The sequence below is a fragment of the Barbatula barbatula genome (assembly GCF_947034865.1).
Source record: "Barbatula barbatula genome assembly, chromosome: 2".
Lineage (NCBI taxonomy): Eukaryota > Metazoa > Chordata > Actinopteri > Cypriniformes > Nemacheilidae > Barbatula > Barbatula barbatula.
In genome coordinates this window covers 16941725-17085903 of record NC_136767.1, presented here as the reverse complement: position 1 = coordinate 17085903, position 144179 = coordinate 16941725, and the positions used below count along the sequence as shown (strand labels likewise).

The 144179-nt window shown below is 38.2% G+C and overlaps 5 protein-coding genes across 9 annotated transcripts; all 5 read right to left on the bottom strand.

The window, feature by feature from the left end:
- Positions 1-38425: 38425 nt before the first annotated feature.
- tmem174 (transmembrane protein 174) lies at positions 38426-39419 on the bottom strand (the record flags this gene model as incomplete). Its single annotated transcript, XM_079471253.1, has 2 exons — positions 38426-38540; positions 38707-39419. 2 exons carry the CDS (start codon positions 39417-39419, stop codon positions 38426-38428), a joined length of 828 nt encoding a protein of 275 aa, XP_079327379.1.
- Positions 39420-44563: 5144 nt separating this feature from the next.
- Positions 44564-86371, bottom strand: fcho2 (FCH and mu domain containing endocytic adaptor 2). 5 transcript variants are annotated; one of them, XM_079484201.1, is made up of 30 exons: positions 86128-86355; positions 78415-78506; positions 76966-77040; positions 76091-76232; positions 73902-74054; positions 73142-73246; positions 72320-72418; positions 67722-67818; positions 64302-64346; positions 64042-64111; positions 63845-63869; positions 63240-63296; positions 62974-63031; positions 62426-62601; positions 59205-59229; positions 57975-58019; positions 57354-57399; positions 57090-57175; positions 55257-55334; positions 53184-53696; positions 52213-52322; positions 51926-52052; positions 51658-51717; positions 51223-51334; positions 49681-49836; positions 49195-49327; positions 48735-48934; positions 48498-48562; positions 47096-47260; positions 44564-46875 (listed from the first exon to the last, which is right to left on the bottom strand). In XM_079484201.1, the coding sequence occupies exons 1-30, from the start codon at positions 86158-86160 to the stop codon at positions 46853-46855; spliced, it is 3171 nt and encodes a 1056-aa protein (XP_079340327.1). In that variant the 5' UTR covers positions 86161-86355; the 3' UTR covers positions 44564-46852. The 5 variants fall into 5 exon arrangements, with proteins under 5 accessions (XP_079340327.1, XP_079340323.1, XP_079340324.1 ...); XM_079484197.1 differs by lacking the exons at positions 53184-53696; positions 55257-55334; XM_079484198.1 differs by lacking the exons at positions 53184-53696; positions 55257-55334; positions 57975-58019 and having other exon boundaries at positions 86128-86366.
- Positions 86372-86886: 515 nt separating this feature from the next.
- tnpo1 (transportin 1) lies at positions 86887-106886 on the bottom strand. The gene is made up of 24 exons (XM_079479539.1): positions 106489-106886; positions 105524-105599; positions 104904-105053; positions 103215-103321; positions 99093-99226; positions 98829-98910; positions 98588-98710; positions 98217-98335; positions 97674-97734; positions 97385-97556; positions 97151-97303; positions 96840-97065; positions 96580-96751; positions 96313-96399; positions 95510-95617; positions 94958-95116; positions 94610-94697; positions 94415-94513; positions 94233-94328; positions 92432-92507; positions 91210-91309; positions 91056-91130; positions 90476-90602; positions 86887-89562 (listed from the first exon to the last, which is right to left on the bottom strand). The coding sequence occupies exons 1-23, from the start codon at positions 106591-106593 to the stop codon at positions 90495-90497; spliced, it is 2676 nt and encodes an 891-aa protein (XP_079335665.1). The 5' UTR covers positions 106594-106886; the 3' UTR covers positions 86887-89562; positions 90476-90494.
- A 361-nt stretch (positions 106887-107247) lies between these two features.
- ptcd2 (pentatricopeptide repeat domain 2) lies at positions 107248-111746 on the bottom strand. The gene is made up of 11 exons (XM_079474185.1): positions 111665-111746; positions 111377-111534; positions 110996-111088; positions 110761-110890; positions 110466-110583; positions 110267-110345; positions 110080-110171; positions 109616-109729; positions 109391-109465; positions 109203-109316; positions 107248-108649 (listed from the first exon to the last, which is right to left on the bottom strand). The coding sequence occupies exons 2-11, from the start codon at positions 111486-111488 to the stop codon at positions 108425-108427; spliced, it is 1152 nt and encodes a 383-aa protein (XP_079330311.1). The 5' UTR covers positions 111489-111534; positions 111665-111746; the 3' UTR covers positions 107248-108424.
- A 3938-nt stretch (positions 111747-115684) lies between these two features.
- On the bottom strand, positions 115685-133752 carry map1b (microtubule-associated protein 1B). The gene is made up of 7 exons (XM_079477701.1): positions 133365-133752; positions 131743-131844; positions 124990-125072; positions 124034-124174; positions 118684-123856; positions 118359-118591; positions 115685-118250 (listed from the first exon to the last, which is right to left on the bottom strand). The coding sequence occupies exons 1-7, from the start codon at positions 133549-133551 to the stop codon at positions 118095-118097; spliced, it is 6075 nt and encodes a 2024-aa protein (XP_079333827.1). The 5' UTR covers positions 133552-133752; the 3' UTR covers positions 115685-118094.
- Positions 133753-144179: the final 10427 nt, after the last annotated feature.

Below are 144179 nucleotides of genomic sequence, written 5' to 3'. Positions count from 1 at the left end.
ATTGATGCTGCCGCGCCGGCTAGCCAAGTGTTTACAGTCCGGCTGGGAAAATTTGTTTATTATTTGGGCGGCAATTGCAACATGACACCAAAGTATTCCCACCAACTAGCGCGCTCCATTAAAAAAGCTTAGTGCACTATAATGGCTATTCATTATAGGTGTCACGATAAGTTTATGGTGCCATTAAAACAGATTGTACACAGAAGCAAACATTCACCAACTGGGACTTATCTGTTTGCAAAGCGTAAAGATACACCATTACTGAAGTTCATCTGATATCTGGACATCTGTGTTAGCTAAGGCAGCGTAGCGCGCTATTTTGATGATAACAATCTTAAGAATTTTCCTTTTGTATACGAAAAGCGCATTACTCTTAGAGCGCGACCGATGGTGTCCCAGAGGAGCGGATTGGAATTTCCTCTGAGTTTATCATAACGGGTTGTGCGCGCAATATATCCAGAAGCGGGAATTCGGTTTAAAGACGCGCGCAGATGTTACACTTCCGGTGCACTCGGAGGTAGTTGCGGGAAAGTGCGTGTAGGGCAACTGGAACGACGCAGCATCCGTTGGGATGAGAAAGCGGAGGGCAGGAGAACCAAGGAAAGACGTTTTCGGGCAAAGAGATGTGAAACGAGGCAAGCATGTGGTGCTCAGATGTTAGTGGCAGGTAGCCTGGGGGGGTTAGAGAAAGAACGAAGGCATCACGGTAAACCGCGGTAAAAGTTCCTGCAAATTCACCCAGAGGAATATTCATGTGTCAAGATGGGCCTGCCTTCTCCCCCGGAGAAATAAGTAAATACACAATTAACCATCTCAGTCTGCATTAGGGCCGCTGAATGGCGGTAAATCAATTACTTGGCCTTCACATCTGGTCGCGATTAGGGGGGGGGGGGGGGGTCGGAGCGCTGTATATTTTGGTTCTCTTTAACAGATGTAGTGCTGTATGTTGTAAACCACGATTTTGCGTATATGGCATGTAATTATTAATACAGATACCTTAATTCGGAGAGATTTGCCATTACAAAGTTAGTAAATAAAGGGCTATGTCTATGGACGCTGCAGTAGTTTTTCATTTTGGTACTAAAACGTTCCACTGAGATACTGTGAAATGTTGTAAATTATTCGTTAAGCGTGTTATTCGACTTAAACGGAGAGTACAGTTTTACTGCCGATTATAAAATATTGATGCCAAACAGTTGACACCAAGGAAAGCTGTTAAAATTTGGATATCTTATGTGCCCATGGTAAAATATTGCTGTGTACAAGCAGGGGCGAGCTTTGAACTGGATGGTTTTGGATTTGCAAATGCGATTGTTTTGCCTGCCGCATAAGGAAATTATTTATTCTTTTCTCCTACCTTCTACGTTTAAACTTGAATGAGATGCCGCTACATTTTTGCCATTTCATGATGTTGCGACTCGCGTGTTTGCATTGAATCACTCTGGATTACGCATTCATGATCATGCCAGACAATGAAAGTGGAATATCTTCACAAGGCATGCGACAAGTTATAGGCAAAGCAGCCTACAATACATTTACACAATTACACATGTTGCTTCATAGCATTTTAATGTCCATTGTGTGAAAGAGTCTTTGGGGTCATTTATTTCTATGGGTTTCCTGTCACATGACAACAAGATGGTTATATTCAGTGACAAGTTTTTTAAATACCAACAATAATTAAAAAACGATTTTTTTTATTAATAATAATAATGTTTAAGGTACATAACTAGAAACGAGACCTTTCTTTTGTAATTTATATAACGATGGACAATAACCCATATACATTTGTAGGCCTTACAAATAATGAACTTGTATTCGTGTAATTAAAATATTCATATAGGAAAACGTGTAATTCCGTTTTTTGTGTATTCTGAATAAACGTTTATACAAAAAACAGGGTCACGTCATATTTTAATCTTGCGAAATTGAAAGCTTTATGTTTTACCACTCGATCAACTCCAGTAGGACCAATGGGCATACATGTATTTTAGCTTAATATAGACGACATATTTGTTTGACTAGAAATGAATTCGTTCGTTGGTTAAATGGTGTAGCCCATTCAAATAAAAATGAAATAAAAAATTGAAATATTAATTCATCGCTCTATTCGGGATTATATCAATTAATCAAGTTTTAAATTGTTAACCTTTTTTTTAATCTACCGAAATATGTGCTAAATCTAGTTGTAACATGTTGTCCCTCTATGTCTACACGAACTGGACAAAGCAAACAGTCTTGTGACAAGATTTGGGATTATAGAATCGCGACCACCAACCTAACCAGACGATAGTGAAAAAGAGGACAAGGGCGACCTTTAACTCCGCGATGCTCCACAATCTTAGACGGATCGCTGCCGTTGAGAGCCACACATGTCATAAGCTACACACATAATTTACTCGACAGCGAACACTCGAGCAGGCTAAACGCCTCCTTCACTGACGCATCGCTCAGTCTTTACACATGTGTTCTGTTTGAGAATCTGTCAAACCACGGCTTCTATTAGAAAACACAAAGACTTTGCGTCTCTGGGTGTGAGATCATATTATCAACAACATAATAGCTTCTTCTGCCAGCTGAAAGATGAGAACAATGCCCGTGTCACACACTTTTCCACTTTTTGAAATTTAGAGCATCAGAAAGAGACATAATTTAACATCTGGATTCAAGCTCTATCCGGCTGAAATGCTCAGAATGATCCCGCGACATGATACCATTTTTGAGCCAGATGCACAGAATGTGAATTTATGTTAAAAAAGAAGCAAATTGGGAAATGTCACCACTATTGAGAATAAAAACGAAGTGCTTCTTCCACCTGCCTAAAAATCGTATTAAATCACATTGTAAAAATATTTCCTAATGGACTATGCAGATTGCTTTGAAAATAAACTATGCGTTTAAATAAGCATTAAACGTTTGTTTACGATTCATTGTCGTATAGATTAGCCAATGTAATTGTCGTTAAAAATTTAAATGCAAATAATCATTTTCACATAATTTAAAAACTGCTGAAATAATTATCTATTTAAATTATTTGTTTATAATTTTAAATAGACGAGTTTACCGCATTTTTGCGATTAATTGTAATACATTGATCAAAACATATAGCGACTGGTGAAATAAATACAATTCTGCAACATAGTGGATTGTATATTTCGTTACGGGATGAGTAAGAAACGCACAGATATTGCCCTGATAATAAAATCAAATTTTCGTTCAAGTCTTAAAATAAACAACATTGTGACATCGTTATAGAAAGTTTCAAGGTTACACTACGGTTTGGCGTTTAAAGAAGATACAAATATACATTTTCTTAATGTGGACGAAACTGTCCAATGGACCTTTATTAGGCTACAGTTGAGATTTGATATTATTTATAAAATTACAATGTGTCAATTAAGGAATTAGATTTAGCTTTCCCTTGCATTAAAATCACTTAAAATGTGCAATAGGCTTTTACGTTTGAAAGTTAAGTTTATTTGTTATTTACATAGTTTTAGCGCTGCTTAATAACAAAAATAATATGTATAAATATGTTATAAATAACGGCAATATTTTGCCAATTCGAATATCTTAAAACTGTCTTCTTAAAAGTGGCTGTGTTCCATAATACTTGATGGATATTGTAAAAATGTAACCAATTTTTGTAAGCAAAAATATAAAGAGCGTGGCGTATATTTACAGAAATTATGCAGATAAACCTAACGTTCTACATCTTACCCTCCTTGAAACTTATTTTGATTTTCTCCGAAAGAGAAATGCACAAATAGATGAACAGATATCTCCGTGTCCAAGTTCATGTTTTTATTCAGTTTAAATAAAGCGATAAATCGTTTTTTTCCTAACATTACATAAGAGAATCCACCTGTCGCAGACGAGGTTTGAAAGGATCTGCATCATCGGTGTAGGGGCTTGTGCTTTATGCATACACTAAATATAAAGGTTCGCAAACATCCCCACCAACATGAAAGGCGAGAGTGATTTAGTGATACCAGCCACTCAGAAAGTCGTAAAAATGTGCATGCTTAAAACATCGGAACCAGGCCCAAAATCTTACATCACTTCCAGCACTTCTCATTAACAATAGACTAAAGTTGAAATAACTCCCGTTTACAATTCCACAAAAACTTTATTTCCTGTCATAATTACCGCAGTCTATCATCCAAGTCAAATTGCAAGCCTGAAAAGTTTGATTAACCCTTCCAACCTCATTTCATTTCTTCGCAACAGATGTCTCAGTTTAAATGTGATATGCACATGGCACACATATAATCCCTGAAACCAATTATATCCGACGACATAAATAACCCACATAACTCTCAGGTCGTCTAATTGTAGATGTTAACTGTAATGTTAATAGCAGATGCCAACTTATTAACTATATTTCACAACCCGTGTTCATTGAAACTTTTGGCGTAGAAACCGAACACAGATCCAAATGATAGGCCCCGAATACATTGGCTATAGGAGACCGCCGTGTAACCAAAAAAGAGGAATAAAAGTCCTCTTCAAATTGTGTGTGGTCCAAAGTTTCATTCTGACTCTGAAACTATTCTGACTCAAGTCTGACCAAAAAAATCTTAAACAGGTCTTGTAGGATATAATAATAGAGTAATAATAAATAAGCAATAAAAACAGAAAGTAGAAATAAAATTGGAAACAAATCATATTTTGCAGATACTAAGGCAAGGGGTTTGGTTTAAATGTTTTTTCCTGCTCCCTAAATAAACTGTGTGTGAGTCTTTGCTATGATTGTTAGGGTAATGTGGATGGTTTTACAGCCTACCGCCGGTCCCCTTAAAATGTCACAGAAGTCTTTTATACGGGGCATGTTTTCTAAGCAAACAAGTCTCTGACTTATTTATGTGGTAGTGAGGAGCAAGTCAAAGCACGCAGTGCAAAAGTTTGACCCCAAGGGCCAGTCGACTCTGCCAGCGGAAAATTCTTCAAACGTCCACCGAGCGTAGGTCCCCTCTTAACGATATTTCTCACAATACAGTTATAATAATATTTTTCTTCAGGATTTCCAGGCGCTTGAGCTCCACACAGATCGAAAGTATTTGCGTGGCAAATCCCAGAGTAGTGCTTTGAATGATGACTGTTTTCTTAACGCTATTACTTGTGAAAAAAGTAGGCAATGTTGTTCTACAAACCCAATTAAATCCCAATTTACTTTACATAAAAATTGTATGTGAAAAAATACAAATCTTTACAAAATCGATGGCAGATTTGAAAATGTAATTGATGTGTCTTGTTTAAAACGCAAAGTATCTGTATATCTATTTATACTTTCTGTTAAGTGTTATAATTTGTATAAATTCTGTGTAAAATATTCTACCATGCATTTATAGGCATGTAAATCAACAAACATTATCAAAAACGATCTTTCTCGCTTTTTTTACCTTTACGCACATTGCAGTCGCTTTTATCCAAACCGACTTCACGCGCATTCAAGGTAGGTAGGCTATACGTTTATACACATGCACCATCTACTTTTATTATTACCTCTCAAGAGGCTAACTGAAGCAAACTGCGCAAGGAAATGCAGCCTCTTGAACTTCTGGTCAGCGAATAAACTTTCGGAAAGATGATGTCAGACTTTCTCCACATGCGTAATTAATCTCTAGTGCTCTCCAAAGGCGGGCTCTGGACTTTGATTAGCTAACCGTCATCAGATCACCTCCACCTCCATGCTTTCTCTCTGTCAAATAAGCACTTACATTCATATACCAGTTCTTTCAAACCAACCATCGCCAATTAACACCTAGGCCATCGTTAATGAGACTGAGGAACCTTCCACTCCAAAACTTTTTAGGCGTCTGGACATTCAAGAGGCCACCCTAAAACCAGGGCTTCTTTGCCATATGGGTTCTATTGACGCAACTTCAACCAAACACTTCAACCAAGACCCTGAGAGGATGCTTGAGAGGTAAAAGGATAGCAAATGTAAGGCCTAATTTCAAGGCTGCAGCCCACATGCACAGTCTCAAACTAGCTTCATCATAAAGCTGCAAATGAATGCCTTCATCATTCTAACGTCTTATGACATTTTAAACACCTGTTTTATACAAGCATGTCGGTTTATAACTATGTTACTTAAATGCACTGTTACAAAATCTTTTAGGTCCACTGTATTCCAACCAGTTTAAAATATTGTTCTAAAGAGAGTAATTACAAATCAGAGGTAAAGACATAATGCAGAGGACTGAATGGTTGCATCATTGGGAAAATGAGATTTCAGTTTTTCTCAGTAATTCTGATGTATTTGGCTCCATTAAAAGGACACATTTTTTAAGTTTCCATACTCCGTTATATCTTGAAAATATTTATATGCTACCAAACTGAAAATTCACATTATTTTGTTGAGGAGTTGAAATTGTGACCATACAATAGAAGTAAATGGGGGCCAGCACTGTTCGGTTACCAACTTTTGTCAAAATATCTTCCATTGTTTTCTGCGGAAGAAAGAAGGTTTTAAATGACAAGAACGAAAATGATGACAGAGTCTTCATTTTTGGGTGAACTATCAATTGAAGATGAAGTCAAATATAATATGATTGATTGTATTTCTTTAGTTAGCAATTTCTGTGACGCACACAGAACATAAGACCTCAGAAAGTCAATATGTTTCAATATGTAACTCTTTTGCAATGTTTAATATAGTTCCACATGCCACACTGTCTTTAAGAGGACATGAGAGAGAGAGAGAGAGAGAGAGAGAGAGAGAGACTACAGTGATTACTGCAAGAGAAGTTCACGAGAGATATAAACAGTCATGACTGCATATGTTTTACATTACAGTATTTAAATTCCCAGCAGACCCCACCTTTAGTTTTAAAATAACTGCACACTCTCTCTGCTTTCTCGATTACAGCACGTACACCAGGTATTTTTACCTTTTGTATGTCTAACACTCTTGACATCAGAAAAGAGTTATGGACATATCTCAGAAATAATGTTGTTCACATAATGCAGGGAAATTCTTGAACAAAAATATTCCTGTTGCATTTACAACGGCAAAACTTTAATTTAATTAACTGGATTTAACCTAAGTGATACTAGATCATCAAACACATTTCAATGTTAACTGGATACTAACAGATGTGAGTACTATGTTAACTCTACCCAGTAAAGATTTTAAAAGAGATCTCTGCTGCAGTAAATCAAAATCATTGTGTGTTGAAAACCCGCTGTGATTAAAATTATAGAAAAACTGGAAAGTGTCCTGGTTACAGTGGTCTAATGGTTTACATCACAGAAAACACAGCACAAAGGCAGATAAAAAACATTGGCTGTTCCCTTCTCACGCAAAACCTTGAGTGATTCAGGATTTGCCAATCTGTGAATAATCTGCCCTGTAAAGAAGGGGAGATACTCTAGACATGCCCAAGATCATTCTACGCTGGGCAGGAAGCATTTGAATCATTCTCACACTTACACAAACACTGACAGTTGAATGCCAACACACAAAGTGTTTTACACTATTAAAACACTCACCATAAAGACAATTCCGGCTGGATAAATCATAAAGACAGTTGAAAAAGAATAATAATATTGCAAATTATAAAAGGTCAAATATTAGTTTTAACTTTTTTATTCACTGTATAATGTCACGGTTTGGTTAGGGGAAGAACCCAATTGCAGGCAGCGACGATGAGGTTTAACAAAGACTTTAATAAAAGACAAATTACAAATAATACACCCACGATGGGGGAAAACTGAACTGAGGCACGAATCAAAAACAGAAAACAAAGACTTCCCACGAGGGGGCATAAAACAAAAAACTTAACGCTATAATGACTAAGACTAACTAAACATGCATCAAAACAAGGCGCAAGGTAATCTTCAGGAACACGACATGGAAACAGGTACAAGCCAGGAAAACATGTACAACAAACGAGCACAAGACAATAGACAAGAGGGCATTAAATAGGGAGACTAACGAAGGAGATAACAATGGGCAGGTGCGGGTACTGAAACACTCAGGGAAGGTTAACGAGACAAAAGGGCGGGAAACACTGACGAGACACGAGAAAGCACATGGCAAGTCAGAATCAAAACAAAGCCATGTCTTTCTCACACAAAACCTAAGGCTATGCCATGACTCCGCTGCAAGACCAAGAATAAACATGACATGACAGCGGAATCATGACACATCATTTTTAAATGTGGCAAATAGTCATTACAGAAACGAAAAAAGCAAAATCAGGTTTATCAAAGTAGTAGACGTCCAAACTTTGGACAGATGGCAGCAAAAATGCATTTTATTATAAGGTGGCAATGTTCATGTTAAACTTCTGTTATAATTTTTGAGTACTGTAAAAAACTCCAGATGTACTTTATCAAAACATAAATAATTCTGCATCAGCCTAAATATACAAAAACAGATCACTCACATCTACACAGAAACATTCTTAGTCTTGTACATTTCTAAACATTGATTTTAATGTTGTTTTGAAAATTGTATATAATGATATTTATAGTTATGATATGGATAATTGCCCCCAAAAAGTCAGCCAGATGTCATGTCAGAACTTATTCATATCCACTCACAGTATTAAAGAAATTATATGTTTTATCTGCTTACATTTTAAGGGAGAGTGACACAATCTTTACCCGTTAAAAGCTTAACTGAACAAAGTATGATTACAAAAACGACAAAAATAGTTTTAGCTTTACTAAGAATAACTTTACAATGTCATATTGTACACACCATTCTTGCAGTTTAGCCATGAGTTGATCTAAAGAGATTGTTGATCTAAATGTGAAAAGTAATACATTGCTACCAATCAAAGTTCCTTACCAGAAATGTATGATTTATTGCAGGTTTTTTCGTTGGTTGTCACTACACGAAGCACCTCCCTAATACAGAAATCCCTATTTATTATAAAAAAATATAACAATGTTTTCACAATGCTTTCCAACCATTTCATTATATCAAACCGCTGTCCTTTATTTTCTCTGCACTGTTTTATTTCAATTTTATTTTCAAATTTCTGAGCAAACTTGATGCGCTACTGATATATGTCTTGTTTCTTAAAAATGTATTATTGTTCCTCGTTATACCATGAAGGAGAAAACTGCTCTTGGAAATTGGTTTATGTTACGGTTGGAGAACTAACACCACTCTCTGGTGTGGGGTTCCCCCAACCACACACACTCTTAAGAGATCTGGGATGGGATCATAAGTGCTGAACACTTTGCAGACCTCTCCAATTTTCTTGGTGATTTGCTAACTTGAGAAAGCCTAAGCCGGGTGAATGATGGTGGCCAGCTTCACGCTGCAGCGATAATCATGTTTTTGCAAAGGGGTGAATGTGTAGCAAATTGGGGGGTGAAAAGGTGCTTCAAAAGAAAAAGAGTTTGAACACCATCACAAACCCCACACACGGTGCCTAATGTAAAGCGCATATGTAGTGGGGGGTATACCACGCTCGGCTTTGAAAATGAAACAACATCGGGTTGGCAGAATTCTGTAGCGCAGTTGCTTTCACATGTTTTGCCTAAACTCGAAAATCACAACATTCATCTATAATATTTCCCCTTCTCTGGAAAGTCTCTTTTTCCATGTGCTGTAGCCTACGTGATCCCTTTCTCTTTTACAAACACCTCCAATGATATTGCACACTAAGACGACGTTTAGTGACAGAAAACAGAGTTAATTGCCTAGATTTCTCTCTTCTCCCACTTTTTTCATGTAGGTTTTGATGTATGTGCAAATGAACAGAGCAACAGATAAGGAAACAAAAAACCTATCATTTTGTTTCGAGACAATTGGTTGAAAATTGGTTAAAAGTTAAAAAGTTAAGAGAAATATGTGTGTTTATTAAACAATAAAAAATGCCAAATAATCACAATATATGATATATTTTACATGTAAAGTTATAAGTAGATAAAATCTAATTATTATTTATACACATTATCATCACTGTTCTTCTCAAACCTTATTTTTATACTTTTTATTGGTTAGATATTTGCAAAACCTCAGTAACAAACATAAAAAGAGACTATAATAATGATTTATGGCAAAAAAAATGAATCATAAAATATGGTGTCAGAAGGACAACATCGATATGGTAAATAAGATTGAAAGACTATAAGACAATAAAGAACACTTTGTTCTTGTTATTACTTGCCATTTGTTGAATGCCACTTCATGAACCCAACATGCAGGCTATGTTTATTAACAAACAAAAAATCATGACAGCTGGATCTTGTCAGACTGAAAGAACATCAAAGCATCCTGGTAATGGCTGGTTAAAATGGTTTTCATTTTTCATCAGCAGCAAATGCCAACCATTACTTAGCTTATGCCTGGGGCTGTTCTCTCTTTCGCCGTCTGTTGAACACTTTCTCTCACACACAGGATTGATGACTAGCGGTATGTCTTATTGAACTCTGTATCCCAAGAAACACTATGTAATGATCTTGGTAATGGACCGCCTTGTCTCTGATTTCACAGACGCACACACATAGGGTTAATGTTCTCGGCGAAAACATTCTAAATATCTTTCCTCTGTTCCTCCAAAGGTTAACCCATTTGTAATCAAAGCCAATGGCATGGAGTACCAACCTCACCTAAAACAATAAACAAGCACATTCACACTTATTCACACACTCAAACGGTCGGTCAGGATCAAAGGAGGCATGGCCATGCTGCACCTTAGAATAAAAAAGCAAGCTGCCTTTGTGTCAGGACCTGGGTTACTCATATTTTCCCATTTGATTAAGCCAATATATCATCCCTTTATGCAGACACACACGAAGATGAATTACGGTGGGAATTTCCAAAAAAATTTCATCAAGGCATTTCTGCTTATCCTCAACACACACATATGTACAAACACACAGAGGCACACAAATAGACTTACGACTTTACTGACCGTGCTTTAGCCTCCGCTCAGCACGATTACAATTATGCCTACCGCAAAAAACCAAAGCCAGAATCGCATATGTCACGTAATTGTGGCTATTCAGCGTGGAACTCCTTTTTGCATTTCTCTACAAAGTAAAAGTGTCTGGGTGTGTTTCAGTGTGGTGAATGGTGGCAGGGGCTATGAAGAACACGCATTATACAGCATCAAGCATGAACCCTGACAATAATCTGACATTTAGAATATATTAAGTTATGTATCATTCTCCGTTGCCCTTCGTGTTTAAACCTGTGTTTGCTCAGAGAGCCATCTGCTCTATATCAGACACCAAGCCGATGCAACAGGCCTCCCCGTGCCAGTTATATGGTCTATTACATTTGGACTGCAGTCTATCGATCATTAAACATCAACGTAAATCTAACAGATTAATCGTTTTTGCTTTTCGGACAATGCAAGAAAAATCTGTGCTGTGAATATTCCTATTTGTGAATGTTTAAATATGCCCCCGTGTGTGTGTTTTCTATGGCAGCAGGTGTCAGGGTGGGTGGGCTGCTGTGTGGCTAGCGGTGGCCCCTTTGAGAGCCGTCCCCGGTGAAGTTAATATCTCTTTCCCATCTTTTCCCCAGGCCCCTCTAAATTTTGCTTTCCCTTGTCCAAGCCCCGCGCTGAGCTCGGGACCCTCACTTATGAAATTACAAGCACTTGAAAAGATCTAATGTGCTTTTAATTGTGTCTCTCCATTCAGAGGAGAAGGAGGAAAGGGAGAGAGCGAACGAGTGGGCCTGGAGTGTTTCATATTACAATAGAGAACGAATGCATTTGTCTCACAAAACAAGCGTATGCGCTGTAACCTTGCTGACACATGGAGGGTGGAAAGGGAAGTGAGGAGGGGGTTTCTTGAATGGGACACATACACACCACCAGAACTTCAAACAGACCCCAGCTTCTGTGACCGAAGTGATGTAGTCTCGAAATTGTTGTGTGTTTTCATTTTCTTTTACTTTTTCCGCTTCTGCCTCTTTTCAAATGAGTTAAAGGAATTCTCTGGATAGCATCAAATGGAGAGCCATCATCGCAAACAAAATACACAAAGCCTTGCCAATTCAACACAGACTACAGCTACACTGCGAGAAATACACATGGAGAAGATATTCCTAACGTACTTTTTCCATTAAGTAGGAAACGAGGATTAACCTGCAGACAGTATTCTTGTAACAGCGGGGCAAGCTAGGTAATTGGAGACCAATCATTCAATCACAGTTAGTCCTACAGAAACAATGCTTTGTATTTTTTAACCTGTCGACCCATAACTCATAAATGTGTGCGATTACCACTCCAGAACACTTGGTGGGTCCAAAGGTTAAAGACATAAATCTCTGTTTACTTTGCTGTGGCCCCTCCGTGCCAGCGGGATTTGTACCGAAGTCCCTTAGTGGGAAAACAAGAACACAAAGACCCAATAAAGCCCTACTGAGGAGAAGCTGGTCCAGAACACCAGACAGTAGTCCACTATAGATCAATTTACCTTGTAACAAAACATAGAGCCGATTATGGAATTTAAAAGACAATAAAATAAAATAAAGATTATACAACCTAATCACAAGCAGGCTGATTCTTATTTCTTATTTCTTAATTCTTATCTAATTTGTATGTTTTAGTACGATTTGCATTCGCACCAGTGCCGGTTAGGGTGGGGTTAGGGGAGGAGCTTTGTTTTTTCTAATAATCATACATTTTTGTACAAGACTCAATGCTGCCCCACCGGAAGCCATTCACGATTCACCTCTACCTAGAGCTGTGCACATGACAGAGGAGAAATTAATATTAGTAATCGGTGCTTACATAAAGTTCGCCGGATTACAATAAACGATGTTCGTCAGCATGGTGAGACTGTCAGCTGCCTCCCTGTCTGGTAAAATGGAGAAGTACTTTAAACCAGGGGTGTCAAACATACGGCCTAAATGTCCTAAATGTCACGAGGTATGATTTGAAAAATAATGCAAATATGAAATAAAAGTTTATTATTATTTTAATTTTTTATTAAATAAAGTTTATGGCCAGTTTTTCGCTGCCATGTTATGTTTGGTCTCATTAATGTTTTATTTAAAATTTATCATTTAATTGGGCTCCTGCCTGAACTCGTAACAAGCATATTAAAGCGGCGCCTAAATTCTGAATACATAAAGACGGCTAAGTTGTGCGGCAAGGACTAGTGATTTTAAAAAAATTGATCTGGAAGGGCGGATGTTTCAGGAAAAATGGAAGCAGACGTATTTCTTCTGTGAGGTCAAAGGCAGGCCGGTACGTTTAATCTGCTCACAAGCCTTGGCTGTGCAAAAAGAGTACAATATTAAATGGCACTATGAGATAAACGCAGAGAAATATGATACATAGACTGGACAGCTCAGAAAAGAAAAAGTCAATAATTTAGCTTCAGCCTTGAAAAAAAGCTATCAATGTTCACAAAAAGAACAGGGACTGATGAAGCTGTAAAAGCCAGCTATTAGATTGCTAATCAAATTGCAGTGGCATCAAAGCCGTTTTTTAGAGGGAAAATTTGTTAAGAAATGTATATGGAAAAGGCGGCGGAGCTTGTTTGTCCTGAGAGAAAAAGACAGGCTTTTGCCAATTTGAGCTTGTCAAGAAAAACTGTGGCTGAAAGAATTGAGGACCTTGCAGGAGACCTGAACCGTCAACTGACAGACAAGGTTAAGGTATTCGTTGCTTTCTCGATAGCACTCGATGAGAGAACTAATATTAACGGCGTAGCTCAACTGGAGTTATTCATTAGTGGAGTTGATGGATCTTTGAACAACACTGAAGAATTTGTCGAGCTGGTTCCGATGACAGACTACTTCCAACACCATTTACCCCTGCCTCATTGGTACTCTGGATAGACTGGAGGTTGACTGGAGTCGCGCTGTTAGTGTGGCAATGGATGGCACTGGCAGGCGTGGTAAAACATTTTTAAGAGAAAATTCAAAAAGAGAACCCGCCCCAAGAATTCTGGAATTTTCATTGTATATTATACCATAATAGCTTTGTGTTGCAAAACCCAAAAAAATTACAATATTATGGTTGTGGTGATAAAAACTGTCAATTTCGTCAGAGCAAAGGGGCTCAACCATCGGCAATTTGAGGCCTTTTATCTGGAAAAAAATATGTGTCCCAATCTACACTACCACACCGAAGTGTGTTGGTTGAGCAGGGAAGCCGTACTCAAACGTTTCTTTGAACTGCGAGCAGGAAACAGTCAGTTCATGAAAGGAAAACCTGTTACTGCACTCGATGACCCCGAGTGGGTTCGTGATCTTGCTTTTATGGTGGACGTAACTGAGCATTTAAATGTGCTCAATACTAATAAGATTCAAGGCCGCAACAAAGTCGTCACCGAATATTACGATAGCATTCGCGCATTTGAGATGAAACTAGATCTGTGGGTGACACAGCTTTCCCAAGGTAACCTTTCCCACATTAAAATCTCTGCACACCACTTACGAAAAAGAGAACATTGACAAATACAAAGAAAAATTATTGGTCTTCAGAATGAATTTCAGCATCGTTTCTAGGTCTTCAGTGAACTTGAGAAGGAATTTCTCTTCAGTTCACCGTTAACTGTGAGCTCAACAGATGTACCGGAGGATCTCCAACTGGAACTAATCGAACTGCAGTGCAACACACCTTTGAAAGACAAATTTGAAACAGTCACTGTGGATATATTTTACACCTCGAGCGACGTTCCCAAAATGACAGGGTCCAAAATCCTGGGTCTGTTCGGAACAACATACCTCTATGAGTAGGCATTTTCGGTAATTAACATTAACAAGTCCAACCTGCACTCTCGTCTCGCACACTGACATCTAAATGACATTATGAGATTGTAACTGCTCAATCTTATTTTTTCAATCTTTTGTATGGTTCTTATTTAATGTAACCGTCTGTACACAGATAGAGTCTGTTGCATTTATTTTCTTATTTCTTCAGTACTAGTTAAAAAGCATCTGACAAAAATATTCATATTCAAAGGGTTTTAATTGCCTTCACTGAAACATTTATTTTTCAAAGGGAATAAGAGTGTTATCGAACAGTTCTGAGGATTTATTAAATGCACGTTTTAGAATGTCTTTCTAGTTTTTTTTGCTAATTCATTTGTAATTTGGTGCAATATTGTTTAAAAAAGGTGATTCGCCCGCACATTGTCACTTTTCTTTCCATCTGGCCCTTACCCAGAAATGAGCTTGACACCCCTGCTTAAAACTTTACGTTTAAAAACACATGGACAGCTTGGATGCTATGGCTATTAGCATCTAGCAAGTAACGTTAACGCTAGATAACATTGAAAGACATCATCTATACACTGATTGCTTTACAGAAACATACATCGCTTTTAAAAGGTATGAATATTGTTTAAAAACTGAATCGTTTTTTAATTTGTTGTTTTACATAATTCACCTTAAGTTGATGACAGTAACTTAATTTTGATGTCTTTTAATAAATGGTAATGTTCTCACCAACCTCCCATTGTTATGCTACGAGTGTGATTTTCAAATCATCAATCATCAATGCTATGTATTTTCTCAGCTCCCAGTCAAAATCAGATGACAGAGGAGATCAGCGAAAGGACGACATGTTTCAGAATGATGATGAAGTCAGAGAAGACATAAAGTTGAGGAGCAGGGCATCTGTAACGCCAACAGGAAAAAAATGACTACATGCACTGTACCCCTCAATATTTTCCCACACATTGTGCTCACTAGCTCTGCAAACCAATTATAAAGGCAACAGCTAATTAGCATTTTCAGAGATTTTATGAATTCATAAAAGCTGAGTTTGAAACTTGTTTGAAACTGTGTGCACATGTTTTGTGGCATATGCACCTCAGATCCCACACACGCTCCATGTCTTGGCGTTCAATGGCTTTCAGAGGTTGGCCTGAAAACAATAGACTTTCCAAATCTCCGTAGTACAAGCTGTGTTTGGGTGGTGCTCACTTAGTAACAGCAACATGTGTGCGACAAGATGCCACAACTCATGTCAGAAGAGGAGAACACACAGGAACAGATGAACGGCTGTCACCCAAATGTGCACTGACGTTTCATTGTGGGAAAGTTGAGGGAAACTCGACAGCTGAGAAACTTTTGTGACAGATTTCTTGGCAGTGTTTTCAGATTTCACCCACATCTTACTTCCCTCAAATCAATTAGGAAAATATCTGATTACTAAAATAGAATAAATGCCTTCATTATTTCTTTGACTGACTGACTATAATCTCCCAGTAGCCGTATAAAGAGCTTTATCTCTTGAATATGAATCCTCAGAGCAAGGTTAATCCTTTAATCGACGAATATAACCTGATGGATGAATAAGTGTTGACAAGAGATGTGAATGTTTTACCACAAACCCTTTGTCAACCACTTTAAAGAGCAATGAGATAATCCTTCTATTCACAGACACTCGGTGCCTTTCAGTGTTTCAGGGTTTACCCCCCACACACAAACCCACACACATTCCCTCTCTCTGTCTCTCCATCTCGCCCTCTCTCTCTCTACATGGACAGATTTCCTCATTAACACTTAGTACACAGAGACAGAAACTGGTCAGTCTTTGTGGCAGGTGCAGTGACCATTCTGAATCTGAACAGAGATCAGGCCTTGCTCTCTGACACCATTATCTGGATTTCACAAAGGAGTGCTTAACTCTGTTCTGGGATCAGCGAACCTGAACCTGTGTTAATCCATTTTTGATAAACAATGCATTTTCACTGTTCTGAGATCGGTGGTAACAAGGCTTAATCTAATTCATCTAACAAGAGACCAGTGCCCCGAGATCTGGGTAGCAGTGCCCAGGCTGAGTGAACAGACAGAAGACCACCAACTGACTGTTAGTCTGGAGTCACTGGACCGGAGTGTGTCTTCTCAGCTGCTCAATGAACCCTAGCCACAGAGAGAGAGAGATACAGAATCAGACAGGGATAAAGATATTTGTGTGTGTATCCATTATATTTTTGGTACAATTTTATACCCCAAACCTGACAAATCCAAGTAAATCCTCGCTTTGAGAAAATCTTTATTTGCAGAAGCGCACAGTCCTTGAAGTGAGAGTTCACAGAGTTTATTTACTTTCCACCACATAATGAAAATCTGAAGAACACAAATATTAACTACTCACTGTTGGTACTATTTCTTGCAAAATGATCGTATGTAACCTTGTATTGTGTACACATGACAAAAGATGAATGTGTGAAAAATACAACAACTGACCAATCTCCAATCAAGCTATTTCCTATTTCATTACATTTAATGTACAATAGCTGTATTTTAAATCTATATTTTAGACAATATACTTAAAAATGGCTGGATTTATATTAAAGGGTCATGGCTGGATTTTTAGTCTGGTAGTAATCATTATCCTTAAAATCACTGTGGTAACCTGTCTCTGGTGCTATTTACACAAGCCACACCTATCCATTGTCAGAGCAGTCAATAGTGTCAAGACTGAAAAACAGATTATTTTTATGTTACAGAAGGGATGTACAGTATATACTGAAGTTGCGAGATCCAACCACAATCATTGGTGGTCCAATGGTATAACCAAAGTGCAAGTTTGAGTATTTTTGTCTGCTTATAATTACATAAGCGAAAGTCTTAGCACTAACATGAATGTGTAATTGATAAAACAGATCATGCAAAAGAAAGTCAAACAGGGTGATTGAATAATGAAGAAATTAACATTTTCAGTGAACTATTGCTTTAAGGTCTTGACAAAATTAGTTAAACTTTAGAATGGGCTAGAATGAGAAATGGATATGTGAACACTCCAATATGAAACGGTATGAGAGCAATACCAAGCATTATGGTTCGCCTCTTGTAACTATTGTTACATAAGGCTGGATTAACACACAGAGGTTGCACTGCTGTCAAACTCCCACTTACTCACACAGGCTTGTTGACAGTGTAAGAGCAAACTGCTATTGTCTCAGGAAAGCCTCATTTCTGGGTTGCCCTCAGACTCTCTTGTTTTAATTGCCTGCCAAAGCTGGTCAGCCAAGGTTTCCCTGTTGCCTTGCGGAAGCCTCTTATCATATTTTGTATTGATACCTAATAAGTAAAAAATCTCTCATTTGGAAGGAATATGCCCTGGAGGTCAGAAAATTTGGGCGCTGCAAGACTAAGAAAAACCTGTTTTAGCTGTCTACATCCTGAGGAAAATGAATTACTTTATAACTTGTCACACTCATGTTAATAGTTCTGTATAGGGCGAGAAACAATGGTTGTGTTACAATTGGGTATGCACTCATATTTACATTTTGGCCGATACCTTTATTGTTGGAAGCCTAAAATCGATATGTTGGCCCAAATACTATATTTGGTACTGTACTGGATTATAACTGTGAGCAGCGTGCACCAGAACTGGTTCAACCAGAGAAGATTATTCATAATTTATTGGCTTTAATAAAATCTGGCCGATAACATTAAGAATGGCCATTTATCAGCCGATACCGATAATATAGCGGGATAATATTGTGGTAATCTATTGTGTGCAATAGATAATTACCTATAAAGTGGAGTGTTTGAAATTATTATTGAAATCTTGTATCTGATCGAGCTCTAGTCACTACCATGGTTTAAATGTCTTCCTCTTATATGAAGTCTTGAGATATTCACATCTAAAACAATTGGCAAAACTTAATAATTAGTACACAAAAAGTACAGCATAAGCCAGTTCTGGTCTAAATGAGTGTTAAAGTTCTTATTCTTGATTTTGATATGCCACACAGAGATGTGGCAAGTGAAACAGAAATGGATTCGGTTCATGTCCCAAACTTTCTCACGGCTGCCACACATATAGAGCAATGCCATAAAAAAGATCAAGTTAATTGGCTCCAGACCTGCAGCACACGTACAAAAAAGCATATGCCCAGTTTGCAAAGGAGACTTGAGGACAGTCCTCACAAGCACCCAACACAGACTGGTAATTAAATTGTACAGATTTTTTTTAAATAAATTTGCTTAAAAACACATTAAAGTCACCCTTATGTCATTCCAAACCGAAATAAATGTCTTTGTTCTGCTCAACAAGAGCACAGAAGATATTTGAAAGAATGTCAGTAACCAAAGATCTCATCCCTCATTGACTCCTACTTATTTTCCCTACTATGGCAGTAAATGAAGGATGAGATCTGTTATTCTTCCAAACATCTTCCTTTGTGTTCAGCAGAACATAAGAAAGAAATGCATAGTTTGTCGCAACTTGTGGGTGAGTAAATGATGACAGAATTTTCCTTCTCGGGTGAACTATCCCTTTAAACCAAACAGCTTTCATTAATGATTTAATCATTATAAAGATGACATGTTACACAAAAATCAGCGAATGAACATAACAATAAAATCCATGTGCTATAGTAATGAGAGCAACTCCACAGATGCCACAATGCAAGAATACCAAAAGAAAATGACAAGTGGGCAGGTCTGCATGTTTCCCACCCTCTCTTTGTTGGTGGTACAGCGGAACCTCCCAAATAGCTCAAAAGACCAGTGTGATACTGTGTGTGTTTTTTTCTTTTGAATGGGAAGGAAAGATCCATATCTTTTAAATGAAAAGGGGTTTATTGCTCTGTGTGCACATGGCCATGTGCATATATTTATAACAACTCCAGAAACTGATGGGGTGTTATGATTAATGATGTGGTGGAAGAAAAGCATCCTGCATCTATAATCACCAAGCGTGTACAAAAACACACAGTCAAGAGCGTTGGTGGTCTTTCAGTGACACAGTAATAGCTGTCTGATCGTATAGTGTTAGATGGGATGGGGTGGCTACCATGGACAGAGGGCCCACGTTACACATCCTTTATTGCGCGCGTCATGTGATGACTATGAGAAACACATGTGATCCGGTCAATGGGAGGAAAAATATGACAGCGCAAATCACTTTCAGTTAAGTACAACTCAGCCAGGCATATATACAGTACATATAGGCACTGGATGGCTCTTTTACTCTTCCTATATCTGTACATCAGTTGAACCAGTCAACTACAGTACAGATAAGTACACATACACTGTACTGTGGACCTTTGCTCACTTGCTACATGAAGATTTAAAGAGCCATACTGTATGCTGCAGACAAACTGAATGAGATGCAGAGATGAAAGTTTCTGTATTTTTTATTCATTATTTATGTTAAATGCTATTTAGGGCAATAACTGCACTGTGGAGACCACACACACACGCACATACCGTCCCTATGGATATGACAAATTGCCATGCTGACCACTCTTAGAGTCCTGTAATCATATAGCACATAATACAATTTATGAGAGAGAGTCTCTAACACCATCACTTTCACTACACCAGAGAGAGAGAGAGAAAGAAATTAATAAACAATTTTACATTATGAAAAATAAAAAACTGAAGTAATCGGTTTGCTTTTTGAGTGTCCTTCCGAAGAAGAAAGTTGTGCGATCATGTGTTTTTTGCACATGTGAATTTAATGTTTCATTTGTGTCAGGGTGCCCTCTGCAAAAACCAGCAAACCAATCCTCATAGAGACATTTTAGCACAACTTAAAACATTTAATGAGACATTTTCTATATTGAATTTTTTTTTGAGACTGGGAGGGCTGTTATTTCTACTGGTTGATGTAAATGTATAAGGTGAGAACCTGTGAACCATGCAGAATTTGTCTTGAGAGGTTCACGCAAGAAAGCAAACATCATCAATTCTTTAAAGTTCAAAATATTGACTTGTCATAGCAATATCCTGAACCCACTTGCAGTGTGAGATAACCCTTTACCCCAACCCCTTTTTAGTCCCTACTCTATGTCACTTTCCTGTTGCTCAGTGTTTAGAGCGTGACGCCGAGGTCATGGGTTTCATCCCAGGGATTGCATATACAAAGTGTATAATGCAATTTAAGTTGATTTTTCTGCCAAATGCATTAATGTAAACGTAAATGTATAGACTGTCTGGAAGTGCATAGCCTGTATCTTGTCATTTTTGCTAACAGGCAATTCGTTTCGGATTGGATTATTTTGCTCAACCTGACTGTAAGTGCATAATCACAGCAGAGCCATAGAAAGTGAATTTCCCTTTTAATGAATGAACACATACGCTATTTGTTTTCCTATGGATTTAAATAAATAAATAAATCATAATAGTTTTTCCAATAGTTATTCATACAAATGATACAGGGGAGCATATTAAAAGCACTGTAAAACTTGAGCCAGGGTAAAATATTTGTTATATCATTAAAATGTATAATGCTTATAAAATCACACAATATAAAATTATATTATAGTTATTATATTATTAGTTTATATTTTCTTTATTCTTAAAGCGCTTGAGCCAGATTCGTGCTTAACGTTGCATAAAGGCGTAGATTTGACGTATCGTGTGTCCCGGTGTGAAGTAGCTTGGCCTTACACGTCCAGAGCCAAACAAATGACCGCTCTCGTAACATTTGTAGTGAAATGAGTCGACGTGGAAGCAGGCGGCCCGGGTTCATTTGGGAATATATAGATCTGCCAAGAGACTTCTAAGGGCAGAGCAAGAGAAATGTTTTCAGTCTGGTTGAGCTCATAGGATTTGGTTTGTGCTCGCGCAGAGGCGACGGAGTTCACAGAGCGCTAATTAGAGAAGGAGAGTCAGGAGAGCCACGCCGTCATTTATCATGCGACCATTTGGGGGCCAACACTAACGAGCTCTGCCAAAGAACAGAAAGCGAAAACCGTCAGATTCATTATTCATTTTATAACCTCCACTCTCTGTAGCGTACCCCTCTTTCCTGCTGCTTTTCCTCGGCTGGGTTTCGGAGAGTACAGCCACCTTTTTCTGGTCGCACCTCCGAAGCCCCCTTGCTTAATCTAGTTCGCTCTTTGTGCAAATACAATTTAAACGTTATTATTATGTCATTAAAATCACGCTTCAGCGCTGCGAACTTCAAAGGAGAGGCCTCGTTTCCGTGAACATAGTTTGCCGCTGATGTAATAATTTCCCTGGGATATTTAAAATAAACACATTAGGCACCAGGAATTCAAAACTTGTCTCATGGTATAAGGCACGAGCTCCTTGATTGGCGTGAGTAGCGGACGCCACGAAGCGGCTGCATGACGAAACGACGCAAAGAAGGCGGTTTCTGTTCCATTCAGTGTAAGTGATATGTTAATAGAGTCAGTGCGATGGCTATCTATATTTAACAACACCATTTCTTCGCACCAGTCGAAGCTTCTCTTTTTCTTCATCGTCGTAACTCCTCTCTCTCCCTCTGACTGTCTCTATTCCCATGCTTGGTGGTCCTGCGATCCGCCTGACCTCAGCCATGTGTTTTCACTTTCTCCTCTGATCTCGCCTCCGTGACCAGCGGGGAACAAAATACAAATTGAATAGTAACCATTCACAGGCCCTTTCCATCACGCCGACGTTCAGGTCACTTTGTCTTTTCCTTTGAGCAGAGACAACAATAAAATATAGGCCTCGATGTTGTTTAATTTGTCCTGAGATACTCCAGCCCACTCGTTTTAACTCTGTCCAGAAAAAAAGTGCATTTTCCTTTATCTTTAAACGCGATTGTGTTTAATGGCTTGATTGCTTGGTAACTCCATAACACTGATACAAATCACAATTTGTTGCATTTACTGGACTGTTTTCCTATTCTCTCAGTAGGCTGCTACTACGGACGGGCAAATAGCTTGTTCAATTAGCATTAACGAAAACGGACCATGCTGATCTCTGATGTGAACTTTTATTTTTGCCGTTCTGGCCGGTTATTTATTTTTAGTGTCTCCCCCCATCCAATCCCCGCGCGCTGGACAACGGGCGTTCGCTGGTGGCAGGTTGTGTTTGTTCAGCTTTTATTGAGATGTGGTTTGAAGAAGTTAAAAAGAGCCCCTTTGTTGTTTTTAGGCTTGGTGTTTTCTCTGGAGCGTGTCCACGAGCTTCGTTCGTTTTTAGAAAGTCTTTGCTCGGAGGGAAATTAACGGCTTTATGAAAAACAAATTGCATCTCTTGGGATGACTGATCATAACAGACAAAATCTTAACACATCAAAGTTGTTTGTGTCCATTAGTGTAGCCTAGTGATGGTTATAGCAAGTACAACTAAGCTAAATAAAATGATCATTACACGCAAGCCATCATGTCGTCTTAGGCACTTGCTATAGCAAATGATTCTATTTAGATCAAAGTCTAAATTATATAGGCAAATTATTACATAGGGTTTAAAGATAAATTCTAAATGCACAACAGACAATCACCTGCTGTGCATTAACGCTCTAGGCATTTGTCCTCCCCGTTTTCTCTCTACTAAACGATTCTCTTAAACTCCGATTCGTTTACTTAGCCTGGATTTCATTGCGCCGTTTTGCACGGTTTACCTCTTTTTGGTTTATTAGCCCTTTGGGTTACCTTGCCTAAACATTCAGACTGAATACTTTGGCCTTAGATTTCATGGATTTTGACTCGGCTCCTTGACTGCGGCTCAAACGGGTGTCAGGGTGTATGGTATGCATTTACAAGGCGTCACCGTTTATCGGATTGAAAATATCTACTGGAACAAGTGACATGTAAATCAACAGAACCTGAAACATTTTTTATTATTAAGGCTATTATTTTTTTAATACTGTGGACATTTCTGCTTTTAGTTGTTCAGACAAAACAATAACTTAATTTTCACTTGCAAACCATGCAAACACGTACTTAAACTTTTCTTTGCAATGGCTATTTCAGACACATTTGGTCATCTTAGATTATAATACGTGTAAAGTGTAATATGGCAAAATATATAGCCTAATTCCATGTTTATTGCATAGGGCCATTAAAACTTTAATTATTTGGTGACTTTAAATTCCAACACACATTAATGAGCTGTAGTAGAAATTGCTTTGGACCCTGAAGTATAAAAGCTGTGGACATCACAGGTGGCAAGGCAAATTTAGCCCTCAGTCACTCAAAAGAAAGAATCCATTCTTATTTCAGTTTGCCTGGCAGAAAAAGAAAAATATTGTAATACCATTGGTAATCTTATAGAGAACTTTCCAGAAATACAGGATAGTAATAAAACCAGCCACAACAATATTGACAAAAAAGCATTTGTAAAAAAATAACAACAGCCAATATTATCTAAGGTGAAGAGTTTGTTTAGGAGCTTTGGTTCTGAGGCAAAACCTTTTTTTAAACCAAAAGACTATACGTTGACAGGTTAAGACTGTTATTATTAACATCTGGTTAGGGGTGGAAAGAATGAGTGAGACACATGTTGATTTTCTTTCTGTTTCAATAAAGATGAGTCTTTCTCTTTTGTCAATTTACGAGGTGCTGAGTGCGGGATCAGCATACAAGTCATTCGGTGCCCACAATTTAAACACTGTTTGACCAGATGCGATTTATAGTCTGAAACTGAATAAAGGTTCTCATAGTCACAAATCTGCTCATAAAATTATGTTTCTTTTGACCATTAGTTAGAACTAGTCAAACATTTATCTAAACTTAGTTTTAACAAAACTATTACGTGCATATAACAAAAATACTAAAGCTTCAGGTTGCTTGCATACTTCATGTCCAATATGTTTTATATGCACACCAATCCAAACTTTGATGTTATACTTACAAGTAAGCATATGTATTTTAGTAAATTTATTTTCAAATAACCTATGAAAAATATGTCTGTGCAAATTGACACTTCTTTTCTTTACCTATTTCAACCTTTTGGTTAAGACTCCTAGTTAACCTTCACGCGCTGAATCTTTTCTTCATTAAAACAGCTTGCAGCAGTCTTGTAAAGACTCATTGCTTACTTTCTGACTGTTCTTTTGTTATAGTTTGTGTTTGTGAACCAATTATGGTTTGTAGTCTTACAGATTATAGTTCTGACTGGTAATTGAAAAACAATTTTATGATTGGCACGGAACTACATTTTACCTGAGGAAATACTTTGAGCGATCGTAGTTTCAGTGTTTAGAGTAAAGCCAAGACCATCAAATACCAGCTTATCCCATTACGGAAGCCAGCAGGGTTCCTTTATGAACAAAGGGAAATCCCCAAAGCAAAAAGATTTTTATACTGGTTGCCATCATTTTTGCTGAGTGCACGATGTTACAGTTTAATTGTTAACATGCTGTTTTACCTATTCTATACGCTTGTGTTGTTAATGTGTCTGTATATGCTCAGTACATAAACACCTGACATACTAGCGCCAAGCTACCCTCAATAAACAATATTCTCTTGTAAAAATGTGTTTAAAATACTGGATCAGATGGGGAGGAAGGTTTTAATAATCCCTGTTTTTTGTTGTCTTCTTGCAGTGTGTGCTGATTTTTTCCATCCACATTTCTTAGGAAAAGGTCCTACCATATCTGAGAAATGCTCAATCTGGATCCAAATGTTTTTCAAATTGTCAAATTGCCTTTTGTAATTATATTTAATTTCTGTCAAAAATCCTGGAGAAAGTTGTTTTAATAACTGGGTACACCACCTTTAACAGCAATTAAGATTAAAGTGATAGTTCTCCCAAATGAAACTTCTGTCATCATTTACTCTCCCTTAAATTGTTCCAAACCTGTATACATTTCTTTGTTCTGCTGAACACAATGGGATGAGATCGTTTTACTGACATTCGTAAAAATATCTTCTTTTGTGTTCCGCAGAACAAAGCCATTTATACAGGTTTGGAACAATCTGGGAGTGAGTGAATTTCCTGTCTCATTCTCCACTAAAGATGCAAAGGCCAAAAAATAAACAACCACTATCAGAAGGCAATATGAGAAAATAGTGATAAATATCAAAACACCAAAATTTCTCAATGCCACACCTTGGTTAATGGTGAATGATGACTTCAATTAAGCTAACATTTCCTCCACTTTACATCCTCAGTTTGTGATCTACGAGAACAAATCTTATATGTTATTTCCACATTAACGTTATCCTCCACCTTTGCTTGTAAAGGTGGAAACACAAATAATCTGTCAAATAATCTAACAGACGTTTTATGTATATTTGTTCAGAAACAAAATAGGACAAAGAGTCAATAGGGGTAAGGATTAAGTTAAATTTTATTTATTTATTTATGTTGTTGTTTATTATGATAATTCAATTAAAGCAATGTTAAGTCTGTTCCTAATTTGTTTCTTCAAAAAGTACAGATAAGAATACTGCTAAAGTACCAGACCGATAAGCAGTATCGAAAATTGTAACATCGTTAAAATCTTAACGATATCATCCCTAGATGAAACAACTGTAATTATGCGGATTAATTTAATTAATACAGCTAACTAAGACAATAAAAAACAAAATAAATACAAAAAAATGTTTAATTGTTACTTAAATTTGAGAGTTAGAGATGGTTGGCCTATGTGGGAAGCTGTCTCCTTGTCATTTCTGACTTATAACAAATAACAGTACGATATCTACGAATTTAAAAACTGCTATGTGACAAGGTGTACAGTAAACAAGCTAAAAACTCTAATTACATTTTTTTTTAACTTTCCAGAAAAACGAGCGTTAGGAGACAAAAGTGGAGCGCAACATGTCATATTGTCATTTTTCTTTATAAATCGATGGTGTGACAAGTTGTTCGAAAGCTGTTAGCTATATTAGCTAATATTAGCAATTGCATACATAACGTTACTGCATAGCTTTCTGCTTTATCCACATTCTAACATGTTGCATACTGTCAACTAATCACTGGACTGGACACTGGACCGGACACGGGACCGGACACCAGCTGGGACGCCGGCTGCAGCACCGGCTGGGCTGGATCCTGCGCCCCCCTTCGTTCCCTCTTCTTCTTCAGCCGAGCCACCCGTCTGGAGGTGAATGGCGTGGCTGCCTCTGGGTTGGAGGCCTCCGAAGAGGACCCCCAGGACTCTCGCCTCCCCCGCTTGACACCGAGACGGACTGGGGTGGGGAGGCTGCAGGTAGTGAGGCGGACGGTGTGGCGATGCCCACAACCCCTGTCTGCAGGGCACGAACCTCCGGAATCGCGGCCAGCGGAGATGAATAGCTGGGTTGGGCTAAGACCCTGGACTCCGGTCAGGCAATGATGTACTGCCACACAACATCGAAGTCCAGCGGTCTCAACGACCCCATCTCTGGGGAGACTAACAAAGGAGATAACAACGGGCAGGTGTGGGTAATGAGACACAGGTGGAAAGCTATACTAGGAACGAGAGGGTCAGGGCCAATGACGAGACTGGAGAGAATGCATATTAAGCCCTGATTGATAATAATATGTTTCCCTCCACACAAAACATGTGCAATCAAAAACAGCTCGAATTTAGCCTACCACAGTATACAGGGCTAAGGTGGAAGTGTAGAAAAAGAGATAGAAGTCAGAACTAATCGGTCAGGTGTTGACGGAAGATATGTGTTTTCAGATGATTCTTTAAGATGACTACAGAATCTGCAGATCTTGTAGCAGCGGGCAGATCATTCCACATAAGTGGAACCGATCCAGAGAAGGTACTTGAGAGAGATTTTTTACCTTTTTGGGATGGCACCACTAGACATTGTTCGTTTGCAGAGCATAGGGATCTGGAGGGTACATACATTAGCGAGTGAAAATAAGGGGGTGCCGAAGTAGTGGTGGTCGTGGAGGCCAGGAGAAGAGTCTTGAATTTGATGCGAGCCACTATAGGGATCCAATGTTACTTAATGAAGAGAGGAGTGTGCTCTCTTCAGTTAATTGAAGACCACTCTTGCCGCTGCATTCTGGATCATCTGTAGAGGTTTGGTTGTGAAATTTGGAAGTCCAGCCAGTAGCGCATTGCAGTAGTCCGGTCTGAACAGAACAAAAGCCTGGTCTAGGACTTGCGTAGCATGCTCTAATCGACCGGGATTTCAAGCAGTTCTGTTTTTGCAAGGTTCAGCTGCAGGTGATGGTCCTTCATTCAGAGCGAGATGTCGGCTAGGCATGCTGGCGTGCAGAAACAGTTGGATCGTTAGGCTGAAATGACAGGTGGAGTTGTGTATCATCCGCAAAGCAGTAATAGGAAAAGCTGTGTTACTGAATGACAGAGCCTAGGGATGTCATGTATATAGAAAATAGCAGCGACCAAGCACTGAGGAACCCCTGTGTCGAGATGTTGGGACTCAGAGATCTTACCTCTACAGGATACTCTAAATGACCTACCTGAGAGGTAAGACCTTGAGGGTCGACAGGAGGATGTGGTGGTTAACAGTGTCAAAGTCGGCAGATAGCTGCAGTAGGTTAAGAACAGATGGGTTAGAGGCGGTTCTTTCCAGTCTCAAGGCTTCAATAACAGAGAGCAGCGCAGTCCCAGTGAAATGACCGCTCTTGAAACCGGACTGGTTTAAGAGAATGCTTTAAGAGTTTAAGCAATGAAGGGGAGGACAGATACCCATCTGTAGTTTTCTAAAAGTGCAGGATTAAGAGTGGGTTTCTTCAGTAGTGGGGTAATACGGGCCTCTTTGAAAGCTGTGGGAAATGTACCAGTGGTGAGATAATATTTATAGAAATTATTTTTCAAAAAATGTACTTAACTGGATGTACAAAATTACCATGCAGTACATTCCAAACTGCCCTAAAGACAAAAACATCATAAAAGTACATTTACATTTAGACATTTAGCAGACACTATCCTTACAAATAGTGCAAACAATGGAAGCATTTGAGCAACAAATTGGCAACAATGAATAAGTTCTACAAAGCTGGTCGCAGTTAACCTAACGCAGGACACAAAGCTAAAAATACATAGTTTTTTAAGAGTGTGAGAGAAAGAGTGAACAGAAAAGAAACTGAAGTTAATGTCAGTAGTGCTCCTTTTGACTCGTGTGTCATCCTTAATATTACACAATGCAAACTTTTTAGTTTGGGCCAGAAAATGTAAATTAAATAATTTATTGAATTCTGCAACAAGATGATGGATATCATTAACAATCTGTCTTTCTTTCTCTCCAAACTGAACTGGCCCACCTGGGAGTGCATGACTATCCATGTGCTCAATAATCCCACCAGTGTCTTATCTTATCTCCAGTCATGTTAAAGCTTAGTTTCTCCATTACAATCCCTTTGAGTTTTTATGACTCCTACAGTCTATCAGTGGACATAATCTACAGTCCCTTTGAGTTTTTATGACTCCTACAGTCTATCAGTGGACATAATCCACATGCCAAATTACAAACCCACACACTCACTTAAAAAAAACATGTAGTCCATAAAAAGAAGATGAATTACAAAGATGTGAATCTGATATCCTGGAACATCTTCCATGCATAGAAAGAAAGGGAATGTACTAAACCTATTTGATTTATTTACTTAATGTATTTGTAATGACACTTTATATGTACTGTATAATGATTTTTTTTAAATTCAGATCTGCAGTGAGTTCCATCATTCTCTCTATTACATTTCTGATACACACCAACTGACACATTATTTACATGTGTGAAAAATGTAATATGTAAAAAGATGTAAGGAAAAGTGAGGAAGAAAGGGTGAGTGCAGAGAGAACAGACATGTTCTTTCAAAGCAATATAAATGTAACCTAAGATGCAGTCTAGGCTGACTAAACACTCTGAGCCCAGGTGGCTAATGGGAGACCAGGATGACCAAATGACCACCACCATAGTGGGTCCATTCTGATTTCTTTCTCTCTCTCACTCCCAATGACTCCAACTCCCTCTCTCTCTCTCCTTTCTCAATCTCTCCATCTGCTACGTATTACACCCGTCAGCTCTTCTGTTTGTCCAGGCAAGACTCGGATGGGTGGTCTTCAGATAACAGAACGCCAGGGGCCTCCCATGTCACCAAATTACCCAGACCCCTCTGTTTTTCCTTCACTCCTTCCAAAAATATGCAGGGCTTTGCCACAAGGACTGGAGTGGACATTGGAAAAAAACTCATCACTCGATATTGACATAAACCTATGAAACTGTCTATGCAGTGTGTGTGTGAGAGAGAGAGAACCTTTCAAATTCACATGTCAAATTATTTTAGTGAAACTGCTAAAATAAAAAAACTAGTAATGTAGTTAGACTCCTAAGGCAACATCTCACATAAAGTCATACTGAAACCCACAATGCACAAAATATGATATCCTATGCCTAGATTACGAATTGATGGTTCTTGGCTCGTAATCATAGGGTAACCATTTTAAGTGCTATATAGAATATATATATATATATTCCTCAAATGGTCTTCAGGGGTTCTTTGGGACAACTGAGGTGCTCTATAGAACTGCTGAAGAACCATACAGGGGCTTAACAGGTTGTTTATATGGAAGTGGTGCTAAAAATCACCTCAAGCATCCCAAAGAACCACTGAAGAACCAATATATAGTTCTATATTGCACTTAAAGTGGTTGCCCTATGATTAAGAGCTTTACATGTTTTATTGTTGTGCATAATTGTATTTGTTGTTACTCAAATATTAACGCTTTGGGTGAACTATTCCTTTAAGGTCACCCTACAGACTGTTATCCTCCAAACCAGTAGGAGCCATTAGTATACTGTATGTATTTAATCCCACCCATCATGTGCCCATTTGGGAAGTCAAATGCAAGACTTATTCATTTCTATAAACTAAAGTAAATTTCCATGGTCCTCAGTCAGAAAAGGGTGTCCATGCCCACTTCAGGTTGGTGGAGAGTTCCTTCCTCAAGTGGAGGAGTTTAAGTATCTCGGGGTCTTGTTCACGAGTGAAGGAAGGATGGAACGGGAGATTGACAGACGGATCGGTGCAGCTTCTGCAGTAATGCGGTCGATGTACCGGTCCGTCATGGTGAAGAAAGAGCTGAGCCTCAAGGCGAAGCTCTCAATTTACCGGTCAATCTATGTTCCTACTCGCACCTATGGTCATGAGCTTTGGGTCATGACCGAAAGGACAAGATCCCGGATACAGGCGGCTGAAATGAGCTTCCTCCGCAGGGTGGCTGGGCGATCCCTTAGAGATAGGGTGAGAAGCTCGGTCACCCGGGAGGAGCTTGGAGTAGAGCCGCTGCTCCTCCACATCGAGAGGGGTCAGCTGAGGTGGCTTGGGCATCTGTTACGGATGCCTACTGGACGCCTTCCCCGGAAGACCTAGGACACGCTGGTGGGACTATGTCTCCCGGCTGGCCTGGGAACGCCTCGGTGTCCCCCCGGAAGAGCTGGAGGAAGTGTCTAGGGTGAGGGATGTCTGGGCATCTCTGCTTAGACTGCTGCCCCCGCGACCCGGCCCCGGATAAGCGGTAGAAAATGAATGAATGAATAAAGTAAATTTCCATCAGAAACAATATACTGTGGAATGCATGTTAATGATAAAATCAAGTAACAAAATCACAAACATCAACTAAAACAATAGCTGAGAAAGCCCATGACTACGTATTGACTTTCTCCTTGCCTTACCATCCGAAGGTGTAGACCAAATGAGAATACAGCTTGACTCAAACAGCCAATGACAGCCTGACAAGTGAAGCCTAGACCTCATTTTATCAGTATATGTACACAGACTCAAACACACAACAAAAGAGCACACGGTCTGAGCTGCTGTAATCTCTAAATTGTGTGTTCATGCAGACAAAGAAAGGGTGAGGGGTCAGTAGTTGTACTGCTGATGGCTACAAGTGATTGGAGATATTGGACACACACACACACACACACACACACACATCATCATCCCTGGTAATTTAGGGGAGCTAAACTCTAAGGATCCTGATGACTATAATCTCAACAAATTTGAGCTAGACAACAATGTGTGCAGCATGAGGGTGGCATCATGACCACACTGCTGTGCTCAGGGCAGCAAGCTCCATCTAGGTCACAGGTCAGCCCATCTATTGAGGCTTTATTGACACATGGTCTTCATCTCTTTGTCTTCCAAAAAAAAGCAACACCAGCCATAACCAAATATCCTCCCCTTGAAGACACACTCACATTCCCACAAATTAATGACAAGGGTAGGACAGATTGAGAGAGATACATCAAATCTGGACATGTAGGCTGTGCTGGAGGCACAGGCATTTCAGATGTCACACAAGTGGGTGGTGTGAGCTTGAGGCGAGTCTAAAAAAAGCTGGGGTCACTCTGTATAAACTACTTTCAGTGGGTCATTAGTTGCAGGTGGATGGAATAAATGACAGCATACTCTTGACCGTTTTATTTTTCATCTTTTTTCATACTTTTTATCAAATTTCCTTTTCCTTTCTACAGTCCATTTCTTAAAAAATCCACAGTTGGATACTATTTTGGTATAAGAGGATTCAGAATCATTGTACTGTAGATGTAATGACAAATTATAAATGTAACACATTAAACATAATTAGTTTATTCCAAAATTAACACATTAATTGTGGCAGCCCTAGCAACAATAATTTCACTGCAATTACCTAATTTTAAGTGTATTGGGTTTTATCGTTTCAACTAATATTAAATATTAAGAAAATTGAAAAATCTGGTTAATGCTCAAACATGTCACTAAAAATAGGATTTATATAAATGTATTTTGATTTAATTTCCTAGACATTTTAAAAAACACGTTAACACATGTTTCGTTCACATAATATAATTCTAATTTACTTTTTTCAATAATTTAACTGCAATTGAACTTATATATATTTAAATGATATGCAACTTTTAAAAAACATTTATAATATAATTTAATTCACATGACATATAAAGCCAGTTTGATTTAACTTTTTTTAACTTAAAAAGTTCATAACCACAAGGTTAATAGAAAGTAGCTGTCAAATTTTGTTGAATGTTTTCTGGCATATCCCATTCTGGTAGCTGTGTCAGGTGTAAAACACCATATTCCAATCCAGATTTACAGCTCACGTCATCATTAGCAGGATGTCAGACAACGGGGTGGGACAACAGAAGGAGAGGAATGATAAGCAAAGGGCTGAGGATGGCTAACCTGCTACAACCGCAGCAGTGTAGTTTCAAGCAGAAGTTTCTTTTAAAGCCTAATAAATATAAAAGACCTGCTATCAACACATAATTTCTTCTATAAAAAGCCTGCCATCAACACATATAATCTCTTAGCTGAGCCCTTTGAAATCCGGGGCTTCAGGGTTAATTCACCCATCGCTCTGTGTTTGAATCAACTCCAGACTCACATTGAGATGAAAGCCCGAGAGTCCCACGGACGAGCTGCACCGTGGGGCCCACCGGGCCTCTTCAACGAGGCCGGATTACTGCTTGTTGGTCTGGCTGGGACCTCCATCAGGACAGGGAAACTGAAAAGAAAAACAATAATTAGGGATAATTGCTTGTGTCCAAACATGAACATTAAAGCCCCTGCCTCCCACCTTTCCTCTTTTTCTATCTTTCTCTCTCTTTTCCTCTTTGACCCCAATACCCCCCGCCCCCAGTATCTCCCAGTCTCTCTCTTTTGGTAGTATATTGAGTGCAAAGAGAAAAACACACCCCTGTTTTGACAGCTGGGCAGGCGAACATAATTTGTGACAGCTGAACTGCAACGTCTTTAAACAAGAAGTAGAAAAGGGGGTTCCGAGTGAGAGACGGAGTGACAGTGGAGGGAAAATACGGAGAAGGGAATTTTAACAAAACGGATAGGGGAGCAAACTGAATTTAACATTTCAACATGAATTTAATATATATTATAAGGAAACATACTGAGAGTTCAGATAACAGGCGAAATTTGGTAACAGATTAGAGAATCGTACAAATCCGAAACGATTCAGACAAAATATTAAACATCACAAAAACACCCAAAATGGGCTAAATATATCTTCAACTGAACAGCTCGCTTGAACATGGTGTCATGCAAAGTTTGACACATTGGGTTAATTTGCTGCTCAGAGACTGTGACCTCTGAACTTCAAGGTCTAAGGGGGTCAAACTGAACCCAGAGTGAGGCAGCCAAAATCATGTCAGTCTGAGGGAGCAGTGTCAGAGGTCACTGCCGAGATCTTGGGGTGTATGGGCCAAAACAAGGACCATATGTGAATAGATACACATTTGAAACCAAAATAACCCCTTATTTTCCATCGCCTCCAACCCTTCTCTATAGGCACATCCAGACAGACCCACCGCAGACACACAGCATCCAAATTGAATTAAGCCATAAATATAAGGGCTACATTGACATTAGCGAGGCATTGACGGAATGTTGGCCGACTGCCCTGGTAAACTGACAGTGACAGAAGTTTTCCCCAAAGAAAAATACGAATGCAAACAATGGAATACGTTTTCAAAATATCCGAACTCCCAGTGCTGCTTCTGTTTACATTTACTTACCAAATATATTCCAGTCTAAGAGTGAGTCAGATTTAAGACTTGAGAAGAAGAGGGATGAAACCGTGAATGCACCACGTAAAAATGCCAGTCTTGTTAGATTTCATGGGGAAATATTGCATGAAGGTTTTATGGAACTTAGATCGGTTAACATATTACAACCGGCCAGATGTATGATCCCTCTCTTATAGAATAACTTCATTTTCTCCATGTGCTTTTTCTTGCTTGCACAAACCGGGCGTTGAGATCAGACATTCATAAAAAACATCGGGCACATAAATGCAGTAAAGTAATTCACCATTGCTGGTACTCAAACTACCCGTATTGAAATCTTATCTGTCTTTATATGCAAGTGTTTGTGTTTCAGATGAGATAAAGAAATAGGTTGCCATTTCGCTGACTAAATAAAGTTCTTTATCCAGACAGCAGTCCAACATCTGCAAAGACCATCTGGCCCTTCAACTGAACTTCATTAGGTCTCTCTCTGTTTTTATTGAACATGATTTCTCCATCAGATGCATTATTACCATTGCACAGTACAGCCTAAAACGGCAATCAATATGTTTAAGCACAGATCATTTATGTGATCGTGTACGGTTTTGTGAGGTTTATTGCATTGTGCGTTACATTATGACATTCATTGAGATGTAATGAATGGAACTCCGGAGGGCCGTTTTTCTGACCAATGAAGCCGCTTTGCAAGACAAAACTTAAATCTGAAGACAATCTTGACATTTATCCAGGCCCAGAAGTGAAATGGATCTTGAAACCTTGGCATAACTTTTAAACCTACAAGATTTATGCTTCCCAACCACAAATGGCGTTTTCTCACTAATTGTTTTTCTGAGAAGACATTGATTTGAAAAAGACATTTTCATTACTTTCAAACAGCTTTTTCCATTCTTAACCGCTTTTTCCAACCAAGTGGTTAATAATCCAATTTTGCAATTCGTATTCCTAAATCCGATGGAGCAAATCAGGTTCTTTATCTGAATCGGTGGAACACCTGCTTAGTAACCGAAGCCAGAACGTAAAAGTTCAGATGTGGGAGGTATTAAATTTGCAGAGAGTAGGGCTCCAGAAAACACAGTTACATATGAGTCGATGGCTTTCTCAGGCAACGGAGAGCAACTGGCGGCCAGAGTGAATAAGACTTGAATAGGGGCCTAGGGACTGTTGATAGATTTGCCATTAGATCTTCTTAAGTCCCCCACACACATCAAACCGGCTGCGTGCGGTAAACATATATTCATCTCAGCACTCCCTTTGACCAAGCTTCCATTCTCAAGTTAATGCTCTTCCCTTAGTGATCATTGCGGTGGACATTTGCAATAAACATTTGCAGTTATGTGTGTGTTGGGGGACACTTATCTCAATAGCAGCCATTTAGAAATGTAACGTGAATGAGCAAAGGGAAACAATGTGCTCGGCAGATCTGTTGTGCATACGGATGTGTTTATATACGTACTGTGTTTACATGTCTGTGTGTTTGAGCGTGTATGTAAATGAGCATAAAGAGTCAGTGTCTGTGAATCATTTCCCGTTTGCCATATTGATCTCATCATCCTGGGTTTTACTGTCAGATGCTCCCCGAACACACTGCGTGTGTGTGTGTGTGTGTGTGTGTGTGTGTGTGTCTGTGTTAACGTTCACTTGTTTGGTAATGTATATGATTGCTCATGTGCAAGCCATTCATACAATGAATGTATAACAGCATGCATGCACATCATTAGTGCAGCTTATGCCCACAGCAGCTTTAACCTGTATGGAGTGTGTGAGGGATACTCACTCTATCTGGGTGGCAGTACCTCTGGAGGGGCGGCTGGCTCTGCGAGCAACATGAACAGCGGGTGGATAATTTGGATTTGATTGGTTTCACATGTTTTTCATAAACAACAAAGCTCTCTCCCTCCAGTTCGCTCTGCTGTGTTGCGCTGAAAACATGGAATCCATTTGTCCCCTTTCCCCTCCTCGCTTTTTAGCATTACTGAGCAGAGTGTCACGTGTTGAACAGACCACCAGTGCGACAGGCATCCCAGTTACAGTGACGGGCCGTGATGCCAGGGAAGTGGCATTCAGATAAAGTCACTCCCCACAGACTTTTTAACAGTGGGGTTTTCCCATTTGTACTGCATGCTCCACCAGGATAAATGACATCACCCATCTTAGGGAGAGCAACTTTGAGAAGTCTGATAAAATGTGTTCAGCTTTGGTGCTGGAGCAGTGTTTTAAAGGTTAATGTTAATGCCTTTTAAAATCTGCGAGATCCAGAACAAGCAAAATCAGACACAGCCAACATGATTTAATATTCAGGAAATTGATTGGATCATAAAACTTTCTATGATCAGTGGAAAAAAGTAAGAGAAATGTAAGAGCCAGGGGATCTTTTTTTGTTTGTTTGCTTGTTTTGATTAATGCCATTGCTACATCATTAGGAATTCAAGAATACTGTTTGTCACAGATGGCATGACATAATAAAAGTTTACTAAAGTCTACTAAAAAATGTCCACAATACTGTGTACCTTAGCACAGTATAATACAAAAGAGTAAAATGAGCAAGATACTCTAAAATATTTTTTTCTCAGTAAAGTGGGCAAACAAAAACGTGTGTAGGCCTACATATTCTGGTCCGTTCGCTTAAGATTTAGATGCAAATAAACGTTTTAAAAGTTAGTAGGCAATGTGTTAGTCTTTCGTGTGATTTAGTTACATTTAGTAGATCATTGGTCAAAGATTTAAGTAGGCTACCAATAGAATAATTTAGACTTTGGGAAAGACACATGTTCCATAGCAGCCCTGAGAACTTGTGAGCTGGTTACAGCCTATGTCATACTGTATGAGGCAACCCACGGCGAAAAGCTGTTAATGTGTTCACTTTCCTCCCCGTTCATCTGGACACGTTCAAATGTTCAGTAATATATAAAGCAGGGCCCTACAACATTGACTTTTTTCGGCCACCCGGCTTTATGGCATATAGGCTATAGTCGTCAAATTAATGAAATTCACTGGCGCAGCACAAATGCTGGCACTTTCGTTTAAAATGGTATTGATATCAAATGTGCAGTTTGTGTGAGTAATTTTAATTGTTTAAAGGCAGCTATTTGAAGGATTATGTAAGTGGAAATAAATAGTCCAAGTAGGCTAAACTATGCAAGTCAATCATTTCTAACCAGCACAGCAAAAACATTATTTGTTTATTCGGGAGCCATTTAGATTAGTATTTCGATGTAAAACATTAAAATGTGAGTTCCACACATTTTTCAATATTGAAGTGAGAAACGTTTTTTAGTTTATTATTTACTTTAATTGAAAAAAGCCTTTTTAAAAATACGTGAACTGGAACAGTAATTGTGTTCATTAAGCTGTTTTCTTACTCTTTTAATATGACCTTGGATGTAAAGTGCAACTCATACAAAAATGTCAAAACTCATTATTTATCAGAGCACTAGGCTAATAAAAAATGTTTAAATAAAGCAATTATGCATTTTAATAGCTACTTGGGCCAAAGTCCGAGAAAACAAAATTGCGGTAGACTGTTATATCAACTTTGACAAACAACCTGCTGAATGTTTGTTGTTATAGTTAAATCATTTTATACATTTACATTAACCAAATTAAATTAGCCTATAGCCTACTAGAACAGCAAACATTAAAAACTTCTAGTTGTGCATCACATGGATAAAGCTCAAATTTCATTCAAAGTGCATATTCGTTTTAAATAATAAAATATAATATAAATCGGGCATGACAGCCATTTAAGGCATATATTTTATATGAGAACAATTTCATATTACTCAATTAGTTATAATAAATACTCTATTTGTTCGACCCATAAAAATTATCTTAGGTCTTAATTGCCTAAACATTCATACATTTGATGGGCATGTCAGTGTGCGTTTCCTTTTGTTGAACGCAAGTTTTAGGGAAGTTCAGTTTACTAGAGACATCAGCCTGGTCTGTAATCGAACTTAATATTCATTTTTTAAATTTTTCATTAATTTGACAAAAGTTCAACCTTTAAATATAAAAATAGCAAGGAAAGGACTTATCCTCTTTTCCTCCCCATTGGTAGAAAAGGAATTTTGCTGGACTTCCATACTCTGCCCCCATGTGGCCCTTCTTAGATGCCAGTATATGCTATGCAAGCTGATCTGAGAACAGTCAACCAGCAAGACGTTATACCAGCTCACTTTCCCATTATCTAAAACTAAATATAGGCTATGAAGATTGAATCTTTGTGTAATGTTATTAAATTGAATCCTTATGTGACAGATTATTGAAACGCATGCACAAATTCAGTGCACCTGCAGTAAACACATGGAATTTATTATTTAATGTATATCAGGAATTGTGTTTTATTCATTCATAAGGAGTCACATGAAGAGGTAGCACAAATGTCCTCATATGCAGGTGGAGAGGAGGCGCTGTCTGCTGTGTTCACTTTCCCTTCCTCCTCTTCCGCTGAGCTGCTGGGATTCCTGCAATGAGTTTTAAGTGTCATGAAAATCTCCTCTTCACATCCCTATTAAAATGTCTAATGATATAATGTGACAATTTCATAATCTATATCATCTTAATGTCACACTGCCATGTAAATCAGTCTAAATCATAAACTATCACCAGTTTTCAACACCTGCATCATACCTGCTATCCCTCTGTTCTACTGCAGCGCTGTCATATTCACCAGAAATAAAAGCAAGGTTTTCCACGGGATACACGCTGTAGTACTGTGGTGGCGGGTTCACTGTAACTGCCAATGGCTGGTGACCGGAATGCAAACCATCAGCCGTAACCAGACTCTGGTCCTGTATCAAAGAGCCGTATGGTGGCGGGATGTACTGCACTACCGTAGCTCTGTGGAAGGTAATGGGCTGGTTAAGTCCAGTGAAGACAAACGATGGTCCTGAAAGGGGTGGCGGAGGGTCTGTGTCAGATGTCCTTTCCCCGTCATTCTGCCTACAGGACTGGCAGGAGAGCATTCGGAATTTACAGACGCTTATGAGCACAAACATACCTCCAACTGACAGTAAAATAGGCCCAAGAAGCTGCGTCCACTCGTAGCTGTGGTTCACATTGTGCTTTGTCCACCCCATCACTGTTAACGTCATACCAATCAAGGTCAAAAAGGCTCCCGAAAATAGTAGTGTGGCACCAGCTTTGTCTCCATCGGACACATGACTATCTGTGCAGCTTGGCGCCCGGCTGGCCGATACAGGAACATTGCTGGGACTGTGGTTGAAGTTCGAGATGGAGTTACAAAAAGAATCTACAGCAGCACTTGGGCGAGGAGGGTTTATCCAATGATTCCTAGTTTCCACGATGTTCTTCCAAAGATCTTGAAAGCCGTCACGTGTCATCTGGTGGCTATAAGATGTGCTCCCAGTCTTATCAATTCAGGGTTAGGAAATGAATTGTCTGTGTCTAGAGATGCCCTTAAGAACATTGAGTAGCTACAGTAGTTAACAGGTAACAAAAAACGTAGTAACTTTTACAGATCGCATTGGCGTGAGCAGTCAAATGTGACATCTTCATCGAGTCAAAGGTCATGTTTCAGTGTGAAGACTCATTTTGAAGAATGAAAAAAAAATAAGTTTACAAAATGCATCATACCATGATCAAAGAGCATTTACAGAGAGAACAACATTCAACATTATACTGTTGTCTAAACATTAGTAACACATTGTTAATGTGTCAACAAAATAAAATGTAAATGTTTTATTGTGTTTTAGATTATTAACTTGATTATTTTTGCTTTAAAACTGGAGAACATGGCAATGTGTGCACAATTTACGGCATTGACTTCATTAAACAAACTTAAATGAACAGCCAATTCGATTTGAAAATATTAGAAAACTGTATTTCTGTGAAATACAATCCTTCAACCTTAACAGTTTGTTTTATATAACACAATGCTCTATCAATTGTACTTCTTCATCTCTTTCTCTTTCTCTCTCTCTATAAAATATCAACCTTCCACCAAGAGCTAGCACACATAAACAAGGATGCATTTAACCAAAACAAACTGCTACTTAACTCTGATGACGCATTTACATTACATTAAACATTTTACTGTGGTTCTTGGGTAATGTTTCAGCTAATGCGAAATTACAAAACAATTATAAGCTTTGCAATGTTTTCCATACACCGTGTTGTTTTCCATTCTTTTTTAACGATTGTCAGAATGTTCATATATGTGCTAAAGAAAACACATGCTTTACAGGTTTGCTTGTCTTTACCATTTTAAAAACAACAACAAACATCTCAAATCTAAACATTTTGCATATACTGATTATTTTCCTAATATTAGTATTCTAAGAAAAATACAACAGAACAAATGTTTATATCAACTAAATTTGGTAGAGTGGGATAAAACTTTCTCCGCATAAACCCTCATGCAACAAAATACTCTACACTCTTAAAAATAAAAGTTCCCAGAAGATTCTTCACAGCGATGCCATAGAAGAACCATTTTTGGTTTCACAAAGAACCATTAATGCAAAGGTCCTTTAAAGAACACCTTTCTTCCTTTTTTTATAATCTGAATGGCATCATGAAGCCCTTTGTTTTGTTAAAGTGTCACATGAGACGATAAAATAAGATTTAATTTCAAGTTTCAAATCGAATCATTTACAATCCGACTCACTGATTTACAGTTGTTTAATGATTGAAGGATTGTGAGTCGTGATAAATTCCTTTCTTTGTGTGACTGAAGGTCAAGCCATGTGCCAGAACCATCCTGTGGCGCAGATTTTGTTTGAATTCTCTTCCCAAAGCTAGAGGAGACACCTGAGAGACATTTAGGAAGAGAATAGATTCCAGCACAAGAATGTTTAAAATCAGCTCAGATTTTCAGGCTTGACACACTCTTTCAATTAAGTCAACTCCAAATATTTATGAGGAGAACATTTCCTCTCTCTTTGTGATCATGACGTGTCTAGAATGCATGTGAATAACAAAAGTGTGTGCCTAGTGAGTTTAGGGTAGACAGGAAAGTGTTTGATATCTCAGTTTTCATGTAGCTCAAATACTGTTAGCGTCAATGCTTCAGAAATCTCTGTTTGAAGTTAGACAGTTTCTTTTGATTTTGTCTGTTATTTTTCTATGCATTATGAATGGCTCTGTGTTTGATACACAAGATATCTTAGAGTTCTAAATTTTTCTCCTAAACATTTCTTTTGACATTCCCTGCTGTTCTTATTTCCCCCATCTCGTCATTTCCCGTCAATAGTTCATGGGGAGAGCTAGATGTAGCCAAATGTTTTGGCTGTGTCCTAAGTTGCATGAGTGGCCACATCCTCCTATGTCTAGTCAGGACTGGGACAAAAAATCAGCCTTGCACACATGCTCTCTTTTACCCACTTCTCTCTCTTCCGCATCCCACTTCATTTAGTAAGGGCGTGTTGCATCATGACAGTCACAGACTACACTTCCTTCACAGCCAATCAGCTGAGAGCTTCTCCAGCCACCTGTTTTCACTAGGGTGATTTTTGTTTCTGCGCTTCTATTCTATTCTATATTTTACATATATTTTCTTTCCCGCACCCGCTACTGCTCTACTCCATTATTCGTTCAAAAAGCAGGACAACGTCATGTTAATAATATTGAAAACTTGCCTGGTAAGAGCAAATTATTTATCTGAAAATAACAATTCTCACAATTTTTAAATACATTATAAATAAAAACACAATATAAGGTGATACCATGCCTTAAGCTGTATATACATAGAGCTTAAAGTGATAGTTATATTTTAAGAAGGTCTCAGTGGCTTTGTGTCCATACAATGGAAGTCATGGGGGAAACATTGTTTGGTTCCAAATGTTCTTCAAAATATCTATATAATAGAAGTCATACAGGATGTAAATGATCAAATAATTTTCCTGTTTGCATGAACTATCCCTTTAAATACACAATATTAACAAATGAATAGCTACCTTGATATCATTTTGCTGTGTTTTGGTGCAGTCGGTGTTACCTCATCTCTGGCAGGCAGATAGTATAGTAGGACACCATGGGGCTTGCTCCATAGGAGTCACCATCTTTCGCCGTGGCCCCAACCTTGTGACAAATTGCTCATGACGTGCCTCCGCTTTCCAGACACGGAAGCCTCTGTTTCTCTAGCATCTCTCATACCCTCCAATCTGCTTCACTCTCCCCTATTCTCCCATTGTTCCATCTATCCACTAATCTGATCTCTCATCCACCGCTTCTCTCTGGCTCTCTTTGAAGGCAGTTTTACCCACCCATTGACCAATTTGCTGCTTTCAAACCAGCGTGGAGAGAGACATAGACAGGGACACAAACAGCCACACATACAAAAACAGAATGAATGACTGTGAATGACTGAAGGGAGCCAATCACAATGTTTAATCCGCCAAATTCCCCTCAAAAGATGGCCAACTGTATCAATGCCAGACTGTAAACAGAATGAGTGAAATTTTGAGTCCACACACACGGTTGCTTTGTCACTGAGCCCTAAGCAGGATTATTTAATGAATGAGTGTACGTGCCCAGTCAAATGTTCTTAATCTAACCCACACAAACTCTAAGAAAGCCAACCAAACTCTTTCCATGCCCAAACTCATGTCCAATAGGCCTCAATTAACCATCGAAGTAGAGGCAAAAGCATCACTTGCTTCAACAATCACCTTGAGGAGTCGAGAGGCTGGTCTTCGCCGTAGAACATTACAAGTTGCGACGGGGCTAAAACAAGGTTTCTATTAAAACATCTTTCATCATATGGATTCTAGAGGGTAACCATTGGCATACAAGCATTAGCAGAATTTGAGGGATTTAGATGGTATGAAGCAAGCTCCTCCTGCACTGTTGTTTTGGGAGAACCACCAAGGGCTGAAGGGGAGGAGGAGACGAAGAATGATATGAGGTGTGGTTAGGAGAGGAGGAAGAGAAGGTACAGAGATGGGAGACTATGGAAATGGAGAGAGAGAGAGAGAGAGAGAAGCCAAAGGATTAAAGAGGAGTAAATGAGGGGAACAGTGTGAGATGGAGGAGAAAAGCAAACACATTTTTAAGTTATGAAAGTCCAGCAAGTGTTTGTTCAGATGGTTTTGCTCACGCCGAAGAGGGGGGTGCTGGATCAAAAGGCCATGTCATTCTGTAATGGAGCGTGAACGTAAGTGATGCCGCTTCTGCGCTCTCCTTTTTTAATAACTCAACTGTATTGCCCTACAGAGTCTCAGAGAAAACACAGCCTGTGACAACATCCAAAGAACATTTTAAATCAGTTAGCTAAGACACAAAAGACCCACTCCTCCTTGAACCTCACGCATAGAATCAACATCGTTTTAACATTTCCGCAGACATATTGATCGTTGTTGATCATGACAAATATAGTAGCCACCAGTCCGGGTAAAGCAGTCAATTCACTTCAACAGATAAATCAGCAATTCAGATCAATTAAACAGGTCTGATGTGAATCAAACCTCGAGCGTGCCATAGATTTTTTCGAAAGGGTTCACGAAGGGGTCTGCGACCCTGACACATACCTAAACACATAAAAAGACACACACGAGGTGCATCAGCAAGCCGGATGGCTAGCACATGTGGGCAAGTTTTATTTCACTTTGCGAGGAGCACTGGAAGTGCAGCAGATGTGTTCAGAAGCATGACTGTGTAAACACGTACACACACGAAGCGCAGAGAGAGTACCAAAGCATGTCACTCACTGTAACTCACGTGTGACTAGATCTGATGAACTGCTTTATCGCTAAAACTGTCCATACTTTTCCAACTATAAATCAACCATCAAGTGTATGAAAACCAGAGCACAAATACACGACTGAATGGTGGAAACGCAGACCAAAATTATGAGACACAGTCTACATTGCATCGTAAAAAATCTGAAACTGTTCTCTGCCCTAATGCACTTCAGCTATCAGAAGAGTCAACAAGGGCGTAGATTTGGTTTAAAGGGGTTTTAAGTGTAAACTGTACATATGTTTCCATGAACAAGTGTTTAAATATTAGAGGAGTTTTGCGTGCAAGTAAATGTGTGCTTTACCTCCCCCTTAGTCTACAGCCCAGATCAAGTTGAATGAAGACTGCAGTTTTTTTTGTAACAAAGAGGTTAGCATGTCAATGCAAAGGTGTACAAACTTTAGGCCAAGTTTGCATTTGTTTGCTTAAAGGGATAGTTCACTAAAAAATGTAAGGTCTGTCATTATCCACTCACCATCTTGTCATATCAAACTTGTATGACTTTATTCTGCAGAAACCTAAAGAAGATATTTTAAGGAATATGGGTAAACCAACCAAAGTGGTACCCATTAATGTCTATTGTATGAACACAAAACCAATGCAAGTCTATAGGTACAGCAGCTGTTTGGTTACCTACATTCTTCAAAATATCTTCTGTGTTCAGTAGAAAAATACAAGTCATACAGGTTAGAAATGACAAAAGGGTGATGACAGAAGTTTCATTTTTGTTGGTACGAAACTTAGAAAGAACTTATGAGAACAATATGAGAAAAGAAGACAAGATAATCAGTGTTCTGTAGTATATTTTATATTTGTATAGATTTATATATTACACATTTATTACTGACACAGACAATCATAAAACAGAGAAAAAGGCAGACATATTTGTAAAAATTTACATTATGTGAGTCAAAAAACAAAAATCACAAGCGCAAATCTTTTACCTTTTAATTAAATGTGGACATGTGGACTTTTTCATTTCAAAACCACTCTGAATATTGAAGTGATGGCTGTAGAGGCAGCAAGAACCAGCTTGCTAACTATACATTTAGTTCATATTCACTTATAGAAGCCATGGACTGAAAAAGGCAATATTGTAATATATTTGAATGCTACATTGATCCGGATGTTGACCAGTTGATTTCTGCCTCTGTACTCGTAATACCAACACCACATTTCTTACAAATTCTAAAAAATTACAAATATTAGCAAGAAAGACATACAAACGGTGAGGATTCAGTATATAAAACCTTCACTTTGTTACTTCACAAAACTGTTAAGGCTACAATCCAAAAAGGTTCCTGGTGAAAACAAGATTCATGAATTCTGAAGAATATCACCGTTTCCAGATTCATGAGATCCTTCATTGTTGACATTTTGTGTTTATTAGTGTTGCTGCTCTTTTTAAGGTACAAATAGTGTCTGTGGTTTCGGGGTAGCCCTTGGGGAAGTGGTCTCCACTGAGTACAAGGCAAATAGTTACTTGCATGAGGGCAGATAGGGATTTCCAAAACCACTGCCTGCACCTGCCCCCCCAAAACACAGTGAATCTCTTCACTGGGTTCCAGTACATAGAAATAAAGACAAGAATAACCTTGAGGGTACTAAGATGACAAATTACTGTGGTACAAAAGTAAGCAATATATTAAGATAAAACGTTTAAATTCATGCCTGGTGGAAGAAATTTCTGGGACCAAACTTCCAAATATCAGTTTTCTTCTGATTTCCAAACCCTTCCATCTCATTGTGCTTTTCAATCTACATTTGGCAAATCTACTTAAAGCCATTCATTAATCTGAGCCGAAAACCTGAACGCTCCAAAAGAGGTGACAGCACGTTTGGTAAAAAAAAAACACGTAGTTCCTTTAAAACTACAATGCATCTCATTATTTCAAAATTCGAAACATTTTGGTCTTTTTATAAACAAGCATCCATCCAAAACTACAACAGTCACCAAATCCGAGTTTGCCTTTATCTCACAGTGATGATTTTTCGTTGGATATTTTGGTAGAATTCTACACGGATATATACGTATGCCATCTATAAGGCCTGACCATGTGCTTACAGAGGAAACACAGCTTCAACTCATGTCTAAACAGGCACATAACAATCCTGTTTTGGTACAACATAAGTTTTAGGAACAAAGCTAAATTTAATATGTTTTATACTGATTTTTTATGTTTCCCTTTAATATCCAATCAAGAAGCAATTTCCTGTCAGAAACTGAACTGGCACTTACTAATAATAAAGGAAGAGCTATGATATGAAGTCAAGAAAATGGGAACAAGATGGGCTCTTTCATGCTAAAACATTAAGAGGCACTGAGGTCAGTGTATAAGTTAACTTTTGCTAACCAGTAGGTTTTCTTGACAATGCTGAAAATGGCACTAACATTAAGCATCAATCCATGAAAGTCATTCTGAAAGCTTATACCTTCATTGCACATTCATAATGAGAAACTATAGAAAAATATACACAGAAAACAAATGAAAATAAGAAAAAAAATTGAACTGAATTAAGCAGATAAAAGCGTAATGCTCAGCTATAAAAATAACCAATGGCAGTAAGGCATTTTGTGAGAACGGATTGGTCTGTGGCTGAGCCATTCTCTCTCACTGTTTGTTCTCTTCACTGTCATTGTGACTCAGTTTTGTGTGAATAAAAGGTATGCTAAACAAATATACAGAACGGTTTGTTAGTGCATTTTCTCATTTTTGCTTAGATATGCTGCTGTGTGTTTATACATAATTCCTTTTACAAATTGTTAACTATATATATGAAAAGAACACTACCGCTCTGACTTTATAAAAGTCTGAATAGATTAAAAAGTATCAAAGATTAATGATTTCATTCACCGATATCCTGACATCTCTTCTCTTTTTGTTTTATTCGTCTTATTACACAGTGTTTGATACTCAGTGCTACGTTACTGTAGTATAAAAATCTCTTGTCTTCAGAAAGGTGCTTAGCTGGAACTGGATCGCTCAGAACGTGAGAGGTCTTCACCCAGACAGCCCACTTTGCATTGACAGGATAGATCAGAAATTCCCCTCCAGATTCCCTGTGTTTGCTCATCTCAGCAGTCAGCCATATAGCGGCCTGTCAATGTTCACACACAGACAGACACGTTTAAATGTTATATTCTGTCCTTTCAATTATATACATATTATGTATATTTATATATCCACTTAACACCAAATGATTAAAAAAGGTCAATCAGGACCTTTTGCATCGCTTTTTCAAGGCACTATGACATCACATCATATACTTGTGTGTGAGTCCTAAAGCAGGTGCACGTGACACTTCAGTGAAGTCTTACCAGTGGCAACTCTTTTCTTATTAAGGGAGAGGCGATAACCAGAGCCTACTAGTTCCATGTCTACACCAGACAAAGTGCTGCTCTCACTGAAGAACTGAACAGCCAGGGTGGCAGGGTTGGATGGGCCGTCAGACAGCTCAAATTTGGCCCTCAAGGAACCAGAGCCTGGTATAAACACACAGAGTCAACATCAAACGTGGCAGTTGAGGAAGAACAGCTTTCTGGGAAATCAACAGATATAAGGTAAAAAAAGACTATATTATATGCGTTTTCCTTATAGTGTTCATTAAGCTTTTTCTTCATATGATTATTTTTCACTTTTCTCTGACCTTCAGAATTAGGTTGGTCATTTTGTTGGGTGGTGCCTTTAAAAAAATCTATGTTAACATCCATTTCACATGTAAAATTTGAAACCTGCATATCAGGTTTGTCACCGTCAGGTCTTATAGTTTTGAATTATATTATATGAATTATAACATTAATACATTATATGATATTATTTTGTGAAAAGATCACGAAACAACCAGAGCTGAAATGTGCCAAACAAACTGCTAGGGTTAGACTGAATATTTTATAATTATTGAGAAGGCAATGCCAAGTGTGAGGTGTTATGCTAAGCCAGAAACAGATCTAACAGACTACCACATTTATCCTTAACAATCTTCTTCTTCTGTGTTATGAAAAGCAACAATCACAATCTATCAGAATCTTATCTTTTTCTTTTTTTTTACAAATTTGAACCACTTTATTGGTGTTGTTGCTGATATATCTGGGCAATTCCGTGAAAATGTCAACATTACAATGAAAAAATAAAGTTTTTACCACCTGTTATTACTATGGTAACAGCACAGATATTAACATTTGGTGGTTCAAATACCAATGTGAGACCTCTCTTCAAATTTGTAAAGCATTTGTTTTATTTTTAGTTTCATAGTCAGGTAAGTGCCATTTTCAGGATTGTCACATCCATAACGCTACATATTCCTCATAAATGGACAAATGAAAGTTAAAATAAAGTAACTATTTTATGTTCTATAAAGAGGCATCCCTTCTCCATTAATTGGGTATTATTGCTTCAGGATTGTGCGTTTTATTTCACAGAAATTCTCCCAAAAAACACGTCCTTTTTTGTCACATCCACAACGCATGTTTATTTCCCTTTTTTAAAATAGAAAATATGTTCAAAGACAAAAATGTTTAGTCAAATATAAACAGATTCAATATATTCGTAACAAATGCATTCTCTGAGCATTTTCATGTCACGTCCATAACGAAAAATGTCACATCCATAACGTTGGAATTGCCCATCTAACAAAAAGTCGTGCAAGTATTGAAAACTATTTCTTTGATGCAAGAAAAGCTAATTGTTTTGTAGTATATTATCCTTTATCTTTGTTCATACCTTCATTTTCAGACTTGTCAGAGATGTCACTCAGTTTCCATAACAACTTGTTTTGTTCTGCATTCCTGATTCAAAGACAAAAACAATCTTAGTCAATGGCTCAACTCCTTTCTTTAATTGTAATGTTGTTAGTGTATACTAGATAATAAATACACTTAATGCAGCGGTCATTTTTTTCCTTATGATATTGTTATGATATGTTTGCGTGTACATCATTCCCCCATTCCTCCAACTCACCAGATGGCGCTGGGAAGTGACTGCATGTTTACGACCCCGCCATTGACCGGCACTAACACCTGTATGTTTGTAAGCAATACAGGGGGCTGCATGGCCTCTGGATTATACTGGTAGTCCAACCGTAGATCTGTGCTACTAGGACTGCATTTCCAGTACGTTATGAGATTCAAAGGGGTGGACTGGATCCCATTTGAAAATACCTTGAAAGATGAAAAAAAATCAGTCAATGGACCTAGCTGCTCACCATTAACTTGATCATCAACCATGTTTAATACTAAATTGGGATTTCAATCAAATATCAGGAAACAATACCTAATTTGATCCAAAATACTTCTTTTCAGTTTGTTCGTTATATGTAACAAAATTGGATACTAACCAATCCATACTTAATAGGGCACAGCAAAACAACATGGATGACCTGATAGGGCAAATGTAGGAAACGGAATAAAAAGCTATGAACCTGGTATTTGAGGATGTCGACATTATAATAGGAGGCTGCAGGGTTCTGCTCAGAGCTCTTCTTGAGGTACGCCGTCAGTGCGGGCATGTTTAGCCAGAAATCTTTAGTGTTTGTGTCACTCTGGGAGGAGTCGCTGCAAAATGTGCACACAAACAACATGATATAAAACTCAATAATTCATTACTGCGTGTCAATGTAACAGCGTGAACAACTATAACTACTCCAGTCGAACTATTAAATCACAAATCGCTCTTGATTCGATTAGTCATGCCTGGGAGCTACTGGAAGGAACTCACAATAGAGGGTTCGGGTGAGTGAGAAAAACATTAGTTCAGGCTCAACAGTTTGACCTGAAAGGCACTGATGCACTGAACAAGTCATGACCATAATAAAATGCCTCTCAGGAATAATTATATTCATGCCACTTTGTTTTCTCACAATAGATTTGCAGATAGATCTTTGTTTAACCCGTGCAAACACACTCACCTGTGCAGTAGTTGTTGGTTAGGCATGATCTGTTCTAGTCGGCTAGTGTTTGAGAGTTTGAAGCTGAGGACAGGAGGAGATGGACTGGAGGTGAATATTTTGATGATGCCACTGGGGAAGGACAGAGTCATGTCTCCTGTGATCTTCACAATGCACCTAAAAACACAGTAGGCTTTAATGCTGAGCAATATTAAAGGAACATCCAAATTCTTATTTACTGTAAAAATTTTCGTGTTCTGATGAAAAAGAGAAGGATTTTTGGAAGAATGCTTGTAACCAAACAGTTCTTGGCCATTATTGAATACCACCATAATAGGATAATAGCTTTAAAAGTTTCTTTGTTCTATTGAAGACAAAATAAGATTACGTTTACAGGCTAGAAAAACTCAAACCTTTTCTTTTATTCACTTACACACGACAGCGTTATCAAAACGATCTGCATTTACATGGCTTACATATTACGCATGCCAGGCCAGTCGATGACGCTGTTGCACTATAAAGAAACCCTACGTTCTTGCATACATCGGCATACACAGTTTTAATCTAAAAGCTCTTTAATACACGTTGTCAGCATGTATGTGTGTTTATAGTAGTGCATATAAATACTATGTCTCCGCTGGTTGTAGTGGTGCAGTAAATCTACTTTTTGCTAAAGAACTTATAATAAGTATGTAAGGCGGCACAAACATGCAGTATGGATGATGCCATTATTCTTTGAGGAAAACTCGCGCATGCCTACAGACTGAACGCGTAATATGCATGTGTATGACGTCATCATTTTTGAAAAACGCCGACTTAAGAGTTTACACGGAAACGATAATGCTGTAGTTTTCCAAACTTGCACTTTGAGACCCGTTTTCAACATTTTAGTTTTCAGTCCCCCAAAACGTTGTTTTCGTATGAATGAACACCCAAATGCATAACAAGTATTAGTTTTTGTTTGAAAACCATCGTGTGTAAACGGCCTCTAAATATTTTGAAGAATGTAGGAAAGTACTTTTGTCTAACATTGTCATTTCGGCCAAGAACTGTTGGTTATAAGCATTCTTCCAAATATATTTCTCCGTGTTCATCAGAACTAATAAACATATGCAGATTTAGTACAACTCAAAGTTGAGTAAATGATGACAGAATTTAGATTGTTGACAAAAACTTTAACTGAAATAGTAAATGTAGGAGACATTTTATTATGAACATTGTCAGTTCTATAACACACATGAAATGGCTTTAACTGTCAATGGTAACTGCTGAGAACACCCACATTCAAATGTCCACACGGTTCAAATAGATTTTCCACAAATCCTTCAGTTATTTATTATTATTGAATTATATAAAAAAATAAAGTATTTTAGAACTGGGCATATGTATGCATTTCCATTATTTTCTAAAACTGCATTAATTTCAATGGTTTTTCCAGACCTGGAAATTAGTATTAAAGCTCTGCAATGTTTCCAGATTTTCCATGATCATAGGAACTGTGAACAGTTTGTGAAGTCTGAATGGTTTGTATAGTTTTGGCAAGGCAGATCATATAAAACTCACTTGCTGGGATCTGCTCCTTTGAAATAGGCATTTACTGACTCTGTAAATGCCACAGCAATGGGCAAAGCATCCTGGGATGCCAATGTCACTGGACTGGGCCCGCGAGAAGTTCCTGCGAAGAGAGGGATAGAGATGCCAAATATATTTTAAAAAACAATTAGACATCTAAACGAGAATCATAGAACTGAGATCTCTGTCATGCATCCTCATCAGTCACAATACAGTGTTATGATTTCAATAATCATCCACATTAGTTTGAGACACTGGAAAAACCAAAGCAGAAATGGTGAGTCATAAAAAAACCTTGAGAAGGGAATGGGTGTGGTTTAGTAGATGGGGCAATGTGATTGGTTGTTCAAGGACAGATTATCATTCGTGAGTCAGTTAGTATTGTACGTTAGAACAAACTATTCCTCTTGGTGTTATATACTTTACCTGCCGGAGTCTCACATCTCTTCTCAAACGTGGGCAGTTTCCCCACAAACACATCGTCCTCTTAAATAAATAAAAAAAGAAAAGAAAGAGGGCAAAAGCAGCCCATCAAGTGATGATGGAGGGATCTAGTGTACGATGTATTGATTGTGATACAATGAGTACAATATACATTGTGAATTCAAGTTTTTTTATACAAACACGTGTGTGCGGTGTTCATGCAAATGGATCATGATGAATATTTGTTTAATGTTTGACGGACACGACTCACCGACAGTCGGCGTGTTACTGGTGCTCAGGGAGGTGTTGGAGCTGAGGGAGGAAGAGCTCTCAGCTCGAGCAAGTGGAGCAGGAGGAGGGCTGGAGTTTAACACTTTAGGAGGGCTGAATGGTCGGCCCTGCAGAAAGCAAAGAACTAGTCAACAATTCCATACCATAAAGTTCTGCATACCAGTCAGTCAGTAATTAAGTATAAATTCAGTATGAATTCAGTATTTCTCATGATCAGAATCAAATAAGTATCTGAATATGTACATTTTAAGTTTCTGTTTTACTCACAGTCTCATTGATGCCCGACAGCTTGCCAGCAGCAAGTTTGGGCCGTGATAATGGTCTTGGAGGTGGCACGATGGTTGCTGTGCCCAGTGGGGTGGTTGGCCTGTTTGGTACTGTGCAGGAAAAGACAACAAATGTTATGACCACACGACTTACAACATTTAAGCACTGAATTCATAAGAAAACTTAACAAAACTAAACAAGAACCTGTAGGATTGATGTCGCACAAGCTAACAATCAACTCCAATGATTACAACTGACATAAAGTCAGCCAACAAGTCTAATGATCTTTAGGCACATGCTTAGTTGCAATGTCACAATATAAACAATAAAAAACAGAAAGTACAATACTGAAACAAAATGCAAATCACAACAAATAAGTAAATAAATAAAAATGAACAAATAAGCTTACAAACACATTTTCACCTTTAAGCCATTTAAATGACCTTTGTAAAATAAATAATAGGATGGTCAGCTAAAAAATTAAATACCATCAAATAAATTCAGACATGTTCCCTTCTCTATGTAGAGGGGACATGAAGTAACTATTGAGGTATTTAACGATAGCAAAAACATGGTTATATATACTGTAAAAAGATGTGATCAATATATCATATCTTTAAACACATTTTGATAAAAATATAAGTAAAACTAATTTTAACTTAGCAGCTGTTTCTTTCTCCTCTTACTGTGATTGGCTTAAAGGTGAATATTTTGGTTAACATTCCAATGCATTCAATGCAGAAAATGATTACATCAAATAAAAATCATAAAATAAAATGTTATTTAATAAAAAAATTATATATAAAAACAATTATACTATTTAAAGAATTAAATAAACAAATATAAAAAATGAAATCCACCAAACTTTTTAAATTAACAAAATAAAAAATATTTACATAAAACATCAGGCGTGTTAAGAGTAACATGTCATTGAGTGTATTTAAACATGCTTCTCATTCGGCAAAATTTACCATCCTCCACCCCTTTGACTGTTATATCACTCAGATTGGGGGCGCTCTCTTCTCTCTCTGTGCTGGCAAAGCAGTCAATGGCAGGACCTCTGGAGAAAAGCTTGGGCTGTTGAGACAGGGGCACTGACCGAGGTCTCGCTGCTTGATGCGACGGTCCACGACAAGGCACAAAGGTATCATTAAAGGCAATCCATTGACTCTGGGCCCAGGAGGTAAGTGCATCGGTGGCAGGAGCGCTGAGAGGGGGCTTGTGGGTAGTGCAGTCCTTATGAGTAGTTTGCAGGGCTGGAGGCACGCTCATAGCTCTAGCTGGGCCAGAGCTGAGGGGAGCAAAACCATCATCGGGGAGCTCCCAAGGAGTCTTGGAGGGAGGAGATCGGAGGTGAGGTAACGGTGGAGTGCTCGAGTTGGCAGTGGAAGGAGGACGTTTACAGGGACGTGGAAAAGCAAGAGCCTTTGTGACCTCAAGACTGACTTCTGAATGAGAAGTGGGCTCAGCCTGTGCATCCACATCTGTTTTGAAGGTCATCAGAGAAAAGAGAGCAATGCAAGGTTGTAAAAATACACTAAACAATCCGACTATCTTGCTGAAAGGACATTCTGGACCAAAGGAATAGATGTGATTATACAGATCATCTAACATGAAGAACACTTGCATAACCACAAAGTGAGTAAATTAATACATAGCAGATCTAATAAAATGAGATATGAAATAGACAACCATGTTACTGTAAATAAAGCAAGTCAAAGGATTTCAATTAGGAAACATGTTAATAAATGTGCGGCATTGTTTAAAGGTCCAGTGTATGAATTTTAGCGACATCTACCGGTGAGGTTGTGAAATGCAACCAACGGCTCACTCCACCCGTCTCTTTCAAAGCACTACAGTGGCTGACAGAGGGCTAAGATATCGTCATGTTTTCACTTCTTTGCCGAAGGAGATAAGGTATTTATGAAACGCGTTCTGTAGAACAGTTTGTCTTTTTAGGGCTACTGTGGAAACAACATGCATGGGGACCCGCGGTGTATGTAGATAGAAAAAGCTCATTCTAAGGTTATAAGTACATAACGCTTTATGATGTATGGTCTTTATACACCTCAGAAGACATAGTTATGTATATTATATTGCGTTTCTGCCAATAGATCCTTCCCAATAACACATAGCTCATAGGTACACAATTTCATAGGTACATTTAAAGGTTTAAATTAAAATACTGATAAATTAACTATCATTACATCTAGAAGCCCAGATTTGATTACACCTTTGACTAAAACTGTTATTATTGTATTTTATACTTTCTTTGTTGAGTATTATTTGTCTTTACATTTCATTTGGGATAAAAAGGAACCAGTTCAAATCAACCAATTAAACTGCAAACCTGGGTTTTAATATAGGCAGGACTCAATTTTTTACGTTAAAGAGTAAATATTTTGTTATTTTTAAGGTCTTACTTTGGTTTATGGCGTGTCCAACAACAACATACATTTACATACATACACGGTGTAAAAACACATTTATTTTCTAATAATAGGGAGTTATTATCTTACTTCTTGACTGACACTGAAATTATTAGTTTGGCGGTTCTTCCCTCCCTTCTGTCAGCCTACTCTGCTGTGATTGGCCAATGGTCTAGTCTGCTGTGATTGGTCTACCGCGCACAGTGATGCAAATGGCATGTAGGCGGGCATTACAGGGAGTGACGCAAATCCGACTCGGAACTGAAATTAGAACCACAGACGACTCGTTTGCAGAGTTGACACATTTTTTCCCAAGCCAATAACTTTGTTATTCGTTCACTTGGCTTTACAACTTTCCAGACCGGTCACATTACCACACAGCCACATTACACACTGCATGTAGTGTTCAGAACATTGTAATATTTACTCTTTAAAGGAGTTAAGATCAACGTAAACACTCGCATGAATCTCTTAGAATTGTAAAAAAAAGTATCAAAACATTCCTAGCAAAACTAACATTTTTGCTTATTGCTGATCTTTCAGGGCCAGTGTCTGTTATGGGAAAGATTTATTATTCTGTGGATTAAAGCTGCAGGCATGCGTCACAAGCATTACCTGGGTCTTCAAAGACCTCATCATTTGACTGCAGTGGGGGAGATGTAGGAAAGGGTGATATAAACAGAGAGGCCAGGTCTAAGAAAAAAGCATTAAACAAATAGAAAACAGAAATGAAAAAATAAAAATAAATCACACAGTAAATAAAAAACATGATAAAATAAATAAATTACTTTTTCAAAAAAACATTTAACTAAAAATACACAATTACCATAAAACACCAAAATGACTAATATTCTCTTCATTTTGCTCTTGCAGTTCCTTTACCAGATAAGAACCATAACAAGATCATGTTTGACAATGTCTGTCATTGGGGACTCCCAAACCCACCCTCTGACCGCTGAAGGTGCCAATTAACTCTGGATTATGATTGGCCCTCGCAGCTAAGGTCAGGGATTGATTGACAGGTTGGCTTGCTTTTAGTGACTGCGTTGAGTGGCTTATTTGCGAGTTAAGCACTTACTTATTTGCAAATTATGTAAACTAGAATGCATCCACTATATTTCTCTCAAAATGATCACTCATGCAAGAGTACAGAAGACTCTTTAAACCATTTCCTGTTACACAATTAAAAATAAAGTATTACATAAACATTACTATGTGTGCTTATAGCTTTCTGTTCCTGTCAACCTGCCTGTGAAAACCCATCTGAATTTTAATTTATTTACGGTTTTCTACATAATATGCCCTACATCATGTAAAGAACATTCTCTGAAAATAGTATATAACGTATTTCTTTAATACCGACGGAGTAAGGCCATGTCAAAGATGGAAATCATCGTAAAATGAATAGTTGAAAATCAAACTTTGATGCTTTTGATCTCAGAATTAGACAATGAAGCATTAGGCTGGATTTCGCAGACAGGGTCAAAAAGATATATAAATTACTATATTATAAAAATTTGTACTGCATACTGTCAGCTGCACATTCCTCAAAATATATGAAGGCCAATTCTCAAAAATACAAATACCATTTAATTTGAACAATCAAGGTCAAAAGTGCAGAATACTCTTCCTTTAAGGACAAACTGTCCTATCAGGAGCAAACGAGAGAGAAACATGAGGGAGTGTAGACACAGAATACTCTCTATACTCACACAATGAGAGATGCAAAGAGGTGGGGCAGAAGATAGAGACATCATGCCAAACACTATATAGTCCTCCAAAAATAAAACAATGATACACACACCAACATGAAATGCAAAATTCATATACCAGCAAGTTGAATAAAACTTCAGATATTAAAAAGCCTCTTCTGCAGTACCAAAATAAAATAACAAAACACATAAATAAATAAATAAAACTAAATAAATTCTCAAAAGACTAAATGCAAAGATGCTGTGAGATATGATGTTGCTGTAGGATGTGGGGGTTTCCGTGACAACAGAAGCCTGAGCAAGCTCTCTAGAGGCGACTGTTGTGGACTGGAAAAGCCCAGACACTTTCACCAGCCTGTAAGCATCATCAATAATAGAGGAGGTCAGACCTAAGACAAGCCTCCCACAGGATAAGGGTGGAAGAGGTGGAGGAATGCATGACTTACAATCTGCTTGTACAGCGACGTTATGTATGTGCGTGTGTTTGACGAAAAACAATCTGACTGCTGAACTCTGAATTGGACGCTAGTGTAAATGCTGCTGAGCCTGTACAGTAAGAGATCATCCATCTATCCATCTGCAGTATCTATCAATGGAGTGCATATTCTGAGACATAAGGAAACTATGTGCCTCAAGAACAATCACAGAATTAAGTTTTTTACTTTACAAATTACTGATGTGTTAATGGTCGTCAGAAGCGCTGTGTATTTTCTGTATTAAAGCAGGCGGGTGTTACCTGATAAGTGAGGTACAGACGGTCCAGAGCCGGTGCTGGCCGACCCAAACGGATCCAGAGACAGCAGGTCATTACTGGCTAATCTACTGTTTAAAACAAGAGAAGCGAATTTAAGATATGTTATTAAAAGATGTATCATCATAGATATTAACATATTTGTAGGCTTATCAAAGAGAAAAAATTATTACACTGTCAATCACATTTGTTTACATTTAATCTAAAAAAGGGTAAACAGATAATGGTTAGACAATGAGTTTCTCTTACTCATTAAATGATGGTGGTGGTATTTTCATGCGTCCCAGCTCATCGCCTAAAAATCGAAGAAGCACATGACTAAGTACAGTAGAATGGCAATGCTTCAGGCTTTAATTATGATCTTCTCATTTTACTCCCAGATGAAAACTGCAGCTCATGTATTTCATGAAGTAAATATGATGCATCCGCCGAGTGAATTAGATATTTAGAAACGGTAGTATCTTGAGGATTAAGATTTGATCTTTACTCCATGAAACACATGTCCTTACAACCCCATTGATCACAAAGCATCAAAAACATACATTTACAAATATTAAATAGACAGAACACAGTAAACATAGCCGTTATGTCACTGTATAGTATATTTTAACCTGATTTAAAAAAAATCTAAACAGTAGGGCATAGAAGTATATTACACAAAAGACAAACGACAGTAGAGGGTTAAACACACAACAGTTGTTATATTAAAAAACAATTATTTTGCGCATTTTGTTGTTAACATTTTGATGTTAATATAAATTTAGCATAGCTTCACAGGAATCCCTCATACCCACCAACACAAATGCAGCCGCTCACCAAAACCGATTAGGTGTATGCTGGCTACATGTTACCGTCCTGGGTAGTACTCACCCGACTTTGGGTTTATCGAAGGGCATGTGTGTTGTCGTGTCATTCCTAGGTTTGTGTAAGATGCACATTTACAATAACATATAGTTCTGAATATACTTTAGTTTATCATTAATAGAAGGTTTCATAGGATGCACGCACCTGGCCCGAATTTAACTTCCATTCTGTGTTTGGTTATCGGTCTGGCTAGTGGTAATGTAACAATTTATTTAATACAAATTTATTTTAATAGTTTATTGTATATTAATGGACTTAAATGAAATTAAAACGACTCAACGGTTATTGATACTTTGCGGAGGTCTAGCGGAAGTTAAGTTTGGGCCACATAACGTTTGTTTATGTCGTTGCTGCTGTAACAGTCAATACCCAACTTGCCACTTAATATGAAGCCTTATTTTGTAAATGCGTAGAGAAAATGACTTGGATTGAACTTGGGTTTACAAGAGGCATAAAGAATTTGTGACGTATGATGTGAATACAAAATAAATAATGTCTGTAAACAGGGTGTTATACAAATGTAGTTTGAAAGCTTAAATATAGTAAAACTCTTGAAATTACATTAAAATTTGCATCCTTACTGTGTCCACCACATCTATTTTTGGACGCAATTGTCATTGCTGAGGTAACATCTTTATGTGATTTCAAATAACACACAACATGTATTGGATTAAAGGACTTTCTGAGTACAATTCTCCGTCAGATCTTATTGACTTCAGCACGTGCGGAAGATTGTGGTGAAGGGTCTTTGAAGATATGTTTACAGTTTCAGCGCACAGATAAATATGTATCTACTGTGAGCTCAATTACTTCGTCTTTATGGATTTACAGCATGTAAAACTTTCCTGGGAGGTTAAAATCTTCACTCTTGATGTGAGAACGCGCCACAGTGTAAACACTACATTCTGGCATGCATCTGCGTTCATTTAAGCCACAAATTACTGGAAAAATGTAAAATTATGATGGATAGAAAAACATAAACACATAATTAAGCAGTTAATCTTGCTCATGGCTTAAGGAGGAAATGCTGGGCTGCTCGGATGAGAAAGGGGGGGGGGGTGTTTATTTTCTCATGGGATGAGTTGGCTTTGGAAGGGTCACCGGAGCAACATGAAGGAGATTGGCGCGAAACGTCACGGCCAAGAAAAATGAAAAAGAGAAGTCAAAATGGCAGGCGCTCTCCGGAGCCAAACCTTCAGAGTGACAGAGGGGAAGAAAAAAATTAGGAATACTCACTGGATTGGTTCCTCTTCGTATGAACCTGGAAATAAAAACAGGCTTTTATTAATGAGAGTGAGAGGAGTTATGAAAACAGCACAAGACATGAAGTGCTTCATCCTCACATTCATTCACGGGATATTGGCCTCCCAGGCTGACACGCACACGCAGGAATGAGCGGAGAACTTTACTGCCGAGACGACATATTTCAACCATAAGTTTACATATAGTCTGCACGCAGTCTAAACATTAGGAAATGAATGGCAGAGAATACAACTAAATTCACTACCGGGATTGTTTTGAGGCTGAGAAATGTCAACAAGAATCAGTTAGCAAAACACCAACAAATGGACGAAGACACAAAGATGGGAAGTATTCTGTGTATTTAAAGTGATTCATATGGAGCATCCCTGCCCGAGACGCTGTCAGAACGAATGGAAAATCCTCTCAGTCATTTCGATAAAACGTTTGATGAAAAGCAAAACATCAGTCTGAAGGGACAGACTAGAAAAGCAGCTGAATGGTAAACCGTGAGGGAGAACTTGCGGAAACGCACAAACAAATACACATGCACGCAAAATTATGGAAAAGGTTGAATCCCATAGGCAGATAGTGGCAAATGGGTTCAATTACAGCTCAGGCCACACACCAGAGAGAGAGAGAGAGAAAGACAACAAAAACAAGAGGAAATGGAAAGCTCAATAATATCAATTATTAATAACAGATGATATAGCATTCGTCATCACCTATATTTCCGGACTTCTGCAACGTGAGTACAAAGAAAAACATAAAACAAACAATGGCTGAGGACAATAAAAAGAAACAAAAGGGGGGGAAGAAATATGACAAATAGGGTTTGAAATGTGTTTCCAGTGTTAATCCGTGTAGTCACGAAACACATTTGGAACAGGACAGAAACAAAGGTTCAAGCCTGCAGAAAAGAGCCTCTATGAAAAATGTGTGATCATGCATCTTCAATAAAGCAAACGGAGACGTCAGCAAGGGTGTCTAAAGTAAAGTGTTGCCCTGGCTGTGCTCGCTGAAAACACAAGCTGGCACACGTGAGGAGGTGTTATTGCAGAAATACATCACACTGTCATTTCCACAGACAAAAGAGTCAAACCGAGAAGACAGAAAAACAAACTGATATCACAAATGTGTTTTGATTCTGTTCATCTACTGTCAACTCTTAAACAAACACAAACCCAACATGCAATAAACGAGGAACTGCACATACACAGTCAAGAGTATTTCCCATCTTTCAAAATTATTTTTTTATATTTTAGTCATAATTTACTTGTGTATGACTACTTGCATAAAATACACAAAATTAGTTATATAAAGCAAGCTAATGGTGAATGATGACCACTGCTGTTAAGCAAGGTTTTGGAAAATAACAACTTACATTTCTGTTTCGTACACAAAGCTAACATATGTCCAGCTTCAAAGGACTTCAGAAGACCAATACCGAGCATGAACTGTTTGGATGTGTTATATAATTGCTGTGATTTCCTGTCCTTTTAGAGCTTGGCAGCCAAAGATCCTCATTCCCTTTCTATTTCATAAGATCTCCTGTCTCTTATATAGGCTAAACAACAAGAGAGTAAAAGATGACAGTTTTTTTTATTAAACTTCACTAAATAAGCTCATATATTACTAAATGTTAATATACATTAGTAAATAATAAAGATGCACAGATACTAAATTTCTTTGCCAATAGCGAATCTGAAGAATAAATTAATATTCCTCAACTTTCTGAATGGTATTAACGTATATGATGGGGGTGTTTCTTCAACCAAAAATGCAAATGTTGTCTTCGTTCACACACCTTCCAAACCTGTATAAATTTCTTTGTTATGCTGAACACAAACAAAGATATTTGGAAGAATGTCAGTAACCAAATAGATCTCATCCCTCAATGACTCCCATAGTTCATATTCCCAACTATGGCAGGAATCTGAATGTGAGTAAATCATGACAGAATTTTCCTTTTGGGGTGAACTATCCCTTTAAAAAAATGTATATACACGGAGCACAAATTCACTGCATTGTCCTACTCTTTTGGTTGACAGGATATATCGGCTGTTTTTAAACTATCGCTTTTATCGACCGATACCGACCACTGGCCAATATATCAATGCATCTAAACTAAATATATTAACCCGCTTGAGTGATCTGGATTCCTTTATGATGTATGTACTGTAACGTTCCACATTTTGAGTCCTGCATAAAAAAGATAACACGATTTATATTAAACATAACATTTTAAGTTTGTGTTTTGGCTGAAAAAAGTAAGTTATATACCACTGGGATGGCATGAGGGTGAGTACATTTTGGGATTGGCTTCTTTCACGCAGATAAACACAAGCAAAAACTCCAGAGGAAGTTTGATGCCAGTCTTACTTACGAAGTCTTTCTGGAAATCTTTCATACAAATCTGGGCATGATTAGATAAGTTAAAAAGCAACTGGCTATTTCAAGACAGTGGCTGCCTTTTTTAATTAAATATCTTTTGTTATAGGGCACAGCTTTTGCCTTGATGTCTTTCTGCATATGTGTGTCTACCTATGTGATCTTTCATTAGAAACAGAGTCCACCCATGCTTCCTGTGGTGAGATTTGCAAGCAGGAAGTTGTATGGGTTTGTTTACCAACAGCACATACACAGATGGGTAACAGACGTAACAAACACAGCCGGCACACTGTACTGACTGTTATACCGTGGCTTACTTGACCACACAACCATACACATATACAGACATACAGACACTCTTTTTTTGTGATTATAAATGACAGATTCACTGTTTTTCCACACACATGGATAAAATACATTTGCACTCAGGCACACACATCAGGATAAAGGAAAGGTTTGTGTGAATGCATTTGCAGCATCCCTGGAAAGACAGGCTGGTCACTCTGTGCATACAATAATGGAATACTGCCCTCTAGTGTCTACTGTGCCAATAGCGATTTAGAGAAAAAACAGCACATGAGACAGATATGAAGTGTGTGAGAACTAGCACCATGACTGTAAATTACATCAACCAATCAGAACTGTTCCTGATGCCACACAAACCAGACCAAACACCCGTTATATAGGAGACCAGGGTGCATTATCCTGTGTTTGGGTGAATGCTTATTTCTAATGTATGCTACTACTTCATCTCTTTGGTGCAAATGTAAGAAGTTTGTGGCTATGATAACTTTCTACATGATCTGTGTTGGTGAGGTGTTTCTTACAGCGGGGGTTGGCGAGAGCGTGATGTTTCCGATAGAGGCCTTCAGCTCATCTATGGTGACCTTTTGCTGGTGGGTGCCGTTGTTGGTCTGCACAGGTTTGATCTGGACATGAAACTTTCTCGGCTCATCTTCATCATCAGAGTCGCTGGACGAATAAAAGGAGTTCTCTTTGGCATGTGATCAGAAGTCATTAAGGTAAACAGCTTTAAAGTGGGGTGAAAATTCAACTAGAGGACCGTGAGGTGAAATAGTGAGAAGATGAGGTTTTCTATTTTTTTAGGTCTACAAGATGGGACGGCTTTGGTAAAGAAAACAGACGGAGAAAAAAGAAAATACGATGGAAAGGAACGACTTGGCAGTGATTCAGATAAAAACCCAGCAAAGAACGATATCAGACTATGTTCTCGGGCCAAAAAAAGTGTTCAGAGTTTACATTGAGCAGAGCCGATGAAAGATATGAAAGGAGAAGGAAAATCTTTCTGTGGCTGAGATGAAAGCACGTGTGAAGGATGTGTGGAGTGGAAGGGATGAATCTGGAGAAAGGATATCATTCTCGTTGACTTCTGGTCGGATACAGAAGCCCTCCTCGTCCAACTGAGGCACGTTCTGCAGCAAACATAGAACACAACTCTTACAATTCACACTCTTTTAAAATACAAGAAGACTCTGACTGAGGTAAAACACACCATTGTCAGCAATATTTCAAGAAGTATGCAAACTATTCTTATGCAGAAATCACTAGGCGGTGTCGTTTTTTCACTTAACATTGTAAGAATTATAGACGATCCTTCAACAACATTAGGTCACCACTCACTGTGTTATGAAGATCTATAGCACCATAGAAACCTGGGGGAGCTCCGTTAGAAGCGTTCTGAAAGAAATACGAACAAAAGGAGCTTTGTGAATGTGAGTCAACTCGAATGGAGTTTTTCCAATACAACTAGAAAGGGTAAACTTTGATCAGAAATAAATGAGGCTCGTATTACTAAATTCAAGAACATAGCTGTATAAAAAAGCTGTTTTTTGCGTCCCTTAAATAAGGAATATTTTAATTTAATATATTTTTTTGCATGTGTTCAGAAATATTTTTTGTCAAACTACAGTACACTCTTAAATATAAAGGTACTTCATGATGCCATAGAAGAACCTTTTTTGTCTAAATGGTTCCATAATGGTCCTTTCTGTTTCACAAAAGGCGAAAAGAAGGTTCTAATTATAAAAAGGTAAGAAAGAGATGGTTCTTCAAAGAACATTTGACTGAATGGTTCATTGTGGAACCCAAAAAATATTTCTTCAATGGTATCACTGTAAAGAACCTTTAAAGCACCTTTATTTTTAAGAGAGTATGTTTAATATTGTATAATGTAATGTCTCGGTTACATGTGTTATCAAGTTGTTTCATCATTTAAAAATACTTACAACTGCTTCAACTTCAGCTGATTCCCTAAAGACAGAAAAAGGTTTAAATAAAAATAAACAACAAATAAAACTGCTAAATCACTTTGCTCAAAAAGAAAATTTAAGAGCTTATTATGAATTATTTTATAAGAATTCAATTTTAGTAAGATTTGTTTGGGGAAAAAAGCAAAAAGTGATATTGCTTCATTAAAACTTACGTGGAATCTGTGTCTTTATCTCTCCGTCGACCTGGTATGACGAAGGTCTTTCTTTTTCGAGGTTTGGCAACTAAACAAGCAAAGTAATCAATGTCAAAAATCTATACAAAAATATATATTTGCATCTGTAACATATTTTCATAACATAAACTTCTGTAAAGAGATATAATAACAGAAATTAAAGATCAATTATGTTTTCATTCATTTTAATTATTGTTAGGAGTAAAAATTTAGAAGCAGAGAAAACAAATCCTGCAGACCTTCAGTGGCGATTGAGACATTACATTCCTCGAATTCAATGGGCCCTTTAATAAAAACAGACAAACAAATAATGATGTGTTGTAGTACTATGAATTCAAGGACAACAATATTAATACCGTATTATGTACAGAATTTTCAGTGGGTCTGGCGCAATAAGCATGATCTGACGTCCATTTTTAGTTTGATACTTTTATTTTACAGCTGGAACGCAACACAGCGTGCAGGCACACATACTGTACACACTCCCTTACGCCTGGAAGCAATTGTGTTTTTCTAGCTCCAGACAGAAATCATACAAATATACAAATTCAATCGACATTGGCATAAAAGTGCTGCTGATGAAAATATTCATTTAGACATAAATGCCTGTAAAAGAAAACAAACCAAACGCTTCATTTCCAAGTCATGAATTTGCATATTCACCTCCAAGCTTTTACACTTTTAACGTGACCCATTTCCACAGTGACGCATGGGTGAAATAATTTAATTGAACAATCTGACAGAATTTCTGAGTTGGTTATTAATTCATGACCTAACACCACAAAGGCGTTTTTATTTGATCAATTTCAGACCAATCGTAACTTTGACCCGAGGTCACCATAATTGGCCAATAAACTCAATAAATACCATGAACAGCATATAAATATTCATTCGGTGGTTTCGTGACTGGCTGTGGAGAGGAGAGATGCCCCTCAGTGCTCGAAGAGCTCTTAATAGCAGTTTTCTTTTGTGTTAATGCGAGTAAAAGCTAATGCTTGTAAAAGAAAACCTTAGACAGCGTTTTACCACTACCAGACCCTTGCGAGAAAGCCTGGGGCGCTATTTTCATAGCACAGAAAATGCCTTGACCTGAAAAAACAATAGTGTGTGATGTGTAACTCAAGCGGTTCAATAGTGTTTCTCTGGAGAACGCCGGACCTCGCGTGCACTGTTAAGCGCAGTCACGACAGGCTCACACCACACACACACACTGATGTTCATACAGTTTGACTGATTTACTCGACTGTACCTGATCAGCTCACACACTGATTTCTCGGTCCCGAAAATGTAACATAAAAGAGTCATACACTGCCAAATCACAATATGCAGGCGCGGAAAAAATGAAGAGATCATTCCAAATGTTTATTTAATCAGCATCTCTTGGTGTATTGTGGCCATTTCAGTCTAGTGTCTGTTGAATTTCAACCAAATTAAACCTCAGGAGTGACAAAGTCCATCCAACAGCAGGTGAACGACGGACAGCATAACAAGAAACATGAAAACTGTAATAAAAATCCAGGTTATCATGTCATTTTTTTCTTTTTTAAATTACATTTTCTTTTATACTTTTTTTAAATATTACTGTTGAACGATGAAAAGATGAACTTATTTTCTTTGCAGTATTTGAGGTCTGAAAAAATACAGAGCACCTTTCTTTTATTTTTCAATTTTAAATTTCTACAAATAAATGCAAAAAGATTTCCTTTTCAAAAATATTGGAAAACTGAAATATGATTTTTAAAATGGTGATTTTTTTCCACGGCTGTAGTAAAGCGAAACCCATGATTAGAAACATCATGAATAATGCACTACCCACCCAAGCTGTAAAAATATATTTTTTTTACAGAAAAGGAGAACAGTTTATTTTGAAAATATGCAAACCTGTTTCAAAGTCTTATTATTAGATTCAAATAAGTCATAGGTTTTTATTGTCACTACTTTTCATTTCAAACACAAAAAATGGCTTGCTAAACGTTGATTTTAATATTTAATCTTAGTCAAAATCAAAGATATCAAAATTAATATTACAAATATAAATGTACTGTATGTTCTTTAGATTATGTAAAATGGTTTTATACATACAGCAGAAATCGCAAAAAATGACTTATATCTATATAATAGCCATACTATATTAGTTTAGCATTATAGCTTTCCTATAGCTCAATGGTTATAGCGTGACGCTAGCAACACCAAGGTCATGGGTTCGACCCGAGGGATTGCACATACTCAGAAACAAATGTATTCACAATGTACAATGGCAATTCTCCTGGGTTCCATCTACCAATATTTACAGTATGCACACAAATCCAAACATTAAACACAACAATGCCACCGAAATATGGAAAAATTTGGTTGTGTTTAAATGTGTCTAAACAGAAAGACTGCTTTACAAAAGACTAGTTTACATAAAAGCATTTGTTTGTTTGAACCCATACTTTAATGACAACCTCGCTAAAAATGCCCCAAGAAGTTAAATCTAAGTGGGAAAAAACAAGTAAGGTAAATATTATAAGTTAAAGGTTTGGATAAAAACTTACCTAGCACATTTTTTGTTTTAAAATGGTCAATGTTATGTGTTGTATACTAATGTGCTCTTTAGCATGTATATTTGTATACGAGAGATGCATGCAGTCATGCATTAACAGTGGATGTTTTTATAAATTGCATATGCTAAGTGTGGTTTCTCTGCAGTGGAGCAGCGAGGAGGAGAGTTTGCGTGTCTGGCTGAAGGCCAGCTCGCGACCCAGCTGGATACCGCTGAACTGCTCAAGCCACCTCCCCAAAGCCCAGCATGTCACTTCGGGATTGTTTCCGTGGTACAAAGTTTGTTCAACCTTTTTCTCTCTCTGTGTAGCGGCTAGGGCTACTCCAATTTCATCAGCGTGCCGCACAGGTTATTGCTCTGACAGCAGCGCAATCCCTAATGAACAGCTTGATATGAGGGAAAGAATGTATTGTTGACTGAAACAGTTTTTAGCCTCAATTAATTCTGCTGGCAAAACAAAAGGAGGGCGACCGAGAGCCCGAACGTCGCGTCTGGACCCCTGTGGGTCACTATATGTTCCTACAAAGTATAATTGGGCTACCTGAGAGTGGCGTATCTAATATAATGTTAGAAAATTGGGTTTCAGTTGTGACATTTGTTTATATTAACCTGGGTTTACTAACTTTAGCCTTAAACTGGATTAAAAAAATCGCACCCTGTGAAAAGAAGGAGAAGCAGGAGGTCAAACAAAAGACCGTGAAGGAATAACCGAAGAAAAATAGCGAGTGCGCAGGGGGACGTGTAGCCGCGTCAAGCTCGATCAAGCTCAACCGACTTAATCTGGAGTTAAGGTGGGCGAGCTTGACATTCCACTTAGCATGTGACGGTACTGTTAACATGTGACGGGTCAGCGCCGCCCCAAACCCGGGCTAAGAACCCTGTAAGGGTCACAGCTTGGCAAAACCTCTAGTGTAAACACCTCCATGCTACAGTAATCAAGTCAAAACACACACTTAATGTGTTTCCAGTGCAGCTTAATGTTCTTTTCTAATGCCCCACAGAAATGTGCCATGTTGTCGGTTGGAAATGAACTTATTACCTCAGTCTTGTTAATTATATCAAGAGCAACACCAGAGCAGATCAGTGCTGAAGATGAATGCTGTGAGGATGTTACCTGGTCTTTCTTTGCCCGTCCCTTTGCTTTCTGACAGTTTCTGTATGAGGCTTTCCACAGAAGTGTTCTCCATGTTGTTCACAAACTCTTGTTGAACCTAAAACATGTAGAGTAAAAATGAGATATGCCTTCAGAAAACTGCTTTATACAAACATTCAAATCACCGTTTTCGCTATGTTTCCAGTAAAACCACAAAAAACTGTATTTGATTAATGTACTATTGTACTATAATGCAATAGTATCAAAGTATAGACAGGGATCTAAAGGGAAAGTTCACCAAAAAATTCTGTCATCATCTATTCCCCGTAAATGTCATTCAACTCATTCTTCTGTGAAACACAAAATGAGATATTTTAAGAAATGTCTTTGTGGTTTGGTTACCAACGTTCTTCGAAATATCTTTGTGTTGTGCAGAAGAAAGTCAGGCAGGTTAGTAATGACATGAGGGGGAAGTAGATAATAACAGAACTTACATTTTTGGGAGGAATTTCCCTTTAATCAATGGAGCTTGTGACCCGTTTTTGCTGGGAATTCCTTGTTGATGGGAAACAGTTGCAATGGTTCTGATCACGAGTGGGGATTAGCTGGTTACCCGCGTTTCTCAGTGATCCATGCAATGATCCACCCATCCTGGCACGTTTGTAACCACACACATCCAAGAGCATCCATTACTGCTACATCTGGAGTGGCTTGTGCCTTAAAGAAGCAGCGTAACTAATGACTCTATCGGTCAATAGAATCAACCAGAAAAACATCTTTACCAGCTACTAAAGACCAGTCATGACCATAAGCATGGCATCCTTTAAAACTGGATATTCTTTATTTTTACCGGAGGGAAAGAGTCTATCCCTCCATCTTGGGCCATGACCGAGTCAAGATCGATAGGTCTTTAAAACTCTTTACCAAACGTTGTAATACAACACACTGTCCAGGCAAAAGACACTTAAAAAACAAACACAATCCATATCATATTATTTCTATAGCGTTCACTCCCAATGCTTGAAGTCCTAACAGGATTTGGAGAAGGATAAGGCTGACAGCTGAGTTACAATGAGGATGAGAATAGTGACAGTATTTTCCCAGGTGACCACTCTTTGGCCCCCATTGACTTGCATTGGTTTTGTGTCTTTACAATAGAAGTGAATGGGGGCCAGCGCTGTTCGGTTACCAACAGTCTTCAGATGATGACAGAATGTTCCTTTTTGGGTAATCAGGAAATGGGAAAACGAAAGGGACTAACTCAATACTCTTTTGTGACACATGACATATCTGTGCTGGATAAGCACCACCTGATGTGTCTTCATGTGCTCGTATGTGTGTTTAATAATTTACACTTCCATCCAGATCTCAGGACTTTTGTACAGACGAACACTTACACCAAGTGTTGCATATGCAAATAATACCCAATACCACGGAATGTTTACTCATAAATATGAACAGAAATTGAATAAATGTAGTAGTAACCACATTAAAATGATTTACATATCGAAATCGTATTTTCTCCGGGCTCAAGCGGAACACAAGAGTGTGTGGTTGGGTGGAAGCCCTGGTCAGAGCATGCAACAGGTCTGTGGTCAACAAAAGGACTAACGGAGACTTTCTTTTATGACTTGGTCTTAGTTTTTTAGTGTTTATGAATGAGATGGTGCATTTATAAACCAGTTGTATGAGTTGCCTGTGTGTATTAAAATAAGGTGTAAATATTTTTTGTATTAATATGAGGACAATTTATAAGCAATATGATGTTTGCTTGACTTTGTGTCTAGACTGTTACATCGTACCTGAAGTTAACTTCTGGCCTGTGTGTGTTGATCGGTCTGTGCAGTTATTTTTCATTTCATTTATATCAATATTTCATTGTATAATTATTGTATTAAATAAACTATTTGCTGAATTGTATTGTTTGTTAATTTATTAAATAAATAATTTGTTGAATCGGTCGTTTGTCTCATTTAAGTTTACCCAGGTAACAATTAATTAATTTACTTAAAGTAAAACTAGCTAGACATACTTTTAATTTGCGAGCTAATGGAATTTTCTTGCTATTTCTTTTGATTGTGATCAGAAATAATCTACAGGGACTCGAAAGTTATGTTTGGGCCACAAAAGCATGCATGCACAGTAATGTTTTTAGGGTTTCGAGCCCGTAGGGCTGAAAACCTATTGTATTTGTAAGGATTTTTATTATTCTTCTTTATTATTATTCCGCCATAAAACGCGTTGGCCAGCCCAAACCGTAAGTCGTAGAAACTCGAGACTTTGTCAATTGGTTGTATCTGTGCAGGTTACTCAGATACAGTGAACCAGCCAAATCGGCCCATAGGTGGCGCTATAGCGATGGTTAATGCGTTTGGGCTCAATGCTCGTAAACCGGATGTCGCACAACAAAGTGTTTGGTGTCATTTGAATCCTTGGCTCCAAACTTAAAAAATGGCTATCTCCGATTTCATTTCCGGTATGCAAATTTTTCCGCTAATTTGCATTTTATGAAAAAAAATAAAAATGAACTAGTCCCTGGATTCTTGCCCGATCGGAACCAAACCAACGCTGATGAATTCTGTGGAGTGTGAATGTAAATATTCATTGAAAAAAAGTTGAAATTTCGATTCAGGGTCGCTAGGGGGCATCAAAACGTCCGAACCGGAAGTAGAAAATTGTAATAAAATGGCCATAACTCGTGAACCGTTTGAGATATCTTCACGTGGCTTGGACCCTATGTGTAGACTCTCAGTCCAGGGTCACAGTAAAAAGGAATTGCCGTTTAGCCACTAGGTGGCGCTATAATATACATGAACTCGAAAAGGGCTATAACTACCCAACCGTTTGCCCGATCGACTTATTATTTGGTATGTTGTGTCTTTGTATCATGCACCATCACTGTATAAAAGGACTTTGGGGTTTCTCAAAAAACATGGCCGCCATCGGCCAACGAAGTTTGAGCACTCATTAGACAGGGTTAACGGAGGCCGATCGAAACGACACTCGCTGAGCTTGTTCGACTCGTGGTCCTGAAGGTATGTAAGAAATATGAACTCATTCGGCCACTGGGGGCGAAAAAACTTTTTTGGAGTGCTTAAACAATTGTGTATCACGTGATATTTGACTTATACCCAAACTATTTACATCATATGATAGCTCTTCTCATTCTGAACAACTTTGCCTCTGGAAATGTTTCTTTCGATCAAACGGATCGTGAGTTATCGCTGATGATGCCAAAAACCTACTTTCGCGAACTAGTCCCTGGTTTTTCAACCGATCGGAACCAAACTAATGCAGATGACTTCTGTGGAGTGTGAATGTAAATAATCATTGAAAAAAAGTTGAAATTTGTATTCATACACGGTAGGGGGGGGCCAAAAACGGAACTGGGCGGAGCCTATCACATTAAAATGGCCATAAATCCAGAACGGATTAACACATCATCATGGGGCTTGGGTCATATATGTAGACCATCACTCCGAGGTCACATACAAAAGAAGGTGGCGTTTGGACACTAGGTGGCGCTAAACCAGTGAAAATGGCAAATTTGACGCGCATTTCAATTCTTAAACAATTGTGTATCACGTGACATTTGACATATACCCAAACTATTTACATCATATGATAGCTCTTCTCATTCTGAACAACTTTGCCTCTTGAAGCATTGCTGTCAATAAAACGGTCCATTAGATATCGATGATAACGTTAAAAACCTACTATTGCTAACTACTTCGCGGTTTTACGCCCTATTGGAACCAAACAAACGCAGAGTGCTTCTGTGGAGTGTGAACATCAAAAGTACTCGAAAAGAAGATGAAATTTCTATTCATACACGGTAGTGGGGGCCATAAACTGAACTGGGCAAAGCCTATTACACTTAAACGGACGTTGTTAGAGAAGGGTTTCAGATAGCTTCACGGGGCTTAAAACATATGTGTAGACCATCGCTCTGAGCTCACGGTAAAAAGAACGCGGTGATTGGACACTAGGTGGCGCTATAACGGGAAAAATGGCACTAAAAACTGTAATTATGCAGCGGTTATACATCTACAGGTTCTGATACGCTTTGAAAATTAACGTCTCGTCCCAGGAACTTCAGACTTCTTGAGTTTGAAAGCACGTTCTCTCCAATTTAAAAGCCAACAACAATGAAAATTGGATACTCATTAACGAATTGTCCAAATGATTTGACAGTCAGAAAAATAACGTTCTTGTAGTATACGTGCATGTTTCTGTAATCATGCATAGTTTCTTTGAGTTCATACTTGTCATTTTTCTGTGTGTGTGTGTGTTGGACTTTGATCCTTAATGCGTGTGTTGAGGTGTGAACCCCCTAAACTGTTCATGAATGCATGACTGCTTTTGACTGCCTTAAAACTCGAAACCCGCTTAAAGGCTGCTTGCAGCTTTAATTTTATGTTGTTTTTAAAACCATCTATATGAGTGTTTGGCGCCCTCTATGGATTTAAGAAGGAACTCATATCTCATATCTATATGAATATAAATATTATTATGACGATATATAAAGATGTATACAGATTTATATCTTGCTATAGTAGTGTATATAATGTAATAATAAACAGTAGATAATGTGTGTGTTTGTTTGTTTGTCTGCTCACCACTCCAATCTGTATGTGCGTCTCCTCAACCGACTGCGAGTACGAATGAATAATCTCCTGCATACGCAAGATATGTTCCTCTTCAATTCCCTGGAATTTCTGTACACACACAAAATAACCTTCAAATTACTTTCTCAAACCGTTCAAAAGCCGTTTTTTGCAGAATGCTATTTTCATTCATTATGGAAAAAAGCCACGCTGAAAGACTGCATCAGATGAAAGTAGACATTAGAAATGATACATCAGACCAGAATCTCTTTCCACCACATGTGCGTGTCTACATAAGACCCCTTCTTATGTTGTTGGCACAATTCTATGAATAGCTGATCCGGGTGGTCCGGGTGGTTAAGAAGCGCTATTATACACACACAAACACAGTGATAATGAATAAGCTTGTGCGTGTGACAGCATGTGTATAAGAAATGGCCGTATGCCTGATTTGCTGTTTACGCTCCTCTCAGACTGACAGTTGGGTTTTAGAAGATTTAAGGAGAAGATGAGGAAAAACACCAGGAAATGAGTGGAAACAAGATAATGACAGTATGAGGCAGAGCATGTGTGACCACAAGGGAAAAAGTGTTTGTGCATGTGTCTGTGGATCATATGAGGAAGCATCAATAAAGAGGTTTTCTACCTTTAAGAATTCCTTCGCTCTAGTTTGAGAATGAAAAATCTACGTGTAGCGTTTTAATACTGTAAATCCAAGTCAAACTGATCATTTCAAATGTAAAAAGTAATAAAAAGGCTTAAAAATTAATCACACACATCCAGTACAGAAAACAACAAACCATGTCAGCACATCACATTAATACGTAGTCATACCTGTGCGGTTTCTGTCATTCTGTGCTCAAATTCTGTCTTCGCAGTGGCGTATTTCTCTACGTATGACTTATAGGACTCGGTGGCTTTCTTGACCTTCAATCCAGCCTTCAAAGAAACAAGCAAGACTTTTACAGAAGATGTGAAATTGACAAGTGTAAACACTGTTAAGGGTGTATGTCAACAATAATTGTTAAACTCTAATTGTGAAATTGCCATTGAAATGCATGACAGGCAACAGCACTTTAATTATGGAGACATTTCCTTTGGCAGTGAATCACGAGGAGGCAAGGGCATTGCTCTAGTGTTTAAGCAGGTTGAAAGGGGTACTTCCGATTTTGCTATTTTATTGAATTTAAAAAGATTTCTATAGCGCTTTTCCAATAGCATTTTATAAAGGCTGCTTTACAGAGAATTCAGGGAAGCAAAGTACATCGAAATGTATGAAATATATAGCATATATGATTTTACAAAATACAAGTACATTGGCTGTACCAACTGTGATGACTACTGGACCATTACATTCACAGTGCTATATAAAAAAGCCTTCGTACATAGTTTCATAGCACTAACTGTAAAAGATTTCAAATCACATTTAAATACGCCACAATTTTCATATTTTGTCGAGCAAAAAAGGCTTTTCCTCAAACTATCCAGGGCAAAAACATGAGGGAGATTCTAATGTCTCTACAGTCAATACTTAAAGGACCTGATTTAGCTTTTTTTTGTAAAACAATACTTAAGAGTACATTTGTCTCAGTACCTTTTCCACGTCTCGCTGTGTGGCTCCCTCTTTGCGCATGCGTTCTTGTTCAAGGGTCTTGCTGACGTAGTTCTCCTTGCTTTTCTGTAAGGCCTGTGACACAGTCTGGATATTCTGCACAGCATCCAGCGTGGATGCCACTTCCTCCTTTGACTGCAAGCCAGAAACAGCATTCTTATTTGCTAATAATAATAATTGCTTATTTGCAAATAAAAATCTGATGTAGCCTACATGCAGCACAATATTTTGGTAACAAAACAAGATTCAGACAATCATCTCGGTAGCACTGGTATGGTGACTTTTTTTCTAATTCCGTGTCCTTCTTATACAGTAGATGTTACATATGCACTGCCATTAAAGTAAATGTAAATGACAAGCAACCAATTCTAAAACTAAACCTAGCCTTATAGTAAGCACAAGTTGTTTATTAATATTAATCAGAACTTTGCATTTGTGTAATTATACTGTAACAAAGACAACTTCAAATAAAGTGTAACGTCATATCTTTATAAACGAATGGAAGCAGAAAATTACGTTTGAGCAGAGATTAATTATAAACGGTTAATTAACCAATGCTTTACAAAAAATGACATCAGAAAATTGGCAATGAGTCATGCAACACTTGATAGGATGTTATACTATAGCTAATGAACTATTCTATAACTGAATAACAAACATGAGATCAGCTGTCAGCCCAGAATCCATATGAAAATCTGTTCAAAATTGGTCCCATCCATTAGATAATGCTATGATATATGTCCACGACACCAAATGTTATAGAACACTTAAATACAAGATGAATGATGCCAATTTTAAAACCATTTAGATTATTTGCATTGTCTATTTACATGAGCTCCCCCACATTACCCTGTCGTAATGTTAAAATAAACCCATTCTTGCTAGTTTAATATGATAAATAATTATAAAATAATTTGTCATCATTCTCTAGACATTATTCATTGTGCAGATTCAACTTGGCACATTGCTGCGTTTTTGAAAATGAAATCAATTCCTAAATTAATTGCAATAAAAACAAGGTCATAACTAAAAATTACCGGTATGTATGGTATTAAAGATAAGCTTTATTTCACTTCTAACATTTTTAGGTGAAAATTGGTTAAAAAATACACTTCCCTAAGCATGCATTAGTTTAAGAAGCAAAAGAAAATGGATTTAAGGCAAACCTTACTGTCCTACACGCAGAAATTTGTTTTATGTTTTATCACAGCACTAGGCTGAAAACACCTCATAAATTTAGAATGAGCTACTACTGTAACTGTAAGACAAAAAAAATGGTTGATGTTCATAAAAAAATCTAATTTAGCCCTGCCCATCTATTAGGTTATTCTATATTCCCCCACCCATCAAAAATGTATCATTCATGTTTGGTAAAAACAATTTCTTAAAAGCGATTTTTCACCCAAATATTCTGTCATTATTTACTCGCCCTCAGGTTGACCCAAACTTGTATAAACGTATTTGTTCTGCTGAACACAAAGGAAGATATTTGGAAAAATGTCAGTAACCAAAGATATCATCCCCCATTTACAGCTATAGTTGGCAAAATAAATACTATTGGTGGAATATTTCCAAATAGCTTCCTTTGTGTTCAACAAAACAAATACATTTACCCAAGTTTGGAATGTTAACAAATGGACCCTTATTGTAAAGAGTTACCATGTTATAACATTATGCAAGGTCTTGTGTGTTTTTACAAAACCTGAAGTATTCTGACAGCAAGCAGCACACCGTAGTCAACTGAAGTAAGAAATAAAGTAATGAGGCTTTCCAAACAAAAATAATTAGACATGATTGAGAAGCTTTCAAAATGTGTCCAATACATTTAAATGGTCTTGTTTTATGAATGAGATCCAATGAATCAATGCTTCAATTCCAAATAACCCTTTCCCTTCTAAATATTTTTTAATTACTTTATTTTTTTCAATGAAATATTAACATTAATTAAAGGGCCAACCTGTGTCATTCCAAAGAAAATGTATTTTAAGTTTTTGCTTTCAGTAATTCTAATCCAGACCCCTGATCTCTTTTAAAGAGTGCCGTGTGTACTGCACATTGCCCCATTTAGTTGAAAATATGAAGAATTAGGTTGAACCTTCGACATGTGGCATGCTATGAGCAAACTAACATGGAAATTAATCAAAGGCCAAAGATGACGGCAGCCATCATACCTTCTTATGATTTTTGGCTTGTTCCTCTATATATTTCTGGACTTCCTTGATGAGCTCCTGCAGATTGCGGACCAGCTCCATGTGACACGCAGCCAGTTTCTCTGTGGACTGTTTAAACACGTCCCACACTGGTGCAAGTGTCCTGCGGAACAAATATAAAACTCTTCTCACATAGCACAAATAAAATGCAAAATGTGTTCAACATGATTGGTGATTTAACACCAGGTTTATTCTCTCAATATCAGATTAATCCACTGCTCCTGGGTGTTTTTAATGGAAAGAGCTCAGTACTAGCAAAATGCAAACGGTTTAATGGGACTATAATGTCTGTTTTGACACGATAATATATAAGGGAGTGAAATTAATGTCCTTGGAAATAAAGTACTGCACAGATGGAAAGCATACTTTAATTTCACACACACATACCAGTATTCATTACAAACACTTTGGCAATTCCTAGACTATATTAAAAATAACAAAGTGTTAATGGCTTTTTTTCCTGAAGATCTTTTGAAGTAGCTTATGAAGTGATGCCAGAGTAGCAATACGTCTAGCATTAACAGGAAAGTACAGCAAGCTTGCCAGAATAAAGTTTTTACAGTGTAAAGATTCCAAAATGTTCAGGTAAGCGATGTGCAATAGTGCACAGCGAACAGCTGTGGGGATTCTTTTCTTTTTTGTTTTGTAGTGAACTTCAGCTTTCATGGTTATATGTGATGAACCTCCAGAGAGGTTGAAATGATGTGGGTTTCCAACTCATTATAAATAAATCATTAAAGCGGGGTTCGTAATGAACCCCGATGGGATTTTAAACCGACACACACACACACACACACACACACACACACACACACACACACACACGGCAGTCTTACCCTAGCTGAGAGTAGTTGCTTGCATTCTTTGCCAGTTTGGACATTGACCTTGAATATGCCTCCTCTATGGAGGCCCTGAGAAAGAAAACGGGAAATGTGTGAATTAATCAAGCAAACTTGTCTTCTTAATCCATTAAATGTTTTATTTAACTCTATATAACTGTATAATTTAACAATAAGAAATACTGGAAATTGTCAATACTACAAACATAATTTGTTGCCCACAAAATGTCCAAAAGATTTTTTTAAATCCCGACAAATCAGTTTGAGAATTGAATTACTTGTCAAGTGTCCAGAAGGGGGAGACAAACGCAAGTTTGTCTCGCAACAATTTTCTTTTAAAAGATATATTACAAGACCATGAATAAATTCTTCAACGTAATTCAAAAATAAAACTTCTAGTGTATCTTTTTCAAAGATGCAGTGGTATTTCAAAATACAGCTGTCAGTCATGATGTTCACAAGACTGTTTGGACCATGACAAATGAGAGGATGTTGATGAACGATGCGGTCTTGGACTATCTGGTTCATGCCGAACAAATCATTTGGATGGTCTTGTGAGAAACATTTTAAAATAGTTTCCTTCGGAAAATATATACTTGATACATGTTTGCATCCATTTATTTTAATGAGACAGGTTAGATCTGAAGAAGAATGTTTAACCCTTGGACAGGCGAACTGATCATAATGTCAGAAACTATGGAATTACAAAAAGCTTTATTCTCTGAACTTTTAGAGAGTATGTTATTACAATGCCCTCTTGTGTATGTTTTCTAAACATACTGACTGGAGTGATTTTAGAAGTTGCGGAAATAGAAATGTTTGTTGTGAATCACTGGCTTTGTTTACACTGCAATGCATTTGCTTTTCAAATTTCTAGGACTGCCATTTTTGCAATGTCATTTTGCAGGCGATGAAATCTCATCTGTTTGTTCATATAGTGTAATTGCCAGAACTTTACATTAAGGTTGTGTTTGTTAACATTAACTAATGCATTAGCTTACATAAACTATCAATATATATACACACACACACACACACACACACACACACACACATTGAACTATAGTCAATGCAACAGTTCATTATATAAAAAAGTATGCTTTAAGCTGTGATCACTGTATATAACATCGCAGCAAACACAGTTCGTTCTTACAACGTCAGATTTGGTCACAGTGACATTACTTTATGACCACATTCTAAGGACGTTTCATTACTTAGAATTGTAGTTTACGTTCCAGAAACTAAGAAATTGATTTATTCCTCCATGTGAGGGATGTTTATTGTTTAATGGAATAAAAAACGATTTTATTTGGTACGTCACTGCGATGAATATGGTACGTTACAGGTATGTCGTCACAACCTAACTGTGTTAGCTGGTTGCAGTGTAGTGTCCTACATACACAAATGGGCACCAAAATACTTCAGTAGTTAAAAAAGAAGCATTACCTCTCTCTGATGAAGTCTGAAAGCTCCTTGCTGGATATCTGGCCATGTTTCATGTTATGATATAGTACGTCAAACCCATTGTTTTTGTCGCCCTGGCAAAAGATTTGAAAAATGTAATCAATATTGAAAAAATAGATAAACAACACATAATTACATTAGTTCTTGGAGATGAGAAACACAGAAAAGGACAAACAAAACTGTTATCCAGGCTGGATTGTATAGCTGACTCTTTTAAACAGACTGGTCTTCTTTAAAGCAGACTGTTCATCAGTTAGTCATTGCATTAGTTTTTTAATAAAGGGTCTCAAGTCACTGTGGTTACAAAATATCAGTAAATTGATGCATTGCTCAGACTTGAAGTGAAGTCTAATCCCGTCTAGTTGTCTCGTGCTTATTTAGGTACAAGCCTCTAGGGCTGTGCAATTAATCGAAGATTTATAGTGTTCGACAATTTTACCCTTCAACAATAACAAAAACAAAATAACGGAGATAAAACGATTATTGTCCTACATTCCATTTTGCAAGAATCCTCTGTTTTCTTGTGGTTGTTTTCTCAAAATTTTCCTATGTTGTTTCAAAAGTCAGTGAGTAATCGTGTTTAATGATCGTGATCTCAATATTGACCAAAGTCATCGTGATTATGATTTTTGTCATAATCGAGCAGCCCTACAAGCCTCATAGAATAAGATAAAAGATGCTTAAAAACAATTGTTGGCATAAAAATTTAAGTTTTTTGGCTGACTGCTGTAAGCCAGCTAGTTTAACAACACAAAAACATACATTTACACATTAGGCTACAGTTACATAGTTCATTATGATTAATAATTAATCATTTTCAGTCTTTTCCTCTGTGTATCCTCGGCATATCTGCTCTGAGTGACTATAAACACATCTGTTATCTACGCCAATGTGCAAAGACTCAATAACATTTTGGACTTCTTTTTCCAATAGATATTAATCTGGAAAAAATATAGCAAATCCAAACTTGCTATGATATTATATATGCATCTCAAACTGTGCAAATACAGTGCTGGTCTGGCACAATAAAGTACAAAGAAAAAGTAGCATGTTCAGGCAGATTCATTCGCATTTTCATTAGAGATGCACAATAAATTATCGGCCATATCGGTATTGGGCGATATATGGTCATTTTTATGTTATTGCTATCGGCCGATAATACAAATTTAGGCCGATATAGTATAACCCGATAAATCCTTCCCTCTGGCTAAACTTCTTCAGCTGCACGCTGCTCACAGTTAACATATTGTGTACAGTAATGTCTTTCTGTCATGATCATTCACTTACTGCTATTAGCAAAACGTTGCTGATGTAGGCACAGTATGTAGATACAGTATTTATGAATGTGTACATTGTACGAACTAAAGGATATTGTTTAAATCTGAATGATGTCTGCGTGCTTTCTGTCTTGAGACCTGTTAGACTTGTGGCTACTAAGAAAAAGCTCTGGGGCGCTCTGGAAGAACATATATAATTTTTTTAATAAATAAAAAATATACCAGAAAAGTTTTAAGGTTAAAGAATCTTTACCTAGTGTAAAGTAGGCTTGCTACATGATTTTCAGGGGGGGAAAGATAACTAATGGTCACCTTGTTTTCTGCAGTGTTTTCAAGTAAAAGCAGTAGTCGACTTTTTGCATTTTCGTTTCAGTCTTACAGAATTTTATAGTAATGCTTAAGATACTGTATATCGGCCAATAAATCGGTTATCAGCTACTAATGTTTAAGAATAATATGTTCTCATTATCGGTCAAAATTTACATATCAGTGCATCCCTAAATTCACTGTGTTTATAGTAATCCTATTTCAACCACCTTTCTTATTTTAGAAGCAGTTCAGTATAGCATGAATGGGAAAAATGTATGTCAATATTTTTATGAGCGCACAAATAAGTCAAACAGAATATATCTTAGAGATTTAGTCACAAAGCTTCATAGTTCAAGTTTTGACTACTTTCACATCGGCTTTTGTGGACACAGCAAATAACACAGTGTGTCTGTTTCCTGTACAGCAAAGACCTGTGCGATTGCATGCAATTGTGGGCCGTGTGTGTGATTTGATTGAACAGTAACAGGAAGCACACTACAGAAGTGACCAGAGAATGCATTGATATAAAACAAAAACAAACCCAGGAAACTGATTTTGGGGAGTCTACACCTTGTATACTTGAACTTTGCAACTTAATTTGCATAATGCACTGCATTTTGTAATATAATGAAGTGAATGGCCTATATACTTTGTCTTTGTTCAGTTCACCCTTTTTTATTCACCTGAAACTATGTTTCTGACATTACTGTACAAAAGCGCATCCTCTGTTATATTTTGCTTGGGTGATTAAATAGAAATTTGTGATACGGGTCATGTTAAAAAAGGACAGAAGCAAAAATCAAATAGAGGAAGTGCTGAAGTCTGTCTGAAATGCAACATTAGCAAGCAATTACTAGCATACATTAACAAACACAAGATTCAAAGGACGCCCGCGCATGGCCCGAAGTTAAATTCCTCTCTGTGTTTGTTTATTATATTACAATTTATTTGATATTTATTTTGTATATTAATTTATATTAATAAATATAAATTTCTTTGTGGAGGTCTCCTGAAAATTTGGGCAACATAACATTTGTTTATGTTGTTGATGGTAAGAGATATAAACACACTTTTACATCTCACAGATTCTCATTGTTATCTAAAGAAATGGGAAGCATTGAATATCTGAAACCTGCTATGGATGAAGCGAGGAAAGAGAAAAAGTGTCTCATGGTGAGTGTTTGATAAAACTCATTCTGCACTACATATGAGGAACAAACATGAAGCAACATGTGATAAAACGCGTACCATAAATGCTTTGAACAACATGTTTGTAAAGTAAAGTAAATATGCTAACAAAGTCAAACCTAACAAAAATCATATTTATATACAAAACATTTAAGCTCAAGAAAACATAAAAGTAAAAATGTGTGTGTTTGAGTGCAAGTTAACGTGAGTATATTTCTTAATGTTCATGTAGCTGGAAAGACTGGTCTCACAAATTAGGGGAGGTTAAAAGTGAGAACTTGTATATTAAGAAAGTGCCCGCAAACACACACCTTTGTAAGGAACTCAAGTGATTCATGACCCAACCCTCAAAGACAATTTAAGGCATATTTAGACATATTTCAAATAGTGGAAGTTTAGCTAACAAGCACAAGTTTGATAAACCTTATATTTAGTGCATTACCTATACACACGCAAACACACAACCTCACACACAAATAACTCTCTTGTCTTGGAATCTCACAACAAACCTACTTTTAAGGGTCGATTAAAAAAGCAAATACTTCTCCATTAATCTATTCTCTCACAGATCAATTTTCTCTCATGTAACACTCTCACATCTCTTTGAATTTTCTTTGGCCCTTATCCTGTCCCTGGCACATGCTTAAGCAACTTGTTTCTAAATAACTTTTTTAAAACCCTATTTTTATCTCATTATTATGAGCATCATAGTTTGTAGCACTCCAACAATCTCTTACCACTATAACCTGTTCTGGATTTAAATGCAAGAGCTATACTACATAATATATGTTGTATGCTGAGATAACACCTATCCAGACAGGGATGAACAGCATGGTTTCCTCCACACACAGCCATCTGCTTAGCATAACCCATTAGGTTTCATAAACATACCAGGCATGCTAAAATTGGCATAGCTGAAACTGTCTGGCTTTTTGTTGGAACCAGTTAGAGAGAGCACAGAGTCGTATTTTGTGATGACATTAGTATGCATTACGTGCTTCTTGAATTTGTGATGAAGAGGAAAAAAAACTTTAACGACAGAGTTCCAGAGATTTACTTCTTTTTATGACACAGCACTGTTTTTTAAGTTACATTTTTTTTAGCTGGTTGGCAAATAACAAAAATATGTTACATATACAAATATGAGGTCATCAAAACTGCGCGTATGAATACTTTTACCAGAAATAGGAGCGTTCCAGTTTAGCTTTAGAACCTATGGGGGGCGGTTTCCCAGAGATGGCTTAGATTAAGCCAGGACTAGGCCTTAGTTCAATTCAAGTTACATTTAAATAGCTTTTATAATCCAATTTATATATCCAGATTAACCCAGTCAGTTAAAACAGATATTACAAGCACCTTCAAAATCATGCTATGAGCAAACTAAGAAAGAAAAGACAATGATGTCCTATGTCCAAAAAGGAACAAAATGTGTGTTCAGCGTTCACTGACTGTCTATGTCAAACCACATAGGAAATCGTTGAATGGGACTCAACGAAACATATTGTAGGAATACACAAGCCTTGTACAGAGCGATGGAGCCTTAGTTCAATTCAAGTTACATTTAAATAGCTTTTATAATCATGTCTCAGGATATTACATCGCTGGTGTGCAGCTTGAGACAAAACAGTTGCACTGATATATTTTAAGATTGTTGTCAGTTCAGACTCAAACATACATTTTAGTCTGGACTAGTCTCGGGCCCTGTCTTTGAAAACGACTACAGAAGACTTGGTCAAAGTTACTTTGGTCTAATACCAATGTAATGTATCTACAAACACACATACATGGGTTACTGATAATCACACTGGAATTCTGAGAGCAAACCTGTGTCTGGTAAATCAACAATGAGAGGGGCAAAACATTTAGACTTTAACAGTGTCAAGGTTCAACGTGATCAGTTTCACTACATATTTAAGTCACTCATGTGACCTCTCCCTGTACCCGAGTGATCGTGACATCTGTGACATCAGATGGATCAATGGAAATGTACCACATTCAAATACATTAAAATGAAAAGAGTTTCAGTGGCTGAATATTTTTCAAGGCGTCTAACCATGACGGAAAGCAGTATCGATATACAAAATATATGATTTAAAAGATAATAGACTATACACTGTTATCAGACAAAAATATTTATTCAAGAGTGTTTGAAGTTTGTGATGAACATTAAACAAACAACCACTCCAATATAACCACAGATTTTATATTAAAGCCACATGAGTGTATTTTAACTCGTATACTCCACCGTAACTTCCACAACTGCATTAACTCACCTATTGCACTGCAACTTTAATAGCCAATGTCAATAATCTATGCATACCTAAGTCACTTGCACTATTTTAGTCTAAATTATTATCTGTTCATATCCACCTGTACATTAATGTTCATAGTATATAGCCATCTGTATATATTGTTCATAGTATATACCTACTGTCATATTTTCATAGAACATTCCTACTGCAAAATATTTTTATAGTCCATGCCTACTGTATTATATTCTCTCATATTGTATTCTGTATTTATTTCTAACTGTATATCCTGCACTTCTGGTTAGACCTAAACTACATTTCGTTACACTGTACTTGTATATGTGTAATGACAATAAAGTTGAATCTAATCTAATCTAATCTAATTTTACTAAACAGTCCAAACTGACTTACAATGCATTCAAAGCATATACTTTTTCTGTATGTGTGTTCCCTCGGAATCAAACCCACGATCTTTTGGGCGCAATGCTCTTCCAGTTGAGCTACAGGAACACAGCTATTTGACAAAAGGTGTCAGAATACTATTTTGGATGGCTTTACACTTTCTCCACCCATCCCAAACAAGTGAGGAGTCAAATACACAGAAGAGAAAAGATTGCACAAGCATGACATGAGAGTTGAAACAATGATCCCTGGGTAGCCTAAGCTTAATAATCAGATAACGGGAAAGGTTATGTTAATACCCTAAACGTTTTTCATCTTTAAACATCTTTAACAGGCACACATTCATTCAGTGCATACCGTACATGTCTTCGCATGAACTAAATTACTTAAGAAAAATTTAAAAAGAAAAACATGGCCAATATCTGAGAATGGAAAAGAAAGCTAAATAAGAGTATTAGTCAACACTAGAATATATTTCCACAGATACTGACTGTAACAAGTCTTAACATCAGCTAGCGAAACCAACAGAGCAAATCCGAAAAGGTCATAAGCTCACTAGAAAAACACACAGCAATCTTCAGGGTGAGAGGAAATATGCGGTTACATGTGTTTTTCTGCGGGGAGCGTGAGACAAGGTTTCCTTTCAAACACTTCTTTGTTGTGGGCGATTTAGGGAAATCGTTTCTGAAGTTCACACCTGTGGGTGTTAGGTGCTCAGGGACGGAGATTAATTTTGAGAAATGATGATGTCATGGGCATGGCAGATAATAATCTTGAGTATTTTGACAATTTGCCGTTCCCTTCTTTTCGTTTTAGAAGCTTGATATGTTTAGTTGTAAACGTCTGCCTCTCTATGCACCAGGGCTCATTCAGTTGCAACTTCTACATTATTGTAAAAAAGATCGTAAATACATTGCAGAGGAGCATAGTGATAACTAGTAGTGCACTGTTGATGTATGTCAAATGACAGAAAACAATTACATGAAAAGGCTGAATTTCTTACTAAATGACACCAAGCATTCGGTAAATGATCAACTTGGTCGCAGTGCATGTTGTGTTGGTTGTAAATGAGGAAGAAGTGAAGGAGTATGGCTCTCTGTATGTGGGGTATATGAGTGTATGTCTGTGCCCTGCATTACAAGCACACAGCTGATCATAGGCATCCCTGTTCCACTCAGCCCTCAACACAAAGACTTGATTGAGAACAGGTCTCCACGGCTTTACAATCCCTCATCTCTCTTCATCTCCTCACCATCTTCTGTTGACAGCCATTGGTTCCAGATAGCAATTAAATGTCGTGTTACTGGTTAAACAAAATCATATAAAGCACATCTTCTAGAATGGAGAATTGTTGTCTTACAGCATATCACTGTCCTTTATGTAACCAGTAGCTTTGTGGTCATCAAATTCTAAATGACTTCACGTACTGTACGTTGTATTGTACATGTGGCGAGCATTTTATTATTATTTATAATGTGACTTCCTGAAACACCAGATAGATTTGATAAGAATGTACGAGATAACAAAACAGACGTGGCATGATCACACCTTATACACTATACACACCCCTTTATTTATCCTAATGCGCATTGTAGGATGCATACTTCGCGGGGAGGCAAAACGTTGCTATTAAAACAGACAAATGAACATTAAATCACACTTGGTAGCTGCAAAACGAATTTAACGTTACACTGGCTTATAGTAAGGAAAGAGTCGTCTGGAATAACAATAACCAAAGTAATTCAGACAATTACCTACAAACACTGACACGATTTGATACTATGTAAGAAAACAAAAAGGTTATTATGATTACGAGCCTTGCAGATAAATGTTTAAACGCGATGAAAACTTTCTAAGACATTCTGGCCCTGCTTCTAACGTCACTACGGAAGAGCCCGAGGAGGACAGGATTGTGAATGACAGCCGTGACATCCAATCGGGTTCCAGAATAGGACCATAAACATCCCAAGACGCCCACCGACAGCCAATCAGATTGAACAGAGGTGGAATCTAGTTGGTTGTCTGTGTTAGATGGAGTGTAATGAGGCCCAATCCCCGGTCTCGCTGGACACTACTCTCCGAGAAAAGCGAGGGGGGCAACAGGCCAGTAGCCTGTATCGTGCTAGCATCGAACATGTTTTACCGGTGTTTTCATTACATCGACGAGAATAGCCCTAGATATCTAGCACATCATCCCAAATTCAACAATGACAGAGGAGTTCATCTCAATAGTTGTCCACAATCTTTAGAAAAGCGCAAAAACAACCTACCCAGAAATTTTCCAGGAAATAGGGCGTTATCATCTTGCTTTCCTCTCTTCTTCTCTCTTTTCTTATTTGTAATGTCTCGCAATTGTGGCACCTAATCCTCCGTCCAACCCCCTGATGTTGTTGTGTCTGGTGGTTTTTCTCTTTTTTCCTGCTGTTCTGCTCGGTTTTCCTCCCTCTAAACGCGAGTCTCCTCCTCCACCGCTCGCTTCATTCCTCCTTCGCTTGTTCAGAATTCCATTGAAGTAAATGTGATGGGGAAACAGCGACCCCAGCGGCGCGTACAGGGAATTGTGTCAACACTTTAGTGAAGCAATAGAAATTCCACACTAAAGGTAAAGGCACGCATTACAAACATAAAACGATCCCCGAGGTCTCTGTATTACGAGGTTAAATATTTATTGTTTAAAATAACACGTAGCAGCAAGCATACGTGTAACACATGCGTTAATGACTCGTGAGTTATGAAAAATAGCGACACCGGCGGTGAGAAATAATATTGTCTTAACTCCAGCTACCTGCATATAAATGACATATTTTGTGATATTATCAAGGGATTATAACAAGAAATGTTTACTACTAGAGAAATTTTACTAAAAGTCAATGAGCAACTTTAATAATGTGGACTACAAAGATACATACTTAATGAAGCTTATTACAAAAACAAAATATATCAGTCATGTATTGTACTAGCCATAATAATACACATTAACAGCACGGACATGCTTTCAACAAATGAAATGATTCAACAATCAGCGATTTCTGAAAAGGGTTTATTCTTATCAATGTTCAGATCCAAGCAGTGAAACAAACTCACGTCCATAACAATGTCATACAAATATCATTACAAAATTTTTACAATACAATATATATTCTTTGCATGATCCAAAATATTTGGTGGCCCCTAAAAATGATCACTTTCTCTATTTTCATGTATATTTTCAAATTCAGATTACAAAATAAAAGTTCACTATAAATTAAATTGCTCTCGGATCAAAAAAGGGAGCTTTTGAGATAATGTTTACTTCGCTATTGTTATTATTATTTCTAAATTCCACACAGAGAACTGTACAGTAGTTGGTGCATTCTGGGGTGGGGAAAACTAAAAATTCTTTACTGTGCAAGTGTCATGATTATACGAATACCCCAGCCCCAACTTCAAGGCATACAGTATATACTGCATCTAAATATCTTCAGTAAGTGTTCACATACATAAGGGCCAATTTCTTCCATGTAATGCCTGTGAATCTGAGCATTGCAACACTATTAAGTAAGCCATTTCTTGTATTTGAGTCTCTATTGGATCTGCTACTATACATCTCCAAAAGAAATAAATACATTCCTTTACAAGGTGACAAAATGACAAAAAAAGGCCTGGATATCACCAGCAGCTGAACCAATTACTGCGATTTGCTCTATTATTATTATTATTACGGTTATGAATAAATGGGAGACTGGGGGTAAAGGCATAAATAAAAGAAATTAAAACAGCAGATAAAATAAAATAACAGTAAACATACCTCCTGAGGTCTCTACATTACAACATAAAATATTCAAGTAGGAATTAACAACACGTAGCAGCAATCAAGTGTAAGACTACACACTTAACACATTCATAATATCTGCCAACATATTATTTCTGTTCTTGTAATTTTTTTTAGCATTGTCAGAAGCATTTCTGACCTCTCTTATCTGTTATTCATGTGAAACAGCTGGAATGTGCAAAAATGTTTTGCAGGAACACACAAACACAACACAACACAGACACACACAAACACCTGCCTGTATCCCATGGTGTTCAGATCTAAAATGATAAAACACACATCTGCTCACATGCTTTGTTTGAAATTGAACATGATCATCTCAAATCTCCACGTTTCCACTAGAACAATAAGAAAAAGTTCACATTTTTTAACACACAATGCAAGTTGTTTTCTATCTGGATCTAAGTCTACACCTCACACAACCGTTTTACTACAATTGATATCTGACAAAATGCAGACAAGCAATGTGAGAATAGGTTTAACTTCTATGATAACCTCTGAGATTTTAAGGTTTTTAAGGTCTGAATAGTGTCAGTAACTTTCAACCAGTTCTTAAAACACACACAGTAGCCTTAGATCCTCACACTTTTGGGATACATTTTAAAGGCTTTCTATTACACAGGAGGGACACAAGAATTGTCTCCACAAGCACTAGACTGTCCAGAATTTGACACAACACAATATGGGACAGTTTGAATTTCATGCAGGAGGTAAACAAATAATAGAAAAACTGAAAGAAGTAAGATATGAATGGAAAAAACATCACCCATTGTGTATGTGTGGAGAAGTGCATTATTACTGAAACTAGTCTTATCAGGGGCTAGAAAAATAGATTGCTCATTGGGCCACCAACATGCACAAAAAACAACTAAATATCCAGATTAACCCAGTCAGTTAAAACAGATATTACAAGCACCTTCAAAATCATGCTATGAGCAAACTAAGAAAGAAAAGACAATGATGTCCTATGTCCAAAAAGGAACAAAATGTGTGTTCAGCGTTCACTGACTGTCTATGTCAAACCACATAGGAAATCGTCGAATGGGACTCAACGAAACATATTGTAGGAATACACAAGCCTTGTACAGAGCGATGGAGCAGAACAACTCTTTAAACATTTTCACTGTATTGTGCTACTCTGTAGTCTTCCCTCTCGCTTTACACGTGCTAACTTAATACAACAAGTCAAAATATAAAATTAAATTGCAGTCATTCGGATTTATCTTCTTTATCTTTGCATTGCACTGCCAGTCTAAAACTCAGATGAAACCCCTTTCAGTGATATGAGAGGAATTAAATTTCTACGGATACATTATGAAGTATTATGAACCTGTTTGACAGAATGTCTTAAATGTTTGCGGATTACTGCTGTGCATAGCTGGCACACAAAAACACTGTCTGCACACATTCATGCAGTCGGGCTAGATCCTACATCACCCCATGCGTAGGACTAATGCTTAGCATCCAGTTTAGATTTACGCCCCACCCACCCATCATACCCTCTTTATAGTACAATCCAGAAAATAAACAAAACAACTCTGCATTTTCTCCAGGCACCTTCCAGTGTGCTCCAAAGGACCTAGAGAGTTTACACAAATCATTGTGCCATTGTTTTTTTTAAACCCGTTGAGCGTCCTGGTGAATGAATGTTAACAACATTTTTAGTTTTCACCCTTATGGCTGATTGTTATGACAAGACGAAAAAGCTTTCCTCCCTGTTTTGGTTTGGCGTGGTTTCTTCGACTAGCGCCGCATCTAACGCTTCCCTCCCACCCTGTCCAGAGGGGTCTAGTGGGCTGTTTGGTTCCCACCCCTGCTAGACTACCCTTCCCCCCAGGTAAAGGGCAACATATGCCCTGGGTATTAGAGGTTCCCATCCTCCCGTTGTAATAAGCTGAAACACAAGAGAGAAAGAGAATCATTAATATAAAGGTAGATCAGAAAGACCACCAACAGTTTAAGTTTACAAAAGACAACGTTTTCAACTGAAAACAGAAAACTTTTGCGTTTTGGCTGTTTGTTTACACAACAACAGTGTTTTGGGGTCTGAAAATGTAAACTTTCGAAAACGACACTGTTGTTGTTTCCCGTGTAAACACCTAAAATGAAGATTTGAGATGTCAGACGCATGCTGAGTTTAGTCTATAGAAATGCGGAAGTATAAGCAAAACAAAGACCAGTGGAGATAAATTGTTTATACACACATCGAAACACACATACAATACGTTGATTGTGCGCAGACATGTAGGTTTGCTTTACCAAGTGATATCACCAACTACTGGCCCGGCATACATTATACAGCGCTTTTGTCATCTTTTTTGTGGATCTATGTAAAAGTGGATAGTTTTGACCATGTTGTGCTGTATTTTTTTTGAAAGATTTTTTTCACCTTCTCACTACATTAATATTGTGCAAACATAGCATATATCACTACTAATGTAGATAAATATGCATAAGTTCTCAAAGCGTTTCATTATAGTTCAACTATAATGAAATCTGCATTCTCATATGTAACAAGGTCTGGAATTTGATACTTAAAAAATGATATCACCCCAAATATTTACAATAGAAAACAGCGGGCTAGGTGATTTCTAGAATCGGCAAATTGAATTATGAGAAAATTACAGTATTTGGCATATTTTGGAACACATCTATAGGCCTAATTATTTGTTGGCCTAGTTGTTTGATTCAGATGGATATCTTCAGCACACCTTTGTGGTAAAGAACATGCTAAACAAATCAACCTCTGACACTCCTCAATTGGTTTAGCTGTCGTAACAAATGTCCCGTAGCGAATGGATATTTACCTCTTTAACCTGGTTACATCTACACCCCGTAGAGTGCTGCAAGTCTCTCTTTGAGTGGAAGGGGAAACTGGTCAGAAAAGCATCTCCAATTCTCATCTCCGACCTGATTCTTAAACCCATGCAAGATCTAACAGGAAACATACACTTTACTATGAATCCCAAATCCATAATCACTTTAAATGGATAGTTCACCCAAAAATGAAAAATACTGTCATGAATTACTCATCCTCAAGTTGTTCCAAACCTGTATACATTTATTTGTTTGGCTGTACACAAATATATTTGGAAAAAAGTTAGCAATAGAGATGTTTGAGACTACCATAAGGGGAAAGAAAAGACTTAAGAAAAACCAACAGATCTGGGGCACATGTGACAAGATTTTTTGACTTCCCCAGAAATCTCAGTTGCTAACATTCATCTAAATCTATTTCTTTGCGTTCAACAAAACAAATACAGTTATACAGGTCTAGAACAACACGAGGTTGTGTAATTTATGACAGAAATTTCATTTTTTGGTGAAGGCTTTAAAACCTTTCCTTGAAGAACATTAAAAGAACATAAAATAAATGTAGTGCTCTACCTTATAAAACATTTCTCGAAGATCGTCTTTTGGGTTCATCCAGGATGCCACAGCATCACAGAAAAATATAAAGTCCTGAAGGGGTGGAAACAAGATCATTTCTCATATTTCAGAGAACTCAGAGACCCATCAGTGAGATTAAAGAGTGCCTTACCTGCACCACACCACCAGGGTTGACCGTGATCATGGTGCAGATACCGCGGAAAGCGGAGTCTTTTTCTTCATTGTCTCTTATATTGCGAAGAGAAGTGCACCTAGTGAGGCGAAGAACCCATTTTCAAATAACAAGCCTGCGCGGTTATTTTTGCAAGTGGAATAACACAGTTAACACAATATCATGACTACCACCTCAGAGCACCTTTCAGCACAGAAATTGGTCGACTGAGAAATCAAAACTTATCTTCTTTAAACTGTAAACATTCATTGTTGAACTAGACGTTCAAGAGATTTTGTGTTTATCAGAAGAATTCAGTTTGATTCCCTGACAATCCCTGATTTCACAGAAATGTAAGGTCTATTTTTGAAACATTATTATGCATCTATGTTTGGGGGGGTTATCATCTGTGTTTGCCAGGTACGTTGCAAGCACTTCAAACCTAATTTAAGTTCCTTTAGCTTTCACTAAAATATCCTCATTACTTGCATTTCATTATTTACTTTTATTAATTACTCAATTTAAATGAAATATTCTTCAAAATAAAAATATCTATATAGCACCAAGTCAGCTTCTGGTTTAAAATGCAAATTTCACGGCAGGCATTCTGGGATAGAATCATGCAGCTATATCTAATGGGCAGGAGCTTTTCTCTTTTTTTCATTTAACTATTTCCTTTCCTAAAACCAGCAAGCATTCGATATTATCCCATGCACTCGATTAGTTGTTAGATAGCAACAATAAAAGACGAAAACAGAAGTGAAAACTGAAATAAATCAATTGAGAATACATGAAGGTGCTACTGAGGCAAATTAAACGACAAGACCTACAGTAGGGACAGGGTTAGTCACATGGTTGGCAATGATTTAGACTGAATCATAAAGAACAGAGAGAGAGCGAGCGAGCGAAAGGAAAAGAGAGAAAGAGATAGAGATGCCTGCTCTCAAATATCTTGAAAAGGCCCCCTATCTAGTATCAAATGAAGATCAGTGGAAAAAGTACAATCGTTATTTGTTTACAAATCTTTGGGGACCTTTGCATATTAGCACAAATATCAAGCAAGACCACAAGATAGGCAGGGGCCGTTTCAAGAACACCCGGAAAAGGTCTGGACAGAGAAAGAGAGAGAGTGTATGAGAGAAAGAAAGAGAACCACAGGGGAAAGATAGATAGAAGATAGACAGAAAGAAATGAATGAAATAAAAGATTGAATAATACACACCAGGGTCTTATAAACTGCTGTAGCATGGGTGCCACCTCTTGAGGACAAACGTAACCAAGACGACCAATTGTTATTGCTAAGGTAACGCAATCACGGTTATACAGCACCAAACGCCAACCAAGACATGAGCGAATGAGGGGGGAGGAGAAAACAAAAAGAAACAAACAAACAAACAAACAGACAACTCAGAAACAGAACTCAACAGAATCTGTGTATGAGAATAAACACTAGTGCTCTTCACAGCCCCGGACTACAGGGTCAAATGTAAAATATGACACTTAAAAAAAACATTTATCTCTCGTTTAAGGGAGGAGTCCTAAGAAACACACTTTCTTTGCAGGTTAGAAATTGAAAGTCGAATCGTAGAAGAAGTAAATGTCTATTGGTGAAACTCTTCAAGATGACCGTTACATGAGAGTTACGATTGCAAGATAAACACTCGCACTCGTGTTTAATACACAAACTTGTTTCCTAAGATTTTCTCCCTTAAACTCACAAATTTTTTCCAGTAGAACAGAAATGTTTTTTCTTTTTTCTGTCTCTTTTGTTTCTTTAAGAAATGCATATTACGCCAAGCGAACTACATGGAGAGGACAAGATTCCACCAGGATCTTAAGAGGCACAGAGGAGGGAGACCTAAGTTTAAGAGACACAAAACTATGCAACATTCTCATTAAAAGACAGGCATTTATGAACAGTCCAATGAGACATGCAGAAAGCAGATGATTGGCTCATTAGAGAACGCCGTTCAGTGCAGGATAGGCTGATTCAAGATATTAAGTATATCGAACCGTTATGTAGTAGTATATAGTAGTTGAAAAGGTCGAGAAATGAATATGAAAATCATTGACCTATTGCTGTAACACATGCAAAAAAAAATTAAAATACGTTATTATGATACACGTTTTCTTTAAAGCGTTTTTAACGTTTTGTGTGCTTAGTAATACAAAAAGAACATCTATCAGCGATCCTGCATCAAACGTTAGCCGTCCTTACCTAAACAACATTCAACATCTATTGGCAGATATGCATTCACATTGAGAAAGAAAAGGAACTAAAAACAACAGAAATAAATCGACGAACAGGAACACATCTACAAGTACCCTTGTTTCTGTGGGTGTATATTAGGAACGTTCAACCTCATTTCAGATTTCAAAAAGCCTAACTTGGGCGGCCATTATGGCTCAGGCTACAGCTTTAACTGCAGCTGCCCAATCAGAGTGGAGCGTAACTGGGATACATTTTGCAAGGTTCAGGTGCTATACTTTCATGTAAACACCACAGATTTAGATCAGAGTTTAGCAGATCCGTCTAAAACTAAATTAATATTTAAGGTTTAAAGCTTTGACTAAAAACATTGAAATCAACATACAGCAGAACTTGAGACTCCTCAAATCTGGTTTACAGCTATAATACATTCATCTTTGTTTGCAATACTTCACTGATTGATTCACTGATCAGTCATTACCACGGCTGGACAGTTGCAAGGTCTGTTATACTCGTATATAAAGGTGCTGATAAAACTCCGTTTAACAAAAAAAATCATTTTAGTTCTCACAATTGTCACGATTCATTACTCATCTGAATACTGTGCAACGGAAACAATATCCACATTCATTTATCATTTCTTTTTATTATTTTTAACCTTATTACCATCAAACCTTGTAAGGTCCAACTCCTGGAGTTTGTATGGAGATTAATAAGCACTGCAGAATGGGGACTGGGAGAGTTTGGAAAAAAAGGAGGGGAGCAGAAACCTCTTGTGAGGGGTCAGCCTGGTCTCGCACCCCTCAAATGGTACCTGTATTTTCCAGCAGAGTCTTGGGTGTGTTGGGTCTGTTAATAATCTCCAACAGCTGTTGAAGAACCATTGGGACATACGGCTGCATCTCAGACCCTGAGAGGAGACAAAGAGCATATGAACATTTGAGGAAAAAATGTGAGGCTTCTTATCTTTTATAAATATTAAATGATGATACTCACCCATCTGAATAGATATTTCTCCAATGGCCCATGTTGCATTGTTGCACACTGATATCAATTCTGGGTTCAGGTTGGTGCCCAAGACAGGCATAAAATTAGCTGGGAAAAGATTAACGTCAACAAGTTTCAGTATCAGCAAGCACAGTTAACAGAAATAGATTTTATTTCATGAAGTGAATGTGTGTAACCACATACCAATGCAGGGCTTCACATGCTGGAAGCAGGCTTTGGTCAAATCTCCCAACAGAGCAAAAGAACTCTGCCGAACCTCTGGCATTTTATCCTGAGGAAAAAAACTATTTACAAAGCTGCAGCAGTTTTAGCTTTCCTGTAGCTCAGTGGTGAGAGCATGGCACTAGCAATGCCAAGGTCATGGGTTCGATCCCAGGGGGTTGCACATACTTAGAAACAAATGTATAGTATAATACAATGTAAGTCGCTTTGGATAAAAGCATCTGCCAAATCCACAAATGTAAATCATGCATCCCTTGTTCTATGCTACAAAATCTTGGTTTTGTAATTGTTGACTGTTTTTATGGTTACCTGCATGCACTGGTACATAAGAGTGAGAATGTTGCTACGGGCAACAAGCTGCTCTATGTTTCCACTGAGCCCTTCTGCTAATCCACTGAGGAGATCCAGAGCCACGATCATGAAATCTTTATCAGGAGCTTCATAGAACTCAGGCTGAGTCTGTTGAAGCTGTGACACAGAAAGAAAGAGAGACTTGAATAAATAATGCGGTCAAAGACACATAGGCTTTTGTATAAAACAAAAGTATGCACATAAACGTTCAATGTTTGCATGATAAATGTTTTAAAGGTCTAGCGTAGAAGCATCTAGTGGTGAGGTTGCAAATTGCAGCCTATGGCGCACTCCAAACCTCCCTTTCAAAGCACTACAGAGGCTGACACAAAATTATGATGTAGTCATGTCTTCGTTTTATTGCCCAAGGAGATAACATATATACAAAACGTGCTTTAGGGCTGCTGTAGAAACAACAAGGTGTATTCAATGCTAGAGGACCCACAGTGTATGCAGATAGAATTTATATTTAACAGCATAATTTGCGTCTGTCTATGTGAAGAATCTTACCACAGCCTGGGCGAGTGTTTTCTGGACCAGGTTGACACAGCGCTGATAGACAGGTTCACAGTATGGCAGAAAGCCACTCTGAAGAGCAGTGGCCACAGACGAGAGACACTGTATGATGAACGAAGAATTAGACATAATCTTTATGCCACCTATGATGATCTCACACAAAAAATCACAGCTACGATGTATATGCTAATTTTCTGTGACATTTGCTAAATATGCCAATTAATATGTCTTGTCTTAAAGGGATAGTTCACCCAAAAATGAAAATGATATCCTGAAATGATTTTGTTATTCCAAACCTATAACTTTCTTTGTTCTGTTGAACACAGAGAAAGATATTTGGAAGAATGTTACCAACTGACAGTTTTGGGGCATCATATTAGAAAACAATTTAATGGTGATGCTTTCAGTAAACAGATGCCCAAATCCTATTTTTTGGCATGAGATGCGGGTACTCCTGATTAAAAATAATTTATTTGCTGTTGCTTTAGGCTAACATCTGACTGGTTCATGGATTGTGAAGATACCAAGGTTACAGGCGTAACACAAGATAAATGGCCTTTCTAAAGGTCTCCCAGAATGGTTTGCTTTCCTAAATTTCTCAAAATAACTTATTTTTTGTACAGAACCAAAAAATAAACAATTATCTTTCCTCCTATGGTAGTCAACAATGATCTGGATTACAATTTTTTTGATAAAAAATTATTATAAAAATAAAATTCTACAGTAGGCCAATCAGAATCTACCATTCCATAAACTCCATTAACAACGCGTTTAAAGATACACTTTCACTTATTTACCTCTAGTAAGGGAAAGAGGTCTTTGTCCTCGTCTTTAAGCTGGTTCCACTTCTGAATCAAAGGAGGCATCAGCATCTGAATATATTCCTGCATATACAGAATACAATTATGTACATAAAAACACACAAACAGCAACCTGCAGCTGTACACGTGTATTTATTAGACATGCACTGACAGTTTGTGCCGGCACAATACACTATACATCTATGTCTAAGAGAAAGATACAGTCTATAAATGTAAGTGCTTCTGTGTTTGAAAGTGCATTACTGGTTTATTGAGATGATGGCCCACAGAGTCAGCCAGAGTCCCAATGGCATCGTAGAGGATGAGCAGGTTCTTGTGCTGGTATTTACTGAAAGCAAACACTAACGTGTCCAAAATGTAAGCGAGGTACGGCACCAGCTCAGTGCACGCCTCCTCCTCTAGGGTTGCAAAGGCACTGTGAGAGGCAGAAGGAGAATTACTGAGAATAATTCAACTTCATGGGGTCTTCAAAACTTCAAAACCATACTAGGCATCATGCTCACCTGCAGGCGGCCTCTTGGACACGCTTGTTGCTGTCCAGAATGCGCTTGAGCAGTTCAGTCATGAGAGGTTTGAGGTAGGTGTCGGGAGGCTGGCTAACCACCCAGTGGGCGTACCGACTCAGAGTCCAGCAGGTGATGGATCGAACCAGAGCCTTCTTATCAGAGAGACAGAGTACCAAATGAGGAATCAACTCTGGCAGGTAAGGAATCATTCCCTGCATACACCCTAAAAGGGAGAAAATGAGAGGATGTTTTCGGTTAGTTTATTAAATGCGAATTATAGCACCTTATTGTGGATGGTTTTTAAATACCTTCAGCAATTGCTCCCAGCACAAGTATGCCAGACTCTTTAACAAGCCACTCTGGATGGAACAACAGTTCTTTCAGCAGAGGAAGAATATGCAACAGCAAATCATCCCTGAAAACATTTGCCAGGACATCCAGTGCAGCTGCAGAACACTTTCCTAAGAACACGACAAATGCAAAAAGTATTTTAATTGCTTTTGCAACCAAGAATCAAGGATTTGACGTCAGCCCTCTCTTACTTAGATTCCAGTCAGAGATGGTTTCATCATCATCCAGATCATCGTCATCATCCTCCTCTTCTTCAATGGAGTCTCCACCCTCATGTTGCTGGGCAACGGTGCGCGAGCGATGGAATCTCGGGCGAATGTCCTGCTCGTTGTCTGGGATTGCTTCATCTTCTTCAACATCACCCTGATAATCATATATGAATTTGGACATTTTATGCAAATAACTATTTTAAAAACATTTCTTTATGGTGCGTTTACGTGATAAAATACGAAGAAAGTAGAATGATAAAAGTAAACAGACCTTCAAAAGGATTATGTCAATCTCAGAGTATTTCATTCCATTGACAAGCACTGGTATCAACCTGCAACAAAAACACACATGAACACATGTTTGAACAATCTGAGTGGCTGTGCATTGCAAGGTTGAATCTTTAACCTAAAAGAAAAGGAACACTCCACTCGAAATATAAACATTCTGTCATGTTTCAAACCAATATACATTTCTTTGTTTGGTTTAAGACAAAGAACGAGATTTGGAAGAATGTTAGCAACTGACAGTTCTGGAGACTACCATAGTAGGATTTGTATTGTTCTGTTGAACAATTTTGAGGAATTTAGTAAAGCTTATGATGCCCCAGATCTATCAGTCGAACATTCTTCCAAATATATTTTTTGTGTTCAACTGAACAAAGAAATGTATACAGGAATTCAAGACTTGAACTATCCCTTTAAATACCAAGCCCAAGGTTTGCATTCACAATATATTTTTCCTGGACTAAACAAAACTAAATTTTCTTGACTTTATATGTAATTACGTAAAAGAAATTGCTATGATATTACTCACTTTGGCAGGTGTCCACACAGAACCTCTTTACACACCGGTTGCTCTGCAAGTGTGAGCCAGAACTCACAAGCCTCCAGAGCAACATTTTCATCCTGGTCCTGCGTCCTTTGTAACATGTACTGTTAAACACAAGGAACGAATATGAAAATGTAGGTTTGAAGGTGGGTCAATCTTGCGGACATTGCTGCCACACTATAATTCTACAAGATGCTGCTATTAGATCATTTTACCTATTTGGATATGACATTATTTATAATCATAAAATATTTAAAACTGTTAAACATGATAATTTATGATACCAGCTAATTCCTGAGAAGGTCAGTGTACACACTTTATTATGTTTTTGAGTGGTTGAATGGGGGTGGTCTAACCTCAATTATGTTGTGCATGTGAGGAAGGAGACGGTCTAGTCGAACTTCTAAAAGCATGACTAAAGCACTGCACACATTCTTCCTTACTTCTGGCTCCTCATCGCCTGCCAGTGCAAATAGGTTCTATGGTACACACAGATACGCACGACAAAACATGACCATCATTTCCTAATAACTACAAAACTGACAACTTTTATTCCATTATGTGACAGAAAATAATTTCTGGAGTTGGTCTACATACCTCAATAAAAGGATCTATGTGCAGCATTAGGGCCTGTGTTCTGCTGATGATGAACTGGTTCACACAGGCAATGGCATGTGACCTACGACAGAACACAAGCATATAAAACATATCAAAATTTGTTAACATTATTTCCGGCAACTGTAGTTGTCTTAACAATCATAAAAGGCCAACAACATGCTAACTAATGGTCAGAAAACGATCTTTATTGACTGCTATCGAGATGGCAATGCTTTTTTATGTATGCAGTTTGATTTGTCCCACCTGATCTTGGGGCTGCTGTGCTTAAAGAACTGCAAGAATTTTGGGATCATCACATTGAGGGGGCGGTCCAACATGTCACTGTCCAGGATCTCAGCAGAGTCCTCGCAGATCTTTTGCAGAGCTCCGAAAGCACCCTGAAAGAACACACCAGGAACAAAAAAATAACCTTAGATTTCAATCTAGAGTGCTAGAATCAACAAAGCTGTCGTAACAAGCCGTGAGTGTCGGAGAGAGACCAGTGCTTTCTCTCTGAGAGAAAGCCGATCCTTTCAGTAAACAGATGCCCAGATCCTATTTTTTGGCAGGAGATGCGGGTACTCTTGATTAAAAATAATTTATTTGCTGTTGCTTTAGGCTAACATCTGACTGGTTCATGGATTGTGAAGATACCAAGGTTACAGGCTTAACACAAGATAAACGGCCTTTCTATTCTGAATGTGTTTATGACAGTAGCCAGGACAAGAGGTAATCCTGACCATCCAAGATGATTCAAAACAATCCAAAACCAAACCCCCGAAGCAAAGGCACCCCCTAACGCATCAAGCTCCCTCACAGACATTCCACCTGTGAGGAATTTAATCAGGTCAAGAGCACAAACAGCACCATGGCAACGAGCTGTCTGGCCTGACTGTCGCCATGACAACCGTCTCCACTGTCAGCTTGCACTTGGTTGGAGACGGCATATTTTGAGCTGGAAAGCAGAGAGAAAAGAACAGAGAGGACAGCTCCTTTCAAGGTCAAAACAAACATACAACGTTTATTACAATATTTAATGAATAAACTTTTTGTGTTTACGTCTATAATGTTGATGACGATGATCAGATAATCTATCTATACAATCACAATAATGCATGGCATCAGTTAAAGGGATAATTAACCCAAAAATGGGTTCTAACCCAAAAAATTCTATCATCATTTCCTCACCCTCATGTAATTTCATACCTGTATAAATGACTTTGTTCTGTTGAACACAAAGATATTTGAAAGGATGTTAGGAATTTTTAGTTCTGGGACATCATTCACTACCATAGTATGAAAAAAAAATGGATATCAAAGGTGCCTCTGAACTGTTTGTTTTCCGTAATTCTTTCAAAATATCTCATTTTGTGTTCAACAGAACAAGACAATATACTATATTTTTTTCTACTATGGCGCTGGATGATGTCCCAGAATTGATAATTGCTAACCTTCTTCCATATATATTTATTTGTGTTTAACAGAACAATAAAATGTATACAGGTTTGAAACAACCCGAGGGTGAGTCATTTATGAGAGAATTTACATTTTGGGTAAACTATCCCTTTAACTGACAATAATTAAGTTTGATATATTAGCAACCCCTCAAGAGAAAAAAACCCCCAGAAAAAACAAACAATGGCCTTTGGATAAACTTGCAATGATAGTAGAATTAACAAATAATATAAAATGTAATTACAGTAAATAATATATAATAACTTAGATCATTTCTTTATAGGGTGCACGGCCTCTTTCAGACAACAATGACTCATTAAAGGTCAGGACTATCCTAACCTTGCTGCCTAGATAACATATGACATTTCTGCACGTTTAACCAATTATAAAGCCTTAACCTATTCTACACCCAAGCTAAATAAAGTCTCCGACATTCTGAAATTGATTTATGTCTCGTGACAGCTCAGAATGCATCTATCAGCCAGAGGAGTCATATTCCACAACAAACCAGAGGACCATACGATTAAATGCATGAATTCTTTGACCCCCAACTCACAAAATGCCTGCTGTGTATGTATTCATTTATATTTAGGCATTTAACAGATTTCTGATCTAAGTGACTTCAAGGTATATGAATCAGAGAGTGTGTTCACTGGGAACTGAACTTGTGACCTTGGCTTAGCCGGCAGCATGGTCCACCAGTCAAGCTACAGGAACACTTTCTGGGCACATGGAAAGGAATAGCTAGTGATTCTCCCACTCGGCATGCCAGTGTAAGCTGGTGTGTGAGCTTGGACTTTTTTTCAGTACCACAGACACTACTATATATAGATGCATAATATGCATATTCTAGACAGCATGCTGCATGAGGATTTGGCAATCATTATAGACAGGCAGTATGACATTCCTATAACACACCCACCAAGCACCATGGGAAGGCAGAGGATGTAATCTGACACGCACAAAACTGCAATGAGTCTGTGTAAATTAGCCTTATATAAAACACCCTTTTAGGGTTCTAACTTATATTAATGAATTCATCAGCAATTGTTAATTCCCTGACACACAGCCCTGTTTAAAAGGCGACATGCAGTAATTGTGTAAACACCATCTCCAACCGTGTCTGTGATTAGTTGTGATCACATCTGATCTCCACAGCAGAAAATAACTGACCTCAATCTGTGCTAACAAGCCTGCTCAGCAAGAGTCTCATAGTCACACAGAGAACTGTACGGTGTATGCTGAGTCTCTTTGTTCGTGTGTGGGTGTGGGAAACTGAATTTATTCGAGTAGTACGTAAAATTAGCATCTCAGGTGTGTGCTCACCAGGGTTATGACCTTGCATCTTTGCTCAACCACAACACAAGCACTTATAAATTGCAAAACATAAAATCTACTCGCAGACAAGCCCGGAAGCACCCGAGCTTACAAAGCACCGTCCTAATTACAGACCGAACCTCAAAAATGCAAACTTTCAACACTACAGTCAACGTGCGTCATCAAAGCAGAGATTGCTTTGCCTGTCTGTATGACACCACCGCATGTACATCGATTGTACTTATCTAATTTCAAGCGATTACCTTCTTGAGCCCAGATGCCTACAACTCTAGGGATTTCAAATGCATGTATGAAAATATAATTTGCCTTGTGTCCAATATGTTTGAGTGACTGTGTCCCACTAAAAGGAATACACGCATTTATTGAACTAGTAAAGGAAAAAATCAAGGGACTGCAAGCACAACTGGGCAGAAAGTTTTTTTAATTGTCAAATTGTCTGTACCCGGATTGCAACATTAAACAAGGTGTATAAAAGTATTTTTTGGGGTTTTATTTGCACTACATTTCTGTCTACTTCTATTGTCAAAATACCCCAATGCTTTATAAATAAGAATAGTCCAAATCTGATTCTCGGTTATTGACAAACATAACCGATCACTAAATAGTAAAGAAAACCTTAAGTTTTGCATTTGTGCATGTTGGTATTATGATTAAATCATACCTTAAAGCAGGATAAATCATATCACAATTATGATTTTTAACAAAACATTACGACTAAATTGCCAGACTAACAAGCAAACTAAATCAACGACAGATAACAACATTGCCATAGAACAACATGATGAGCACCAAATCTATTATGAACAGACAGCAAAATAATGGCGAATACTTGACAGACAAATGAAAAATAATAATAATAATGTACACTAACACTCTTCTCTCAACAGGTAGTGGTTTAGCTTTTGTTTAAACTAGTAACTTTGTATTAGCACCTATTGTACTATTGGTCTTTGTATGACATATCGCTTATTGCTCCCCGAACTCTTTGTAAGTCACTTTGGATAAAAGCGTCTGCTAAATGACTAAATGTAAATGTCAAATGATGATGTGCATTCCGCTCATGTGGAAGTCAGAAAAGAAAACACCCTTAAGAGGTATGCAACGTTAACATGTGTTACAGCAACAGCTGAGAGCTTAGATCACGAAGACATAATACAATTATTCCTTATCTATCCATCAAAATCTTAGCTTCAGTTGAGTATACTAGGGGGAAAAAACATGATATAATGAGATATGTGACTGAAGAACTGTTTACACCTGGTACTAAGATCTGTCCCGGGTGAAGACACATCATTATTTACCTCTTCTGTGATGACGTATATTGTTATTTACAGAAAATTGAGTTTATACAATAAATTGATAAACTGAGTTTATTGTAGAAAGCCTCATGTACATAAAAGCTAAATCAAGTTACGTTAGCAGCATTAACGCTACAAATGTGATGTGGTCACATGCACTTTCCACTATTTTAGGGCCCGATCACAAGATGTGTTAAACACCTTTACACAAATAATCAGCACTGAACACCTGTGATTGGATCACTCAATACATATTGCAATACCAAATGAGGCAAAATGAGTGTATATGTCTTACTTCACAAGTGTTATAGTCCTCTGAGTCCAGCAGTAAACATAGTTTAGGTAGAAGTTCTGGCCAGTTCTGTAACTCTCCTTTAGAGGCTATAGTTGTGATCAAAATGCCTGAGGAAAAGAAAGAGTCAATATAGAACCTTTATTATGACGATTACCATTTAGATCAGTGGTAATTAAACTTTTTAGTTGTAAGGCCCCATTTGTGTAGCTTGTGTAGCTAACAATTTTTGGTTCCCACGTTAGTTTTTGAATTCCAGAAAGTTATCTTCTATGTTTTGTTTTAAGTTTTCTTAACGGAAATAGAATGTTAGTTTATGTTCCCCTAACGTTATAGAAACCATATAACGTTTTATTTCCGTTGATAACCAAAAACAAACCTTTCTGGGACCAGAGACTAACGTTAGGGGAACGTTAGCCTAAAATATTTTTCTTGGTCTGTTTTGGCTCGCCAAGTCATTTTTGAGTATATCCATGCTGTGTTTTTATCCATGGCTAATCTAATCTAATTAAAATAAGTAAAATATATCATCACACACAAAATGGAGGATGAAATCAATGCATTAGATACTTCTTTTAGCCAGATCCTTTTTCATTACTGAAGTCATTTTCGATTTATCAGCACAGTGTACCATTTATAATAAAACCACACTGTGTACATCAGCATCAGACATTATAGATATTAAAATAAAACAACTAATGACTTCAACACAATATACATGATTTAAAGAAGATATTTATTGACAGAAGAATTTATTTTATTGAATTATCTTCAGTCTAACAGTATTCTTGTCTCGCCACTGCATTATACCGCGGCTCCATTTTCACATATAACAATCAAAAGCCCGAGTTTCAGTCCTTACATCATGGTCTGTTGATTTAGATGTGTCAAATCAATCGAACATATATGTTTACTCTCAAATCTTTAGCGCGTTAGTGAGTGAGGTAAAACAAAATGAACGTTAATTTTTAAATGACGGGAGATCTAGTGATGACGGGAGCGCACACATACAGTTACAGACAACCGCACTAAAGAAATATACATGGATTTATGATTTTTTTTCATTTAGCTTAACTATTATTTTCAGCCATTAAAGGGCACATTTATTAATTTGATTTGGTTAGTATAAATGTGATCTTAATCTCTGTATTGCACATGTCATCTGACGTATACCAGATTCAACAATTTCTAACATAAAAAATATTCACTTTAGGGGTACGTTTTGTGTTTGCTGGGTAGAATTTTAAACTTAGAATTTGAATTAAACCAGTAATATATTTAGCTTTACAATGATAGAACATCAATCATTTTGTTTGGTGGTCTTATTTTAGGTTTCTAGATTTCATAAAATGCCACAAAATCTGTGATCAATCGTTAAACATCCCCAATTCATCACTTTGTGTAAAACATGTTTATTGAATCAATAAAAAAATTTCCCAAACAGAATGATTACATTTTTTTAATTCTGCAAACAGATGCTGGGTAACCATGTAGAAACATAGCAACTCTTCACACAGTCTAATCACAACGAGAAAACACAACTAATCTAGACCATCCTGGTGCACCACAAAAATCAATAAATCATCTTACACCAAAAAACAACACAAAAGCCATACACAGACCCAGAGGCACAATAAAGTCGATGTCATGGCTCTGATCCAGACGCTAAATGCACTGCCAGTCCATACTCACCCACTGTGGCTCTAATGAGCGGTGAGGAGTCTCCAATATTCTGCAGGCACTCATTTTTGATGAAGTCAGAGACGCCATTCGGGAAGTTCTGGTAATGGGCTCTAACGTTGTTCTTCAGAATGAGACCACTAAGAGAGCGAGTGGGCTCATCTATGTGAGGGAAAAAAGGGTACAGTTTATGACCAAAAAAACACATTGTATGATGTAAAACCCCACAAAGGACGCAGGTTCAAAAGATCCGGCAGAGCACTTGATAGATTACATTTAACCTAAAGTCTCGTGAAGCACTAATAGTGCTGGTATTAGAACTTGCAATACTTCAACACCATTTGAATCCAAACATTGCATAACGGGTCTCATGATTCAACATCTACTCTTTTTTTGATCAAAGCCATCTCTTCCAGTTAATGCGATAAGATTCCCTCTTAATATATTACATTTCCCTCGAACTGTCATGGCAGACCTCATAAATGGCATCAAATAGCCACACTGCAGATCAACAGACGGCAATTTCCTGCATCTGCTACTGTAGCACTGCCTCCTAATACAAGATGTGTCAATGCACAAACAATAGAACGATGTTCAATGAGGTTATACACAGGGATCAAGGTCCATCTTACCTTCTGTCTTTAGTTTTGTGAGCACAAATATCAAGTAGTTGTTGAAATCTGGATATTGATTAAGCTGCTCAAGTTTCTGTTGTGCACATTAAGGAACATCATGCAAACCACAGAGTAGCCGGGCTAAAACAACAGGGCTAACGTGTTTTAAGGTAAGTACTAAAAACGTGTATTATTACAGGCTATTAACATGTGTATACATTACATTGCATAAATCTATGTGACATGCCTCATCAAAGCATAACGCGCAAATAATGTGTAATAAAAAATTACGCATGCAGTAAGATGCATTACATAAACATGTACGTCGACTTTAGAGACTGAATGCAAATCACACTAGATACAAAAAAATATGATTTGTTTTTTATCGAAAACTACATAAACATATCCATTTGAATACGTCAAAACACACAAAGAGAGGGTGTGTTAATATCCAACGAGATTATTTCCACACAACATGTGGCGTTAAAGATAAAACACGTTGGTCGTGTTAAACTGGCATCGCTCATTTCTGATGTCTTTGTTTGAGCTGCATCCGATTATATAAAATCGTGATAACAAAACTCGCACCGAAGATTCGTCCGCGTATCAACAACTATTCAAACGCGCCTATTGTGTCCAAAACGCTATCAGTGTAGGTTTTGAGACCCGCCCAGTGTTTCATTAGATCAAATGATTGTTTATAAATAATCGCAGATGCGATACAGTTTCTCGTGCGAGCTGTAGGAGAGTTGACAGCAGATGGACCCGCTATCTCATCTTAGCTCGACAAATACTGACACCATATAGGTGACATACTAATCCACTACAAATAAAACATAAACACGGTCTCTGGTCACCGCGTGCACGATACAAGAATGAAGTACAAGAAGCGAACGCTAAATCACAGGCCAACTCTTACAACAACTGCACCATCCCTCCTCCACAGTCTTTCAATGCTCCGTTTTTAACGTGGTAAAGGATACTTGTTGAACGGATCGTTGTGTGGATGTGTCGGGGGACTGTGATTCCTTGAGTAGCTGTAAGATCTGCTGAAGTCCCTGTTCGTCGGGTTTCCACTGGCACTCCATCTTGTGTGGTAGGAGCCTCTCTCTCTCTCTCTCTCTCTGTATGCCCAGACACAGATCTACAGCCTTTCACATCAAATAACGGCCTCCACCTTGACCTTCAGTTTTAAAACCGAACGCGATTACGCTTAGAAAGAAAACAGGGGCTACGTGAACGTCTACGTTCAATGGACCCGTCTGAAAATACGCGTTTCTTGGGACGTCGGGGTCTGAGTAACGCTAAGCTAGCTCACACATACACGGACTCGGTCTGGTCTGGATCACCGCACATCTACAGCGATAAGCCTCTATCCTCTGGGTAGCGTTGGCTGGTCCTAGCGCCTGTCACAATACCATGCGGAACACTCATTGGTTTATCAAAGCAAGTTGATACCCGAATCAGACGTATGTACGCCCGGCTAGCTCAGTCGGTAGAGCATGAGACTCTTAATCTCAGGGTCGTGGGTTCGAGCCCCACGTTGGGCGAGTGATCTTTTTAAACATAGAAAATTATGTCTTTTTTTCAACAAAATTAACCATTTAAAGTGATGGTTCACACCAAAATGTAAACATTTCTTTGTTCAATTGAACACAGAGAGAGATATTTGGATAAAGACGGTTTGCTCGTCTACATTCTTCAAAATATATTTTATGTGTTTAACAGAATTAATAATAAAGTGTTTAGAAAAGTACATGTTAAACAACAGGGTGTTTTTTTATACAGTAAAAAGAAGTGAAAGCCTTATGGCTGTCCGCAACTTTAGGCATTCATGGCTAAACCTTAACCGATTGTTTAGCCACCAAATGAGCCCGGTCAAGATCAAGAACCCCATTATTATACAGATTTAGGTACATTTAGTTATCTGTTACCTAATTAGGATTATTGTGTTTGTATATTTAAACATTAATACTAAGGATTATTCAATAGCTCTCTTGATTTTATTCAAACCGTAACTGGGAAAACACATACACAAGTTGCACCATATGAGCAAATTGATGCTACATTTCATATTCTAAATAGTAGAAATGTTTAAATACTGATTCAGTACCATCACATTTACATTTAGTCATTTAGCAGAGGCTTTTATCCAAAGCAAAGAATTCAAAGAGCAATAAGCAATATGTCATAAAAGAGCAATAGTACAATAGGTGCTAATACAAAGTTACTAGTTTCAACAAAAGATAAACCACTACCTGTTGAGAGAGAGGGTTAGTGTTTTTTATTTGTCTGTCAGATATTCACAGAAGAGATGGGCTTTGCATAGTTTTTGAAGGTTGTGAGAGATGTGGTTGACCGGAATGTTCCACCAGAAAGGAGTTGTGAAGGAGAATGAGAGGGAAGGGGATTTAGTGCCCTTATGAGAAGGGATTACAAAACGCTGCTCGTTTGCTGAACGCAGGGTTCTTGATGGGGTGTAGGAGGGTGTGAAAGTATGCCGGTGCAGATCCAGTGATAGTCCTGTTTATGCATGTGAAACACCTTGGTATTGTATAAAAACATTTCAACCACTGATCTTTTGATCTTTTTAAATGACTATCAGCATGTATAGAGTGACATTGATTATCAGTGTATTAACCAAATGCTTTTTATTGCTGCTAAACATGGAAAATTATGTGACTGTTTTACTGATCTATAAAGAAAAACCTCTTCAAAAACATAATCAACCATTACATTACAGGAACGTGACATTTCAAAGGGTTTTCAAAGTCTAGTTCTTTAGCCGAAGATATCTGCGGTTGTATTAATAAGAAACGTGGTAGTCGATGCCAAAGCATGAGCTTGGATTTGACTTGAACGGGGGCTTCAGAAGGTGCAGATGAAGAGTATATTTACTGAGACTCTTCTGCTCCGTGCTCACTCTGACAGTAGTGTGGACTGCAGGGGTCTAAGAGTCCTTCGGCTGGTTTTTCTCTCTTGCTCCATTATTCCCAGCGGCCTCTTCTTTCCTAAGGGAGTGTGACACAGGAAATCATCCAGGGTCTGCTCGGTGATCTGGCCAGTGTCTTCCAACCGTCTGACCACCTGCTCTACACTCCCCTCCCATAGTCCATTAGCACTCTTCTTCCTCAACACATTAACCTTAGACAAACAGAGAGGAGCAGAAGATAACACAAAAAGAGAATGAGACAGAGAGAAACCTGCTGCGCAATCTGTTTTTCATACAATAGCCATATTCAAATCTGAATTAAGTGTAATTTATATATCCTTAAAAACATTTTTATATACACTACCTGTCAAGAGTTTAGGACACTTGGACTTGTGGAAATGTTTCCTAAAATCTGGAGAACTTTATAAACTATAATCTATGCCAAATTAGTTTTACTTTCAAATATAAATTATGCTGTCTTTTCTTTTTAAATGATTAATGTATTTTTTAAAGGGATAAGTTGGACAAGTGCCCCAGCATTCACGGGAATACCTTTTAAAAAGCATCCCAGGGGATAGCTCATGACGATGGTTGAATGTCAACACTTTGCAATGAGTAGATAAAATACAATATATTTTTACTTACATTTTTTTTATTCCATCTAACCCTAATAAAGAACAATTTAAGTCTCAGTAATGTACTGTAGTTATAATGGCATAGTTATATACTGATATATATATATATATATATATATATATATCTTACCACTTCCTGAGAGAATTCTGGTTTCTTCACAAACACTGGAGTCTTTGACACCAGGGCTGTTGTAAGGACATAGATTGCATCTTTCATGGACCCTGACATAGCCAGTATGACAACCTAAAAACAAAGTGGTTACACATTAAGCACATTTCAAAGCATTCATTTAGACATAAACACACAAACAAACTTGCCTTTAGGTTCTGGCACAGTAGGCTGTCTGTGCACATGATCTGAGAGAAGATTGTCTGAGCTCTCTCTGCGTCATTCTAAAATAAACAAGAAATAAAGTATTCAAACTATGCTTAATTTAACTACACTTAACTAAATTATACTCATCTGCAAGAATGCAAATTGAGTTTCAACTTAATACAATATTTTTTTATTTAAATTTAATATGAAGATTTATTTCATCTTACCTGTTTGAGAGCAAGGGCCGTGGCAAAGCAATAGGCAAGTCTTGGGATAAGACTGCCTTTTGTTTGACCTTCTTCCAACATGGCCAAACAGACACGATATGACTTTGAGGTGTTCTTTCAATCACATAACACAACATTAGGCAGTAGACTTACAAACAATACAAACATACGTTATTTCGTTACTTTAAACTTTATACAATAACTTTGAAGAGACAACATTTTTGGAATTAGGAATGACAGAATGTTGAGTAAACAGAATGTTCTGACAAACATGACAAGATTACAGAGGATTCTATACCGCATGTTAATTCTAAACCAACAGTCTGTTTCATTGGTTTAAAGTAATAAATAAATGGCAGATTTTTGCAAAATGTACTCAAACACGCATTACTTTTCAACCGGTGTATTATTTCTTTCAATACAAGCCTTCAACTCTCAAATGCGTTTATATAGCAAGCCCTTACCAGTTTATAGCAAGTAGCAATAGCTAATGTTAAGGTGTCTTTATTAAATGGCACTCCAAAGCTTTTCATTTTTCCCACCACGTCTAGGCCACCTGGGAAAAAGAAGAAAAGAGACAGTATAGACCCTAATTTTGAAACTATGCTGACAAAAGACTTTGTAATAGAGATACATGCCAAAAAAACTTACTTTCATAGCATCCTTTATTGAAAAGCATGTCAATGGCAATATTGAATGATGTGGAGTCTGAAAAAAACCCTTTCAATGCCTATGCAAGGACAAAATGCATGTTAATTCCATCTTTTTACCACAATCTCAAATACAATCTATCCACAAGTGCAAAAAAAACAGCAGTGCTTTTGTACATTGTGTGCTTATGTGAAAGTACCGAATCCATCAGAGTTGTGGCTGCCAGCTCCTCTAAACCCAGTTCATAGCACAACCTCATAAAAAGAGGACCAAACCGGAATTCCCCAAATGCCATATTGCGATTCTCTTCATGGTACCTGCCCAACAAATTAAACAAAGAGGAATACATTAAGCATAGATTTTTAAGATAATCTTTGTTCTGCTAGCACTTAGCAGAATCCAATTGTTACTTGTTAGGAAAAAATAAACATCTTTGATATAAAGATGAATAATGACGAAATATGAAAAATGATGCAGGTGGGTCAGACAATTACCTGTAAATCGCATTTCTTGCTATGATAACGTCTTCGGAAGACTGGCATAAGTGCAAAAGGAGTTTCAATTCATCTTTCAAGATTAGCTCTTTTTTCTCCATCTTCTGGTTTACCATATCAAAATAATAACCTGTTGAACATTCGGGACATCAGATAAACTACATTGTCAGTTCTGTTATGAGACATTACAGTATATGGTACTGTGTCATAGTATTAAAGTGACAGTGACACCTGCCTTTTGATCCTGCCACTTGATGGGCCACGGCAAGTTTCCTGTCCTGAAAATCCTGCAGCTTTAGGACATCTTCAGATAAGAGATAGCGTTTGGCTGAAACGGGTGTCACATGTAGGTCAAGTTATTTTACTAATCGTTAACATCAATATTTTTAAGAGAAGTGCAGATCTGGCGCAGATAACGCATTTAAGTGTACTTCATCAGCAAGGACGACACTGTATATTTAGATGCACATGTATGCACAAGTGTAACGAACATAAGGGTCACTTCTTTAAGCATGACATTGGCCCTTCACTCACAGGGTGACTGACTATGATGGTGTGCTTGTACTGCTAAAGTTACACTAAATACACAATCGCATTATGAGGTTGTAGCAAATACCTCCGTCTCGACATTTCAAACAGTCTGACTGCAGGGCTCCACGGAGCACTGCTGCTTTTGCTGTATCGGTCAGTATAATGCGAACATAACCGCTCAGTCCCCTCATCGCCATGTCTGAACTGAACCAGCTCACGCCGAGTGTCGCACGGTGTCCTGTCCTACAATTCATTGAATACCTAAGTATTAAGTAATGTAAATATATTTAAGCACGTTAAGTTTTGCGACAGACAACAAACATTTATTTAGTCTAAAAGCAAATTTCGGAATGACATCTTCAATTTACGTTACCAAACAAGTATTTAGTTAAACCGGACACCCCCGTTTTTGGTTAAACTGGAACAATCCAAGATGGAGCTCTGCTGTAAACGGCATGTTTACAACAGATGCAGTGTAACACTTTATTAATTCATTTAATTTTTATTTACAGAAAAGGATTTGCCAATGACTGTGAAATAAATACTATTAACGTTGCTTTAAAATGTATATATATATATATTTTACTGGTCAATCTTAGTGTACAACATATGTACTCTATATAAAGGAAGCAAATTCATATCGAACAGCAGATGGCGCTACTGATCAGAGAATAAACTAGGGGCGTAGAGACAAGTAGATGAGGATAAAGTTTGTGAACAAACTTTATGTTGGCTTGAGAAAGTCTGGTTTAAAAGTTTGAATTGTGTAGAGTTGTACACTGTGAAAAGTGGACAGTTTAAAAGACAGACAGACAGACAGATGAGTAGATAAATAGTTTATGTTTAAAAGTTAATAATTGTAGAGACTGAAAGAAAGATGGATGGATGGATGGATGGATGGATGGATGGATGGATGGATGGATGGATGGATGGATGGATGGATGATATTAGTGCATTTAGCAGACATGTTTATAAAAAGCGATAAAATTATAATTTTTTTTAAGAAAAGAGATAGAAAGGAAAAAGAGGTCAGTGTTATAGATATAAAGATAAATAAATATTTAGATCAATAGATTTGCATTTAGTCATTAAGCAGACACATTTATCGAAAGCAACATCCCAAAACGACAAAATTATTATTTAATTTTTTTAAGCAAGAGATAGAAAAGAAAAAGAGGTTAGTGTTATCGAAAAAAGGATAAATAGATAAAACGATAAGTAGATATGTAGGTAAATAGGTAGGTCTAATTTTAAAGAAATTTTATAATTACAGTTAATCATTTTAAAGAAAGAAATATTTTAAGAAAAGAGATACAAAGGAAAAAGAGGTTAGTGTTAGATAAAAAGATAAATAAATAATTAGAAAACAAGATAAGTAGGTAGGTAGACAGACAGACAGACAGACAGAAAGCTAGACAGATTTGCATTTAGTCATTAAGCAGACGCATTTATCCAAAGCAACATTTAAAAAACATTATTCCAAAGCGACAAAATTATTATTTTATTTTTTTAAGAAAAGAGATAGAAAAGAAAAAGGTTAGTGTTATCGATAAAGAGATAAAGAGATAAAGAGATAAAAAGATAAGTTGGTAGATAGGTAGGTATGAATGCAGAGATTTATAGAGAGTGAGTGTATGTTTATGTTTCAAAGTTGGCAGTTGACATCTTCCCTGAACATTCCATCAATGTAAGTCAATGGGACTTTTTGGAGAGTTTGATCGGCATTTTTAGGAAAACCGTAAGTCCAATCCCTTAGAAAAGATATAGCAACTCAAGTGAGACCAGCTGTAGCTAGAAAGCTCTAGGAGGAGTAGCAGTCAGAATTTTTTTGGCGGAAGAATAATAATATGTTTATTTAGCATATCAGTATGTTGGCTCACTCAAGCCAACATAATTATTATTGTTCGAATAAAATACATTTTAAAGGACTGTGTTTTTAACTTTAAATGACTTTCTCTAAACCAACTGTCCACTTAACAAACTGCCTTTTTTCTTATCGTAGAGTTAAGTTAAAGATTATTTGTATTCCCAAAAAACAGAAAAAATGTTTTTTAATAGTTAGTTTGATAAAATAACTGTTGCATGGTTTCTGTTTGGTGGGTAAATAAAACTTTTGGATTCTCTGGCACTTTAATGTCTGCAGAGTTGTTTTATTATAACAACAAAAACAAAGACAGAGCTCAATCTTTTACAAGCACTTTTCTTTTTCTGTTGTAACCACACAGTTGGAAATAATCAATTATGAACTGGATAACTGCCAGGCTTCTTTCCTCTGCCGACTGAAAGGCCATTATTAATGGTGGTTAGAAGAAGAGCGTCTGAGTATGTCACCACAATAATGCATCGAGCTCCTGCTTCGGTTGTACAGGGACCTGACAAAAATCCAAAGCTCTTTTTTATGCACTAGATTTAATTTGTAAGAATCCTAAATGATGTCCGGCTTGTTGAAATATTTATGCTGCATGAAAATCTTAAATACACACAAAAACTCTTAGATTGGTTTGTTATCTAGGTGTAGGTCAGTAGAGTAGCCATCCAAATTGATGACTGGGTGTGTGGCTGTAGCCAAGGGCATCCTCCCTGGAAACTATAATGTACTGCTGGACAATAACTCATTTTGATAGGTCAATGTTTCCATGGTTTGTGGATAACCCAGTGTTTCGAGAATGGTAGAGATAAATTATGTGTACGGTGAAATGGGTGGAGTTACTTATTTTATTGGGTGATGCTTCTGAAGAGGTGTTTGGATGAAGGACGATTGTATTGCCATAGCTGTGCGAGGTTCTGGCAGTGCACTATACCGTGGGAAACCTTTCATTCCAATAAAGAAGAAAATATGTTAGTGTGTCTATGTGTGGGCGGGTGGGTAGAATGCTTGTGTTTAAATGTGTGTGTGTGTTTGTGTGATTAGTGCCAAAGATTGACAGTAACACAATAACTGATGTTGTAACTCTTGCAGGATCCTTGTGGGACTCTGCTGGGTGTTTCCTTAGCAACAGCACCTCACCCCATTCAGCTGAGACTCCATATAGTCCAATTGGATGCTGACTCTCAAGTGCGCTGGATTATTGATGAGATCCAAAATGGAGGTGTTCAATGTATACAGGCAACCAAATAAGGTCCATTCACAATGTTTCCTGCCAATGATACCTTGTACTTCTTAATTTCTAAATGAAAATGTACGATTGCATTGAACACAAAGTGCTTTGACCATGTAAATCATGTCACTGTATTTTGTCTTCCCTGTATTTTGTATTTATAAAAGGGGATACTGTAATGTGCAAGGCCATTATATTTATCACTTTCTTTGCCATTACCCAGCAATTCACATCACTAGGCGTATATTCCTAATTAATTCAATAGATGTAATAAGGATATGTTAACAATTTGAATTATTAAATATATATCATAATTGTATTTCATACTGTATATGTTATATTTAAATATTACAGCATTAATATATACAAAAATATTATTTTATAAAATACTTTTATTAAATCGTACCACCTGATAAAATATGAAAAAATGTCAAACATATCACATTCAGATGTAATTGATCTTTAGACTTTTTAGGTTATATGACCTATCTGACCTGCATTGATCTGATGGCATCATGCTCAGATACATCAAAGTGATTGCATGCTGTGACCCAGACCTCTCACATTGAACTTCAGCCAAAGTTATTTCACTAGCACTTTGCCGCTAGACATTTCCATTTTGATTTAACACTACAGTATGGTTCTGTTTGGGTTTAATAATGCCCTCGGTGTCCTCTGTGAAACTAGAGACATGGTAGACTGACTAACACTAACTGATCAATGTGTTTATATTTTATTATTTAACAATTACAGTATTACAATATTACAGCACGTTTCATTTGTTTAAGTGATAGTTCACACAAAAAAAGATAATTCTGTCATCATTTACTCACCCTCTTGTCATTTCAAACCTGTATAACATTCTTTCGTATGCTAAACACAAAAGAAGATATTTTGAAGAAAGTTGGTTACCAAACAGCACAGCCCCCATTCACTTCTATTGTAACTAATGCAAGTGAATGGGGGGCTGTTAACAACATTCTCCAAAATATCATCTTTTGTGTTCAGCAGAAAGTCATACAGGTTTGAAATGACAAGAGCGTGAGTAAATGATGACAACATTTCTATCTTTGGGTGAACTATCACCTAAATAAATCACCTAATCTTCTAATCATAATGGCAGCATAAATCATTTTTTGTGAGTTTAGTCATAGACACATCTCTGAGGCATATGATCCCTGGAGCACAGATCTCTTTTATAGCCAATTCAACTCTCACAAAAATGCTTGCGAGCAACCGCAAGCACACACTTCCCCGCATGCACATAAACTATAATAAAGAACACAAGATATTTTCCACAAAATTCTTTATTGTGGACTAATTTTCTCTTTTTAATTGTACTTCCCTTTACATCAATCCCCCAAGAGGTGGGAGAAGATATTGCACACAAACATGAGAAAAATCACAAGGTAATACTTCCAGTTGAGACTATCCGCTACTCTAGATATGGGGTTAGGAATGAAAAGAGGAAAGATGCAAGTTCACAAGATATAGATATATTTCATACACAACTGCAGACATATTGTTACAAGCACCCGAAGGTGTGAGAGCAGAGAGGGCACAGATCGTGAAGGCTTGAGAGGAGAGAAGTGAAGGCAAGTGTTAAATTCGGCAATAAGTGTGGTGTTTGAAGTCATTTGGATGTCTTGTTTGCAGAAGCATGTGGTTAATGTAAGATGCTGCTGCTGTCACATAATTACGGAGAGTCTAGTGTTTAGTTTGAATATTATTTTTCCACATTTCAGAAAGAGTGTATTGTTATTGTTACATGAACTTCTGAAGGGTTGGACCATGATGGAACCAAATTCACTGTTCATGTTTGTTCAAGTAGTCGCATCATCATATCACTTACACATATATACCCTAGTGTTTCAAGTACACATCAAATAACTGGAATACTGGTATAATCTGTGTATAATCTGCCCAGTCAAGTGGTGGTGTCATAAGAATTTGATGATTGGATGAGATCTTAGAATTTTCAAGACTGTGTGGCTCTTGATGAAAAGTGAAGTTTTTATGCAATAAACATTATCCAAGTGAATCATGAATTATGTCAGTCATATCCTTGCAACGATTGGTTGGCAGTAAAGAATGAGTTTCCTCTTTAGTAAAAGTAAGCAGAGAAAAATGTGAAGTATACAGCAATCCATTACACCTGCACATCATCCCGTCACTCACTCAGTCACCTAGCTATTTATAATTAATGTACAGTGTATTTATAAGAGATTACTAAAGAAAGTTTTCCGTTTTCAACTTGATGGCTCTGGCAACATTGACTAAAAAGTAAAATTACAATTGCAGATGGATGAGATTCAAATCAATACCAGCACCACTGCAAACATTAAATGCAATTTACATTTCAAACCAACCCCATTTGGAGCATGAGAAAGCTATAGTTATTGAATGAAAACAAAAACAATCGTTTTCAACTTTCACACAACTTTAAATCCATGTGAGTTTTACTTGTTAAATATTAACTGCATGGGAATGCTAGCAAATTCAAATGAATAAACATTAAATAAGGCATTGAAATATTACCGTATTAATCAGAAACAAAGGTAAAAATAAATAATCAATCTGTGCAAATAATAAGCAGCAAATATTGGAGAATTTTTTCCCTGTAAAAAAAGATGAGACAGTAAATCCAAGATGGACGGTATAAAACAATAAATGGCTATCTATTAAATTCAAGTCAGTGATTTGTTTGCTAGTCCTGGAGGAAAAGGTATGAGATGAATGTTAACTGTAGCTTTAAAGGAGTAGTTCACCTTCAAAATTAAAATTCTGTCATCATTTACACACCCTCTCGTCATTTCAAACCTGTATGACTTTCTTTCTGCAGAACACAAAAGAAGATATTTTGAAAAATGTTGCTAACAGAACAGCACCACCCCCCATTCACTTCTATTGTAACTAATGCAAGTGAATGGGGGGCTGTTAACAACATTCTCCAAAATATCTTCTTTTGTGTTTTGCCGAAGAAAGAAAGTCATACAGGTTTGAAATGACAAGAGGGTGAGTTAATAGTGGCTTTTTTTGGTTGGCAAGATTTATAATTTATAGTTGTGTAATTTAACTGCAAAGGTAGCAATCCTCACATTTATAGTATTACAACTCAGAGCTGCTAAAATATTATGTTTGTAATTGTACATATATAGCTTTAACATCGTATGACATACATGTAATGTGTTTTTTTGTGAATGTGGATCATACACAACATTTAATCTTTTTCAAATTAAGTGCATCATTTTTTTGTACATTCAGTTTAACTTTCTAAGGCATCATAACAATCCTTCAAACTTTGGTGTAAACATTTGCAATCAATGGGTTTATGCGATCCATTTATTTGTTGAAAATTTGAGTTTAGAGTACAATGTTCAGTCATTATGTATTTGTTCTGTTGTTGAATTTGCATTAATATCTTGCTGTCTATGTGTGTGTTTGAGGAGGTCAATAACTTGCTTGTTATATATACTGTATGCCAATAACGTGCTTGTTCAGTGGCAAACAAAACCAGATTCAACAGCGTAGTCCTTCATTTTTACAACCTGAGACCTCAGAAGAGATACAGTGATTGTATGGAGAAATGTTAACTAAATGTTTCTCCAGTGAGAGGTTGGAATGTAAGCCAAAATAGTTGCTTTTGTGATTGTGTGGGGTACGTCTTTTTTAAGGTTTGTTCTCCCATATACAATATCTTAACATTTACAGCTCTATCTTACATGCAGGAAAAGACTCGTCTTGCATGACCACAGTGCTGCTGCTGGCCAAAACCATAATGTTTAAATCTTGCTGCTTCTCATGGGTTTCCTGATACCACTCCCTCATTACTTCTGTATCATGAGTTGGAATAAGTGTGACCTAGAGGATAAGGAAAATATACAATTATATCCCACATCACTGCATGGTAGACATGATTTGTTGAAGAAAGTAAGTTATTGCAATATGAAATAAATTGTGATGTCATACCTGCATATTATTTCCCCACTGGCATTTTCCTTCCAATAGCGCATCCAGGACAGCCTTACTCGGCTCCTGTGCTGTTTGATCATTACCACTGACTACATAGTAGGAGGACCGGATACGTTTGAAGAACTCAGCATCGACATTCTTGGCATTGCAGTGATTTGGAATGTAAACTAAGTCCATATACATTGGTGGACAGTTGGGTACTGACATTCCACTGCTGGCCTTTGTGCTTGCTAACAACCAGGAAAAATGTATGTTAGAAAATAAACATATTGCAAACTACATTTTGACTATCTTAAAATTGTCAGGGTACAGCTAGGGTTACCTAAAGTGTTACTTTTCACTCCTCTTGATGCAGATGTATTGGTAGCATTTTTGGCATCTTTTTCCTCAATAGTCTTTTTTGGCGAAGATGTTTTCAACTCCTTGATGGCACTTGTTTTAGACAGGCTCTTGGATGTAGACGACTTGGTTTTGTTGCTGATTTTACTCTTTTTTGGCTTCCCTCCATTCTCTTTTTGGGATGCCTCCTCAGCCTTAAGAACCTCTGGATCCACCATCGAGACCTCAGGATGTGGTGGAGCAGGAGCAGGGTCTCTGGGGGCTACCGGTGGTGGGTCTGCATGACGATAAGTGAGAGTCCTATCTGTTGGTAGCGTTTCTGAGTCATCCTCAGAGTCAATATTTGCATCTGCAGTTATTGATGGGCACTCCTCAGTGCCAGGAGGAACATCAGAGTCAGTTTGAGAGGGTGCTGATTCACTTACAGAGGTTGGTGGAGTTTCCTCACATTGCTTGCTCTGTTGTTTTTCTCCAGGCGGAGGTGGTCCGCCCCCGGATTTAACCAGTGGCTTTTCTTCCTCAAGAGGATTTTCCTCATTCATGAAGTACTCAAGAGGGCTGGGGTTTATAAACGAGGGAGAAAGCTCAGTCTTTGGATGCCTATATTCACAGGAGGTCACCAAACACAAATCCACATCTCCCCGTGAATGAGAAAAACTTGGTTTGGAAGTATCTGGCCCTTTAGAACCACCATCACAGTTCTTGGTAGATTCCTCATGTTGTGAGGTGTAGGAATATGATGTGCTGCTGGAACACTTCTCTTCAGCATCTGGCTGATTGTAAGAGGGAGAATGTTGGCATGGTGATGAAACTTTGGGACTTGTGGGGGATTTCGAGTCGGTGAAGGGATTGGTCGCTAAGCCAAGTTTGAACTCATCTCTCTTTTGTGAAAAACAAGTAGGAGACAGGGTAGAAGAGGAGGGTGAAACAGGAGAAGTCTTCTCTATACTCTGCTGGGTTTCTTCTGGCTTATGTATTCCACTCTCATGGAAAAATGAGGTGGGGCTAGTTTTACCTTTGTCTGGTTCCCCATACAGGGTACTTGATCCTCCTGAAACAAGAGATGCACCAGGAGATGAGGGGGATTGATTGCGGGGGGACGCTTTTGGAGTCACAGTCTCTGAGAAAGACCCAGCATTTAGGGACATTTCTCTTGGCTCCCCATTTTGGGATGGTGTTGTAACTGATGGGGTTGACTGAGAAGCATCTGACGGGGAAATGGAGGCAACTTGGGTACTACCTGACTCTTTGAAAAGCATTGGCTTCTCCCCCACTCCTCCAGGTTTGCGCTGTTCTCCCAAGACATCTGTTCCATCTGAGGGGCTGTAATCAACTTCTGTTGGACCATTTTCAGTGGCTGTACACTGAACTCCTACTGGCACATGGTCTGGTGACTGCTTGCTAAAATCTAACGCAAATGAGTTTAGTGGAGATTCTTGTTCAAGCTCACCTAACTTGGACTGCTCGGGGGATTTTGTTTCCTGCTGTGGCATGCCAAGTTTGCCTGAAACATCAGGAGAGATTGACATTGACCAGGGACTCTCCTCTTTAGACGGTGAGACTTCGGCCTCTTGCATTGTGGTTGGAGTCTGAACAATAGAGACGGAGAGAGAGTCATCTACCTCAGTGGAATGCGGGGAGCCGACCTCAGCATGCAGTGATGGCGAGACATCATCTGTTGTTGGTTCTGGTAAAGAACTTGTTGCAAGTGATGCTGTTGAAGCAGAGGCAATGTGAGAAAATGTATCCTCTGCAACAGCTTCGTCAACCGAAGTGCCAGACTTATCAGATGTGGTTCCCTCAGATATGGACATTTTGGTATCTTCTTTAAATGTTGCAAAAGGGTTTGTCTCAGACACACTTTCGACTTTAGGTGGTGGCATTGATGATGTAGAACTGTTGTCAGTTGCTGGCATTTTATCATTAATGTCAAGCTCAAAATGTGACTTTTCTTCTTTGGTTGAGATTGTTTCAAGACAAGGTGATTGCACCTTTTCCACTTGTGAAATGGGCACCACTTCATCAATAGGGCTAGCCTGTTTGGGAGAATATTCTTTATCACTTGTGATGTCAACAATAATGGGACCTTGGGGCGTGTAATTTTCATCTGTTGGTGGAGTGCCATCTTTCTCCTCCACTGGGGATTGATAGTAAGGTGTATGACCTGAGGACTGAGGAGATAAAGGACCCTCTAATGTTTTGTCCTCTGGACTGTATGAGTCCATTTCTTTTAACAATCCTGCAAGTGTGGTGCCCAGCTCAATTGGTGAAGACACGCCTGTATGAACATAGTCAATGTTCATATTTTGGTCGCCAGAAGGTGACCTGACAAAAGGCATGGTTGAAGTAGTATCACTAAGTCTGTCTGAACCAAATGAGAATTTATCTTTATCTAAACACTCCATGACAGATTTGTCTTCCTCCAGTGAAGATGGTGGTGAAATTGTGGAAGCTGATGCATGATAATCATGGCCCTCAGTGGCATCACTCTTTGATTGATCTAACTCAGGAAGATCTTTGAGAGGTGAGAGTGTCTTTATTTCATGATCTGTGGTAATACCATACTTTACAAAATCTTGGGAGGGAGAATCACTTTCATCATTCGTGGTCTCATCACTCATCACATCTCTTGGAGTTGACATTTCATCCATAGGAGTCGGAACACTTGAGATCTCAATTGTGGACTGAGTGTGTCCAGATGTGGTATACTCTTCTGGAGGCTCATATCGATTTTCATCATCAGACGCAGCTTCACTTTCTGAACCTGCTGGCAGGGTTTCACCATGAAAAGAAGGTGTGGGAGAAACCGGTGCAGAGAGCTTTGATGGTGTGGTTGCACCTAAACCCTGCTTCTCAGTTTCTTGGTCTTGTCTAAATTGTGATTCACCTGTGCCATTATCTAATACTCCCTTGATTTCCTGCTCCCCTTCTCGCTCTACATGATCTTTCAAATTAGTTCTTTCTTGTTCATCCACTTCCTCTATATCTCCCTTTTCTTCATAATCGCCGGTCTCATATGACTCTTCCAGCCCTGTTCCCTCATCCTCAAATTTTTCACTAGTGCCATTGCTTTTTTGATTGAGTTCTTGATCCCCTGGAGTACCTACACATTCCTCTTCAACTTCAGTGGTTGCTATTCCTTCATCTAAGGACTCTATAGCTTCTGGAGACTCTTTGCAAAGTGTTATTTCTCCATGTTTGACAATCTCTCCTTGATCAGAATCTTCTATGTTGGTCTGAGATAGGATTTGGTCATTTTGGACCATTTGGACCATCTCCTCTGCTTTCAAAGCCTCAAAGTCTTTGGTGAGATCTTCTGGAGAAGACATCAATGATCTCTCAGCCTCAAGAGTTTCTGTGACAGCAGCTTCAGCAGCTGGTTCTTCAGCACTAGGACCTGAGACAGAAGTTGGCGCCACTAATTCTCCAACTTCCTTTTTGACAGGTTTAGACTTAGCCTTGTCTTTAGATTTTGCAGGACTACCAGGACCCTTTCCTCTTGCTGCAACCTTTGGCTTAGGCGCAGGCTTTTTTACATCTGCTGTGCCAGTGACATTCCTTTTTAAGCCTCCAGCCTTCCTCAAATCCTTCTTAGGTTCTTTTTCATCTTTCTGTGTTTCTTTCCTTTCGTCTTTTCTGCTTTCTTTTAAAAGGGAATCTTTTTTAATGTCTCTTCTCTTTATCTCTTTTTTAGCCTCTTCTTTCTTCACCTTCTCTTCTTTTTTGGGTGTGGGTTTGACATCTTTTCTATCTGTTTCGCTCTTTTCCACTAATTTCTTTGTTTCTTTCTTTATAGTTTTTGGTTTGATCTCAACCTTCTTTTTTTCTGGTGTGTCGATTTTTGGTGTTTGCTCGGTCTTGCTTTTGATATTTGTTTCGCCAGATTTAACTTTTTTCACAGTTTTTTGCATCGCCTCTTGAGTTTCCACAGAATGAACGGAGTCAGCTTTACTATGTTTTTTTACTCTTTCAGAGGCTTCTTCTTTGGACTCTTTTTGGAGCTGTTTGCTCGGTGATGGTTTTGATGTGGACTTCAGGCTCTCCTTACTGTCTGTCTTATGTTTCATCTTTGCTTGCTTGAGTGTTGGGACTAAATCTGAAGATAGTTCTTTCTGTGTGATCACACTATGCTTGAGAAAATCTAAGTGTTTGAGTTTCTCTAGGCCTTCAAGAATGTTATTCTGTGTGGAATTACCGGGGAAAAGAACACGGACAATTTTTTCATAAGGGTTAGCAGGATGCCACACAATCAGTGATGAGATGGAAGACAAGTATGTGACTGGGAGCTCAGATTCTTTCCCATTTGGTAAAAAGATGGGCGCTTTGTCTTTTTCACTGCCAGTCCATTCTTTAAGGAAGTACTGCAACTCTTTACTATTCTTAGCTGGGTTGAGAACATACATTTCAAGCTTTCCAACCCCCATTTTCTGAAAAAGTATAATAGGATCTATAGTATTTCCTGTGTTCCTATGCAGAGGTTCAGGTTTCAAAGACAGCTTGTTTAAGTATTGTAGAGTGAGAGATGCCTCCTCAGCATTTTTTCTAACCCTGAAGTTAGCAGCAGAGTTCCCCAGGTTCTCAGGCATGTTGGCAAACATAACACCAATGTCGGGTGAAATCATATTCTTTGTCCAGTCACTGTTAGTTGTGGATCCCTGTGACTGCTCCTCCTCAAGTTCAGCAATTTTGCGCTGCAGCATGCTATTGATCCCAGGAAGGTTGTCATCTCCAATGTGTGTTAGGAGAATAGAATCCACTCGGTCAAGATGTCTTACCAGCTTCCAAAAACAAGACTTTCTATCAGATCCACCATTAATTAGCATGTTGAAGCCATTAACTGCAAACAGTGCTGAATCACCTCGGCCACCCGGGAAAATATAACAGCATGGTTTGGATAATTTTAGAAACCCTCCTGAGGTAGGGGGCTCGAGCATGTCAAACGGAGATGGGATCTCAACGGATTCTGAGAGGTACTCCGTAAATTCAGAGAGACCTTCCATTTCTGGGAGGATAGTCGGGGAGTTAAGCTTCATTTGGATGAAGTCTTGCAAGTTGTGTTTGTCGAGGTTTGAATTTTTCCAGTTACCATGTTCAGGACAGAAAAGGGTTAAGCTGGCTTTGTTGGCTGGATGTACGGTGCTTAAAAGCTCCCCAATCTGTGAGTCAAATGAAAACATTTTATTGAACAAGACAGTTTGATCCTGTAAAGGATGTTGAAATACACTGCAAGCTGAATCTTAATATCTGTTGACAGTTGCTCAAAAATCTTTACTCAACAGAGACCCTTTCAAGAAATATAAAACTGGCAAAAAAAAACAGTGACAACTACTCACCTCTTGATCTGCAAAAATGCCAATGAAGCTGGAAAAAGAAAAGGATCCTGACTGTAGAATAAGTTCGCCTGTATTTTCAAAACACTGTCCGGCCAAGACAAGCAGCTTCTGGTGAGCTGTGTCTGAGACCATCAGACGTACCTGGGCATAGACGAAATGTGTGAGATTGATTAAACATTTACATTGCCTTCAACTAATCAATGACTATCTTGCCAACAACCGAAACACAAAAATGACATGTGAACATCCTTAATTATGCAAATGTAATAATTCTCAAAAAATGTTGTGACTATTTGGATAGCAAAGAATGTGAAATCATGTTCCTCACTTACATCACAAGAATTAAGTGAACAGAAAATGTATATTTTATGACTCTGCATTAATGAGAACAAACTGCATCTTTGGTTTTCCGCCTTATTTCTTTCTCATTCTGGCGTTCTGTCCAAGCCAGAGTTTTCCAGTTTGTTGCCAGTGACTGTTCTGGGCGGTCTGCCAGACTCAGACCTACAGTGTTCTACCATATTATTAATGCAGAGTCAAACTGCAGTCACAGTGTGTGAACAAGGGTTGTGTGTGTGCGTGCATAAGTGTGAGCTTGCCTGCACTTGAGACACTCCCAAAGGGTTTTTTATGTTTGTATGTGCTAGTGAATGATGTAACAATATTCTTTTTAAAATGTAAAAAAACCTGCAGTATAATCATTTTCGAAATATGAGTCTTTTGTGTTTGTTGTTGTCAAGGCTGTAACCATGTCATGGTGTTCATGTCCCATAGGATACAAGCTGCTGTGTTTTTATTCTTATCCTCACTGTGGTTTATTTAACTTTGCCAGTGGTGTTTTAGTCGTGTTTACTTTACAGCAACCAGACACTCAAAACTAAAATGCGTTTTAGTGGCATAAATATACGTTTATGTAAAGGCATTGTAGTGTGGGGGGGGGGGGGGTGGAAGTGTACCTCAGTGCTAACAGCTTCATCTGATGGATTAATGAGCACCACCGTCTCCAGCACATTGCTTTTGTGGTGCAGACTCTTTTGCCCTGCAAATAAAATGTATTTTATGAGAAACAGGATGCACATGCATTTCTTCGAGCACTTTACTGTTATTCGCTTTTCAAAGAGAAAATTTTGTTTTTCTGTATATAAAAATGCTTTTCCGAGACATGCTAATCACAATGTGGCCCATACAAACACTGTTACCTAAACCACAAAGTCAAGCGAGGAAATACATTTAGCAAGAAATTAAATTCTGGGAAAAACCTTATGTGTGGTCTGTTATTTTCCTAAAGACAAGGCATCATTTCCTGTCCAGCACACTTCCTTCAGCTCTTAGTGTCATATATATTCGCATGTGTGTGTCTTATGTGACAGCTGTGCCACATAATTGCCTACTGTGTACTCATGCACAAAAAATACTCTCTCCTTCCCTCCTCATTTCTTTCTCTCTGCTCTATTGACACAGATACCTAATTAACCTCTGCCATTCTTCCAGCAAATTGTCATCCTTTCTCAACTCATAGCTTCCAGTAGGTCTATTCCACCGTGGTTTGTTCCTGTTTGCTCTTTTCTTGAATTTTGTGTTACCCATATGTCCTCTGACATCAGCGCCGCCGCTCCCACCACGCGAATCACGCACTGTGCGTAGGGCACCAAGTGCTGAGGGGGCACCAAAAATAGCCAGATGAAAAAAAAATTTTTTAATCTAATATTATTTCATTAGACTATAGAAAAATAATTAGGCAGACATATTTTAGCCATGTATATGTAAAAAAAAACGGCCGAACAATCCCATATCACCCCATCCACACCACCACCCGCCCATGTACGGTCCGCGCGGCAGTGCCGGTTGATCGCCCGTGCGCCTGACGCAGTTTGATAGACGGTAGCCTAGGCAACTTATTTGGAAATAGCCCCGAAAAGACAGCAGGAGTCAGGATCAGAGAAAAAAAAGAAAAAACTGCGAGATGATGCCCGTGCATGACTTGCAGGTAAGTCCATGTTTAATCAAATTAAATTCGGGAAATGTGCATGATGTGGTGATACTGAACGTAATGCGTGTCGAACTTGTGTAACGGAGGCCAGCTAGTGAAAGGCAATGCAGTGTGTAAACCTCACTACCCAACCAGCAAAGACGCTTTAGCCTCCTCGTTAGAGCGCTCGTCTCCCATTCGGACCGACGTCAGTTCGAAGCCTGTGCCGGGCGGGGCGAGTAACTTTAGTTTCGGTGCAGCTTGCAATCTGAATTGAGATTTTACTGTTAAACATTTATAGTTTTTTGTTTTGCTATTCTGTTTACTGAAGAAAAGTTTGCACCTTTAAGAGGGGGGGGGGGGGGCATCATAATGGAATTATGCTTAGGGCACCAAAACGGCTAGCAGCGGCCCTGTCTGACATTGTGACAACAATGTTCAAACTGTTTCATTGATTCAGCCTCTGGTTCTATCTAATTTTAACCTAATATCCTGTCCATATGACTCATGATAAATTCAAGTAAAAATCTACCCATCCCATCCGTGAGGGTAAATCAATCCTATTATAAATTCATCAAGCTTTACAGATGCGGTGTGGCTGTAAGCATCCATGAAACAGCAGGACTGTCAGCAAAGCATGTGCGATTACTGCAGAGGTCTATAAGCCCATAGTTATGTCAGCCTCATCACTTACTCACAGACAACTCAAAACAGTCAAACGCAATAAAATATAAAATCAGGAAAATATTAAGTAAAAAATATCCCAAAGATTAAAAAACACCTAGCCATACTGTTAGTCGATAGCTTGCCCTTTTGTGTCTTTTAAATGAATTTTCAGAACACATTGTTCTCAGTGTTAGATGGAGAGATTTCCAGAGCCTAGGAGCCACAACAAAAAAAAGCATGATCACATTTTGTCTTAAAACGTGACCTTGGAATAATTCAAAAGTCCAGGTCAGATGACCTTAGAGACCGACCGGACACAATAGATCCTGGATATAAGAGGGTGCCTGACCATGCAAGGCTCTGTAAGTAATAACTAGAATTTTAAAATGCACTCTAAAAGCAATAGGAAGCCAATGAAGGTCCTTAAGTATTGGAGTAATGTGGGACCTCTTACCGGACCTAATCATAAGCCTTGCAGCTTCATTTTGTACAACTTGCAGTTGATTCATGGAGGATTCATTCAAACAGGTATACAGAGATAAAGGCATGAATAAGCATCTCCGTCTAGTTTTTTTTTGAGACAATAGATCAATTCTGAGTTTACATGACTATTAAGATACAAGGCTCTGTCAAATATGACACCCAAGTTTCTCCAAGTTTGGGTCAGAGAGAGCTAAACCCTCCAAAAACTGCGTAAACTTGGGGGTAATGTTGTCAGGGGCAAAGATCATCACCTCAGTTTTATCTTTATTAAGTTGTAAAAAATTGAATGATAATATGCTTATATCTCTCCATTTTCAGTGCATTCCCAGTCTTTCATTTTATCATTTCTGATTCCTGTTTTCCCTCTCATCTTTTGTAAACAAGGGGCATTTAGAATTACCACAGAGGCAGAGCAGTAATTTGACAGCTTTACTTTAGCAATCCAACATCATGTCTGAGACCCCAGATTCAGAAATGGGTAACTCTCTCTGATCATCAGCAAACGTGAGGTGGGGTTCCTTTGGGAAAACCTGCCTCATCAAGATCAACTGAAGAATGGAGGGGGAAGGTAAGGATAGAATGAATAAAAGGATGAAAATTTGAATCAAATGAGGGAGACGTTCGTTTTAAAATGCATCAGATTTAGACTGGTATCTGCATAGCAAGGTAGGGAAGAGGCGTGGGTACTTTATGTGGAACACAGTGTAGCTGTCTACAGAGGTTCTGCAGTGCTCTGTGATATACTGCAGTTTAGCTGCAGATATTCTCCAACCTCATTCAATTTTCTCTGTCTTTCAGGTCTGTAGGTGGCAAAACCTGTCAGGAGTGCTATGTCTGTGTGGCCCAACCTTGAGCAAGAGGAAACGCGGGATTATTAAAGGTTTGCCTCACATCGGGGGTACCTATTTATGTGACAAAAACAGCTGCTCTCTGGAACTCCACAAAGATGGAGAGATAAAAACGTCATTAGATTCAGTGGTGCGAACTACAGCTCTGAGAATTACAACACGCTCAATAGCAGAGAGTTTTCCTCTCCCCTTGGAAAATCTAACTGCTGCCACTGACTATTATCCACATGGGTGGGTAAAATGGTGCTTTTAACATGAGTCCCTTGCCACGCCTTGATTTTCCAGACTTGACGTAAGACTGCGCTCTTTTGGGATTTTTTTACAAATCTATTGTTCTTATAAACACCACCATACACAAAATTGTATATGCTTCTGTTAATGTAATGGCCTTAAAGGGATAGTTCACCTATAAACAAAAATAATAATGTTATAATTTACTCAACCTCTTGTCACTTCAAACCTTTATGACTTTCTTTCTTCTGCAGAACACAAAAGAAGATATTTTGAAGAAAGTTGGTTACCGAACAGTACTGGCCCACAGATAACAACATTCTTCAAAATATCTTCTTTTGTGTTCTGCGGACGTTTGAACTAGAATTGCTAAAATTGTGCAACTAAATTAACATAATAATTCATTATATATATTTCAGATAGCTACAAACCCTAAATTATTTTGCTGATGTCATTCACACTGGAATGTCAAAAAGCTGGCATACTTCATTGCTTTTCGATTCAGGACGTCTCAGGTTCAGTATTGGTTTACCTGCACGCTTGCTTTAATCTGCTACCCTCATTGAACTTTTAACTCACCCCCATTGTCCCGATTTTAACTCGCACAGTCTGTGATACTAATACAGACTGAACAGCCTTCGGGCAGCTGACCATCTAATAACAGTCATCACAAACACGCATAAACAAAACACACATCCACACAAAAGCATTGCCATAAACGTGAAACTTGACTTCTCCCTCGCCTTGTCTCTCTGTACATATTCTGCTCTGCCCTTTTAACAAAATACCAAAATGGGATTTTACATAAGGTATAAATACATAAAGGCCCTTTCAAACAACAAAACAATATTCATCTTAAAGACATAAAATTATTAGCTTTCCAGCCCTGACCTTTGCCGTCTCACAAGCAAAGAGTGCTGGATAAAAGATTAATGTAAAAAAAACATTAATCTAGCCATAACATAAACTACTGAAAAGCGAATTAACCAGAAAACCAGATTATATCAAGCAGCATCCTATTACATGATGATATAGCATCATATTGTATTACAATGCCAATTCATATTCTGTACGGTAACATTATCCTATACAGTTAATTTTAATCATATCACAGAATTTCTGATGATCACTCACTGTATACATACACAGTGGGCACAGCAATCAAAGTTAAGTGCTTATTGATTACTTTACAGAAGCTGATGCTTTGCTATTGATCACATACTGCACTGTCTGTTCCTGTGTGCATTTGCTGAACTATGATAGCTGATCTAACATTAAACCTCCAGGCACTGTTTGAAGGCTCAAACTCTAAAGCAAGGAAACAATTAAAGTGTCAAGCACCATATGGACATCGGCTAAAGTGATGTGCCTATGTGATATGAATAAGCATGTGTTTATTTGTGTATGTGTGTGTGGGTCCACATGTTAATTTATATTTCAACACCGACCACACTTAGCTACAAATCACTCCCCCCTGCAATTTATCTGTAACCCTTCAACAGAGACTATATTCTGCACTAAGATTACTAGTGTTAAAAATGCTTTGAATGTTATCAGAAGTATTATAATACTGACATTGCTACTGACATTGCTGTTAAAAAATAATAAACAAAAAAGAGTAACAATAAAAGGGGTTGATACAAAATTATATGAAAATTATCCAGACATCCACTGGGTAAAAGTTGGATGCCTAATGCTTTTTTGCACCCTTAATAATTCCTTTGTTAATTGTCTAAAAAGCCTCTTTAAGCAAACACTCACTGAGCAATACATTAATTTATGCAAATGAATCAACAACGGGAAGTGCACAGGTTTATCCTACAAAGAGGATTAGTAGCCAATGATACATCCGTCTTTGTCCTCCGCCGAAAGGCATTCAGATTAAGAATAAGAATCCCAAACTGGATTCTGATGATCTCAGCAAAGTAATGAGATTTGCTGGCAGACAGCAGAGCCTGCACGCTCAGTTATGTCCTTTAATAACAGATAATAAAAAACAAAGATGATGAGCGCACATTTTTGAGAGCAATTTGTGTATTGATCAAATATGTCCCTTACGATTGCCATTGAACTTCCACCGTTTCCAGCTTGTAAAAATAATTTATATGACTGTTGTCATATAGGAAGCCTAATAGGAAGTTTAATCAGAATTTTCAGTAATATAGAAGTTTAAAATTTGCTTTATAATCAATTATTCAAGTGAATGGTGTTTTGAAGCCATCATGCTAAAATATGATCATTCTGAAAGCATTTTGAAATTGAATCCCATGGACATTTGTTCATAAGCAGACAAAACCTTAATCTTCAGATGAAGATTGAATGAACAATCATAGTAACAAACAATTCTCTATAGATTAAACATGGTATGTTTGACTAAATTCAGATATACCTGTTCAATTAGAATAAGGCAACTGAAATAGTCATATAACCTGCATGTGTAACATGACAATGTTACATTTCCTAGTGTGCTACATTCCCTTAACTCTATGTGTTTCATGTGTCTAAAATACCTCCTTTGAATCAGAATGGTGCAATATACAAATGAATCAAAATCCATATATGTTCTGCACTTTGCATTTATACAGTGTGGATTAAGATATTCTGGAAAAAATAAATTGTAAATATGACGTTCTGTGACAAACCACATTAGATTCTGTTATTAAAATCAAATCACCAATTAATTATTTATTCAAGTGAATGGTGTTTTAAAGCCTGTATGCTAAAATATTATCTGACGGCATTTTGTGCAAGCCTTTTGCGCAAGTTCAAAAGCAGATAAAACCTTAGTCTAGACTTTTTCAGCTATTTACCACACATTTAGTTTTTATCCTTTTTCATCCCATGCATACAGTAGTATGTTCTGCTCTTTGGATCTATACATTGTGGATTGAGATATTCTGGAAAAAACATTGGAAATGGATGACGTATTGTGACAAGCCACATTAAGATTCTGTTATTAAAATTCAATCACAGCTTCAAAGAATGACTGGCATAGTGCTTACTCATGCTGATTATGTTAGTTTCCTATTACACTGTAACAATATTTTTACTGATATTTATTTACTTTTATTTATTGAGTTTTCATAAATAATGTCCCAAAAATGTTTTTCAAAATTATTACTTTTGAAATATGGTCAAAAACCATAAAAATACCGAAAAAGACTGCACATTTACAAGAAAAGCATGATAAACACGTAATTTTACAGGAAATTTTGAGTGTATTTATGGCGCCCCAGTTGCCAGTTTTGCGCTCAAAAACTGTCAAATTACAGAAAAAGACTGCAACTTTACACAAAAAAAAATTAGAACCCATGTCATTTTACAGATTTTTTTTTATTTTACAGAATATTTCTGGTGCCCCAGCTGCCAGTGTAAAAAATAACCGTGCTTGCTTTTTATTGTAAGATTATTAAACTCAGATCAATTTATCTCATCAAAAACTGCTACAAAAAAACTGGCTGGGCTTAGAGCTGGCTAAGGGATAAAAAGTGACCATATCATGTTCAGCCTACCTCTCACATCGGCTGAAAACCTGGCAGAGTGTCGAGAAACAAAAAGCTTCAGCTCCTGGTCCAGGTTACAATCAATAAGATTTGTGTCCCATGAACGAATTCCTGCAAGTCAGAATGAAAAAGCATAAAATGTGAACTGTATAAACATTACTAAAACCTCTGAGATTTGTTCTTTATACATTGACCACACAGACTGTTTGCAACAAGGCTTACAATAAGCTAACCAAGTCTAAATAAGAGACAAGAAATATATAGAAAAAATATGTATTGCATTTTTCTGTAAACTGAGCATTGCCTCTTTTCAATGATAAGATTGTCTCTGACATTTTTGTCAGAGTTAGTTATTCACATATGTATTCTCATTTACTCATGTCATGGACGTCTGTGCTCATTCTAATAAACAAGTTATGGTCAATGCACGTAAATTAAAAGTTAAATTAAAGCAATATTTATTGTAAAGCTTTATCTAATTTATCTAATATCCTCAAAAGTGGTAAAAATGCATACACATACAATGCCAGACCTGGCAAATGCACTCTTGATACAAAGAAAATCAGGATGCACTAAAAAGTTGAATGTACTACGTAGGCGTGTTTGTAATTGTAATAATTCTGCATTTTTACGTGCACAGTGTTTTGCTTATAGGGACCGTAACTACAGATGACGTTTGTCACATGGTCACACCAATAACCGAAACGCCCTTTTGGCATGCAAACAAGGCCCTTCTGACTATCCGTAGTCACTGCAGTGCGGACAGCGCCACGCCCACAAGCCGGTGTCGGACAAGACAGGAGTGACTGAGCTGAATGTAAGGATGATAAAGGGATGATAATCGATCAGGATGCGCTGCAACCATGTCTCCTGGATAAAGTTATGGCTTTCCTTGCAGTCGTGCGCAGCTGTTGCCAACGTAATGTTAGTCAATGCGCTTTCTTTTTCAATTACTGGGTGTGTTTCATTCAGTGAAAAATGGAAAACGTTATTTACAATAAACGGAAGAGGAAAAATCTCCCTCGTGCATTCTCATTTTAATACTAAAACAGAACAGGACCAAAAGGACAGTCTGGGAAACAAAGAACCGACGCGCCCCACATCAAATCAAAGCAGACGCAGTCGCAGTGATAAGCATTGACGCACTATAAATACACATGCTGAATCATACTAGAGAAAGGTTAAAGAACTAAGGAACTGAACTTCATCGTAGGACAATGGCCAGCAACAACATCATGCTCGTCGGATGAGCTGCGCACGCCCTATGAAAACAGACATTGGTAAGAATGGTGCTGATGATGTCTTTGGGAAACGAGGTGGCGCGATGCGATCCGTTTGATAAGACGTGCAACACTCGCCAGTCACAAACAGGGAGGGGCTGCGCTACAGTTTCCACCTACATATTCACTCAACAAAGAATCCCAATAACACGACGCAGGGAAAGTTTCCCGCGGTCTCCAAAAATATAAATGTATAGTCCCAGTTCTAAAATAATCCGCTGTTCTGTCTGCACCCCAAAGTGGGTTCAAGGTTATAGAACTAAAGTTGACGAAGAGGACACGCAGCCTAAGATAAATCCAAACAAAATGGTTTTGTATGTATAAATAACACAGAAATGTCAGCCGAGCTACCTTTCTCAATGTCCGCAATGGCACACTTCAGATGTTCTTCGGTGACCAGCTCTCCGATCACCACCAGCAGGTAATATTTGCTGTCGTCGAAGTGCTGTTTCGAGGATGTGGGTGATGCAGTGTTCCTGATGCTACTGGCACCGCCGAAGGGTGCGGGGGTATCTACAGGATCAACTAGCGTCGCCATTCTCTCAGACACTCATATGCATTCACTGGCGCACTCACTGCCTCTGTCCGGCAACCTGAAGCTGGCTGGGATCTGAAGCCGAGCGACGGGGTGCAGAAGGAGTGGCCCGACTTTTATATCGCCAGACTGTGTGTGTCATAATCATGAGGAACTACTGGTGCTGCCTCTCCTCTCACTCTCATCCAAATGATGTCACGCAGCAAATGAGAAAACTGCGCGGGTCCAGTCGGAACCTTGAAAAGATTTAAGAATAAATATATGAATAAAATATGTTTTACATACGCAATGAAATTACGTGGATGGATGTATCAATCGAACTGCGAACGAATATTCATAAAATTATTTAATTAAAAAGTAAGACTATTTTGAAATTGTGTATATAGCCTACTTATACTGTAGGCCTATGAATATTTGATTTGCAAAAACAGACAACTGTTATGTTATATGGCTTTATTCTGTTTTGTGTTATTTAGCTGTTTTTATTTCATTTGTATCAAATCGAATCAACTGCAGTTCGATGGATGTATTGTTTTTTCTTTACATTTAGGCTTTTAACAGACACGTGTATCCAAAGCGACTCACAGAGAAGAGAATGAAGCAATACGTCAATAGGAGGAAATAATACAATTAATGCTTATACCAACATACTACAAATACCATGCATATGTATAGGTATTTTCTTTTTATTGGTGTTATGTAGTTATGAGAAGAAATATACACAATTTCAAAATAGTCCAAAGTCTTATTTTATTATATGCAAGATATACTATCAAAGTATGTATCTTCTTTTAGAGTGAAGGGAAGAAGCAAAGCTGTTAAGTTTAGCTTTGCTCATTTGTCCAGAGATGGTGATAGTCCTTGTCTCATCTTGATGATGTCATGTCAGGCAGCGCCATGGCATCTTTCATGTTCCCGTTTATTATTGTGCTGTACTGCAGCAGTGTAATTGGGTTCACCTGAAACTGTCTATTTCAGCATTTTCATATTAATAAATGGTAAATGCCAGACTTTCATTTTAAAATGTAGTAATATTGTGTTTGTTTTGAGTTTTATAGCCTACTGGGTTATTATATTTACAGGATTATTTCCATTTTTAATGATGAAATACTTATGTCAACTCACAATCTAGTTTTCAAAAATGATTTTTTTTGCAGTGCAGTGCATGTGTAAATATTTCAGGAGAATAAATCTGTATGTCAGTTATTGCAGTGTTTCCTTCAGCCTTTGGGAAGTAGGGCATCACCACATCAAACATTAATTATGATACAGCTGGATAAGTGAAAGCCTGATATAAATATATTATAGTATAACCATATGTGAGCCAATTAGAGGTGGATTGGTTGGTAAGGTAAATTCAGATGAGCTGTAAACTTTGAGTTGATGAAATGTGAAAAATGTAGTATTGAAAGTATATGCAATCATGATCGCATATGTCTCTAAATGTGGCTGTGTGTAACAAAATCAGATGGTGACCGAATTCTTCTTTGTAAAGTCTATAGAATGAAATCAGGATACAGAGCGAAGGAAGAGAATGAAATTATTTCAGCAGCAATTATGTTGAGTGGTGTCTATCATGACAACAGCATTTGTTGCTATGGTAGCTGCTCCGTAGGGACCACGAGTCCAGTGCTGCATGGGGCAGCAGATTAAAAATGATTATTAACATGGAGATGCCCGGCTCGCATGACTAGTGCATGATGTGTACACATTTTACCAATTTTTGTAGTTCATTGTTCAATCCTTGTATTTATATTTCTCCCCCCAAATAGTCACAAAAATATAACAGAAAAACACTGTATGCATCACCTATAATCTATTTTATTTATTTTTTGCTTCTGACATGGCATGGTTTTGTGTAAAACATACACCATCCTATCTTACATCCTATATAATTATAGTGGTGTGACAAGAAAAGAACAAGACAATCCTCATTTGTCCATTTAGGGCTGGTAGGTGAACATTAAGTGTGTGTGGGGTTTTGATGAGTCACAGGAACCTCCCACTGAGCTGTCTTGCCCTCTGCACCATTGTTTAGACGGCAGGATGCAGACACTGTCTACTATTGTCACATCAATAACCATATGGGTTAAATAAGGCAACAGAAAGGGCCAATAAAATAGATTACATAACCAAAACTTCTAATATTCTGAATCATTGCCTCTTGACATAGGGTCGTATTCATCTTCCAAAAGTAGCTCCTAAGCTGAAACTCAAAAATAATGTGTCAGTCCAAATTTTTGGAATTCGATATATGTAAACTTTAAGTTAGAGGTACTCACAATGACTCATAAGTCACAATAAGACCTGTCATGAATGATTCAGGAATTAGATGCAGGGTTCAACAAGATTTATTCAATACAGGTTGTAGACACTGGAAATAGCAAGAGCAAACACACAATGGCACACCAGTGCGACAGAAGGGAGAACTCGCTAGAATGTCCAGGTAGGGAAGTGGGGCAGGTGGCCTGGGCGCTCTGCAGTAAAGACCAGGGAGAAGTGGCAAGGAAAGAAGCCTCAGGGACGCTTAGGTCTGTGGGGGAAAAAGTATTCAACAGCACTCTCTCTGGGTAAAAAATATCTGTTTCAGGAAGGCAGAGGGACACAAGTCGAATGTGAGCCATGGTCACTGGGGCAAAATAAAGAGTAGACAAAAGGCAGACACCCGGCGGTGGTAAACAGCACTGGAGCCTGGACAAGACAATGTGATTAATAATTAGATTTCAAGACAAGGTGATTAATAACTAGGTTTCAAGATTTATACCGGAACCAAACTTCTCTCCTCTGCGCCAAAACCTTCCTAGTCCACTAGGTACTGCCCACCTCTGCCCCGGCGACGGATGTCCTGTAAATCTCCTGACCAAAAGGCAGGAGAGCCATCCACTAGTTCAGGGGGGGGATGGGATAGTTGCTGGCAGGATGGAGAGGAAAACAAAGCACAGGCTTGACCCTGGACACATGGTGAACCCGACCAAGGACGGGGGGGGGGAGTCTGAGCCTGAGGGCCACCGGATTAACCACCTTAGGGATGAGGTATGGACCAATTGACTTAGGTGACAGCTTGCTAGAAGGCGCCCGGAGAGGTAGGTCCTTGGTAGAGAGCCATACCCGCTGACCACAAATAAAGGCTAAGGGAGAGGACAGGTGGTGATCAGCCGCTGCTTTGGTCCGTCCTTCTGTTCGGGGCAGAACCCCTCTGGCCCTCTCCCAGGGGCAGCGGCAGCACTGGACGAAGGCCAGAGCAGACAGGATCCCAGCATCGGGTTCCTGTGACGGAAACAAAGGAGGCTTATAACCAATGGTACACTCGAAAGGAGGTGTGGGCATACTCTACCGGTGAGATCGGAGTGTACCAGGAACTCGGGTTGGAAGATGTCAGATAGGCAAGCATTCTACCCAGATCCTGGTTGACCCGCTCACATTGAAAACCAGATCTGTCTGCAAAACTCTTTCCAGAACCGGGAAGAAAACTGAGGGCCCCATTGGACACAACTTTAACCGGCAAGCCATGGAGGCGGAAGACGTGTTCAGCTGGATAAGCGGTGGGGTGCTTGGGGAGGGGAATGAAATTAACCGCCTTGGAGAAGTGATCCACCACAGAAAGGACCACGGTGCTACCTTTGGAAGGAGGAAGCCCTGTGACAAAATCAAGGGCGATATTGGACCAAGTGCGGGAGGGAATGGGCAAGGGACGGAGCAGACCAGTGGGAGGGCAGTACTAGCATTGAGCATATCGGGCAGGCCAACATGAAGGGTCTGACATCAGCGGCCATAGATGGCCACCAGAAACGTTTGCGGATGGACGTTCCCCAAATTCCTGGATGGCAGACAAGTCTGGAAGAATGCCCCCACTGGAGGACATCTGAGCGCAACGCAGCCGGCACAGACAACCTGCCATCTGGGCCCTCTGCCTTGCACCTTCAGTCCGGCCTCTCTATTCTCCGTTCGTTTCCCCAGGAGAGGGCTCCGACCACCCTGGAACTGATGCGAGTGAGCATCGGGCTTGAGGTTCTTGGACCCAGGCCGGTACGAGAGGGTGCAGATGAAACGACTGAAGAAGAGTGCCCATCGGGCCTGGCGCGAGCTCAACCTCTTGGCTGACCGGATATACTCTAAGTTCTTGTGGTCTGTGCATACCAAGAAGGCCAGCGCTGCTCCCTCCAACCAGTGATGCCATGCTCCCAGGGCCAGTCTCACCACTAACAGCTCTTGATTGTCGATGCATCGACCTCAACAATGAACTGGAGTGTAGGATCGGAAAAGACAAGACAAGTGCAGAGACAAAAGTAGCAAGGACAGAAGCCTCGGGGAGACAAGGTGGCAAGACTACACCGGAGGTGACGAAACCCCCTTAGGGCCTCAGCACGATAACAAGACCATAGCGGGAATGATCCAGAGAAACCCAGGTGAAATGAGGGAAACAGAATTGAGTGCTTAACGAGGTAACGAGAGGGGCGGAGTGGAACACACGGACACCAAGCACATGGTGAACTGTCATGGTGAACAATGCACAGTGCTCGACACAACAATAACAGAGGACAAAACAGAAAACAAGTAGGTGCTAGACCCTAGAACTGAAAGACCAACTCACAAACAATTCTGAAATGGCTGTAACACTGGCTGTGACACGGTTCAATAAAAGGAAGGATGGTGGCCGGCGATGACTCTCTAGCTGAGGGCAGCCAGCAGCTCCTCCCCCGTTCCCTGCTCATCCTCTTCATGGCAGCAGGCAGCAGGCTCTGGCCCACGGCGAATTGCGACTCCGCTGCCTCATGGCAGCCATGCCACCTCGACCAAGGAGCACGAACTTCCCTCGTCCGCGCTGCCCGAACTCCTCAGCACCGCGATCACCCTCGGCAGTGAGGGCTCTCCAACAGCATGTCTCTCCTTCCTCCCGGTATTTCGGCACCAATGTAACATGGTTCAATAAATGAAGGAAGGAGGCCGGACTGTAAAACAGACTTTTAATAAATAAACAAACAATAAAACAGAAGTAAAATCTGCACACAAACATAATAAAACACAACATAACGTCCAGGTCTGGTCCTCTCTCGTCGTACCCTCCTGTCGCTCTCATCGCGTCCTGCTCTACACAGTGACATTGCATTATTTGTGATGGCTATCAAGTATTGTATTCTAGTCTGTTTATTAAAATGCTGCTTGTATGTATATCCGCCAACTGTTTACAAGATACCATGATTATCAATATTGTGTTAATATTACACATATGATAACATTGTATTGAGAACCCATTTACAATTAGGCTTTAAGAGCCACAGTGATTGCTTTTTTTTTGCCTCCCTGAATAATATTTTGAGTGTGGCTCATTGGTCAAAAAAGAGAGAGAAAACACAAATAAAAAAAATGAAAGAGGAATTTGACATACACTATCATTTAAAATTCAAGAGCAATTGTGATAATATTGTCACCATATTTTTGTCCACAATAACCGTGCAGTGAAAATCTGGTATTGTGACACCAAAATCTTGCTTTTTACATGATCGGTTTGGCATCAATATCACAATGTTTTGCAGTACTGTGCTGCTCCCTAGTGCTAAAAGTAGAGTGACACAAAAAATGGTTTTCTCTGTTATCAACTATCAACATCTACACAGAACTCATGGACTCGTTGAAGTTAGCATTTAAAGGGATTTTTGATCTGTTGAACACAAAAGATATTTTGAAGAATGTAGGATAGCAAACAGTTCTGGGGCACTTTTGACAACCATTGTATTTTTTCTCACTATGGTAGTCAAGGTAGGGGGCAAATCTGTCTGGTTATACGCATTTTTCCAATTATCTTTTTCTGTTTTCATCAGAAAAAAGAAACTTATACATATTTGGAACAACTCGAAGGCGAGTAAATGATGACAGAATCTTAATTTTATGGGTGAAGCTCTTTTTATTTAGAATTCTACTTTACAAAAAAGTTTTTTGATGCCCCATCTGCCGGAATGTTACAGTCTTTTTTACAGTGTAGGCTACAGACATTTTTTTTCCATGAAAATGTATTTCACTGCCCACTGTAAAGCCTTTATCATAGTTCAGAGACTCGTTACACAGTTCTGTGAAATGCACTTTGTAATCGATCCACCAGGTGGCAATATCAAAATATTTTTTATTTCATGGCTTTTATCATTGAGGGTCATTTCTCAGTTGCATGCAAGAGCACAATGACTAAAGTAAGCTATTAGAAAGCTGTTAGAAAGACTGACTCCAGATCTGTAAATACTCCTGCAATGATTTACATTAAGCCTTCCACAAACATCAGACCACAGTTTTTCTTTTCATCAGACATTTTGCATGCCTGTACAGATTGTGTGAAGGGCCATGACTCATGTTATATCCAGTCATAGTTTATGGCTCATTTAAAAGAGCTTTTTACAGTGAATAACAACGCACCTCTTCAGTTAGGTATTTTAAATATTATGGTAGCTTATAAAACACAAAACCACTATTGTCTGGTGTCAACACAGCCTTGAAGATAAATCTTATAATTTTCAAAGCTTTGTGGGTTTTTAAAAATATTTTTATTTTATTGCTGTTTAACAAAGCTTAACAGTCAAAAGCTAATACAGATCTTTTAGGTCAGTTTACAATTTCGTACTGTTTGTGATATCACCAGGACTGATCTCTTTTCAAATGGGTGTATGTCTTTGTCTGATCTACTTAATGATGAAAAGCATTTTAAGGAAGTCGAAAAGGAGCTGGAGATTAGCGATTCGTACTGTTCTTCTTGTGGACACAAACCCACAAGGACAAACAACTGATTTCATGTCACACTGTAGTTGTGGTTTCTACAGGATAAAAGATCAACAGACAGATGTTTTTCTAGCACAATGATGACACCAAGTGAGTTATACAGAAGTATTTGGATACAACGCTAAAAGTAGATACGAGGTAACTTGATACGAATAATGTCATGGAAACCGCAAACAAGCTAAATAATGTTATACGTTACTGGACAAACGAACTTTGACCCTAAATTTTTGAAGGTTTTCCAAGACATTTTGTGTTTGGCTCACATACAGATATTTTAAAAGAAAAATAAAGTTGTGATTGATTATCCTGCACATTTCCACTTGGTCGCCATCAGCATCAGGTCCACATTACTCATTAATGAGAATGATTGTGATAAAGTATCCAGTCATAATGCATAAAGCAGACTATCCATGAAAGATTATTTGCAGAAATCGTGAAGTAATGCTGTAAACATACAGTGCCATTACGCTGGTCTTAAAATCTCTCAACGGAATCTGTTTATAGCTTTCTTCAAATCTGCTCAGCATATAAAATATTATTCACATTTTTCATATCGACTGACTTGTTCAACATTTTGCATTCAGACCTCTCTAATATACACATACCTAAAAGATTATTAGGAACACCTGTTCAATTTCTCATTAGTGCAATTATCTAATCAACCAATCACATGGCAGTGGCTTCAATGCATTTAGGGGTGTGGTCCTGGACAAGACAATCTCCTGCACTCAAAACTGAATGTCAGAATGGGAAAGAAAGGTAATTTAAGCAATTTTGAGCGTGGCATGGTTGTTGGTGCCAGACGGGCCGATCTGAGTATTTCACAATCTGCTCAGTTACTGGGATTTTCACGCACAACCATTTCTAGGGTTTACAAAGAATGGTGTGAAAAGGGAAAAACATCCAGTATGCGGCAGTCCTGTGGGCGAAAATGCCTTGTTGATGCTAGAGGTCAGAGGAGAATGGGCCGACTGATTCAAGCTGATAGAAGAGCAACTTTGACTGAAATATCCAGTCGTTACAACCGAGGTATGCAGCAAAGCATTTGTGAAGCCACAACACCCTTGAGGCGGATGGGCTACAACGGCAGAAGACCTTTTCTTGGCACACTTTAGGCTCCTTAGTGCCAATTGGGCATTGTTTAATTGCCACGGCCTACCTGAGCCTTGTTTCTGACCATGTCCATCCCTTTATGACCACCATGTACCCATCCTCTGATGGCTACTTCCAGCAGGATAATGCACCATCTCACAAAACTCGAATCATTTCAAATTGGTTTCTTGAACATGACAATGAGTTCACTGTACTAAAATGGCCCCCACAGTCACCAGATCTCAACCCAATAGAGCACCTTTGGAATCTGGTGGAACAGGAGCTTAATGCCCCGGATGTGCATCCCACAAATCTCCATCAACTGCAAGATGCTATCTTATCAATATGGGCCAACAATTCTAAAGAATGCTTTCAGCACCTTGTTGAATCAATGCCACGTACAATTAAGGCAGTTCTGAAGGCGAAAGGGGGTCAAACACAGTATTAGTATTGTGTTCCTAATAATCCTTTAAGTGAGTGAATATCAAGGCTCTCTCATTACCAAATATGATTCAAACCTGTCTAGAGAAATCAAAATAATAAACAACAACACACTGGTGGATCTAGGGGTGGGGCCAGTGGGGCACAGGCCCCAAGTAAAATTGTATTGGTCCCCCCGTCCTCTCAGGGCCTCTGTAGCCTTCACCTGATATGTGTTAGGGTCGATCGGATCACAAGTGGATGATTTGAAAATACAGATTTCAACGGGGTGTGAAACGTTTTGAGCTTGTCGACTTTCTACCACTCACAGAAGATGTTGAAAACGCATCCGACCGGATTGTGGTTGCCTACTTGCGCGCTAGCCAGACAAGATTTGTCTGCTCATGCTTGAACAGTGACTTGAATATCTACTAAGGCATTATCCTGGCTCAAGCAAAACTTTGTCTTTAAAAGCGAACAGCCAAAACACATGAAAAGTTTTTAGTTTTTATAGTGGCGTAAACTTCCCCTAAATCTTTTCAATTCTTGTGTATATCAACAACAAAAATCTAATGGTTTGATAATTAGGTTGCCCTAAAATAGCTTTTCATTTGCCTCTCAAATGTTAAACCTCTTTGTGACCCACAGACTACAGCAGCAACTACCTTAAAATCTGGTAAACAAGAGGGTTAAGGCCTTTAAAATTACTGCAATTTTAACATCTTAAAAGCATGCTTCTATATTGGCATGACACATAATATCAGAATGACAGGTGGCTTGAGAAAAGACAGGGGACTCAGGGGAGTCAGCGTTGGCAGTCTGGCTAATACATGTCTTTAAAGTGCCCATCTGTTCACCAGGGGAGATGCAAAAACAGATTATTCACATTGGCGAGCTCACTGTAACCAGAGCATATTTAGACTGTATTTATTCAGCAAGAAGGCCAACTATCCCCACCATGGGACAGCTACTCTCCTAGGACCGCTTGGGAACACTCTCAAGAGCCACAAGGGTCAAGAATACCATTTTAGACTGTTTAAAGCATTTCTGTTGGGGGCTTCATTTTATTTTTTGACAAACATGCAATTGTGATGTTTTACAGTCCTTCCAGAAATACTATTTTTTTCTTTTGTCTGAGGTCTTTCTCTGTTCTCATGGCTTGATGTATCCCACTTCCCATCTTCTATATGTGGAGTCATGTCTTAACTCTTTTGTCCTAGAAAAATACTTTTCAAGTCTTTTAAGGTCAGGTTTTAGTGTTTAAGTCTAAAAACCCTTTTTGGTGATAGGTTCTTGTACAAGTTTGTAGTACAAATTTAAGTTTTCATATCATACTTAACCATGGACATTTTACTAGGAAATACCTGGGATAATAAAAATGGATGTGAAAGTAAATGCCAGGAAGTATCCCTTTTATGTAAAGTTTGTGATGTTCAGAGATTTTTACTTTTTAACCGGTGAAAAAGAGTTCATTCATGACTTGGGCAAAACTTGAGTTTTAAAATAGTTTTGAAACTGCATAAAAATAGTTACCTTTCGAGAACGGTAACTTTGACATTGCGTCAAAAGCTGACGCCAGGGGGGTATCCTCCAATCAGTAGCTTCCTGAGGCCTTATTGCACAATGCCAGTACATTCCAATCTTTACTGAGCCAATGACGCCCAAGACTGCACTGGGGCCAGAGCCACCTCAGCTATAATAAACCAGAGACGGAGAGAGGGCACGAGGCAGAAGCGCCTCCTACATCTCCTACTCAAATTTATCTTCTTCGGGGGATCGGCGGACGAGGACGGTGCCTAAAGGGGAACGTGCTTGTGCTGGCAGGATGGAAATCTTCTCCAAAGTTGACGAGGCGGAAGCTCTGGGATACACGCACATCCCCCCCCCCATAGAAGAAGCCTGAACAGCTCTTCTTTGCCCATCTACAGCGTCGTTGGGAAGGGAAGCCACTCTCCCGCCAAAGACTTGCCGAATAACGGAGCACCTGGCTGGAAAAGCCTACGCCGCGGGGGCAGTCTTTGACCTGCACACCATGGCAGTGCTGCAGATCTTCAAGGCGCAACGACAAGAGGAAAGAGGAGCCAGGCACCTTCAGGGACCTGAGGGCAGCTGCGGACTTCGCCCTCAAATCCAGGAAGAAGCAGCACGGGCAATCAGGCGAAATATGGGTTATATGGTGGTGCTGCACCGCCACCTTTAGCTCACCCTCACAGATTTAAAGGTAGGCGGGTTCTGTGATGGAGCGTTTCTCCGAGATCATCTTCTGCAGCCCGCCAACCACCTAAGCAAGCCCCTGCAGTGGTTTCTTCATTGGCAGCAGGGAGTTCAGAGCCACCGGTCTGGCCCAAGACCCTCTG

Coding starts and splice junctions, on each gene's coding strand:
- fcho2 (XM_079484201.1), bottom strand. CDS start 86,160: ATGATAACGCCCTATTTCCTGGAAAATTTCTGG. Junction 51,335..51,657: donor GAGATGTGAGACTCCGGCAG/GTAAAGTATATA, acceptor CTCTCTTCGCAG/GAACTTCTCGCGGGCCCAGT. Junction 46,876..47,095: donor TAAGAAAAGAGTTGCCACTG/GTAAGACTTCAC, acceptor GAACATTGACAG/GCCGCTATATGGCTGACTGC.
- tnpo1 (XM_079479539.1), bottom strand. CDS start 106,593: ATGGAGTGCCAGTGGAAACCCGACGAACAGGGACTTCAGCAGATCTTA. Junction 98,336..98,587: donor ACATGCACAACATAATTGAG/GTTAGACCACCC, acceptor TGTGTTTAACAG/TACATGTTACAAAGGACGCA. Junction 97,557..97,673: donor TTGACATAATCCTTTTGAAG/GTCTGTTTACTT, acceptor TATGATTATCAG/GGTGATGTTGAAGAAGATGA.
- ptcd2 (XM_079474185.1), bottom strand. CDS start 111,488: ATGGCGATGAGGGGACTGAGCGGTTATGTTCGCATTATACTGACCGAT. Junction 110,346..110,465: donor CCACAACTCTGATGGATTCG/GTACTTTCACAT, acceptor GTCCTTGCATAG/GCATTGAAAGGGTTTTTTTC. Junction 109,466..109,615: donor CGGCCCTTGCTCTCAAACAG/GTAAGATGAAAT, acceptor TGTTTATTTTAG/AATGACGCAGAGAGAGCTCA.
- map1b (XM_079477701.1), bottom strand. CDS start 133,551: ATGGCGACGCTAGTTGATCCTGTAGATACCCCCGCACCCTTCGGCGGT. Junction 123,857..124,033: donor GCATTTTTGCAGATCAAGAG/GTGAGTAGTTGT, acceptor TTTGACTCACAG/ATTGGGGAGCTTTTAAGCAC. Junction 118,592..118,683: donor AGTGAAAAGTAACACTTTAG/GTAACCCTAGCT, acceptor CCTGGTTGTTAG/CAAGCACAAAGGCCAGCAGT.